This window comes from Nipponia nippon, unplaced genomic scaffold, assembly GCF_047370975.1.
Source record: "Nipponia nippon isolate SJK-2023a ecotype South Korea unplaced genomic scaffold, ASM4737097v1 scaffold_6, whole genome shotgun sequence".
NCBI lineage: Eukaryota > Metazoa > Chordata > Aves > Pelecaniformes > Threskiornithidae > Nipponia > Nipponia nippon.
This window is the reverse complement of record NW_028262380.1, coordinates 55,026,471-55,168,216: the sequence shown is the minus strand read 5'-3', so window position 1 is coordinate 55,168,216 and position 141,746 is coordinate 55,026,471. Positions and strand designations below refer to the sequence as shown.

Below are 141,746 nucleotides of genomic sequence, written 5' to 3'. Positions count from 1 at the left end.
TTTTCCTGCACAAAGCAGAAAAAACTGGACATGTTTTGCCATAGGGCTGCAAACAGTGGTCAGAACAAGCTGGAAAATCGGGTGCGTCTCCCATCGCAAGGGCTGAGGCACCGGCAGCTGCTGCTCAGCCCTCCTGGCCTCCCAGAGCAGGGAGGGGAGCCGCAGGGATGCAGGGGGCCGTACACAGCTGGGAATTAGGAAATATAATAATGGCTCCTGAGATATGAGGTAGGAAGCGTATCTCATTCATGGATGCTGCTGCCACCCCTGCTGCACGCTGGGCTCCTGTTATGTTGAAAATTGCCCTTTTTGTGATCTAGAAGGAGGCAACAGGATGCCGGTAGATGTATCGGTGGTCTCTGATGTTTATGTGTTTGTGCTGGTTTTAAGATGTTTAAAGCTCACCGGGGCTACGTTATTTCATCTGGTTAAATCAGGGCAGCTCCCAAGGTCCCCAGGCCTTCCCGGAGTGTGTCGCTGCTCAGACCTGCTGCTTGCGAGGACTGGCCCCGTTTAGCGTTAGCGCCAGTGGGGGGGGTTGCCATGGTTGTTTTGACTCAGCAAGTTAGATCAAGAAAGCTTTGAGAGGAGTTTCCAGCAGGCGTTACGCCAAATGCTGTGGTGGATGGATTTAGCTCCACTCATCTGCTGCAGCCTGCTCTTGCTATTTGGCCAGGTGACCTTAGTGCTAGAGCTGTGATGGTGAGGTGTATAGAGAGAGATATACAAAATTTCCATGCTCAGGAGCCAAGATGAATGCAGAAGAAATATCTGAAAAGAAATTTTGCACAGTCTGAGCTATGCATTTATAAGGCAGTGATGGGCTGATATCGCTGGGTAGCTGAGTACTTGCCAACTTCCAGGCAAGCCGTTTCTATAAGTGAATATGAGGATAGGAAAGGCAGGCGCTATCATTATATATGGGCAAGAAACCCAAGGATCTGCAGGATCTTTGTATTCATGTCTGAGCGACAACTTGTCACCGTTCCAGCAAAGTTTGCATGGAAACATCGCAACGGCTCTGTATTTACTTAGCCAACAGGAATCTGCTCTTCAGTTTGAATTTTTTTAGCTATTAAATGGGACTTATAGAGCACCGGACTGCATGCCTGACAGGTTGTGAACATGGGTTTTGTTCACAAAACTTGCTCCCCTCGTACAGCCGGGTGTAAAGGCGGTCGGGAAAGGGCCAGGTGGGCTGACTCTGCCAGCATTAATGATGCTGTGTCGGTCCTCGGCAGCCGTGGAGCCTGTCCTCCACCCCTCTGCACTTTCCCTAAGCTGAGCACTCATCCTTTGGGTGATGGAAATACATTTTCGTCAGCTTTTTCTAAATGCTGGAGCATCCGCAAGAGGCTTTTCATTCTACAGTTTTTCAGCCATTATATATAGAAAAAAATAAATCCTAAATCATATCTTGCGAATGGCTTCAGGAAACTACTTACTGGTCTGGTTCCCACCTCATATAAGAAGGCAGATGTGTGCGCCTGGGTTTTTCCTCCCACGTCTGAAAAAGTGAGTTATATTATAGTTGTAACTGCTGTTCTGTGAACAAGCTTTGGGCAAACAGCCTGGGAATTGCTGAACGTGCCAGAGACCCAAGGCCCCAACTCAGTTGTTCATCCTGCTTTATAAAATAATTTAATATAAAATAATTTAAGCATGGACTTAAGTGCATTGCTGATTTGGGACTTTGGGGCTGGATTCGGTTCATCTTAAGGAGATATTTATCAGAGCTTGGGCAAAGCCATTGATGTTTTTCTTAACATATTTCATAAAAATCCTGTTGGTGATAACTTGGACACCAGTGCACAGGCATTTTGGGGAACAAATGAGGATCAACGAGCATTGTGCTGGATGAATCATACAGGAGAGGGAGAAAATTAGCTGATTTTGCTGTTTTTAAGGCAGTCGGCCATGCTGATGCAAATGGAGGAGAGCCAGGCAAGAGCCAGGCACGGTGGAGACCGTGATGGCCAGCTATTCATTTCAGAGGAAAATTGGCAGTAAAAGGGATCTGGTCAGAGTTAAGCTCTGGCAGCGTTTATTCTAATTTTGTGGAGCTGACTCCTTAATTAAATGGTCGCTTTACAGGGAGTAGAAGAAGCATCAGCTGTGTGGTAGCGAAAGGTGGAGGCTGCTATCCCAACTCACCTATTTTTTCTGAAAACATTTTCCAACTCTGAGAGGCTCTTCTCCCAACATCTGCCTATCCTTCCCTGGGCAGCCATGGAGGAAAGAGGGAGGATCACCTCTTCCCTCCATGGGCGCCCGCTGCCATACCCCAGCCATAGAGGATAATTTTGCCTCTAGCTTTCAAACAGCACCCAGGCATTTGCCTTTTCCTAAGGGACAACTTAATCCCTTTCCTGGGCTTATTTTGGGCTATAACGTGGCTATATTTCAATGCCTCTTATTAACTCCACATGGAAGGCAAGCATAGTAAAGATGTGGAAAAAGAGCTACAGTTTACTTTTTTGCTTGCTGAAGGTCTTGTTTCCTTCTCCCCGTGCCCGGAGCTTTCTCAACCCAGCAGCCCCTCCATCTCACAGTACTCTTCCAAAAGGATTGATATAAACCTCAGATGTACAAGAAATATGGTTGTTCATATCTTTGCACCGCTGTGGTGCAATGTTGGGTCTACATAACTTAAAAGCAACATTTTGGAAAGTCACCTCTATGGCTGGTGGTGAAAATATAACTGAGAGGGCGAGACTGGCATTGCCTGTATGGATGGGGCTATCAGTGAAAATGGTCAACCAGAAAACCTTGAAGCTGACCTCCTTAATGGCATACAGCAAACTCAGTCGCCAGCGGCAGTGGAGGGGACAGGGATGGTTTCTGGCGCAGTTTGGATTTTGTAGGTCCCCAGTGCTCGGTTTCCATCAGCTCACGTGGGGTAGTGACGGGAACCCGAGGTTTCTCGTGCATGTCACTCCTCACCAGGGAAAAGTACCTGCGTTCAGGTGAAACTTCAAGCAATGGGTGTGTGCATCTGCCTGCACGCACGTGATGCACGTGCAGGCAGTGAATTCAGCAGTTTGCCCTGTTGCCGTAGCTGATGAGATTGCTGATGTGCGTAACTGGTGCCTCTCGCTAACGTCTGGATGACGGATGGCGATTTTGGGGAAGGAAAACCAGATTTGCAAGAAGGTCTGTGGCAGATCCAGCTGGTGCTGGAGCCAGGAGGGTACCAGTGAGGATGGTGGGCTGGCAGTGACGTGTGAGTACACAGACAGCACTCGGAGCTATTCTTGATCTCACGTTTGGCTTCTGTCTTAAAATAAATCTCTCTTCATCGCGACTGGCGCTCGGCCAAGGACGGCTCAGCCGTGATGCTCCCTGGGACGAGCTGTGTGCCTTGTATGGGCTTGTTTTGTTCAACAAACCCTAGGCAGGGAAAGAAAAATTGCCCAAGCCTGGAAGAACTGGACCTGTTATTTCCTTAGCCCCTGAGCTAAAGCATCATCTGCCCTTGGCAGTTATCCAGGCTCAGCAGAGGAGATGTCTTTAAAACAAGATCTCCTCAGCCCTAGGCTCCATGTTGCCACATAACTCTCAGCCAAAACACCTGATGTATTATGTGGCAGATACCGCGTCCAGAAAGATGAATAAAGTATCATCTCTTCACGTGCTATTGACCCCTGCACAGCTGGCTCGTTTTTTTGTGAGTTTGGAGGGACTTCTGTCCAGCCAGCACCTACGGCTGATCTGCAACGGGGCGACTGGCTTCAAGCACCCCAAATGCCATCAGGTCCCTTCCCTGCAAGCCATCGCCTTGCTGTTTAAGACTAGCACTGCCAGCCCCTCACCCCATACGTGGCACTGTCTGGCTTAATAGGATTATAACACCATCCCCTGAGGATGGACTTTTGTTTTGGGGGCTTATAAAGTGCCTTGGACTCTGGTCTAAAGCTGTTGGGGCAACTCAAGGAAAATAAAAGCTCCTTGCAGTGAGGAGCCCAGTGCTGCCGGCAGGGAAAGCTTTCCCCCCCGGGCCAGCCACAGCCGCGGCGCTGCTGCTTTAGCGTGCCGTATTTCGTGCTGCTTGTAGGCGGCGCGGTCGGTAATGACTGCTGCAGCGACTTTGTGTCAGGGGGTGACTTTATTGAGATGCTTAATCCCCAGCAGGTGCCGCGCAATATGACACGCGCTTATGTCTTGGAGGTAATAACGCCGCATTGATGTTTTACTATGCTGTTAACCCTCGGCGCGATGAGGTATTACAAACATCATTTATCTTCTGCTCTGTTACTGATAACGCGCTCTCTTGCTTGGAGCCACCTTGCCAAAGCAATGATTGATATGATGCAGGAAGCAGCTCGCTTCTTGTGGCCGTCGTGTTTTATATCGCTCTTACTTTCCACGCTTGTGGTTCTGCCTCTGTTCCAGCTCTGCGGGGTCTCGCACCATAAAATGGAGGCTCCAGCTGCAGGACGCGGCATGGCCTTGCTTTATGGTCATGCCTTGCTGCTGCACGGATCTCATAGGGTCTCTTATTTTCATAGCTGCTCCTGCCTCTTTTCTTTGTTAGGTTTAGGGCAGAAAAACGATAAGAAGGATCACAGCTTCCTGTAAGGATTTACATTTATATTCCATGAAATACTGACATAGTCCCCTGAAAAGTGGGATAAAGACACATTTGGATCAATCTATGAGGCATCTCCCATGTTGCAGGTCACCCCTTGATGTGGTGCATGTTGCATCTCCTTGGTTCTTCCCTGGCCAGTGAAATTGGTGGAGCTTTGAATACATTTCAGTGGAGGACCAGGATCACATGTGTTTGGGTAATGACTTGTATGTGCATGGACTATTTTCCTGATTATGGTTTTGGATAATTGCAGAAATTTTCACAGGAATTAGAAGCCACTACAGGGATGTGATCCTTTTTTATGTAGTAAATTCTGATTGACTGAAGTATGGAAAATTAACAGTGACAAAAACAGCCAAAAATTTAGGGTACCACCTTTATACTGATTGTGTCATTACAACACTCTGAGCTTTGTAGCTTATAAACCTAGAGATCGTCTTACAGAAAACCTTGATAGCATGTCACTCTTGGGAAGGCACCGCTATGGCTGCAACCCATCCCCTTCATCAGCATCGGTTTTTTTGCCTTGCTCCCATGTCTAATAGCTTGCTTGGGTCCCACTTTTGTGGCCTGGCAAAATTTTCCCTTGGGTTTTTGCAATGGAGTCACCCCCGGCTCTCCCGCAAAGATGGCCAGGTGAAGGGCTGCGGTCCCGTGCCGAGGCTGGGGCTGCAGTTCTGCCTGCACCGCACGGCTCCTGCCAGGGCTTCCTCTACCCCCTCCCGTTCCCTCCTGCCCATCCCACCATCTTGGCAGCCTCGAGGCTGGATCACCGCCTCTGGGCAGGGACGTGTGGATATTTGGGTGGCAGCCGATGGCAAAATAGGTGCATCACCTATATTTAAGGGGGGCTGCTGACTGTACAAACTGCTGCACTGTTCATCACCGTGTTTCTTCTAAGCTGTGGCTACCCCTAAGATTTCCCGGCCACAGCTGTCTGTCTTCCCTGGCACTCTGCCACAGCACGTGCCCAAAGTGAGCCCCAGAAATCTCCCAGAGAGGATCTGGACCCAGGCCTTCCCAAAAGCAACAGGCATTTCCTAAAAACCTCCTGAAAATCCGGCTTTGGAACTTTTTCCTGTGCTGCAGCCTATTTATTCCCAAGGCCATCACCCCGCTCCCAGCCCCGGCCACAGGACAGGTACCGGGACCGCTCGGCAGAGCAGGGAGGGGTGAATCAGGGGGTCCGCAGCTGCAAAGGCAGCTCCCAGAAAGGAGGGAGTAGGTCCCAGCTGATTAGTATTAGAGACCTGTCGCAGCTAGGTGTTTTCCAGCCAGGTTTTTATCCGATGCCCCTGCCTAATCATGAGCAAACTGGAAAACAGATGGCAATTATCCGCAGCGCTAAGGGAGGCTTGGGTGAGAAGGCACCATGCCTTTCCTTCCCGATGCCTCAAGCATGGAAAAAAAAGTAGTGAATCCTTGTTTACCGGAATGAGGTAAAGCTCACAGCTAGCGAGGGCACCCTGATCCCCGGCTTGTGGCTGAGGGAAGCAGCTGCGCAGAAATGGGTTTGAAAAGGTGGTGCCAGGTTCAAAACTGCAAGCTTGACAACGTCGTATTTTCAGGTTTTCAGTAAGTCTCAGTTAAGATATGTAGCACTGGAAGACGCTTATTCTGCCTGCGCTTAAGCCATTTCCCAAACAGGTTTTGGCTTTGAATGCTCAGGAGTATGTATTGACATACCTGATAGTGATAAAGTTCACAGAGCTGGGGAATCACAGATGCTTTACTGCCTTTGGGAATACCCCAAGGATAATTGCATTTGGCATTGTTATCCAACATTTATTTTACTATCCGGTGACAAATTCTGCCCCTCAGGAAAGATGTGGATCCACATCTTTCTTCTGGCGAGGCAGAATTGCAGCCCAATTCAATATAAAGACAGTTTAGCTCTCAGCGCCGGTGGGCTCCGCGCTGCATATGAGCCTGTACAGGAAGGCATCGACCATCCTGAGGAGTAGCTGGCAACTTTCTATTACAGGGGGGCAGAAGAAAACTTCCCCCAGAGGCACCTCGGTAACATCGGAGAAACTGACGCAACCTGAAAATATTTAGATTTTATTTTATGATGAAGATCTCCTTGCAGCCCCGTTTTTGCACCGCACTGGTTTTCTTCCCTGCACATCCAGGGCAGGGTAGGAAGCCAGACAGACCTTGGTGTCTCCCTGTAAGGCTGGGCTTGTGTTGTGGGGACGCGATGCTGTGCCGGGGCTAACACCGCGCTGCCGGCCCTCGTGAGCCGCGACATCCCCTGCACCACGGCACCACTCGGCCTTTTGCCGAGGGGTTATTCCCAGGGAGGCCACGAGGGCTGATACCCACCTGTCATTAATAGCGCCCCATCCAGCCTTTGGATAACCTTCAGCAGTTTCAGGGCTGTGCCACTTTCACCGTTAAAAAAAGGGTTTGCAAATGGAAAGGGGGGATTGCTAAGCCCTGTTCCGGCAGCGTCCACTGCGTGGCAGAGATGGTGTTTGCAAAAGGTCCTAAATCCTGCTGGGAGCAGCTGCCAGCAAGCACCCCACGCAGAACGCTGACCAAGCAGAAATGCAGTGCTCATCTTGCATCTGTCTAGTGCATTAAGAATTTCTTCATGCAAAAGATACAATATTATGGTATTTGTCCCTCTTTAACCTATGAGGGGAAGCGATGCGGGTTATCTTATGTGATAATGTCTGAGAGCTGAATTACAGAGCTGTCAGCTGCGGGACACTGAAATGACAGCCCTTTAAAGTGCTGTCAGGGTCTTGTTGGACACTTGTATCAAAACACTCATTTTAGCCTCAGGAAGACAAATCCACTGTGTCTTCCCTTTCTGGGAAGCTCCTTAATTTTAAAGTGCTGCTATTCAGTAGTGGGATACATAAAAAAAAGGCTTTCTTGAAGTTGTCTGCGCTGTAGGTAAAATCTCTTCCCCTCCCAGCGGCCAGAGTCACACCAACACCATACCTAGGGGCTTGAAGCAGGGTTCCCAAATCGCAGAGGCCTTTTGCAGGCCTGGTGCCCTCCACAAAATGCTGATCTTGGGGGATCTGCGTGCCATGCTCTGCGATTGCCCGACACTTGTGTGAGACCTGCTTGGGTCTGCATCTCCCTCCTGTCGGCCAAAGCCCACTGCTTCCCACCCCCTGCCCGCTCCGGCGCCAAACAGCCTCGGGCAGTGGTGAGATCTTCTGGGGCTTGGCAATGTGCTGGCCTGGTGCGCTCGCTGATTACTCACTGGAGTGGTAAGGAAAGAGGGGCACCGTCCCCAGTACCACCAGTGCCGAGCCAGGCTGGGAAGAGCCTTGCTAGCTCCCATCCAGACAGGGACGCCAGCGCTCGGCCTCTCCTTACGCCCGCCCCTCCTTCATCGCAGTGCCGGTGAAGGACCCGTGCTGTTTCGCAGGGTAGGAGAGCGGGATGGGGGGACAGTCAGGGCGTCCCATGCACTTAAGACATCTGATGGATGCGATAAATGCAAACGAGCTGCCTAATCTCGCCGCCGGCTCCTCTCCCATGGGAAAAGCCCAGCTGCTCGCTTGCCGGAGGAGGTTTGGCGCAGCGTGGCGGTGCCGCGGCAGAGCTTCCCCCGCGCCTGCCCGTGGCCATTAAGTCTCCATTACAGGAACACTGAATTCACTCTGCAAATGAAAGATAATGTCTCCTGAGGAAAATAAATTAAAAGGCGGAGGGCAGGGGGAGCAAAACAAAAAGAACCCCCCGCACTGCAATAGCACTTGCAATTAAGAACAAAACGGGGCAGAAAGCTCTGAAGCTTGACTTTGGGTAGGAAGAAAAGGCCCTCCCTGAGAGCCCTGGGTTTCTGTAGGCACAGCGCGGCGGCTGCTGTCTTCGCTTTACGTCAGAGCATTAATGCTGTTGTTTCGCCCCTGGTATCAACAGAGCTCGCCTGGTAGGTGGGTGGGGTATTGAGTTTTATATTGTAGAGAAATTCAGGAAGGCCTCAGTCTTCCTCCCCCCCCCCCCGCCAAAGCCTTTGAAAGTCCACTGGGGACCCCTAATGTTCAGCTGCTGCTGAAGCACACACTTCAAAGCCAGAGCTGCACAGCTTCTTTAGCCATCTATGGGTTTGATCGTTTTGATGGGCTTTTATTATGGGCAATAACGCTTCCTTCCCCCTGCCAGAAGTCATCTTTCTGGGAAGCTCTGAGAGCTCCTCAAAACGTTTGGTAAAACAACATTTCTACAGTCAGAAAACATGCCAGCCACATCAAACGGGGATGCCCCTGGAGATGCTTTGGGAGGCACAAACCTTCCTGCTGCCCACGTAGCGTGTAGGGTCCCCTCCTGCCCTGAGCCGTGGTAGCAGGCACGTCTAACAGGCCCAACAGAAAAGTTTGCAGCAGAAAAGCGGTCAGAAGTCATGGTCATTGTAAAAGGCGTGGGGAGGAATAACCCTGTGGGGTGTTTTAAGGACGTCAGTGACAGATTGAGGTGCTCAGCCCTCTGTACAAACTCCCACTACCTAGTCCCTATTTCTACACACCTCCCCGTGGCTGCCTTGCTTCCCCCCCAGAAAAAATCTTCATTGCTCATCCTCTAAGGCCCACACCAAGCTGGGCAGCCCCCATGGCCAAAACCTATGGTCCCCTCGTTGCGCTCAGCCAGGGCAGACAGGAATTGCTGCTTTCATGGGGTTTTGCCCCAGTTTCCTGGTGCCTCTGCCAGCGGGGCACACAAACCTCTTCGTTACAGCCCATTTTAGGAGGTTTTTATCCCAGACGCCCAGGGTCAGCTTTCCTCCCTCTTATCCCTGAAATGTACCATCTTTTCCAGACCAGCATCATTATCATTATAATTTCCCCCCCCACAGCCAAAGGCAACAGTGTGTCCTGTTACTGGGAGCGGGCAGCCACGCCAAACCCACCCAAAGGTGTGGGCAGAAAAATGTTAGAAACGCAGTTGGAGTAAGTCGCCCTCCTCTCTTTCATGCCTCCATCCCCAAACCCAAGTAAATCAGAAAAATCTGTACTTTCTAAGTGGCTTCTAACATAATGAAAGTCAATTAGAGTGATGAAAATGGAGCTGATAACTGCAGGTTTTCATCACTGACTCCATGCTAAATGTCTGTTCTGTGTGGTTTGCGAGGAAGTAAGGGTGCATGGAGAGGAAAGGATGTTTTTTTTTAAAGCAGTTAAATTGCCTCTAATTAGCAACACAACTGTAGTCAAAACATAATGTGAGGATAATAAATTGATATTTGCATAATGGAAATGCTACCAAAATGTACTTCAAATAAGCTGAATTAGATTATAATTAGAGCTGTGTTTTGGGAAAAAAAATCCTTCTAATTGCCTGCGTGCAGGCAGTGCCAAGGAGGAGAGGGCTGGCAGCTGGCGGGGAGGTCCAGCCGGCGCCACGCAGGACAAGCACCCTGTGACCGGGGGCCGTTCCCTGGGGGTACAGGGTGCCCGCACCCACTGGGAGCCAACGCAGCCCCGGCCAGGCAGGTTGGTGGAGAAAAAGGGAAAAAGGTAGGAGGAATGCGAATGCGCGCACCCTCTGCCATTGACTGCTAAACCATGTTTTGTGGGATCGGACTGAAAGAAAATCCAGGGGGAAATTGTACTGACAGCAATTAGGGCAGGAGACACTCGTGTCTCAGGGGAGGTGGTGCAAGGGTAGAAATGCAAGCGCTAATTCTGCAAATTGCATGAAACCAGTGAACATCTTTTCTTGGTGGAGTCTTGGCACTGCGTTGAGTCGTAATAGCCTTCTCCTGCTGCTGTTTGATAACTGGCTTTATTAAATCTGCAGTTATTTTTTTCTGTTGAAACGTGTGTAAGGTTGCTCGTGACTTATTTTCCAGCTCTTACTACTCCTTATTAAAAAAGAGGCCACCTGGAAAGCATTGGATGATAAGTCACTTGCCCATTGTACGAGACCATGTGTACCAGTAAGGAAACTACAGCTGAGATAAAGGAAAAAAAATGTCATATCCCAAAACAGCTTTTTTGAGAAAGCAAACAAAATAATAACCAGCAAATGAGTAACATGCTGATATTACACCTTGCCACCAAAGCGAAGGTAGTGTGAACCTCAAGGCTGACTTGTCGCCCGGTAGCTGCAGAGTCTCACGGCCGGTGTTAATGCCCATTTTGGTGCTGGCCAATGACACGCTTCAAGTGGGAAAATTGATCAAAAATCTGCTTGCTTGCTTTGACTGGGGGGGGGAGGAGCAGAAAAAAGTGATTTCTTAAGTCCTGTGAAATGCAATGACCCTGCCCACCAGGCCTTTGGCATATTCACTATTCAAATACCCAGGTTAGTATGCCTGGTGCTCGCCAAGGTAGCGCTGTACGCCGAACCTAGGCAGCTAACAGCATCATCCTGGACCAGGCAGCAATAGGAAAGGGGTGTGAATTTGGCCATCACCAGTTGGGGGAGGTATACAGCAGGGCACAGCTCCCCCCAACCGTGCTGGAATGCCCCTCTGATATTGGCTGCTGTGGTTATGGAGGATGGAGAAAACAAGGAGGATGACTTTTGGTGTAGAGGAGAGGCAACAGACACTGCAGGTCCGGGTTCCGGAGGGCTTTTGACACAGCCTCTCACACCATTTGCCTGGTGGATGCTGGTTTGCAGGGACAAATACAGGGTTCTCCTGTTCACAGACACAAAAAGGAGGGTACCGCAGGCCTGAAAAGGATGCCCACTGCACTTAACTGGTGGGTCTCTATATATGTGAGACATATAGCACAGGTTGAGTTTCCAAATCAGGAGCTACAGCTCACGTGTGTTTACTGTATGAGGAAAAAAAAAAGTGGGTATGAGACATGATGCAGCGCTAGCCTCATGTCAAGGGAAACATTCCCCTGCCTTCAAAGGGACCTGGCTTGGGGCCCCGGTCCACAGCCGCTGCAGAGGCTGTGGAAATAAGCTCCTTTTTGAGCTGGCAAACACTATCTTGCTTTTCTGCTTTAGGGGGAGGGAAGAGAGGAACTCGCCTGGTGCTCTGCTCTGCTGTGGGTTTTGTGGTACCAGATTTAATAAAGGGATGCGTGGGAGGGAGCACAGAAGGGAAAGAGAAAGGAGAAGAGCGGGTGGGGGGAGCAGGCGACTGCGCCGCAAACAGAGCGCGTTGGTCTGCAGCAGGTGCTGCCAGGGACAGGCTGGGGGAGGCAGAGGGACGGCCAGGCCCCAGCTGTCCTCCGCTCTGGCCTCTCCTCCTGGGAGCAAGATGCAGAGCTGACCCTGAGGAGCCCAGCCTGGGGACAGCCAGCTGGAGCAGAGGCAAAGCTCAGCCATCCCTCACTTAACGTGTGGCCGACGGCCCCCGTTGTGCTGGGTGCCGGCATGTTGTGCCTGTGGGATGCCCCCAGGTGTTGCTGGCATCGCCCTAGAGAGATACTGAGGCTCACACCCGAGGGGACGGGGAAACAGGAGTCTGGGAAAAATCCTTCGCGCCTTTGCCTAGGACTCGCGGCACAAAAGCAATTCTCAGAAACCGAAGCCTGGCCTCTGCCATGGGCTTGCTGTGTCATTTGCTCCCTCAGCGGCAGCCCCCGGGTCTTGGGCTCACCAGTGTGGCCTCAGGCACTGAGGGGGAGTGCAGGACCTCGTGTAATGCAACAAGTGAGCTGGATAATCACGAGAGGAAAAAAGGAAAGATTGCATGCCAACAAAGGCAGCCCTGGGAAACAATTTTATTGCTAGCAAAAAGCTGTGGATCTTTGTTTAGTGAGTGCACTTCCCGTGAAATGCAATTGCTCCCACTGTGGTTTTAAACAGAGACCACCCTGAAAATGAAGGCAGTTTTCATTAAATTGAATTACTTTTCCCTGAAACTGGCATGGCAATGGTAACGTTGATAAGGAACAGTAGCTATTAAGTGAGGGCATTATTTATATTTTCTATTAAGTCACTGTCATTTCTATTACAAATGACATCATGCATGCATGTCATGCTGATTTACAGCGAGAAAGCCTCAGTCATGATAATTTATTGCAATGCATAAGCAAAGCATGAAATACACGCAGCACAAAAGCACAAGCAACACCGCATCAAGCCCAGATCAATATTTGGATCCAACTTAGTATTAGCAGATCTCTTGGTGCAACACTAGTAGTGGTTTAACATTCATATGCCCATCGTCAGTGTAACCCTGAAGGCTATTTGTCTCCTCCACCCAACCTGTCCAGCGCTGTTCAGAAGTGGTGAGCCAGGAAGCAAAAGGAGAAGGAGCAGTAACACGCCACTGCCATAGACCCGACCGTGGAGATCCAGTGCAAAGCAAATGTAATGTGTGATGAATGATTCAAATGCCTAAGGACTAGACACTTGGCAAGGAGAAAACGGGGTTGCTAAGTGCAGAAGAAGGCAAGGTGGACGAGCATCAGTGTTGCAGCAGTCGTTCAGGGAAGGTTTCTGCTCTTGAGGATGTTTTCCAAAAGCTGCTGAGCTTCTCGGAGCCCATGGGCTGCTGCCACACTGAGGAGTTTCTCCACTTCCCTGAAGGACATGAAACCTTCATCAAGAAAATCTAGGAGGAGGTTTGATTCATTCCTAGCTAAATTTTATTTACCCAGGCTTTTATAAGAGGACCACAGCTACTGGATCTGAAAGTATCTGTAAAGTTAACTCTCTGCTATTCAGAAAATTATCTGATTTTCTTTCTACTTTTCCCTGTGGTCTGAGCATGTATGTTTTGGGTTTGGTGATTTTCTCGTCTTAGTTGAATTGAAGTAGAGATGGATTTTGAGCTCTTGAAATACATACTCCTTTTACCACTCAATATGTGAGTCTGCCTGATCACGCGACATGCAGCAGAGATTGAAATGAAACACGCTGGCTTCAGCTCACAGGGTTTGCCCAAAGGTTGCTTTTTTAGTTTCGGTTAGCTTAAAACTGCTCTCTCCAACCTCAATTTTAATTTTCAGACTTCGAGTAAATGTAAAAAACTCAAAACAAAACAATAAAAAAAAAAAGGACTGGGTTTCACTGTGATGGGGGAACTCATTGGTTGTTTTAGCTTCACTTGGCCCCAGGACGAGTCACCACAGCGAACGTACAAAGCACAAGGCAAGTTTTCTTTGGCTGTGGGCCTTGCTGGGAACGCTGGCGTGCAGAGTGCGCAGGCACGTCGGGGAGAGAAACGTGTCCCGGACGGTTTCAACCCAACCTCCGGGCGGTCAACAGGAAACTTCTCATTGACCTCACTGGGCGGGAAAGAGCGAAAAGGGAGCTCCCCCAAGAAAGACAGACAGCTCTTTCTAGCAGAAAACTTGCATGTCACTTCAATAGCTCTTTCTATACCAGTGTGGGTCTCGTCCCGTGCCTTGACTGGGAAATCACCGATGGAAATACATATGTAATCGGACCACAGGCATTTTAGGTACTGTATCACCTAATTTTTAAAACCTCATTGGGTTAACTGGGTTTTTCAGTTTTCTTGCCTCAGGTAGGGCTGCATTACTGACAATACCAGGAGAGGGCATTAGAAATGCTGGAGTAGCTGCATGCGTGGAGTATCTACAGCAGCGGGTTCCCTCCCTCCCCAGGAGGAGCTGGGAATGCAGCTGTAAGGGGAAGGAAGAGGAATAGCTCAGGTTACCCTTCTTCGAGTGCCACGGTCATGTTTCTGAGTGCCCCCACCGCCAGGTTGAAGGAGGAGCGGGGATGGCCCTGCCCCGCAGCCTGCCTATGGGGGAAAGAGAGAAGCAAAGAAAGTGGTAAGAGAAAGTACGGAAGAAGAAAACCTGAATTTGGATGTTTTAAAGCGAGGTAAGAGCAAAGAAGGAAACAAGGTATGTATAAATCAGTGTCCTGAAATGCGACCCCTTTAAAATTTTGAGGCCCTGATTTGGGAAACATCCTTATTCAGAAAGGTGCCAAGACTTCAGCATTTCTCCAAGTACAGATGTCCTTAAATACGCCTTCTTGGTTAACAGCCCCTGCTGTCACAGGCACAGTCATTTCAGCCCTAAAAATCCTGCAGCTTGATGCTGTTCTACGCCTTGAGCAAACACAGAGGAAACACAAAACTTGCCCTCCTTCTCCCCCCGCTTTTTAGGTAGCACAGTAAATCTCCCTGTCTCTCATCCTTCCCATTTCTCAGCAGGAGCAGGAGGGTTTTGGGGGACGCAGCCCAGGCTTTGGGGTACCACAGCAAATGTGCACGCTGGGCACGGCTGCCTTGCTTACGTGGCAGAAACCTCTTGGGAGCCTGTGCCGAGAGCAGGAAATTAATATGCTGCCATAACTTGATTTTCCATTGCCTCAGCAGCTCCTGGCCCTCTCCCCTCCTGTGCCTGTGCATTTCTCCCATTGCCCACCTGCAGCTCGAACCTCCCCAAAAGGCTGTACAGCAGCGCCAGCATCCCTCTGCACTCTCACTGTCAAGATACTTACTTGCCTCCCACTGACTCAAAAAATAGCAATAGCAGGTGGGGAAAGTGGAGTGAAACATCCGACCACAAGCAAGAAGTTGGGACCTCCTGGTCTCCCTGCTGCCACCCCATGCACCTCCATCCCACCGGCGCCAGCTCTCCCCCCAAAGCACTGCCGGCTCTTTTTCCTCCTCCCACTCCACGGTAGCCTTTTCCCAGGAGTGGGCAATTTGCCATGGCAAGAGTTGAGGTTTTTTTGCACCTCACCTGAACCACTGCATGGCCATGTCCTCATTTTTTTCCACTCCAGCTCCTGGGTGTGAGACAAGGTAACAAAGTAATAGTTAGGATATAAAATACAGTGTCTAAACCCCATCAGTGTGGTGGTGTACCACATAGTGTAGAGCCACGTTTGTGTTTCTGGCTTATACCCTTGCATGCTCTGGCAGCAAGTTAGCCGTGGCTTGGAGAAATATTACCTTGCAAATACCTCTGTCCCACGATGTGCTGGGCGTCGGGGTACCCCAGGCGAGCGTACACGTGAGCCACGCGGAAATGGAAGTCCTCGTAGCACAGTAGGATGTACAGCAGGAGGAGGCCAGCAGTGATTACAGCTGCTGACTGTAAAAGAGAGGAGTAGTCACGATGCAAGGAGAAAAAGAAGCTGAGGATCGGCTACAGGAAATATTTCATGTGAGCTCTGAAGCCTCCCGAAGCTAATCCCCGCAGAGAAACGGGAGGAAAGGCTCACACAAGCACGGAAAATCAAAGTCGCCTTTGATAGAGAGCTGGTTCTAGCACCCACTGAAGCTGGCAGAAAAAGCACCGCCAACTTCAGCAACCAGTGGACCAGCTCCCAAGTCACTATCCCCTTTAAGCTCTGCTGCAGCAAAGGAAACTACAGTCGTTTCATTTTCTAGTGGTCCTCTTGAAGAAAAGAAGAAAAATAAAAATCATAAGGTGGCATCAGGCTTTTATGAGCAATTTGTCAAGGGGGTTTGCCAGCAGGAGCCTCGTTCCCTGGGCAGCTGGGTCCTCAGCCCATCGCTGACCGCAGCATCACCGTACAGACGTGAACGCTTCCTTTGTGAATGTCCCCGCTTCATAAACCCTTTCACCCCATGTTACAGTGAGGACACATCGCCGACATCCACACCTGACAGGAGAATAACCTTTGGTCTGAAACTCTTCTTGCAAACAAGGTATAAATCAGCGAAAAGCCTGATGTACTGCACCAGCAAGAAAAAAAGATGAGAGACCAGAATTGGGCTGTTTGCTTTTTGATGCCAAATTGGATTTTCTTTGTTCAGTGTGCTAGCTATTAGCTTCCAGTGAGAGGAGCTGGCAGCTTGAGCAACCACATCTTGGCAGGGTCAGAGATCCCTGGCTGGGGAAAGAAGAGTGGGGTTAGGCAAGGCTGTAGGAGCCCCACACGGAGCTTCCTGCCCGCACAATTTACCAGGAGCCCTTTGCCTCCCTGCAGGGGAAAGCAGCGTGTCTCGCCAAGGGTGCCAGCACTGCAGAAGGTAAAACCCTTCCTTACTGCATGGGGAGATGGAAGCCAGGTACGGTCTCGGGTGGAAGATGTGGGTCTTTTTGAAAACAATACCGGAGGGAAGTGCTGATCAGGTTTCTCAGTACGACCCTGTGCTGAGAGAAACCATGCCGATGGTGTGTGATCTGGAGGAGACTGCTAATACCTTATCCTTCAGCTCTGCAGCTTTGGTGCAAGCAATGCTGGACTCTTGGGTCTGGTTTTCCTGGGGATGTGCCGAAGCACCTGCAGGCTCCCTGCATGCTACCGTCCCTCTCTTGCAGACACAGGAGCAGGGCAGATATGAACAGTCCCATTTCAATGGCCAAGTCAGAAACAGGTCCTAAGGCCCATCCGGGCGCCTGCGGCTGTCACAGAACAAGCGCACTTCTTCATCTGTGCATAATTTATTGCTACGGGTACTTGTGAATAGTGACTGCAGCACATATGTGGGTTTGTCACTATGCCATGCTCAGAATGAGCCAAGGGGACAAGAAGCAGCTGGAAAGGATGATGAGACACAAGAGCTTTAACACCCGGGAGCTCCTCTGGCCACTACAGAGGGTTTACTGCAACTGATACAGCTGGGTGCAAAAAACATCCTCCCCTCATTTTGGGGGGTATGGCATACAAGGTATGTGCAGACCATTGCAAAGCAAATAACACATTTAAGTCCTGATCTGCTTCTCGGCTGTCTGGATAGCTTGAGGGCAGAGGTGGTATGGGGCCGGAGTTTCCTCGCTGTTTTGCAGGGGCTCCTGCGCTCCCACATACCATGATCAGCTGCAGAGACTGCTGGAGGCAGTAGGCTGCCAAGAGCTTGTTATCTCCTAATTGGGACCCAGGTCCTGGTTCAGGCCCATCTCTAATTGGGATTAGCGAATGCTGAGGATTAAATGAGCCTAGTTAGCTAATTAGGCTAAGTAGATAAAATAGGTAAGCAATAATGACATGCAAATGCCCCAACATTTGATTATCTGGCTGACGAGCTCAGGGATGCAGGAAATTTTGCTGTTCTGTTTGAGACCCCCCCAATCAGCCCATACGATGCCATTGTTCAGACAGGGATGATTCCCAGATGTTTGGTCAAAAAAGTTCTCCTGTAACACACCAGGAACCTGCAGGGCCTGAAATCACCGATGGGTGCATAAATCCCTGTAAGCCAGTGGCGAGTCCAAGGGGAAATGCAAGTCATAGATCGATCCAGTTACTGCTGAACACTTTTGTCTTATTTAAGAGGAGGAAATGATACTCCTGAAAAAAATTATGATTACCATTAGAAATATGGTAAGAAATATGTCTCCTTGCTGGAGACACCGCTGATGTTAAGGGTCCGTCTCAGGCAAAGCTGAGCGCAGACCTCTGGTGAAGGGAAGGGCAGCATTTCTGAAGAGCAAAGGCTGCTGAGTGAGAGGCCAGTTTCACACAGCGACCGTCCGCTGCCTACCACTGTCATGGTGCTCTTTTGTCACTGTTGCAGAGGCTGGAATATGTCAGGGAATGGTTCAGGTGGTTGCAGGAGATAGGGTGCACAATGCTGCAAAGAGGTTGCAGGTCGGTGCAGATCCGGGGGCTGCAGGATGCTCGCAGCTGTGGTGTTTCCTTTACGCTCTATGTGGGGCTGCCCAAAGTCTCGGGAAGGCAGCGGGAAATGTGGTGTTTGGGAGGAGCTGTTCCTGTTGCAGGTCTGGTACATCCACCGCACATAACAGCAAACCAACGACCGACTATTTCTAAATGAAAGGGGAAAGGACATGGTGGGAAAGGTGCTGCAGGTAGCAGGGGAAAACTCTACAGCCAGTCTGCGACCATACACCAGCGCCACGGAGGTACATCCCAGCACAAGATCTCTGCGAAGGCACAGTGTATCAGCGGTCCCCGAAACCGAGAGCTCCTCGGAGACCCAATGAGCGTTAGTCTACCACAAATGCAGGAATGCAGGGAGCCCGTTGCATTGCCCCACACAGCGGTGGGAAGCGAACCAGTGGCCTGAAACCACCTTCGTAGTCTTGGGGGGAGGTCTCTGGTTCTCGCCCCCACCTTTTTCTTCCGTGGTGACTCATTCGGAAACTACTTTGCATGTTTCAGACCTTGCATCGTTGGGGCTGCACTAAAGCAAGAGGAAGCCCAGTGGTATCGGTGGGGCTACGCCGGTGAACCAGGCAGTGAGGGAGCCAAACCAGACTGTGCACGCATATTTAAGCGTCCTGGTTCCTACAGCAGCTTCATCCATCTCGCCTGCTCCATCACCCGTGTGCCAAAGACAGCTGATCAGGATGAAAAAGGTGATCAAGAGGAATGCTTAAAAATCCCACCTGTAATGACTGCACTGGAAGATGTCACGTTACCATGTGCTAGCAAACTCTGCATTACGTTCCCTGTGCCGGTGAGCAGAAAGCCCAGGGACTCTGCAGAGGCTTCGGTGACATTGTAATCAGCTCGGGGCAAGGCCATGGCGCTGAGAAAGGCATCGCAAGACTCACATTTGAGAGGCCATTTTGTGCAAGCGGCTCCCTGTTGCTTCGACCCACCCTGGCTCCAGTGGCTTTCAGGGGCTGGCATCGCTTCCCAGCATGCCCAGCCAGCTGCGGGGTCCAGGGCATCATATAACACCCCGATGCCAGCACTCCCACCCCGACCCCAGCCCCACACTTACCTCCCACCTGCTCCATGCCGAGCCGGGGGGTTTCCCACCCCCTGGAGAAGGATTTGCCTGGGAGGTATCAGCACTGCCCCTTCCCGCCAGTCGCCGCCGCGCTACGGGCTTCGCGTCCCCCATCTCTCCCTCCTACAGGAGGTCTGAGCGCTTCATTTTAACCTGGTCTTCTCCCCGTCTGCCACCCTGCCATCAGTCTTCCCCATCACTGTCCCTTAGTTTTGCTCCTGATTTATGGTAGCAGCAGTCCAGCTGCTTCACTAAGATAAGAGGGATAGACACACGTCCCCTCGCAGAGTCATAGAAAAGGAGAAGATGCTCCTACCGAAATCCTTTCAAACCATTGACACTTAACTCTCTCGGTGCTGAATATATCTCTCTCTTCCTTCAGACTGCTCCCAGGTGCTGCAAGGCGCCACCGGTAAATCGTTATATTTGACAAACTTGGTGAAGTTTTTTTCTTTCTGCTTTTTGCATGAGAAAGTGCTTCACAAGCAATGATAACACCACCCACCGCTGCAAATGTTCAGTATCTTGTTATGTCAATTGCATGGCCTCCACGGGCATGTGGGGTCTCATGTGTTGGATTTTGGACAAATGCAAGGACATGCAGGCCCAGCCCCAGGTGAAAAAATTAGAAAAGGTGCAATGATGTATAATCAGGAAATTATCAGAACATACAAAACCCCCACAAAATTCGACAGGATGGTACTTTATTTTTTTTTTTCGCTAGAAAAGAGCTTACCTGTTAAAGGCAGTCATTTTATAGCTGTATAATTACGCCTTTATTCATCTGCAGTAACTCCTCCTAGTGACTTTCAGGCACTAAACTCCGTTTTGCCTTCACATCTAAGAAAACATCTCTTTTTAACACAAGATCCCTAATGCACGTTACCTTTCCTGCTCTGAAGCCCTAGCAGAGGCTCTTAACCGGATGGCCGTCAGACAAGGTCCATCTCATGTGAAGTGCTGACCTGGCTTGGTTGCCTGACAGTAAAAAATAAAATGTTTTTTCTTTCCAATTTTACAGCAAGATAAGTGCTGTGCTTTGGTTTTAGAGGCAACCCCACCACCAGAGAAGAAGGATACCTCTTTGGCAGTGATGACTCAGCCTAAAAACTGTACTGAAGAGGAAACCCTTCATCCTTTTGCATTTTATTTCTTATGTTATGCTGCCACCATTTGGGCCAATTTCATTTGCTCAGTCACGGCCCTGTTATGCTTGAAGCAATCCATCTTTATGCCCCTGGTCAAACTGTGAAACCATTTTCACAATATATCAAATTTAATTGGACATTAATAGTCATACTGCAGGATCAACTGCTTCCAAGTGCAAACCTCTGCATTAAGGAAACTAAAATAACTCAGAAATTTCTAAAACAAGTCCAGAGCAGAAGGACCTTCACTGCAGCAAAGAGCAAGAGAGAGATGAAATAATGTGAGGAGTCTATACCCACTTACCCTTCTTTTTTTGCTTGTTTGTTTGGTTTTTTTTTTTTTAGCTACAATTATTATAGTTTAAAGATAAAGAAAAACCACCTCTCAGGGAGTCATTCTTCTTGGGAATGAACCACCCTATAGCTGCAGATCCCAAATTTTGGCAGAAGTGAGCTCGTGAGTTATTGTTGGTTGTAAAGGCGTGTTGGTAACAGTTACATTCATACTGACACCTCACCTAGCTCCACAAAATCGGTACTTTTCTCGGTGTAAAACAGACCCTGAGGCTTGCAGTTCTTTGTTGCAGGTGAGTAAAAATGAGAACATATTACTAATTACGCATTATGCAGTGAGGGCTGTGCTGTCTGTGTTACAAGCCAGGTGCAGTACAAGGTCTCATTTCATCTGTGAGCTTGAGTTAATTCTCTACAAAAATCAGCTTACACCACAAGGGAGTAAACCCGGTTGTCGATCTAGAAACAAATGATGGCTGGAATAGCTGCCTCCTACCAACAAAGAACTGGACCCCTTCTACCTGCAACAACTTTGGCAAGGAAAGGACAAGCGCCACCGTGACTCTTCTCTCTGCTTTTCCCAGGGGCAGATGGCATTTCTGTTTTCCCTTTCATCTTCCCAGAACAATTTGTGAAGAACCATTTGCAGCTCCTACAAAGGAGCATTTTGATCGAAAACCTGGAACCAGCCACATTCAGGAAAACACAGTTTTCCTCCCATTTCTTTTCCACATAAAGGTTTTCTCTAATCACGCGGTTTCTCTTTTCCTCCTTGCGGCACTGGCGTGGTCAGGGCTAGAAGCGCTCAGACACTCCACTCCAATGGAGAGGCGGATGTCAAGCGCTGGAAGAAGAGTGGGTGGCTGTGAGTGTAAAGAGTTAATAGGACAAAGCTGCTGTTTAGGAGAGCTGGTGACTAGACTGAAGTCCCACAGAGAAGAGGAAGGATTTTCTTTTCTTTTCAAAGGACTGCACTGAAAGCCAGATGTGAAACACTGCGTTCATCCTTTCTCTTTTGTTTTTTTAAGTTTGCCGCTTTTTGTTCCAAATGAACTTAAACCTTTTAGTAAGCAGACTGATTGAAGAAACATACAATTATTGAAAGAATTATATAATATATATTATTGAAAGCACGAACCAAAATAAGACACGCTCAATAGCACACTGCCCGTTCAAACCAAACACATTGAGTTCACCACTTCAGACGCAGACTGTTTAACAATGTAGGCTTCATCCAGGAGTGACAGTGGATTAAACAACAGGACGCGATTAGCCCAAAAAGGTTTTCCCAGGTTGCTTTATTAGGAAAAGAAATGGATATAATCAAATTGCTGCAACTGGTACAAGCGTATTTAATTACAATGTCCTCTGGGCATAGGTGTCACAGGACAAATTAGATCCACCCTGAAAGTTCCCCAACTTGAACGCAGTTGGAGTAGGTACTCACACATGGCTTTATAGAACAACACAAAATACGGTGTAAATATTACTTACTTCAGTTACCATACTGAACGGAGCTCAAATATGGGTAACAGAGAGGATCAACGCACGCAGCAACTAAAAGGGAGTGGGGGAGGATAAGCTTCTGCATAAGACGATGAGAGGGATGAGGGTAAGAACTTCTGGCTGGCACTGTCTCTGACAGACACCCGTTTCATTTTGCCTAACTAGCTAGCTATAGCTTCCGTTCACAGCTGGCTAAACAAGAACAAGATAAAAATCTATTCAGACTAGTCATTATGACACTATTAATAGCAGATACAAGAGCGTACAATGAACACCAGCATAGATATGAGGGGAGTTCAAGTCTCTCTGAAATCAGTATGCAAGTGTTATCCACAGATCTATTACGGAGATGTGTGAAGCTGTTTCCAGATACCAAATTAATAAATGTATCTGTTAAACCAAACAGTTGCATCCATTTGTCACCACACACCACACAGCAGTGCAACCAGAGAGGATGTGATCTTCCTGAACCCACATACAGCAGCCGGCAGGGAGAGCCAACCGAGCAGAACCCTGTTATCTGAGAGAGGTCCTGCAAAAGGGCAGCAGGAAAGCCCTCTGCAAGGGGGGAGGACCCCAGGGGCAAATACAAGCCATACTGTAATTGATCTCACCACAAAAATAGAGCCTAAATGACTGTAAGCAGTGGTTACAGACTTAAAAAAAAAACAAACCCACAAAAAAAATCCCAACCACCAAACTAAATCACTCACCTAACGTGGAGTTAGGTCAAAGTCAGGCATACTAAAATCTCTGACTAAAAACTGTGTGCTAAAAACTAAGCTGTCTCTGCTTAGCTGTCACCTAAAAAATGAATTCCCCAAACGCCTTCCCCTGTGTGGCTTTGAAGTTCCCCAGATATTCAAATTTGTATCCCAGGAATACCACGGCAGGGCTGAGCACCTAGGCGTACATCTCCGACATAAACTCGTTCAGGATCCAGAAACTGCAAAGTTCCCTGAGGGATGTGATACAAAGAGCTTTCCGGGAGTGCTTCATTCGTTCGTTACTCTACTAATGAAGATGATCTCCACCACTTCTACAGAAACTAAAACCTGCAAGAAACGAATTCAAGAGGGAGTCCAAATAATACCGTGTTCATAGTCTAGTAGTTAGTGAGGGGTGAGAAGTGGTCCCTGCTCTAGGGACTGCGTCCATATTTTGCAGGCGAGTGAAAATGAGTGTTATTCTCCAAGGAAATCATATTAAGTAGTAGACAGAGTAGAAAGGAAAGCCGCACTACACCCCAATTCTCCTAAGACGCGTTGAAAAACCCGCTTTGAGAACGTAGCCAGGCAATTGAATGTCCCTCAGCTACAACTCTCTCCCCAAAGGGGAGGGAATCTTTACCCAGTAGCTCACACTGCAAGGCTGACCGCCTCCCAGCAAGGACCCGTACGAAACCTGCTAAGGTGGGGCGCGGCACTCAGTCGGAGCTGGCAGGCGTACCACCGGCAGAGCCGTCCAGCTTCACGGGGTAGGTGTGAAGCGCCTGTGGTCCAGGATACCGTATCAGCAGCCCGTCTGTTTGATTGCATGTAACGTACTACAACGAAAGGAGGTCATCACAGGATACCTTACTGAATGCAGACAACGGCTTAGTACAAATACAACATCTTGTCATGAGAAGTACCAGAAAAACTTAATACTAATAAAGCAGTGGCACAAGGGCTGGGTAAATGATGCAAAGCCCTTCATTGCTGGCCTTCAGAGATAATAAGAAGATACCCCAGGACGCCTCACCACTGAGCCCACAGGGCATGAATACCATTACACAAGCCCAACTATCAGCAATTCCTTTTCTAGACTCACTGCATGACTGCATCTTTCCTTACCAGGTTCCCTATAACCTTTCCTTTTAGAAGGATTTTTCACCTTCTTAAAGGGACCTATTAATGTTAAATCAGACCAATAAAAGGCAATTACTCTGCTCCCCCTTGAAGCATATCTGCTTTCTTCCCCATGAGGTCGTTACATTATAAAAGATGGATAAGACACTTGGGGTGGGTGGTAGGCTTGGGGTACCAGTTTCATCAGGAAGATGGAGGTGGTAAGCGCTCCCTTTGTGTATGCGGGATTGAGGTTGAGTTATTTGTGCTCACAACTGGGTCTCAAATTGCTTTGGGGTTTTTCCTGGTGTACCTGAGTTAGTTTTAATTTCTCTCTTTGAATATCACGGGGGGGGGGGGGGAGGGGGCAGGAGTTCAGGTTGTGCTTGTTAGAGAGGCTCGTTAGCTACCATAGAGTGATCCGAGACTAGTTTCACATACTCTACCTAACATGTCCCTAAACTGACCTGCATGGTAAATATACACCCTTGTGTTATCTTAACCTTCGGTGTTAGGCTGCCTTGCCCGCATAATCCCAGCCGTAAGGAGACCCGAGCGGCTGAAAGCATGCAGCCGAAGCAAGCCATTGGGGAAGCTCACAAGGGAAGCGGGGAACGTCTGTGGCCAGGATTATCTCCATCTGGTAGGGGGCCTTTTTGTTCTGCTTCCTAGCACTTCTGTGAACAGAAACCAGGGAGAAAAATCAATTTTTCTCCTCCTACATCTCAAATGCTTTTCCCAGAGGGTCTTACGGCCTGCAACTTGGCTTCTCTTCCCCATAAGAAAAAGGGCAAATGGATTCTTGCTGTAGGCACTTTGGACAGAAATAATTTTTAAAATAGCAAGTTGAACAAAATATTAAATTCTGCAGGCTTCTGTAAAATCTTGAGGTTTGTTTTTAAACTTTAAAAAAGCCCAAACCCTCTTATCTTCTTGCTTGCTGAAGGAGAGCATAAACAACTAATGCTTCAAACAGACAGAGGCACCAGACAGTTACATAAAAACAAACCACCAGATTCCTGCGTGTAGGAGTGTCTGCTCTCAATTCCGTCCTGCCTCTCTGCGCGTGTGCCTGGAAGTAGGTCTCCCTTCCCTGAAGCGGGAGCAGCTAGCACAAAATGCCCGAACCGAAACTCGGGTGTTGAAGGCGTCGACCACGTGGCCTTAGGCTGGCTGGAGGCTCGAGCAAAGGGTCCTTTGTAACCAGGGGACCAAGTATTTGGGGTCAGCCGTAGGAGCAGAAGAGCCACAAAGTTTTAAATCTTTACTGTTTCAGTAAACAGCTGAAAAAACCTTGAAGAGGAGCTCTAGGGATCAGCACGTACCCTTCTATCTTAGAGCTCTGAGTATTTCGCTTGTTGTAGACCTGAAGAAAGTGGAAAAGTTACAGCGAAGAGGGAGTATCCTCACGACAACTTTTGTGCTCAGCTCTGTCTCCCGTTAAACGTCTGTCTGTAAGAGTACTCATCACGCTTGGGACCCTTTGATATCAAGGTAAAGGAAATACATACATTAACGCCTACTAAAGTGGTGGTTTTGTGATTAGATTGGTAAAGCCAAGATCTATGGTGTTCTGGACCAGCACAATGAATTGTTACTTTTCTGGAGTTGAAAGAGGTGGATTGACTGAGAACATCTCCAGCTGAGCTCTGAGGTTAAATGGCTAGCCTGCTTTTTATTCTTAAGTACAAATAACGATGCTGTACTGAAAATGGCACCTAAAAAAAAAACCCAGTGGGGCTAAGGCTTCATTTCAGAGAAATACAGGCAGGGCTTTGAAGTGCCCAAGCTGAGGACATCTGCACTGCACTAATTAAACATTACAGTCAGAATCAAATTCGCGATGAACAGATTTTAGCCATAGTTTGTGAAACATCCAGTGACAGAAATGGGTCTGAGGCAGGGCTGCCCTTGGTAATCACGCGTCTCTTGCATAAGACGGAGGTAAAAATAAAAACCAGTGCACGCGTGTGGAGTTGTTGGCCGTGCTGGCACTTCCCCGCCCCCAGCACCATGAAGAGTAGATGCGACTTCATCCTCGTTCAAGCGGCGCTGGGCGGCCTCGTGTCTTGGCTAATGCAGTGTAATAGCTCCTCATCCCAAGCCCGGGACGTGTCATCTCCTTCAGGCTGCTTCCGAGGTGCTTTGTAGGCTCAGTCAATTCACTTTACTGGAGAAGGCTTCAACCGGCAGAGCAGTGGATCTAAAGCAACCGGAGGAAAGGGCGAGGCAGAGCTAGGCTCGGTACGGGAAGGGGACCTGGGAAAAAGCAACCCTCAATAAATGGGTTGGGGCGCTCGGTGACTTCTGGCAACCAGCTCTCGCCCCGGTGCTCCCACCCAGCCCCGGCACCCCAGCCCCCGCCTGTCCTTATCGGCTGCGGCCGCCGCCGCGTTTCCCCGAAGCGACAGCCGGGCCTCTCCGTCCCCGGAGGCCCTGGGCAGGGGGGCCTGCAGGGCCCGGCCCTCACGCCTCGGGGAGCGGGGCGGCGGTTGGGGGCCGGGCGGCCGAGGGAGGGCCGGCGCCGCGGCCTGCGGGCAGGGCCGCCCGCGGCCTGAGGCGGCGAGCGGGCGGCTGCCCCTCGGGCGGCAGTTTCGGCTTCCAGCCCGCTCCAGGTACACTTGGGTTTTATTTATTGTATTTTATTTTATTTTATTTTATTTCAGTCAGCCTTCAGCTCTCAAACGGGGAGACCCGCTATCGGGGACTGGTGAAGCGACTCCCCGGCGCGGCAGCGGCCGGCACGCCCAGAAGGCCGCCCTGGCCGCGGGCTGCCGGACCCGCCTGGCGGGCAGCCCGCCCCTCGGCGGTAGGCGCCCCGCGACACCCCAGGCAGCACCGGCGCCGCGGGAGCGCGCCCCGGGCCGGGACGTGCGGGGACCGCTCCTCCGTCCCCATGAAATAACGGCAGAGGGCGGAAGGGGGGGGCTCCGGGCCGGGCAGCTCGACCCGGGGAACGCCAGGCGGAGCTCTGGAGCCGCGGCTACCACAGCCGGGGCAGCCGGAGCCCCCCGTCCTGGGGACCGCCGCCGCCGCCGCCGCCGCCGCCGCCGCCCGGGACCCCGCCCCCCCCCCCCCCCCGCCGCTCTCACAGTGGCCCCCCCCAAAACCAGGCGCCTGTCCCTTTAAAAAGGGGCGGGGCCAGTCCCGCACCCTGCACCGCGAAGCCGGCCCCGCCCTGCCCCGCCATTGGTTGTCGCTGGGGGAGAGCGGCCCGCCCCCGCCCGCAGCCATTGGCTAGGGGCGAGGCTGGGGTTCCCGGATGCAGGCACGTTCGGCGGTTATAAAGCGCCGGGGGAAGGCGGGAGCGGACGCAGTTTGAATCGCGGCGGGTCGGGGCAGGTTGGTGTTGTCACCCGGGCTCCGTGCGTGCGGGACGCTCTCTTCCTCCGTCTGCCCCTGCGCGGCGCTGCGGTCCGGTTCGCCATGGTGAGGAGCCGCGGGGGCCGCTCGGGTGGGGGCGGGCGGGGGGCGGCGGGGATGGCGGCGGTGCGGCCGTTAGGCTGAGGGGAGAGCGCGCGCGGGGGAGGGGAGCGCGGGCGGCGCGCGCCGGCGGGCGCGTTACCTGCCGGTAGGCGGCGGTGGCGGGGGGAGGGGGGTCGCACGCGCACCAGTGCGGCCGGGGAGAGGGAGTGGCGGACGCGCATGCGCGCGGGGGGCGGCCCGTGTCGCTAGGTGTAGCGGGCAGCGCGCACGCGCGCCGGGGCGTCGCGCGTGCCGCCCTGCGGAGGGGAAGGCGGGGGCGGGGAGGAGGGGCGCGCATGCGCGGCGGGGCCCGGCCGTCCAGCGGGGGGCCCGGCCGCCCAGCGGGGTCCCCGGCCGCCGTCCCTGGCGGGTACGAGCCCCGCGGGGGCGTCCACTCTGACACAGCCCGTCTCTCTGCTAGGCTGGTGGTAAAGCCGGGAAGGACTCTGGAAAGACCAAGACCAAAGCGGTGTCCCGTTCTCAGCGGGCTGGATTGCAGGTGAGCAGGGACTGGGGCACGGCTGAAGGGAAGTCAGGTTGGCCTTCTGTCTCCTGGGTGGTTGTACCTCGTGAAACCTGCACGGTCTGCCTGTTGTTGGAATCCTTGAGCGTGTTAATGTCTGGCTTGAGTGTTTTTAGACCTTTTGTATGTCTGTGCAGGAGGGAAGAGGGTTCCCTTGTGGCTGTTGCTACTGCTTGTGGTTAGAATTGTGAAGCTGCTGATGTGAGCTTGGCATGCAGTGTCCTTAGCTGGATTCTCAAGTGTTGAAATGTAGTCCGTACTTCTGCCGCTGGGATTCTGTTGCCCAGCATGTGGTTTAGAGTAGTGGCTTTCCTTCTTTCTCTCTGTCATCACAGCCTATTTGTTCTTCTGTTATTTTCCAGTTCCCTGTTGGCCGCATCCACAGGCACCTGAAGTCTAGGACTACCAGCCATGGGCGTGTAGGAGCCACAGCTGCTGTGTATAGCGCGGCAATCCTGGAGTACTTGACAGCTGAGGTAAAGCTCCTGCAAGGGGTGCAAGCAAGTTGGTCAGCTCCAAAATGGCATAATGACTAGAGCCTACTGTATTTAGGCAGTCGGGATTGGGCTGTGAACTCTTCACTTGCTTTGAGCCAGTTCTAAGTGCACGTGTCATCAGGAGACCATGAAATATGCATGGGACCTTTTGCTCTGCATTTTGTGCAGATCAAATCACTGTGACTTACAGGAAAGATGGAACAGTGAAGTACGTCATAAAATGTGCCATTACAGCATATCGTGTCTGCTGCAAAACGCTTACTCTGTTCTTGAGGAAAACTAAATGCAGAGCTCCAAAGGAGGAACCCTTTCAAAAGAGGCATTGCTTGCTGTCTTGGTGTCACTAATAGCGTATTTGGCATCGAGAATAAAATAGCTAAGGCCGTGCAGTTGGTCTCGCTTGATTTATGTAACACAGTTTAAAAATGGTCTTGTCCTCAGGTTCTTGAGCTGGCAGGAAATGCATCCAAAGACTTGAAGGTGAAACGTATCACTCCCCGTCACTTGCAGCTTGCAATTAGAGGAGATGAGGAATTGGACTCTCTCATTAAGGCAACGATTGCCGGTGGTGGTATGTACTTTGCTTGCTAACTGTTTGTGATGAGCGGGCGGCAAGAACTCTTTAACAGACGAGAGGTTGCTTAATGCTGTCGCTTTATTTGCAGTGCAAAGTTGACGGAAATTGTTGAAGAGAAATAACACGGTCTTAATTGTTGCTCTTTCTTAGGTGTAATACCGCATATCCACAAGTCTCTCATTGGAAAGAAAGGACAACAGAAAACTGTCTAAAGGATACCAGGATTCCTTGTTATCTCAGGACTCTAAGTACTTAATTGTCCAGTGTTGGTGATTCCAGTGGACTGTATCTGTGAAACACGATTTTGCCTTTTTGTAACTTTGAGAAGCTAAAGCTCCCTCGAGCTTCCTAACAAACCAAATTTCTGCATTGAAGTCTTAACCGTATTTAAGTGTTACCATGGCTTCAAAGAAGCTATTGTATTTGTAGTGGGTTTTGATTGAGCTGACTGTTTTTAGATTGGTTTGATTAAGTAAAGGAAATGTTTGGTTTTGTACAGACTTTTCATCCACTAGAGTGGAAATATTCAATAAATGTTATATCAAGACTGATGGTCTCTTGTCCACTCACTGAAAAATACTTGGTCTCGACCTCACAGCTCTGGAAGAGTCGTTGTGAGAACGTGCAGCTCTGGCAGCCCTGGCTGTCTGGAAACAGTTGCAGAATATGCGCTTGGTAAACACCAGCAAAGGCCCTGGCAGGTGGGTTTTATCCTGCAGAGTTACGTTCTTGCTAGCTGAGCCTGCTGCCCTGGACAGTTGCCTCCCGCGGGGCAGGCCGCATCTCCTGCTGCTGTGCGTCTGCAGCTCTCGTTTTTCACAGAGCGGGCCTGCCTGCCGCTGCGGTGAGGGACACCTCGCCCGTTTGGTGCTGCCGGGGCTGGGGCAGGAGCTCTGGGCCCCCCAGAACCGCTCCTCCAGCAGCGACGCGCTTCAGATGAAGCCGCTCCTCCGTTTCTGTCACCTCTTCCAGGTAATATCTCTGCGGCAGCGCTGGTGCTGGGAGGCGGTGACCTAGATTGTAGATGTGGGTCAGGCCCCCATAGCTGCGCTCGCCCTCCGGAGCGGCGGTGCTTCGCTGGAGCAGCCCCGGGTGCTCCCCTCCCAGCCGCGCGGCACCTGGCGGGATGCAACTGATGTCGCTAATTATAGCGCGGAGTTGCAAGGTGCTAACGAGTACCTGGGCGCGTGCCTAATGCACCGTCAATGACGACGCGTGGGCTCCAGCCGGGCCGCGGCGGGCCGGCCCGCAGTGCAGCGCTGGCGCACGGCCGCCCGCCCGGTGCTTTTCCATGGCGGGCGGCGGCGGAGCCCCCGGCCGGGAGGAGCCCGGCGCTGGCTGCGGGGCGGCCCCTCGCCGGAGCGGCGGGGCGGGCGGGGCGCCCCCGGGCCCCGGCGGCGGCGCATGCGCGGCGGCGCCCCGGAAGCAGGCGGCGGGCCGGGCTGGCTGCCGGGGCCGAGCGCCACGCTGGGGCTGCGGGCACCGCCGGCGCGGAGCGGCGCGGCTGGGCACGGCGCGGCGGGATGAGCCTTGCGGAGTGAGGGGAGCGCCCTCCTGCCCGCTCCGCTCCTCTCTCCGCCCCTCTGCCCCGCCCGGCTCCGCTCTGGCTTCAGGCCCCTTCTCCCTGCGCTGCGGCGGGCGGAGGCGGCGGAAGGAGAAGCCCATGGAGGGGAACCGGGACGAGGCCGAGAAGTGCATCGCGATCGCGCGGGAGGCGCTGGAGGCCGGCAACCGCGACCGCGCCCTCCGCTTCCTCGGCAAGGCCCAGAAGCTCTACCCGACCGAGACGGCCCGAGGTGAAGCCCGGCCCCCGCCCGGCGCCCCGTCGGCCCTGCTGCCGCGGCCGCCCCTCCTCCCCTCTCCCGGCCGTCCGCCGCCCTGCTCCGTCGGACGAGGGGGGGGACCGCGGGGCCTGCGGGAGGGCGGGCGGGGCGGGCCTCCATCCTCACGCCGGGGCGGCCGTGAGCCCGGGCGGCGGCGGCGGCGGCCCCCGCAGGCCGAGGCGAGGGGGACCCGGCGGCGCGTCCTCGGACGGCGCTGCCCCCAGAGCAGCCCGGGCTGGGGTCCCTGGCGGCGTGCGGGGCTCGGCCGGGAGGGCAGGCCGAGGCGGCGGTCGAAGCGCCCGGCAGGAGCGCTTGGGGCAGGTGGATTGCCGCCCTCAGCTCCGGCCTCGGGCTTGCCTCCCTCCTCGCCGGAGGGCTTCGCCCTGGGCCAGCCCGGCTCCTCCCCTGCGTTCCCCCCCTCGCCGTAGCCGTCAGGGTAAGCGCGGCCGCACGGGCTGGCCGTAGACCCCGTTAGCAGCGGGACGCCTCAGGCCCCGGGCCCGGCTTCTCCTCCGTCACTGTGCATTAGCCCTCGCTAACAGCTCGCGATAGGAGCTGCTGCTCCAGACTGGGCAGTGTCTTCACCCTCTGACTTAGGTCTGGTTTGGGCTTTCTTGGTTTCGTTTCCCGTTTGGTCGCACAGTAGCGAGGTAGGAAGCGCACACGGGTTTCACTTTCCTAGAGGAAACAGGGCAGGTGGCTCCCCCTGCGACTTAATTGGCTCTTCGGACACTTCTGGGTTAAAACTTGAAAAATAATTAGCGTCTTTCTAGCAAAAGGTGTTCGGAAATTATTTTTTAAAAGGAACAATAGTAGGGTTTCAGTGTATGCAGACCTGCTACCTGTCTTGGAGTCTCTCTGTCGCACAGTGTCAGACGTCGGCCCGAAATACCTTTGAAGGCAGCAGTGACTTGTTGCGTTCCTCTGGTTCTCGCTTACGTTGTCCGTGCCACGGAAGAAATAGGAAGGACTTCAGTGCTCTGTACTGACTTAAAGGCCTCAGCATTTACCATTTTTGGAACGCGACTTTGGGGTGAAATCCTGACTGGAAGTGTTCTGTGCTGTATTTTGTTCTGTAGTGAAGCCTTTAAGTCAGGCGAGCAGGTTCAGTGAACGTTTTCTGTCCTCTCTTATCTCCTGACTACTTTTTATATGCAAACAGTGAGCAAAGGTCTCATCACTGCTCTTCTTTGTTTATAGTTTTTTGGGTGTGGGTTTTTTTTTTTTTTTTCGTGTAAGACAGGATGGCTGTTGCTGGTAAATCACCTGGAAGAAGGTAACCATTGCTTTGGATTAAGAACATGGCACTGTTTATATTCTTGCCACATTAGATACCTCTCTGGAATAAAAACAAGAAGTTGTTTGCCATATTTACCTAAATTTCTGTGTTTTAAGGAGATGACGTGCATGAAGATAGTTTCAGCTTTCTGGAAGCTGTGTTGGTCAATAGGCAGGAAGACTGAGGGTTTCAATTCAGTCTCTCCCACCAAAGAGAGTGAATAGCTTTGTCTGCTTCACATAGCTTTATTACCGTCTTATACCTCCAAGACAAGAGTTACAGTAGCTCTTAGGGAAAAAAAAAGAAGATATCTCCATCTGATGTACGTTTTGAGTGTTTGTTGGTTTTTTTTTTTTCTTTTAAGTAGGACTGCTACTACATAACCACCATTGTAAAGTATTCAGTGCAAGAAATAGATGGCTAATTAGGCTATTGTCTGTAGGACACTCGTTTTATTCACTGTGGAAATTAGCAAAGTATGTCACAAACGAGGTACAGATCTGGTGAAAAGATGGTCTTGTGGTTGTGGCAGTGATCTGGGGAATTGTGTACTGAAACTAAATGCTTCACAGAATTTCTCTGTGATGTAAAATAAGTCACTTCGCTCCGTTTCCATTAGTGACGGCTAATTGTTTGTGCTTCATTTTTCAGGTATTCAGCTTGAAACAAGGGCCTGATTTGTGGAACTGGTGGGCACTTAAAGCTCCATCTGAAGCTAATGAGAATTGCAGATGCCCTAATACCACTGAAAAAAATCAGGCCCTAGGCCTGATTTGAACTAGGTACTTAGAAATTAGGGGACTCTGTAAACTTGTAATATTTCTGTACTTCAGTTTTCTAGCTGTGGAGGTTGGTAATTCTTTTCAGTTCATCCCATTTCCTCCCAAAACAACATCAACTCATTGGTTTGGTTTTTTTTTAAAGTTTGAGGCACTTAAATAGCCCTGTTAAAAGTTGAGTAAGCTGCAAGGACACAGAATGTCCTGGTTTTAGGACAGGAACTGGAAGGTATACAATAAATTAGAACTGGAATTTTACACTGATGAAGAACAACCAAAACTACTGCTTCATTATCTCATTGTTATCTTTTAGATAAATTAAGCAGGGGGAGGGTCCACTTGGGAAAAAAATACAGTAATTCATTAGATAATTAAAACTGTATCATAGCGCATAGCCGAGAGAAGGAAACAGTTAGGGTTTTATGAGCTCTCTTAGTTCTAACATAAATTCTTATTTTACAGTCATAATGTGCTGGGTTTATGTGGTGATAGGACAATATGGCGCAGCCCCAGTTGTCACTGTGCTCACTTGTTTTCTCTTCAGAGTGTGTATTAGAAGGTAGTTCGTACCAATGTGTCACTGAAGTCACGAATGCTTGATAGGTTGTGTCTTTGGTGTGGTCTTAGGAACAGTTGCCCACCATTTCACAAATTATGTTCCATCAGTGATAAAAGCAATGAGAATGGTAGTGCTGAAGGGAGCTTCATCATCCCGATGGTATAGCGGATTGTAAAAGGACAGAGAGCAGGTTTTAACTATTGTCTCTCAAACAATACTGTGCGTGGTTTGGTTTTGGCAACATTTGCATTTAAAGTGCATTCAGCACTAGTTCAGTCATCAGTCAAGTTTAGTTTTGCTAAACAAAGCTTCTGCCCAAAATACGCTGACTGCAGCAGTGCTATTTTAAGGCTTTACTAGTGTGAAATGTAAGGTCAGTGCTTATTTAATGATACTTAGCTAATGACTTCATAGTAGCAGTGTTCGTGTTGACATCACTCTTTGCTTGAAAGTTGTTTTACAATTCAGCTGTTCAAAATATTGTTTGATTATGATTTTTGCTAAGGATTCATCTTGCAACTGAACGGAAACTAATTGCTTGTCTGGGAAAGATTTGTAAGAGTGGATTTAAAGATAACAAAGGACAAGATCTTTTCAAACTCAGGTACCATTCTCTTTGGAGTTGAAGGCAGAAAATGATGTTACAGCCAGCTTTTTTTTTCAGTGCTGCTTAAGATTTTCTTGCACTATTTCTGAACCCGCCTGTAAAAACAAGCTTTTCAGGACTATGTGAGCTTAGTTTTTTTAGGGTGCTGCGTTAGTATAAATTCTGAATTCAACAGTTCTTCCATTAGTGAAAGTGAGGTCATGTTCGATGCATGATGGAATCAAATGCAGTGCAAGGATCTTTCATTCAGCAGGAGGTAACAGTACACACAAGAGAGCCTTCAGACACGTTCGGAGATAAGATTCATTGTCTTACCTGCTAGCAAAATAAGTGTTTGGTTCCTTGTATGTCCTATTTTAAAATACCTGCAGGCATAGTGCAGGTTTTCTTTAACACACCGTTAGTACTACAGCTCTAACAGCTGGTTTTACCACCAGCAGTTTATGGAAGAGTCAAAAGTTGTTTCTGAATATCTGAACTGTATCTTTTATTTGAAGAAAACAATGGCCCCAGACCCTTTGTACGGTTTTCTTTTTCAACGTAGAACAATAGCATGTTTGTGTATGCTGTGTCCTGCTATCTTAAGAAGTTAACACTTACGGATTTGAATTTTTGGGGTTTTTTTTGCGCAAGTGTCCTGCATTACTGTCTTCTCAGCAGTGCAGCTCCATTATGGGGATGGGAGGGATGAGAAGGTGATTAGGAAATGTTGAAGGCGTAGTGCAGCCAAACCAATTCATGAAAAGAGTTACCAGCTAAGCTTGCTGTGAAAGACACTGGGCATTAAAAATGCAAACTGTGGTCTATACCTGCATTTCTACTGTTATTGCTACTACCGATTTTGCACAAGCGTTAGCGCAGGGATGGGGAATTTCTAGAGCAGTACCAATATGAAGGCAGGATTTGCAAAACTGTCGAGTAAGCGTTATTTCTAGAGGGTAAGTCAGGGTCACATGTTCAATAGGATCCCACATGATACCATTATTAAATATCTAACATCACAGAACAGAAAAAGAATAATTTTGTTTTCTGTTATCACTTGTCTGGAGCACATTTGGACTGAAAATGCTTCATTCTGAGGGCATTGTCTGTTCAAATCTCTGTTCTTGATTAGTTCTTAGCCTGCAAACACAGTCACCTTGTTGGAGTTGTTATTACTTCATAACGGATGATATTAGCATAAACTGTTGCAAATATTTGGATATGTGCTTCAGCTATAATCCGTAATGCAACTATAGCTCTCCCGTTTTCAAGGACTTAATTTCATTTGTAGTGAAAACATCCCCTCGGTGTACAACTCTGCATCGAAATGTTAGCCTTTTCTTTATTTCTGCAGTAAAAAGCCTGATCTGATCAACTGACGAATCTTGCTGAGGCAGGCATGAGCACAGGACCAGCACTGAAGTCAGCTGACTTTCTTGCTCAGGCCGAGTGTCGCTATGCATCTGCAGTACTTCAGACTGCTGTGGCCAGTGGGTAATAAGTGAATTAATAAGTAAAAGCAAATACTGGAGAGTTTTAAGAAGCACATCTTAGGGAAGTGGTTCTTCTCCTTTTAAACAAAGCTCCACTTTCTTTTCTTTCCTGTGCTTCTCTGAGATACAAGCTATGATGTGTAGGATCCCAGTTTTCTGCTGCTCTAAGAGAGACCATGCTAGTCAGAGGATAAATTTTTTTATTAGATTTAGGAGAAAATCCTTCAGGCTTCTCACTAGCTTCTGGAAGAAAATGGTTTTTAACAGTAAAGCTATACCATGCTTTCACAGTGAGTAGGATGTTTTTCTTTGGGAATTTTTATTAGGGCATTCTTTATGCAGATAGGAACTCAGTTGTTTATGAAACAAATTTGGCCTGTGTAGTTTGCCATCTTGCTCTGAAGGGATCTCTTTTCAGGAAAGATAGACTATTTAATAATCTTTGGTCCACATAATGCTTCGTGTGCAGTCCCTTAAGTTAGAATGGTACTGTTTCTGATTTATTGGTAAGACAGATACCCCCAAAATACAGGCTTATATCCAGAAAGAAAAAGAAAACTTAAGTGTCTGATGATTTACTAAAACTGCTAAATTTGAGATCTGTTGGAACATGGAAGGAAAGAGGATTTCAAGATCTAGCAAACGCATGCCGGTTTTCAAGATCCAGGTCTCAAGAGTTGGGTGTAGTTGACTGATCCTGACCTACCTGTGGCATTTAACAGTAGTTTGTTTTTCAGCTGGTATTGCCTGGCAGAGCATCAGCTTGTGGCCACTAATGGCTCAAGTTACAAATAGCTATGTACTGTAGCAACTGAAATGTGCAGGAGATGGGCTTGGTCTCTGTATGGAATAATTTGCAGGTTCTTTAGAGCATTAGGTTAGTTCCTATTTTCTATTTACAGTTGCTTATTCAGGTATTCTGATGTTTTCACACCAAAGAATGGGTTCAGTGCCTCTAAAAACTACCTAGAAATGAAGGACCTGGGCAAATTCTCTCCAGTACTAAATTACCTTGGCAGAGGTGGAGGGGAGCCCAGCCACTAATTTTGAAACACTTTTCCATAGTTTTGCCATGAAAAGGAGTTGCTAGACTGGCTTCAGAAACGTTTGTGGTACAAAGTGGTGACCAATGAGGAAGGAGGATGTAGCAGCTAGTCTTTTACAATGTGGTGCTCCCATTTAAGATACTTGAGAGCCCCAACTTAATTGCTGATGCCTATAATGATACTATGATATACTGTTGTTTTATAGTTTTGTTGGAAGCTGTTATGAAGAATGGAAGTACTGCTGGGGGAGGCGCTTACTGCCGAAAACCAGCCAGTAGCAATGATCAAAGTAAGCCCAATAGCGCGAAGGAGAGCAATGCATCTGCTGCAGGTGAAAGTGGAAAAGGCTACACCAAAGACCAAATGGAAGGAGTATCCAGGTATGGCCTTGCTTAAATACATCACTGCTTTTCATTCTGTGTATTATGTACTTATGCTTTCAGCTCTAGCATCTAAAGAAGCAACAGAAAATTCAAGGTTAGCTGAGAGGGGTTACTTGTACTGAACTGTGACTAAAAGGAAGAGGAGAGTTTTGCTGTGTTTAAACACAGTATGAGATGCTGTCACTTTCTGCGAGAAAGATGATACTCATCTTTATATAAAGTAACCTTGATGGTTTGAAAAGAAAATACTCGTAATAGTTATTAAGTAGATCTCATGTTAAATGGAAGAAGCAATGAAAATTCTATAGTACAGCTTGCAGGACAGTTATACTCATGATAGCTAAGTTTACATTACATGCTTGCTCGTAAAGTTTATTTTCAAGCTAATCTTGCTGTACAGGCTGGTCTTAGACCAGTGTTAAAACTGTTTCGTTCTGGAAGTACAGGTATCTGAGAGGCACTGAAGCACTTAGTCTAAGTTGCATTATAAACTCTGTTTGGACTTCGTGCAGCATGGTGGTATGAAGATGGGGCGACATCAGGAAAGGAGGATGTGCGAAAAGAAACATCAATAAAAATGTCCTTTTGAGGCCAGTAACTCTTAAGTCATGTTATCGTTACACACTTTTTGGCTCTTGGAATGAGAAAAATATTGTTTGATATATGCCCTGATTTCTGCTAAAGAAATATGGATACAGCCACTCTAAAATTGCGCACCTCAATCCACCTGTGTTTTCAGATGAGCCTAGCCCAAATATTTTCAAGGGAGCTCAAAGAAAGGAAATTAAGAAGTCTTCATCTCCTAGTTTGTGTAGATTGGATGAACTGTTGTGCAAACCAGAAATTTGTGAATTTTTTTTGTGTGAAATGTTATGTTGCTGTTGATAGTATCTTGGGATCATATCCTGAAGTTCAATAATCTGTTCAGCTGTGCTAACAGTGAGGAAAAAGCAGCTTTGTTGTTGATACAGCAGCTCTGCATTCAGGCAGGTAGGCAGCAGCATCTCTGGCATGATTATCCTCTTGGCGTTGCTATTTAGTAGAGCTTTTCATTCACCATCGTCTCTGCTTAATTAATGTTATAGCCCTTCACGATACATCTAAAGTAAAACCTGAATAAGCATGTACATTTTTGGACACCTTGAAACGTTAGCTGTTAAAATGAACGCAAAACGTCTGTGTGCGCACATGCACGAGACAAAATATCCAGAGGGAAGTCCTCTGTAAAATGAGGCTTAGATCAAATTAAGAAGTGTAACACGTTCTCAGAAAGCTGCTACAGGGAAGGCTGTGTTACTGCCAGTGTTCACTCACCCATGACGTGCAATTCCGAGCTGCAGTCTGCTTTGGTATCAGGCTCCCTGCAAGATCTTTTTTTGTTTGTTTGTTTTACCAGAAAGTAATGTTGCCTACTTTTTCCTGAGTAAAGTGATGTTGTAGAGCCGACTTTTCTCCATGGCATGCTTTCATGGTATTGCATATTGCTTCCTTGAAGGGATTCACTAGATACCAGATAAAATTAATCTAGTTTGTTGTGATCAGAACCAGAGTTAGGGGTATTCATGGAAGGTGCGCACTGAGGATAATCTTGATGCAACGTTGCTCCTTAGAACCTCTTTCAACAATCTGCTTTATGAATATAAAATGTGGGTTTTTAAGAAGTACCCAGATTTTTACAAATATGCAATTGTAATAGCTTGCAGAACAAACCATGTCTGTTTGTATTTTACATACCACTTAGAAAATCAGCTGTTAAAACAATATCTTGACCTTAGGTTGAGTGATGCTACCATCTTTTAGTATAGCAGTTCATAAACCTTTGGAGAGAGACTGAATTTTGGTTTAGGTGCGCAGTAATCGACAGAGCAACCCCCCAGTTCTTGTTGGAAGTTTTGAAATGTTTGTCATGTTGTCAGTTAGTGACGTCAATACTCCACTTAGAAAATTTGTGGTTAAGAACTAAAAAACGTGTACACCTTGCCAAGGAGAACAGAATTAAATACAAACAGTGGGCTAGAACTTAATGGAAAAATATAACACATTCAGTGATGATAGCTGAGGGAAAGTTCACGTTTAAACCACAGTAAGAATGAGCTTTCTAGCTGGAAATACAACAGGCTGCATATGCTACTGCTTCAGTCAGACCCCAGACTTTTCCAATTAAATGAAATGCAGCCCTCTGGGGAGGGTATTCTTCAGAGAGTAGAGCTTGTCACCACCATATGCTTCTGCCATACCACAGCGGAATGGGTTTTGGACCTTTGAATTGGTTAAAGAAATGCTGTGTGAAAAAAGGTAGTTGTAGATAGTGTTTCATGACTGATTTTTATTTTTTTTCCTATAAGGGAAGAAATTTCTAGATAGCAAGGTAGCAAAATCTTCAGGTTTTAATAAATTCTGAATCTTACCATGAATTTGACTCTGTCAAACTAAGTTGCTTTGTATGCTTATGATTTGAAAGGTGGTCATTATCCTCAAGTATTCTTCCCTCTGGGAGTTTTTGCTTCTGTGTTAGTGATTGAATATAGACTGAGAAAAAGCATTCCTGATTTAACTACACATGCTGTTTCCAACCCTTTTTTATAAGTTCCAGTGAGCAGTCGAACAGGGCGACTGACTCTGAGCTCTCTGACTTGGATCACTGATTAGTGTTCCTGGAGTCATCCAGCTATCTTGAATTTGCTCATGACAATAGATTTAAGAAGCATAGTGAAGACACGCTTGGAGCAGTTAAAACTAATTTTAACTGCATTAATTTTTTTCAGGGTTACTCTAGTAATGTGGGTAGGCATAAGTACAAACAAACATCTCTGTGCTGTTTGTATTTTTTCCACATACACAGGGGACACTGATCACTAGCAAGCTACCATAACAGTTCTGTAGAGCATTACATGAGCTTGCAAACAAGTTGTTCAACAGGGAGAAGCATAAGATGCAATATCTTTCCACTGATTGCATAAGTGCTGGGTGATGCTCTGTTCTTTGTGGGAATGGCGCTCACTAATTCAGTGTGACAGTTTGAAGCTTGAGATATCCAAAAGCACTTTGTTGCTTTTGAATTTAAATGCTTTGAAAATACCATCCGTAGTACGTGCACATCTTTTTCTTAATGATGCTTATCTTGTCACTGAGGGCTGGATTGAGTTGCCTTAACACTTCAGGTGACCTGCATATCAGAGAGATTGACAGGAGACTAGCAGAAATATGTTAGAACCCACAGTAGACTTATGTCTTTTTAGAGCAAGTGCCCTAGAAGTCTCTAGGCGATATTGAAAGCTGTCTGAGCAATGTCAACTTAAGATAAGTGCATGAGAATCGTGTGCACGACAAAAAAGGGAGAATTTGCCTTTGGATTCTGTGGTCTTTGGTTTAAAGCAATTCCTTCACTGTTTGATGTAGGTTATTAGCATTTTTTGCTGAGATAAAGAAATGAAACATTTGTGTAAGAAAGAAAATTTAAACTTTTTTTTCTTCTAGTTCACTTAAAACAACTGAAGAAGTGCTGATCAGGATTACCGTTATCAAAGTTCTTAGTTACTTTCAAACAAATTCTGTTCATCATATCTGCCTATTCATACCAAGTGTGCAGACCCTTGGGAAAGGTTTTGTGGACTAGGATGAAATTAAAAAAAAAAAAAAAAAAGGATCATTTGCCTGCTGTGTATTAATCTTTCCCATTTATTTTTATGCTGTGAAGTGTGTATTATCTGTTGTCTGCTGCATGATTTAAAAAAAATAGTTTTGGAGTTATAGATAGGTCGTACACTTTATACAGACTCCCTTTAAATGATCTTAAAATTCATATGGTGTCTGATGTCTCTTTTTTAGTAAATAAGCAGTGGCATATATTCCATATTACCTTTTTGACATCTGAAAGATAACAGCCATGATTAGTAGTATGCTAAAGTTGGATTGCTGTCTTGTGAAAACTGTGGTGGGATACTGCTTTTCCTGCCCTGCCAGTACCTGCTCCTCGGAAGAGAGCACAAGAATGAAATTTTATATTTGGATCTCTGAGCTAGAACCAAAGTAAACCAGTAGAGGCATGAGTTCTGTAGGAACCTTGCAAGACAGGATTAAATGTCATCCAGTCGTGGTCAAGAATGATCAGCAACTTGATTTGAATTCGTGGAGTAAACCAAAAAATTGCCTCTATGCATCGCATGGATCAAACTGCAAGGAATGTAAGTTGTATGACAGGCTTTTTCCAGGCCTTCTGCTGAGACTTCTGCAAATTCAGCAAAAAGAGATGTATTGTTACTTTTTTAACATGGGGTCAAGAAGATAATTAACTGAAAGTGGAATAATAAGAGCAATCTACACATGCTAAAAAAAAAACAAAGCAAAGAAATCAGGGCATGCCTTTAATTAGGCTGCTAGAACTACTATGAATTGTTGAAATATCCAGTTGTGTGGTTGAGAAAGTCAAGGTGGAAATCACAGTTATAGAGCCTGTCATGGAAAAGTGGCACAGAAGATATGGTGGACTTTGTCAGAAAGCTCCTGCCTTTAACCTACACTTCTTATAGCTAAAATAAAAGCTTAAACAAAATCTGGAGAAAAGTATGCTGATGTAAATGCAGCCTGGAATATTTCATGTAATGCACACAGGAGAAACAAACTGACCAGGTACATCTAAGAGCAAGGTACTAAGACAAGCACCTTAATGTGTTGTTGAATCTATCAGTTGAAACAGAGATCTGAAACTTCTGGTGCATTCATTTCAGAAACTAGGGGTATGGTGGTACCAGCCTGAGTTCCTCGACAATGCCGTGACCTTCTCTTCCCAATCTAGAGCAGTTTTTGCAGACCACGCTTATGTCATCCAAACTGTGACTGGCACATTCCCATTCAGCTGCAAGATGCCATTTGCATGAGGCCCTCTGGCATCATTGGAAACTTCACCTATGTAGAAATTGGTCTGCATTTTACTGTGTTTTTCTGCTCAGCTCTGGGATCAGAAGTCAGTGTAACTTCCTCTTGCTCAGTTCTTTGTCGCCAACATTCACATTGCTGCTCAGTTCAGATTACCATTGGGAGAAATAATTGTGGCTCCCATTGCAAGCTTTTAGAGATTGCGGTTGAAGTATTTGTCTTTTGGGCCATTCCTCTGCATGTAGACAGGCTTTGGAAGGCCCTTTGAAATACCTAGTTGTACTCAAAACTTCATGATTATGGATCACTGCAGGTATTTGATACAGAAATGCAAGCATCTCTGATAGGTTTTGTTAACCTGATAAAAGCTGTTGATGTTGACCTAATCTGAATTGTAGATTTGAAAAGTGAAACAAGAAGCACAGCAGTAGGATCACATCATTTCGTAGTCACAGGAGAACCAGTGGTGGTAGCCCCAGAACTTCTGCAGGTGAGAGCAGACATTTCAGGACCTGAAGGGCTTCCTCTGCCTTCAGCCGTCAGAGCGTGCAGAGGAGCCCAGCGTCAGGCAGAATTGGCTGTTGCTGCAGTTTGAAGCTGGCTGACCAGTTCTGCTGCAGGTGGCTTGTCAGCTGCACGTTGGGGTAGTGGAGCTTTGCAAGTCATGACGAGATACCTCTGTCAACAGATTGTGGATGAATGTAGGCCATCGCTTGCCCTCATGCTGTTTGAGAAGTCTATTCTCTAAAAGAGCCTAAAGAAGTCTATTCTCTAATATTCTCTATATTATTTCAGGAACATCCAGCAATGTGCCCTCCTAAAACAGCCCGCAAATCTGTTAACCGGAAGGACAGTGCCAAGGTGCTGGCAGGGGGCTAACAATTCAGCAAGGACAGAAATTGGCTGAACAACAGAAATAATTTGATAATAATTCAGATACAGAAGTGATCCAACCAGGAATGGAAAAACACAAGAAAAGCAATTCGTAAAAAACAGAACCCCAAACAAATTAACAGTGAAAGCACCAGACTTCAAATAAGCCAGAAATAAACAACAAAAAACCCAATTCTATACAAAAGGGGCAGTCCATAAGCAAGTGATATGTAAATTGCAATTTTAAAAAGAAGCATCTGTGTGGAGTTTACATATGCAAGAAAATTAGCACTAGGGACTACAGTGCCTTAAGTGCAGCAAAACCAAAAAAATGACAATTTGAAACGCAGCTTTCAGAAGGTTAGTTGTTCATGCTAAGGATGCTGCAGGACAGGGGTTTCAGATGCAGTTAAAAGCCATAAGTAACATCAGTGATCGGTCTTTTCCAACATCTCCACTGATTTTACTCTTAATTTTTCCCAGCCTCTGCTGGCTGATGTGTGGCCCGCAATAGGAGAGAAGTGGGAAGGGGATGGTTCCTTCCGTCCAGCTATCCTCCCGTGAGAAGTCTCCCCAGGACAGTTCAATGCTCCACGTGAGGGATTCTGGCAGAGTGAGGATTGTCAGACATCAGTCTACTAGAGACAAGGAGTGAGGAATATGTCCAAAAAGGACTGCTTCTGCTGAGGGACAAGGATCAGGTTGGCCGTGGCTTCCAACAGCTCCCAGCAGCTGGAGAGAAATTTCTCATCAGGACAGTGGTAGTTTGGAAGAAGAGGACTTAAGTCTTGGAGAATCTCTGTGCAAAGCCCCTGATCCTCATGTCTTTAAGGTGGAGGAGGGATGTGGTATGTGCTCCAACAGTGTTTGAGAAGCCTGGTGACTGCACAGCACATGCGTGACCTGAGGATCTGGTGGGTTGCCCTGGTGATCCTGTACGGTTTGTCCTGCTATAAACTGACTTACCAGGTTGAGTTTGTGATGCGTTGAAGTTTTGCCTCTCAGGAGTGCACCACAAACGCTGATAATTCTGTTTAATTGGAAAGCACCTTCTAATCATGTTTGCTTGCCCAATCATCCCCAGTACAAAGCTGCTGCAGTACAAGTTTTGGTGCAAAACTCACATGGACTTTGCTGAGGGGGGAAAAACTGAGCCAATACCCTGTAATGATTGCCCTGAATTGTGCTCAGTAAGGGACCTCCTGGCAGAAGTCACTAACTCCCTCCCTGTAGGAAACTTTGCATTAGCTAGATGCTAGCTGCTTACAGTCCAGATGCTTTTTGCCTTGAAGTGGCAAAGCAATCGGATAAAACTGTTGTCTAATGGCAGGGTGTAGCAAGGGCTTCATAGCACAAGGTCATTGCTGAGAATTCCAGGCTTAGGTATGGTTTTTGGCCCCTGTGCATTTGTACAATCACTTAATGTATTTTAGCTTTAAAGCTTGATCTGCCTAATCCAAAGTCCTGCTAAACTCTGCGAAATTGCCATATGTGTATGTATATTCCACGTGATTCACCATGAAGTCACATGCGGCGGTGCTCCTCAGGCTATCCGGCACAGTACTTGTGGCTTATGTTTGTTGCTGAGGTTTGAGAGCCAACACCGACTTTGCTGAGATCTGAAGACGACAACAGGCTAAACAGTGAACAGGGTTTTTTGTATCTCAGCGTTGATCCTGTGCAGTGTAAATGATCTGGAGGATCGGTTGCAGGTCTGTAGCAGGTGGTGTTGCTGCGAGCGTACCCGTCCTGACAAGAACACGCAAGGGAGAATAAAAGTCGGGGTGGCTGTCACAAATTCACAAAGGTTTCTTTGTTTGCAACTAGCCATTTAGCCTTGGGTAGCAGGTCAGGGTATGAGGGTGATTGATACAAGATGTGCTTGAAATATTAAATCATACCTTCATAGAAAATCAGGAATGTTGGAACAGAGATGCTTGTATATTTGTAGAATTTTTTGTTTAACTAGCACTAGCAAAGACGTGCTAAGAGAAAGCAGAAATGAGTTATACCTTGGCTGAACGCTTGTTTCTTGATAAATAACCACAGCTCATTTGTGGACCAGGTTCAGGGTAGCTGTTGCATGGAGGGTGGTTGCATTCATCCCTGCACTTTCTCATCAGGAGCTAGCTCTGGTGTGATGCACTGCCTCTAAGCTGATCGTGGTGTCAGAAGCTGGTGGGTCATGTGCTGACCTGAACGTCTTCTGATGATACCCACCATTCCTGCTTTTCTCATGAGAGTTTCCAACTGGGGGACTTTCACTGGTTGTGAATGGGAAGAAACTCTGGAGTGAGTTTTTGAGGATTAGAAGAACAGTTTGGCATTTCTTGGGTTGTTCGTTTCCCCCCACCCCCATTTTTCTCCTCTCTGCATCCTAGAGTTGTGAAATAAATGCATATCAGGTCTGCAAAGAAGTAAACTTCCATGGGTTTTTTTTTTTTTCACATTTGTTACTTCCATGAGAAATGAACATATGCTGTTACGGGAAAAAGTTGTTGAGGATGCACGGTGCTTAAAAACACTTGAACAAACATTTAGCACTACAGTTTTAATGCTAATAAAATAACAACTTTGCTAAACATTGATGACTCACTACCTAATTTTATATCAACCGAGGTTCTGAAGAGCCTGGTCTACAAACAGATAATTCAGATACTGAATTATTGAAGAGAAGAATTTAGATTGGATGCCGAGATAGCAATTTCTTTAAATAAAAGCTTAATTTGATACTGTTACACTTTTAAATAAAGCTATCCGTTCTTGATACGGTTCATAAGTAATCCAGGACTTGAGGCTAAGGATGAAGGGATCTGTACACTACCAGATTTTTTTCTTATTGTACAAATTAACAAAAGTTTCCAGTATTCAGAGTGTAATTTAATGTATTTTCTTTCCATTCTTTCTTGATGATGGATTAGCTGTGTTCTTTTTAGTTAGCTTTATCAGCTTCCTAACTGGAGCTTATTAAATGTTACTTCAATATAATGAGCTATATTTGTTTCAATATAATGAGCTATATTTATTTCACAGGATGCTCGTGTTGGCAGCTGCCTGCATATATTCAATTCGGTGCTCTTGTGAGCATTACACTGAGACTTCCATAAAAGCTAATGTTGTTTGAACACAGGAAAAGGGATCCCTCAAATGAAACTTGATTTGATCAATCTGTGAACTATGAAGGGCCACACACGACGGTGTGGTTATGCTTCTGATGCTACCATTCCCTTAATTATAGGGTACCCATTCTTCTTTCATGAAAATGCCAAAGGCTTGCTTACCCCCTTTTTTTCCACTTGGCTGCCCTGTGTATAGTCTTTGTAACACTAAACCCATATTTAGGTAGAAATCTGTGCGTTTAAGAGAATGTGGACACAGTTGCAGCTGTGTGAAGAGACTCACACGAAGCTTTTAAAATATTTATGGATATAATTTCTATTTCTTGCTCAGACCAGCCCTTTTCTTTTGGTATGCACCAGATGTCACTGTGCCTCATTTCTGCAATGCAAGTTTCTGATTCGGCCTTGTTTTTCTAAGTTTCTGAATTCTTACCCAAGTAACTTGGTTTGATTTTAAGGTGTAGTTATTGGTTTGGTCAGTTCTTCCTGCCCACATAAAATTAACGTTCTCTCTGTCCCCTGTAGCTGCTCTTTCTCTCTTCAGAGTATTGTAAAGCATACCAAATCATTACATCATTTCCAGGTTTTGCTTCTCCTGTCTGGGTGAGACTGCCTACAGGAAGAATATTTCTGAGTTTTCAGAGCTTTAAAAAAATGCTATATTGAACATAGGAGATGAGCTGAATCTGTAATTGCTGGAGCTGTTATTGTTTCTTTGAATTTATATAAACACTTACAGAAAGTTTGTTAAGATCCAGGTGCATTCCCAGCAGCAGAGGTATTTTCATGTGCCTTATTTCCCTGAAAAGTGAATGCTGGAATGGTGTTATGACTTGACTTTTGTTTGGAGAAAGGGAGGTATTGTTTGTTTTGGTTTTTATCATGCATGCCAAAGTGCATTTGCTGTTGACAGTCTAAACAGGCCTTCCTACCTGCTAGCTCTGTGAAGTAAATTTGGAATCTTCATTTTATGCGTTATTAACAGCAATATTCATATAATTGGGGATGAGGAAATGCTACAGTAATTGCAAACTGAAACATTTTCTTAAAACTGTAGTGGTTCTACAGTAGAAGTAGTAAAATAAATGTATGTAGTAATTTTGAGTACAATAGTTTATTGTGCTCAATAGTGAGTTTATTATGAAAAATGGCATTCTTTGTTTCTAGAGTGGAATTTTTTTTATATTTTATATTGGAAGTGAGAGATGTAGTGTATTGCATCAGTGCAATGTATTACCTCATTTGCAGCTGTGTTCTAACATCCTACTTCTACGTCTTTTTGTTTACAACATTTTACTTCATTTTCTTTTGCAGTATAAAGAAATGTAAAAATTATTATGAAGTCCTTGGGGTGTCAAAGGATGCCGGTGAAGAAGACCTAAAGAAGGCTTATAGGAAACTTGCTTTGAAATTCCACCCAGACAAAAACCATGCACCTGGAGCAACAGAGGCTTTTAAAAGTAAAATACCAGTTTTACTCAAAATTTCTTTTATGATTAAACTTTGTCAGATTAAAAGAAATTCATCTGCATTGGTCACTCGACTTCTTACAAAATTGTCAATGTGGTGTTTTGTAGCTAATATTAAACTGACATTTTTATCCAAGAAAATATTTGACCTTTATTATCTTAACATATACCTAGAAGCATAGATAAATAATGGGGAATTTTGCAGTAGGGTTCAGTTTCAGAGGATTGACTAATTTTCAGGTACAGGGAGCAAATACTTGATCTGTTAAACCCAATTGCACTTTTTTACTGTTGTTAACTTAATGTAGTCATTTGAATCTTACTACCTTGAATCTTTACTATACTTGAGCTTGAAAAAAACCAAAGTAATACTTGATAGCAAAATGCATTTTTTACTGAATCACATGTGACGCTACGTTACCCGTGCCTTAGAATTCCTTGTATGTGTGTAGTTTTACTACTTTTTCCACACAAAAATACTTGGGTTCAAACACGGCCTTATTAATAGTTGCCTTTGACCATTTCTTACGTAAAATATACAATCTGACTTTACCTGATCTAAGGCTGCCAAGCTTAGCCCTGCACAAGGAAAATTGTTGACGAAAAGCTTTTTAAAGAAAACTACACCTTCATCTCAGACACAGATGAAGAAAAATGTGAATCTGTAAGAAATAGTCATGCATAAATAAACAATCTGATTATTGTACGTATTTTTTATTTTTTCCTGTGTGAGGTCTACATGCAGACATTTGAAAAAAATCAATCAGATAAAACTCTTAAATTCGGGGGGGGGGGGGGGGGGGGGAAGTCCTGAGCAAGACTTCTGATACAGACTTTAAGGGGTAATTATAATAATATATTAACAATTCTAGGTGAAAAGTAGATAGAACGTAGCAGGAAGGTTGACTGCTAATGATTGTTTTAATACAGCTGTGTGATGGCTTTATCTAAAAAAGATTATTCTTACAAAATTGTCTCTAGCCCTATGAATAAAATAATTCTTCCTTGTTAATAGCATTTTAAATAATATTTAAAATGTAAGAAATCAGTTTCTTATTGTTTAATCTTTTATTTGACATTAGCACTTTGTACAATTTTGATTTCTTCGGCTTAATTTCACTTTCTCGTTCTTAACTAGATGAGTAAATGAACAGAAAATTTTGTAGGGGAATCTTGTTGACTAAAAATTATTTAATGAAACCTAGCATTTTTCTTGCATTGAAATTATTGTAGTCTTTTTAATATGGCTGAGTAAATTTATGATTTAATTTGCCTTTAAAGGTGTCTGATGAGTTTCTAACATCCAGCTGAGAAAAGGGGTTTCATTATAATAGCTATTATTTCATAATAATGCTTTGTTTTAAGGAAAGGTCACATTAGAAAACAGAATTGAGTTTGATGTTAGGCACGGTACTTTCTTAGATCTTGAGCTACCTGGTACTACTCTTCTGTTGTATTAAGCAGTCTCCCTGAGGTTATATTTTAGATTTAAAAAGTTTGTGCAAATATAATCACTTTTAATCTCTTAGAATCTCTTTTACCAACTTAATCAAAAATCTTTCCTTTGAAACTTTTGAGCAGTTTTTTCATTTTTTATGTCCTTTATTTAAAGAAAATTATATTTTAATCAAGTCTGTCATGAATTAGCATCAAATAATCAAAAGCAAATAACAAATAGTCAAAAAGGATTGCTCACCGTACTTTGACAGTATGACATCATCCCTTTATGTGCAGTCACCTGATTTATGTCTCCCTAAATTCTTAAGTGTTGGGAAAATCTAAATTTTTACTACCAATTTTATCCTCCTGCTGAGTAACAGAGGGACCTTGTAGCAATATTTGGTGTCAGTACTGTGTATCATGCTCTCAGTGCAAATTACCAGGCTTCATTTCTTTGGGTTTTCTCCTCCACTTAAAGGGATTGCTAATGGTTGTTTCTAAGGGCATTTTAAAAGGCAAATAGCTGAGACTCATTAAGTTTTTTTTCAGATTGGATAATGTTGAAAACATTAATTATGCAAAGCCATTGTCTTCTTTGCCTGTGTTGAGGTTATAGTGTTGCACCTTTCACAAACTTTTGATGACTGATGGCTTATCATAAAATCACAGAATGGTTTGGGTTGGAAGGGATCTTAAAGATCATACGGTTCCAGCCCCCCTGCCGTGGGCAGGGACACCTTCCACTGGACCAGGTTGCTCAAAGCCCCATCCAGCCTGGCCTTGAACACTTCCAGGGACGGGGCATCCACAGCTTCTCTGGGCAACCTGTGCCAGGGCCTCACCACCCTCAGAGTGAAGAAATTCTTCCTTATATCCAATGTAAATCTACCCTCTTCCAGTTTGTAGCCATTACCCCTTGTCCTGCCACTACATGCCCTTGTAAAAAGTCCCTCTCCAGCTTTCTTGTAGGCCCCCTTCAGGTACTGGAAGGCTGCTACAAGGCCTCCCCGGAGCTTTCTCTCCAGGATGAACAACCCCAACTCTCTCAGCCTGTCCTCATAGGAGAGGTGCTCCATCCCTCTGACCATTTTTGTGGCCCTCCTCTGGACTCGCTCCAGCCAGGTCCATGTCTTTTTTTACGTTGGGGGCCCCAGAGCTGGATGTAGTACTCCAGGTGGGGTCTCACCAGAGCAGAGCAGAGGGGCAGAATCATCGCCTCCCTCGACCTGCTGGTCACAACAGCACTCGACACCAAAAACCATAATCCCTGTGCCTTGTGCTTGTGTTGGTTGGCTGCAAAAGCAGCCTTTTGTTGGAGAGGCCTGGAGAGGAGAGAAGGAGAGCAGGAAGGGTTTAATGAAGATATGACCGAGTGTGGATTGTTCATCGAGTGCCAACAGAAATTTTCCTTTGGTCTGCGAGAGCTGTATGTCTATGTACAGCAGATAGGGTCAAAGCTTGTAAAGTCAGGAAAGCTTGTGATCTTTTCACACTGATTCTTTCCATGCTCACCGAACTCAAATTTTCCATTACTACTGTCAAAATTGAAGTTGTTCATTTGTGACAATGTGGTGTGAACGGGGACAGGCATCCAGGCCAGGCACTCCAAACATTGAGGTTGTATTGGCAAGCTTGCGAACACACGTGTTCCTGTTGTGTGTGCATGTTGTACTTTTCATGTTACATCATGCAAAACTTTGTGTTATTAATGTAATCCATAAAATATCTTCAGCAGCGTATAAAAAATACGTTCACACTCTCGTACACAATAAAGCTGATGCATTTGAAGCCACCACTTACTAAATGAAACCAAAGAAAACCTACTGAGCCTATGATGTTTTTAAGCGAGGCTGTTAGAGCAAACTGAACTTTGCAATTACCCCACTTCAAAGCTTTCATTGTAATGCTTGATGCTTTTTTTGTAATTGCAGTGAGAGAGAATGTTTCCACAGGTGTAGGTGTTGCCCTAGAAAAAGGATCAAAGCTCTCTTGCCTTCTGCCCAGGTCAACAGGATAAAAGGCCTTTGAATAGCATTGGTGGGAAACTTTGTGGAAGCTATAATAAGAAAAGCAGAGATGTTTCTAGACCTTGTTGTACTATAGTTGATTTGTAACGTACAGTAAAGGACATAATTTGCTGCCTATTCTTGACTTTGAAATGGCAATTTTCATGCTGGAATAGCTCTTATCTTTCATTTATGGGAGTTGTCTTTTATTCCTTGCTTCAGAAATAGGAAATGCGTATGCTGTGCTGAGTAATCCAGAAAAACGAAAGCAGTATGACCTTACAGGCAGTGAAGAGCAAACGTGCAATCACCCTAGCAATGGCAGATTCAACTTCCATAGAGGTCGTGAGGCAGATATTACTCCAGAGGACCTATTCAACATGTTTTTTGGAGGGGCCTTTCCAACAGGTATTGGTATATATCAGTATAATCATGAGGATACAGTGGTACTGCCCGGAGTGGCATTAGAGTTTATGACATTATAAACCAGTAAAATTACTCCAACCTGCCTCGGACCCCAACTCTTTAATCTGCATGTGTTGCTGAATCCCCAAAATGTGAGTTCAGTTCTTTGGGGTTACTGTGGTGATTCTGCAGTACATGAAATAACAAATCAGTTGACTTGGAGCTTAAACTATTTATTTTAAACAACTTTGAAATTGTAACATATCTTGAAATTGAGTTACTTTATGTGTCGCTGTACAGTACTGTTAAATGCTTTATGTTGTTGCTTCTGTGTTGACCTCTAAATCGTTTTTTGGGGTTTTTTTTCATGATTTAAATGTGGCTATTTCTTTCCTTAGGTGGTGTACATTCATTTTCTAATGGTCGTGCTGGCTACAGTCATCCTAATCAGCACCGTCAGAGTGGACATGAGAGGGAGGAAGAGAGGGGTGATGTATGTTTAAGCACCATTGACTTTAAACTGTGGATTGTGAAATTTGCTGGTAGTCGCTTTCAGTGATGTGACTGCACAGGAGCTCTGTAGTGTAGAGGAGGATTTCTACTTGCCAGTTACATACTTTAAAACTTTGGCAGGTGGTAGTCTTACTGATTGGTAAATAGACGTGCAAATTTGAGAAGATAATAGCCTGGTTTTGTAAATCTGTTGTTCTATGTCACTGTCATACTAGTGACTGGTAGTATTAGCCTAAATATGCCACTAATTCTGATCACTAATCCTTGTCTGCATTTAAAACTTTATTTAGACTGAGGTAAGAATTGTACTTGAGGCTCAATATTCATCTATATGAATTATATATAGTCCTGTATAATTACATATCACTGTATAGATGAGACCAAATCATGGCATATAATGTTAACTGAATCCAGCTATTCATTTGGTAATTGCTTGTGGCTACATGCTAACCCCTGAACTCTTGCAGCTTGAGCACTCTATGAATATTGTGTATGCATTGGAAAGTTAAGATAACATCACGGTGTTTGCAGGTTTGTAGTTATAGTTTTCCTAGCAGCTTTTGATGGTTAAAGCAGAAAGTCATGCTTAGCATTAAATTTTGTCCAATTTACCTATTTACTTGATGCTGTTTTATGAAATACTTGAATCTGTTTTGTTCCTTAGGGAGGTTTCTCCATGTTCATTCAGCTGATGCCTATTATTGTGTTGATCCTTGTTTCCTTGTTGAGCCAGTTGATGGTATCTAACCCTCCTTATGCCTTATACCCAAGATCGTAAGTAATGCTTGATTACATTAGCTTAAAACAGAAGAGAGGATGTTGTAATCAGTGTCTCCCACTTAGAAGCATTTTAGAGAGTCTTCCGTTAGCTGGTCCTTGATTTCCCACAGTGGGGAAAGGGAGGGAAGGTATAGACAAAGCAGAACAAAACTTGAAAGTTAAGTACTAAGAACATGCTGTGAGAATGTAATGGAGAAAAGAGGTCAGCAATACCTGGAGTTTAGGAGGTCTTCTAATACAAGGCAGCGGGTCCATGCAACGTAGCATCTTGCAAAGGTGTTTGCATCTCCATCATATTTAACCGAATCCTGAAACCTGCCAGGGCTCATTATTCCTTTTAGGGGTCATCTGTGCTTCTAGCAAGTGAAGTGCTTGAAAGCAACTTGCTCATCCTTATTTAAGTTTTGAACTAGATGAGGGCTGGGGAAACTCTCTATTCTTTGCTTCATTCTCGGTGATGGTAAAATAGTTTATCTTCATTTTCTTGCAAAGAATTCTACTAGTGAAACTTACCTGTTTTGTACAGTAGGATATTTAAACCTTTTTTCCTTGAGAGAAATAAATAACTTTAATCAAGCATGCAACTAGCTAGTAGCCTTAGCCCACTCGCCATAACTGTTTTAAAGGTCCTTAGTTCCTTGCAGAGCTCTCAGCCCCACAACAGAAAGGTTTCTTTTCTCCTCTCTTATTTCCAGGGTGTGATGTTTTTCCCTTCTGCAACTAAGCTGTTGTGAGGCTTATAAACACTTCTCTGCCAAAATGTTTGCGCACAATCTTTGATTTTTAATCCACAGAATGCCAGCAGGAAAATGGATTTGTCAGGGCTGGCAGAAAACACTAGAATGGAGATGCCTGTACTGGGTTGCTACAGAATAGTGACCTGTTTTTCTTTCTGTTGAGTTTGAATGTAATTTTCTATTACCAAAGCTTATGTTTAACTAAAGAGATATGAAAGAAGTGTCTTACTAACATGGTTTTTTCTTTCAAGATCACGGGTTTAAGCAGCAGAGGTTTAATGTTCAGATAAATGTAGTAATTTTATTCTCTGGCAGATTATACAGCCATTCATTTCATTACTTGCCTTGAAATGGCAAATACAGTGATGTGCTCTTCTTCTGTAATAGCAATATTTTTTTAAAGTGTATTTGTGGTGTAAAAAAAAAAATCAAATAAATAACTAGTCTCTCTCCCCGCTCCCTCCTTTTTTGTAGAAGTACGGGGCAGACCATAAAAATGCAGACAGAAAACTTGGGTGTCGTTTATTATGTCAACAAGGACTTTAGAAATGAATACAAAGGCATGTCATTACAGAAAGTGGAAAAGAGTGTGGAAGAGGATTATGTGTCCAACATTCGTAATAACTGCTGGAAGGAGAGGCAACAGAGTAAGTTTGGTAATACATGTAATTTCATGAAAGCATTCATTACTATAAAAGAAGGTTGCCTCAGGCAAGAATGAAGTGCTTGTATTATTAAAGTATCTAAATGAGAAAGCAAGTGTAAGGTTCCCTAGTGTTTCTCACTTCTAAAAGTGTCACCAGTGTCACTTAGTATCTGTGTTTTACTCAGTGGCCTAACAACCATCTGCAAATCATCAGCGATTTTAACCTGCTACTCTATTAGCTGTGACCATTTCTCAGAAAAATAAAGACTACAGTGAATTGATAATGAGAAAGAAATTGCTCTAAGTTAAGGACAAACGCTAAGAATTCTAATCTCTTTCACATTATTTTATCATGGCAATATCTCATTTCCTTAGGTGCTTTTATGTAAATAAATAAATAAATAAACCAAAAACTTATATAGGTGTTTCCAGAGAAGGAAAAAAATAATCTGTCTTGGACCACAGTGCATACAAACACTGCTTTTCCAGGTGACCAGGGACATGCAGCATGTCCTGTAAAACATCATAAGCTGTAAATCAGTGCTTGATCTTTTGCCAATGCTGAATAATTTTTCTCCCTGGACTTGGTAGCTTGGCTATATCAGACCTTGAAAACAGATGGGTTTTTTTGGTTTAACATCTATTTTTCCAATCTAATTTAATATTCTACAAGGAGCTTTTTTCTTTCAAAAGCCTAGAATTCAGTGTTAAAGCATAAGAATACTGAATAGCATCGTCCATCTCCAAATCATCGTCAATTTTAACCTGTTATTCTATTATCTGTGACCATTTCATGAGCCTTTCATGCTCTGTGAGAACAGCGCTGCTAAAATGACATCAGTGTTGAAACCAGATGGTTTCAACTTTTCAGCTGGTAAACTTCAGTAATAGCTTACCGGATAAATAATTCGTTCATGAACTGTCAGTAAACTGACCAGAAGCAAACAGAATGCTCTTCTCTGAGTGAAATCGGGTGTTGCTGCACAACTTTACCCTCTGCAGTCCAGTGGTGCCACACCTTTCAGCTGGGATGGCCCCTTAGCTTCTCCCAGTTGTGAAAGACAGCCCCGCCATCACAGCTAGTCAAATGCCTGAATAGGACTGCATACCTTCATTACAGTTGGCGCGTACATATACAAATACAAACTGCATTGCCCATACATAGTAGGCCCAATGCTTCCTGGAGGCTTTACGCTCCTTACTCATGAGTACACATTGCTTACATGTAAGTAAATCTCCACAGTTTTACAAATCGCCCACAGGAAAGAACTGTGGGCAGAAAGCTGTGCTGATGGGCCACAGGTTTGCAAGAGAAACACCAGTACTTTGGGGGAAAACACTCAGATCATTGCCCAGAGTATGAGATTTGATCAGAATAATTTTTCCCAGATTTTTCAAATAGAGGAAAGCATCAGAGAATTTTTGGGTATAATTCATAAGCAAATATAAAAAACTCTTGTATTTTTCCAGCTAGGTTGTCCTTTGATCATCTTGAAATGTTTGAATATGTTTGCTCTTCATGAAATGAATACCTCATTTTTCATCTACAAGCAGTTGCTAGATGAATGATTGGTAAACTTATAATAAAATATTTACAAAAATGATCATGGTTGTTAACAAAAAATTAAAGATAAGATACAATCCAGCACAATAAAAAGAGGACATATTATTGGTACATTTTTTCAGCGGAGTGTAGATGTGGAAGGATAGTTTGCTTTTATTGATGTAGTCATTACACTTAGGTTTACTGGCATGTTATATTTGTGTCTCCTGTCATGTATTTACTGTCTAAATATCTTTGAAAATGTTGATACGCAATTTCCACCCGGGGAAGCAAAGAGGAGAAAGAATACCTTTCCCATTTTTCAGCATTTATTCTTGACATGCTTACTTTTTTAAGGATGAACAGAGTCTTGGACAATGCAAAGAGGCCCACAATTCCATATGTACATATTTACTGGGAAAAATGTGATGACTAGAGAAACATCTCACCCTAGTATAAAGAAGAAAAATAACTTGAAGGTGGTGACTATCATGTTGTTTGCTATTTGCAATGTATCAGGTTGTGAAAACTACCCAAATTAATTTTGAGAAAGCGTCCCCTAATAGATTTTCTCTAGAAACAGTTGATATTGTGGTTTTAAGGATTCAAAATACCTGTTGTGTGTTGGATCTCCTTGACAGTTAAAATCTTTCCAGCGTTGATTAACATTTAAGAATGCCTCGGTAATCCATTTTGAGTTGAAGGGCTGGAAAAGATTTTAGAGAATTAAAATGCTCAGCAATGTCAAGCTATTGAACACCAGTATAATACAGAGAGCTCTTTTATTAATACCTCTGAACGCTGGCAGTCTGGAGCAGCATCAGTTGAAGTAATGGGCTTAACATTCAGGATGGATTTTTGGGCACAGACAAGACACTAGAGCTGTCAATAATATGCAAGATCACTGAGTGTGGCCTATATTTGTAGTGTTTAATGAGGTCTGACAGAAGTAGTAGGGGTTGGTTGGTTGGTTTGTTTTTAATCAGGTACCGCGGTATGAAACATGAGGGTGCTGGAAGGCTGTTACCACTTCCCCTGCCCAAAAAGACAAAATGCTTGTCAAGATCCAGCAAAGGGAAGCTGTAGCAGTGCTGTTTAGGTGGTGTCTGTGGGTAGTTAGAATAGACAGACGGGAAAAAAAGGGCAAGGCTTAAACCTGAGGTGTTTTGGACAGATCTGAGAAGGAATGTATCATGTGCGACATATTCAGTTTTTAGCCTGAACAATCTTTTCTCTTTTTTTTCATTAAAGAAACAGACTTACTTTATGCAGCAAAAGTATATCGAGATGACCGTCTCCGAAAGAAAGCAGACTCCATGTCCATGGACAACTGCAAAGAACTAGAACGGCTGACCAGCCTCTATCGAGGAGGATGAACTGCAATTATACACGTACATCTTTACATATGCTGTTATCTCTCTTGTAAATTAAGAAGAGATTTAGTTTCACCATGAATGCTGGAAAAGAAGGGTGGATGTAAAACTCTACTGTGTAGCTGTTTCCAGAAACCTTATGCTGAAATATCATTTAATGGCTTCTTTACCTACTGTGAAATATAGGTAACTTTAATTGTCTAGATTTTACTTCAAAGCTTCTGTGAATTCTTTCAGCAGAGAGAATAGCTCAGAAAGGATGCTATACTTGTAGAGATGTAGTCATAGTGGTTCTCCTCTAACATATTTGCCATGTAAATATCTGTGGAAAGAACACTTTGTGTATATACGAGTTAAATGACTTTCTATTTAAAATCTCAGAAATTTAGTTCCATACAGCATTTTGTCGCACTGATGGAATAAATAGTATGATTACATCGCTCCTATTCAGATGTCAAGTGTGTGGAATTGAAACAAGAATTTTTAATATTTTATCTCTAACTCTATGTAAAATCTTCTAGGTTTACCAGCTTAGAGGAACTTGGTATTTTTAAATATAATGGCATATATTCCTAAATATCTGTTGGGGTATATCGATCTGGTGTAGAGTAGCAGTTAGCTGTTGTAGTTTTTTTAGTGTTTCTAAGCAATGCTGAGAAAACTAAGAACTGCACTAATCTCTTTTCAAAGTAAATATTTGCAAATGCTGTACAGACCATTATAAGCATTGCTTTTAGTACTCGCAACAGTTTACAGCAGCTCTACCATTTGGTATTCCAGTAGTAGTAATTCCATACGTATGGTTAACATGCATCCATAGCTTCCTTAATTTTCACTGGAAAGGTAGAGGAAAACACGCAATAGTAAAATCTTAAAGCTCAAAAAAAAAAAAAAAGGCAACCTGATGTTTTTTTTCCTGGGAGGCTTCCATTTTCTTACTATTTTTTTTATTTCAAGCTAGGTCCCAACACTGATTCCTCAATGGGCCCCACAAGTGGAACAGGGAAATATTGCTAAGGACAAGCTATGTGCCTTTCAACACTTTTGCCAACTATTTAAACGCTTCGCTAGTTTGCAGTATGCTCCTATGGTCAGAGCCATATCGCTTGTCCCTGGGGCGGAAGAGGTAGGGCACGCGTTTCTCTGGGCCAGAATGTCGGTGGACCGACTTTCTAGAAATGAGCACGTGTGCTGTTCGGCTCCTACGTACAAGATCATGTAACTCAGCGGCCTGTACGTGGAAACTATATGCAGCCACGCCTGCTGATGCAAAGAGGTTTTGAAGCAGCTAAGTACAATGTACTTAAAGTTTATGGGAAGTGGGTTGGAAACGTTTTTAGGTTCGGTAGCTGATGTTTTTACATTTTAACAGTGCTATGCAGGAGAGTGTTTCTTGTCTTGAGAATGCCAGGTGGCTCGTAATAAGGGCGGTATTTTTTATTTGAGAAAACTGCTATCTTTGAACAATGCTTTCAGTTTCTGTGGAGCCAAATTCTTCTCCTAAATTGAAAGTTTAAATACTTGACTGACTTCACTGGAATTCCTTCTGATCTAGACCAGGATTTGGCTTTAGAAATACACTAAATGCTGTTGCTTTGAGTGACCCAGAAATCATTTTGCATATATACCTTTTCTAAACTGTCCTGTTGGAAATGTCCTCTATTGAATTGGTGTAACATGAGAGAGACTAGCTGCAGGCTTTTAACTAAGCAGCTAAACCAGCATTCAAGGTGGACATCAAAGCCTGAGGCACAAAGCAGAACTAAAAGCTGCTGAAACAAACAAAAAAAAAGGGTTGCTGTACCGGTTGTCCTTTCTAAGATTATAGGAAAAGTATGCAGAAGTAATGGAAAGGCACCCAAATGTTTGAAGTTTGCAGCAGAAATTTATGGAGAAAACGTGATTCCCCGGATTTTGTAACTGTCCAGAATGTATTGTAATTATACTAATGAAAAGAAACTATCAAAGTACACACTGGTACTCCTGTGTCTTCTTAATAGAAGAAAATTGTTCCAAAGGCTTTAACAAGCACTCGGGCCTTCCCATTCACAACTGAGTCTGAGCTTGCAGGTGATCCTTTAGTTAAGAGGAAGAAGGGTCTATAACGCATTCGTCACATGTCAGAACAGTGAAGTCAGAGTGAAGAGATGGTCTTAGCGAAGCTGCTTATAATAATCGGCTGGGTTACATCAGCCCTGCAGTTACTTCTGCTGCAGCTGAGAAGCAGGTAGAGGGGCAGGTGCGGAGCTGGGTTAGGCTGGTTAGATTGCTGTCAGTACCTCAGCAAACTGGAATAATGCAGTGGCTGCGTCCCGTAGCAACGCAGGTGCCCCAGCAGTTTGAAAGTGAGACCTAGGCTGCTATATTTCATTGGATTATCTATTGCGATTGCCGTTTCCAGAGAAGGAAACAATGAATATGTTTATACTGGTGGAAAAATGCTACTTGGCATTTAACAGATTAAGTAGTTGCACACTTTGAAATATGCAGTAGCATGCAGAAGGATGCTGTTATTTCCTGTAGCATAAAGATTAACCTGCTCTAAATATGGCCTGCAAACGTTCTTTTAATATTCCAAGTGGGTGTTTCCCTCCTCGTGATTGTCACTTTTTTCTCAAGTCTGAAGGTTTTTTCTTCAGAAATGTCATTATCTTCCCTGGTTTTCTTGAAGGAATCTGCTGGCAAGTTCAGAACGAATTTTCTGATGAGCAAGATGCTAATTGGAGAGGGTGGAGTACCTGAATCTTTTCAGATGACCTCTCTTCAGAAGGTGAAGCTCTCATTAAAATAAAATATTGGAAAGAAAAGGGAAAAACAAAACTGGTTTTGAACAGCCTGACGAAAAATCCCTCAACTTTTTTAGCTACCTGGAATTAACTCCTTACTCTTCTTATTTAGTCATTACCTGTATTTAATCTAGAATTAAAGATAGCACAAGCATGGGTTCTTGATCTCTCCTTTAAAAGAGCAAGCAGGAAAGTCCTGCAAGAAGTGACAAATCTTGCCATGATGCTTTGACATAGCATAATGAAAAAGGGAGATGATCTGCATCTGCTGACATACAGCATCAGCGTGTGCTCTATTTACGGAGCACCCTGAGTCACAAGCGAGTTCAGTGTTCACATCTAAGGAACATTTCCCTACAAGTTCTCTAACTGTGTAGGTAGAACAAGATTAAATTTGAATTTTTGACTTTTTTTTTAAACAGTCTTGATTCTTTTACAAGTTTCCCAGAAAAGGTAGAACATTATAGTCACCAAAATGTAACAGATGCATTTCAATAGGCAGCAGAGACAACTTTAAATTATATACATTTTTAATACAATTTTGTAATGAATGCTGTAAAAGGATTAAAATGGGAGGGCAAGAATATGTTTTTTAAGGTTGTTTGTTCCATATATTGCAGTCATCCCCTAAACAGTTGTTATTCTTTCTTCTTGTAGAGCTGTCAAAGAGAGCAGAAGGAAAACGTAATAGTAAAAGCAAACATTTTGTTTAAAAAAAAAAAAAAATCAGTTAATATACAAATTCCTGAAGCTGTAACTTTAAAAAGTACTAGCTTCCCAGTTGTCTAAATCTGGTTAATTGAGTGCAGTCAGTTTTACCAGAGGAAGCTGGGTCTGGCAGCCCGAAGCCCTGGTGCCGTGTCCCCCCTCTACTAAAAATTTACTATAACCTTGCCAGCGCCACCGATCTCCGCGCCTTGCTTCCCCCGTGCTCCTTGGTAAGCCACCGGGTAGAGCCTGGAGAAGAAGCACCGTGTAACAAATGTAACATCTTGTGCCGTGTTTGGCGTGCGATCGAGATGCTTTTGGGAGCAAACAGTGCAAACGTAACGAATACGGGGAAGGAAGATGCCATTGTAAACCCTCCTCCCCATGCTTCTCTTCTCCAGGACAGCCGTGAGCCTTCTCAGTCCGGCGGGAACGGGGTCTGAGTCTCAGATTTCTCCGGATTTTTTAGAAATAATATTAAAATACGATGTTTAGTTACGATGTTATCCTTCATGCAGAATACGCTTTCCCAGGGCGCTGGTTTGCTCGGTGTGTAGAAAGGCGGTCGCTGGCCCTGGAGACCCAGTTCCCGTCGATATTGGCAGCACGGGAGCCGTCTCACAGGTACCTTCGCATAGCTTTCAGTTTCAGGGAAACAAGTGAAATCGACCATTGAGCATCGTGCTTACAAATTTTAAAAAGCCAGTTGCATTTTTAAACGTTTTTAGCGTCTGGTAGGGAATATTTTAATAGGTGAGCGGATCACAGTTGTCCCATTTTCAAAATGGTACCAGCAGCTCACACGTACGAATTTTACGGGGGCCTCTCTAGGTCTCTCCCTAGGGTGGCCCAGCCCTTACCAGACTGCTGTGTCTGCGTGGCTTGGGTCGAGGAGGAGGTACGGGCTCTCGATATTCAAATAAATTTGCCCTTTGGAATGAGCTTCTCTGTGGATTGCAAGCAAGGTGCTTATCTCTGGCTGTTCCGGGCTTTTTTAAAGCTTCACCAGGCCTATACATACAGAAATAGTAGCAATTTTTCAGGTGAGCAGCTTTTTTTTTTTTTTTTTTTTTAAATTTAGGCTCCGGTCCCGGCACCCAAGCGCAGCCCCGGGAGGCCGCAGCGCCCGCCCCGCCCCGCCGTGACCCGCTCCGCGCCCCTCCGCCTGGGGGGCCGCCGGCGGGACCAATCTGGCGCTGCCTGGGCGGGGCGCCGGCGGGGTGCGCTTCCGGGTTGGGGAGGGCGGGGCGCCGGCGGGGTGCGCTTCCGGGTTGGGGAGGGCGGGGCGCCATCATGTGACAGAGGCTTAAAGGGGAAGCGGCGGCCGCGGCGGGGCCCTGCGCCGGGGGTAGCGGCAGCGCAGGGCGCGCCGGCCGCGCGGACAGGTAGGACGGGGCGGGCAGCGCGCGCACCCCCCCACACACACACCCCCGTGGAACGGTGGTCTCGTCCCAGCCGCTCTCCCTCCCCGGGGCGGCCTCTACCATGGCAGCGGGGCGGGGGGGGAGGGGGGAGGCGGCCGGGCCTGAGGGAGGGAGCGCGGCGGGGGCCGCTCCCGCCGCGCCGCGGGTGACCGGGCGCCCTCTCGTCTCGCAGGCCCGCGGAGGTGGCGGCGGCGGCGGCGGCAGGCCCCAGCCATGGCCGACGTGAGTGCGGCTCCGTGGGGCGGTGGGGTGGCGGCGCGGGCGGCGGCTCGGCCGCAGGCCTGGGAGGGGCGTCGGGGTGGGGGCCGAGCGTCGGGGCGGGCACGCCCGGGGCGGCGGCGGGTGGGGGGGCTCGGAGCTCGGTGGGAAGGGAGAGGCGCTGCGGGGGAGCGGGGCGCTCCCCCCGCCCGGTTTGTGTGGAAATAAGTAACGTCGCGCCCGTCTCTGCCCCCAGGACCTGAAGAGGTTTCTCTACAAGAAGCTGCCGAGGTAACTGGGGCGGGGGCGGCGGGCCCGGCCCTGCGGCGGGGGGGCGCCGGCGGCGGGCGCTGGCGCTGCCCCCGCCCCGCCGGAGCGGAGCCCGCAGCTGCCGGGGCCGGGGCGGCGGGGGGGGGTCGCTCTCCGGTTAGCGAGGCGGCTGTCGGACCCTGCCGGGCCGCGGGGCTGCCGGCCCCCGGCTGCCAGGGAGGCGGCTCAGCCGGTGCGCTCCTGGGGCGGCTGCTGCTGCTGCTGCTCCCGTGGGCTGGAAGCACCTGAGGGGGAAGACGGCTTCACCTCCCGCTCCCGCCTTCGAGGAGAAGCGCGGCGTGCTCGTCGTGAGGGGTGGGAAACGCATTCCTCGTGGCTCGGTTGCCGAACCCTTCCGCGTCCCCGCGCCGGCAGTTGCCGGTTGCTGGCAGCGTTGAACAGCTGCGCTCCGCGGCGAGGCGCACGGGCGGCGAAACCGGCCCCTGTTGAGCGAGGACAACGCGCAGAGGCCCTTGCGTGCCTAACGGGACGTCACTGGTAGCATCGGTCCTCTTTCCAAAGCTGAAAGTTCCGTCCCGTTTTCGGTATTTTTATTTTATATTTTTACTGCTCCAAGCGACCACCGGTACTAAACAGAACGAGTCCCCTTCAGTGAAATATTAAATTAGCGAAGGCGTGATTTTTTTCCCGTATTTTCCCCTTCCTTGCACCTTTGTTCAGGAAAAAAGGTCTTTGATACTAATCGGTCTGCTTTTAAAACGGTGCCTCCTCTTCGTTTTTTGCAGCGTTGAAGGTCTTCATGCTATTGTAGTCTCAGACAGAGACGGTGTGCCTGTTATCAAAGGTAACTTCAGCTTCTCGCCGTGCCCTGCAACCGAAATCCTGATTGAACAGCAGGGGGTGGAAAAGTACAGGAGAATCTTCTCTGGTTATGCCCGATACCCGAATATCCAAAATTGAAGAGCTAAATTAGACTTCAAGTTCAGTAGTTGGTTATGTACCGCTTTAAATTTATCCTTTTGTTCATGTATATGCAATGTCCTCAATAATCGTAGGCCACAGGAATTTTCCTCAGTGAATAGGGTTGGAGTGGTGTAAAGTGCTTGTATCTTCAAGTCGCTCGCAGGCTGGTACAAAGTACTAGCAGGAGCTTATCGGTATTTTGTTGACTTGGCTGCTCTGTGCTCAGAAGCAATTGCATTCCACTTTTACATGTTATTTAATTGTTTGCTTTTTGGTACTGTAATTCTTATCATATCTCTGCAGCGATAAGACGTTTTTATGTTGTGGGTAAACTAGTTTAAGAGTACTGAAGAGTACTGATTCAACTACTGCGGATATTTTTATTTTTTTTTAATGTCCCAAAGTATTTAAACACCTAGCAGAACTTGCACATCTTCACCTGTTTTCATGCAAGTGACTCTGTGCCAGTAATCCGTTCAAAGGCTGGAATCGGTGCAAACGGAGAGGGACACAGAACCAAAGTGGCGTCAGCACAGGCTGCGCATCGTAGAGGAAAAGGCTGTTTCTTAGCCGTGCTAGGGAGGACGCTGGCATAACGAGCATCCGTCACGTACAGAATATTAAATGATGTACCGCTCGTGGAGATGGTCCTGTGCTCATTGCGGCAGCGTGTAGCATGTGTTGTGTGTTCCCCAACACCAGATTTGCTTTTGGCAGAGCGCTAAACTGGATAAGGAGTTGTGATGCAGTCAAGAGATGCCATGTAAAAATAAGAATTGTCTTGTTTTGTTCCAGTTGCCAATGATAATGCTCCAGAACATGCACTGCGACCTGGCTTTCTGTCCACCTTTGCCCTTGCCACAGATCAGGGCAGTAAACTAGGACTTTCTAAAAACAAAAGTATCATCTGCTATTACAATACGTACCAGGTGAGTAACCTCCGTGTGGCCTGTTCTCGGGACCAGGCTGTTCCTCAGCAAGGGAGAGGTGGTTTAAACTCTGCTAGATTTCCACCTGGCTGCTATTGAAGTATCTGTGTGTTATTTCTCACACCGCTTAAATGGCTAAGCTAAACTTTCGCACTATTCCTTAAGCTTCTCTTGTATTTCTCAAACCTGAGATTTACTGGTTGAAAACGGTGAATTTTTTCTAAACAGGTAGTCATCAGGAATTTGCAGCAGGCGCTGCTCATGCGGCCTTCAGAATCTGTTACAAAGGGTTTATGTTCTCTTTTATGAACAATATTTGTTTATAATTAGCAACACCTAAAGTTAAATAGGCACGTGCAGCCTACTTCATAGCTGATCTTGCTGCTGGTACGACTTTGAGGGAAGAAAGCTTTGAAATACCACTCTCATTTTTTAGAAGTTGGTTATTTGTGCCCTGAAATCTGTCATCTACTAAGTTTCTGCTCCTTCTCAAGTTCTAGTGGTCTTGAGAGCTTTTTATTATGACTGCAGTAAACTGGCCAACTGTTCAGCCTACAGTATCTAGCTTTGTTTGGAAAAATAAATGGGTGAATGAGTTCGTTCACACACATTGAGTACGTTGCTTTGATTCTCTTGATGCCAGTAGCTCATTGTTGCGCTCAAGGTTCCAGTTCCCCGTTGATGGAAGAGAGAGATTCTGCTATGCACGGCACAGTATTTGAAAACGCTGAACCTGCCTGCGCCCTTGTTAGCCGCAGAGAGTGCGCTCTGCAGCGTTTGCAGCTGAGTTAGATTTCGGGCGGCTAACACTGCGGAACATGGGAGGGAGGGAAAGACCAGGCTTTTCGTGTGCAGCTTCCTGTACTGTGGCGTGAGTTCTGTTGGTGTTTTTAATGGCGAATCTTAAGAAATAGATACTCTGCAAAGTCAGCTCTGCGGCTCTTGCTCCTGCTTGTGCTTTAAACTGAGGAGGCTGCTTGTTTCAGAAAGAAGTTATGTGGCAGAGCCCTGACGTCCAGCCTGTGCTAGCTGCTGGCTGAACACTGTGCTCTCTCCTTGCAGGTCGTGCAGTTCAATCGCTTACCTTTGGTAGTAAGCTTCATTGCTAGCAGCAACGCCAATACTGGTATGTCTTCACATGTATTTTAAATGTTGCAGTATTTTAAGGCCGGGGTGTTTAAATAACTGAAAATAAATTACCCGAGTTTATTTCAAGGTATGTGAACTTTGCTCCTGCGAAGAATTTTGCCAGCATATTGTGGAGGGGAGAAGGGAAAGGTGTGAGTAAAAATTCATAGAGTTCAGGCGACTTGCTGAAGTCGTTATTCTGTTAGGAGCATATTTCTCCTGTGATCAACCTTACCCTTGCTCTGTGAGCATTCACCGCACCGGCAATGATTGTACCGTGCAAACCAGTTGTTCGGTCTCTTGCCGTCCGTTCCAAGCTACGTTCCACGGTAACACGTGCGGCTTCGTCGTCGCCGTTCTGCGGGGTGGGGAAACCCTTCAGCGAGGCACCTGGCCTTCCTCATGCGGGCGCTGGCTGATGGGATTGCCAGCAAAAGGGATTTAATTCTTGCACGGCTGCTTGGGCCTCGGCAGCTGTGGGAAGCAGCGAGGCGACAGCGGAGGCAAGAGCTGCGCTGCAGGGGCTGTGCCCCCCTTGGCGCCGGGGGCTGCAGGCTCCCTGCCTGGGGGTGCTGCCCGCTGCTCCTGGGGAGGGCGAGCAGCGCAAGTGAAACGTTTCGGGTTTTGGAAAAGACTGGCTGTGACTTGGGAGGGGAGGGAGCTGCGGGGACCGGAGAGAGGCTTCTCGGTGAGGTCGTTTGATGGGATGTTCTGTCTCTTCTCTCTTTCCAGGGCTGATTGTAAGTTTAGAGAAGGAGCTCACGCCCCTGTTTGAAGAACTGAGGCAGGTTGTGGAAGTTTCTTAACCTGATGGTGTAGCCGGAGTGCAGCATCCCTCTGCAGCCCAGTGGACAGAAAGATTCAATAATCCTCAGTCAAATAACACGTCTCCGAAGAAATACCGCAGCTCCTTAGTATACTAAGTAAGAGTAAATTGTACATAGTACTGAATCTGAAATGATCTACTAGTGTGTTGTAGACGGGTGTTACTTTAGGCCGTGCTTCTTGTATTGTGCAGTACTGGAGAGACCACCGGAATAGCTCCCATGGAGTTTAGCTCAGCCAGCTGAGCCAGAGCGGCGCGATGCCGTCGGCTCAAACGAGCAACCCGCAGATCTCTTGCTTTACAGGGAACCGGGCACGCGGTGGGGTTTACCCTCCGGGCAGCTACCGCGGCCTGTCGGAAAGCAGATCGGTTGTGTACTGTTATCAAAGATGTGGTTGAAAGAGTGGTGTGAGAGCAAGTCTACTAGCAGTGATGTGTCAGTACAATCAGTAAACATCCCAGCTTTCTTACGTGGGTGATACTTCGGCAAGGGAACGCTACTAATCTGGATGCTAGCTGCGTCCCGCTTCCACTAAGAGGAAAGCGATTTCTATGAAAGCTGTTGCTTTAGGGGTTTTCCTGATGCCCAGATAAAAGCACCCGAGCAATGTCTCACTTCTCCATGGGTTTTTTTGTGTAATATGGTTGTGAAGATCTCATGTCTCATAGTCTTTGTGTGGGTTCATCACTGGTGACACTCTCAGCTCATTTACCCTTAGGTTTTCCTAAGTAAATAAATATAAATAAAATACAGTATTTTTAAATGACAGAGCCTGGTCCGCTCTTCTGTTGTACCATGGTAATCTACAGCACGTTGGCTTTTCTGTGGAGAGAACAGGTCTCTCTAACTGTTTGTAAATGTGCAAAATCCAGCGAGGTTACAGGCTGAAAACCAGCCAGTGCCTCTCTCAGTCAGGTGGTAAGGATACCGCGTCCCGTGCCAATGCCGAGATGCAGAAGTTAGTGCCGGCCCGGTTCCTGTCACAGGGGATCGATCCCGTGGTCTTTGCCCCCCCCTCGTTCCCTGCCACATTCCCCTCGTGACAACTGCAGTGTAGGCTTCCAGCGCCAAAACCAAGCACTGCTGGTCTAAGGGAGAGCCCCTGCCGGGTCTCTGCCTCGGGCTGGGAAGGGGGTGCCGCTGCCCCCTCGTTTGTACCTGGCCCACCTTCAGCATCAGGCAGGATGGGGGGGAAACAGTGGTGCTGGAAATGGGGACTGGGAATTCTTGGCTCAAAAGCTCTCTTGGAGAATAGAAGTTGTCAGTCAACCCTTTTCCACTTAATTTAAGCTCCTGGCTTGAGCTTTCTGTTGCTGGTCATTACAGAAGCAGCTGGAAACTGAGCCCCAAGGCGTCTCTGTGTGTATTTCTAGCAAAAAGCATTCGTGTTCCATCGAAGGCCGGCTCTTGCTGCCAGCTTCTGTTCGGCTCGTCTGTCTGTGACTCGGCTTCCTCGGCCAGCCAAGCGCCGTTTCTTTTCCTCGCTTCAGTTTGTGACACCATGTGCTGAACTTGCTTCTAACATTTTGTAACGCGGCCTGTTCATGTGAAAAAGGGAAGGCTGCTTTTGTGGTTACCCTTCAGGCTTCGTTTCCAAGCTGTTTTCACAGAACAGTGATGCTGTTGGATAACATCATCTCTCTCTTCCCCTTATGCGGCCTCTATCTCACACAAAGTCATCAGAGCTTTTTAACTAAATGCGAGATGCCAGTTTGTTAAACCGCTTCTGTAAGGGACAAAGGAGGACAAAGCTTTAACAATACAGTACAGGAACACAGATGACCTTTGGTAGTTTTACAATGACACTTTATTCAGAAAACAGTCTGTATAAAAATATTTACAAATATTTTGAGTTTCTAAGTTGAAATAAAATGCTATTCCTATGTCCAAATCTAGATTTTCTTTCTTCCAGTATGTTTTTCCCCTCCTCCTCTTCAGTCTTCTCACAGTAAAGGCATCTACTGAACACTGACCTGCTGTGTGAGCAACACCGAGCCCGGTGCCACAGCATTTGCATAGCGGGAGAGGTTTGCGCACGCTGTTTCAGCAGGAACCTGACTGTCACGCAGGGAGACGGGGCCCCCCCTCTTTCCCCGCCCCTCCGGGAGGAGTGGGACTGGGCAGGCTTTGCTTCCAAAACATACCATCTATTCTGACTACGGCACCAAAGTACTGGGCTTCCACTTCTCAACTCCGTAGCGAGCCACAGTGCTGTTAAAAGTGTATGAGTCTTCCAAAACACAGACGGAAATTTACATCAGGTTATGTAGAAGATGTAGTCTTTTAAATTCACATTTTTAGCGTACGTGGTGCTTTTTGTTTAATATAAAGCAAGCAGTGCTTAATTCTAAACAGTTCTGGACAAAACCTCCTCTCTTGAGTTCTCTGCGTGAGGGAAAAATACAAAATCCATCCCATTTTCAAGGCGGACTGTAAGGGGCCTGACTCACAACGCTACTAGCAACACTGGTGGCTGCCACGGGCCAAGCTTCCAGCAGAGCCCTGTCACCCCTCCTTCGGGTCCCGTGGCAGCTCTGTCATACGGGCGCCGGGAACCAGCTGCCTGTTTCTCATAATCCTGGTTCGTAAACAAACGTGCTCACGCGACGCTGCTCACCGTTGCCTATAGATGCTGTCTGAAACAAACGTTCGCTTATAGCCATTGCTGCAGTATACATCTAAACCATGCAAAAACATATTTGACCGGAACTAAGTGTTACTCATCCATCACCTTGAAAAGGGCCTTGATATATTCTCTGGATTGTAATATAGATACTATTTACAAAAACGTCATTACCTCTGTCATTTTTCTCTTGGTTTAGAGCCTAAACAGGTAATACAAAAGAAAGATTTAACGTTTCCAGAAAGGACTAGTTTTAAACAACAGGCTCGAGGTTACAGAATATGCTGCTAATGGTTAGTTGTGATGGAGCTTGCAATAAATTACCGGGAGTGCTCTGAATAACCACAGGAGTTTTAAACAGTGACTACTCCTGTGATTAGTTACCAGGTGTTCGAATTAAGTGCGTTACAGGCATACACCACGCGTACCAAACCGACAGTCCGATTGTGCAACCGTCTCCACACGTGACTCAACAGCCGGAGAGCACTCAGCTGTACGAATCCGTTGCGTGCAGAGCTGGGTGCAAGCGTCTGTGCGCGGGTACGCACGCACACGTGTGCCCGCTGTGAGTAATGGAGACATGTGAAACCGTCCTCCTGTAAGCGATGCCTTCCCCTCGGCCAAGAGGCAACTCCTGCCAGCGGAGCGGAAGCATCGGAGGTGCAGCTAGGCACTGAGGGTGGTGCTACGCTGCTCCAGTTGCTTCCGTATCTGTGACTAGAACAGAAGGGCAATCCGTTACTCTTTGCGTGCATGTGGATGCGGGTGAGTACCACCAACCCACGTACTGATGTTTTTAAGGAAGTAACGCTTTCAAGCCTTTACGTTGTCTTCTCATTGCTTACGTCATGACCAACACATGCAGTCTGTGCTGATGCTCCATACTGTTTACCATCTACACAATGACATCCTTAAAGGTGGAAGTAATTTCTTCTTCCTAACGAGTACGTGTGTTAAAAGTGCATCCCAAAAATGCTACAGTGGCTTTGCAGGCATATACATTATGCAAAAACCACGTATTCCAGTCTAGTTGGCCGGGAAGCCAGAACGAGTACGCCCTTCTCGCAGATACTGAGAACGGTAGCACCTGGGTGCTACAACACTGGGGGGTTACGGTGGCAGTGCCGAGGCTGCCCGAGGCATACTGCTGTGTAACGCCGCACATCATCTTACCAGTTTCCATCGCAGTATTTTAATCCACTCATCAGCTTCTATTCCAGTTTTCGCACACAGGTAGTATGTCCTTAGCGGGAACACTAAACTGTAAGCGAACAGTTAAAACTATTTCTTAAATTGCTAGAACAACTGGTAGTTCTTCCCAAAACTGAACCCCGCTGGCCCGCACCAACAGTTGTTTAGACAGAGCGGGGCAGGGAGGCGGTGCTCCCGTTCAGTCACCAGGAGGGAGGTTAGCCCAGAACGGTTTTTTACCGTCATTCACAGCTCGGGGAGATGCTGCCCCAGGCCCAGAAGGACAAAAGACCCACATTTGGGACAAGAGACCCACGTTTGGGCACAGAAGCAGTTACTGTGTGACCCGCAGCAGTGGCTGAACTGGGAACTGGACCGTACCTAAGCTCCATAGGTCTAGGTGATGATTATACACGCTTACAGAATTAGGAAAAGAAATGCCCGCTACACAAAGGCCTACACCCTTCCTCCTTGTCAAGAAAAAAAACTTTTGCCAGCAGCAATTTGGCAAAGCCATGCAGGACTGACAGAGGCTGGCTGACAGAAACAGACTCGTGAGTTAGAGGAAGAGCAGGGTGGCAGCTGGCAAGGGAGCTTTCAGAAGCACCCCGTGGTTACATTTCAAACGTCCCTGGCTATTTTGACCTTCCCAGCAAGGTGCAGAAAGTACAGCAACTTACCAGAAACAATTGACTCTTTCCTGGGAATAGTCAAATTGCACAGCTGAGCATTCAGTTAAGTCAAGTGCCCGAATCGGTTCTGTGGCCTTAAAAATAAAAGGGTTTTAAAATGGGAACACATGAAAATAGAAGACAAGGCTAGCTCGGTTCATCTTCAGTGCATCTAGACCTTTATAGACATGCTAGGTTTTTCCAGGCATAGGTACAATAGCTGTAACACCATAAACCCAAACTAGCAAACATATCAGTGCTAACGTGATATGAATTGAGCTAAACATAAAAGACCAGGACAGTCAGTTGGGTGCTAGACGCATAACAGAGATCCCTACTGCAGGAAAGCTTGAGCTAGATGCAGACTGCTGAGGGTTTGTTTGATACGTTATAATGTAGCTGACACAGCAGCAAATCTGCTGTCACTTCCAGCTAAGATTTACAGAGATGAGGGGATGGTTATAGGTCTTATCAGGCCTAGCCAGCTGTTGGAGATTTAATTAATTCCTAAGTGCTTTAAAAGGATGAAGCTGGGCAGGGAGAAATGCAGAAGCAAAGCTAAAGTAGTGCTTGCAGCAGAAGCGATGAGTCTGGCTGCATGAGCAGCGTGTGTATATCTAAGTTTCTTGGGACAGGCCCAGGAGTGCTCCAGCACAGGGATGCAGGCTGTCTGTGTGTAACTGCAACCCATCTCCCTTAAGAGTTTAATTCTCCCTAGGTGTGAGTTCTTCTTTGATTTGTTTCAGCCTCACGCTGTTGAGCACCTTGGAAGAGGCAGCTGAAGTAGAACAGCTTGCTCTCTGCCCAAACACCCTCGGCTCTTCCCAGGGTCCTTCCTCAGGTGCACGGCGGTGTCCATCGCTTTCTCACCTGTCCTTATGTTTTTCCTCTGGCTTGGTGGCTGTTAGTTATACACTACGCTAGAAGAAAGCCGCTTGTGCTGAGGTGTGCTGGCGAATGTCATCCCACGGCCAGCAGCAAGTTGCTCGCCTGTAGGTATCTGCAACCCCACGGCAACAATGGGAGTGCCAGGAGACACCGGAGCTGCTGCCCCGGAGGAGGCCATATTCCCAACAGACACCTTCTCGCCTGGTAAGTCACAAATGCTACTCAAACATTTGGAGTGCTGCCCTTTGAAATGTTATCCTGGAAGCTTAATTCACATTGGCCTGAACTGAAATGAAAGCTGATGGAAGGCCCTGTAAATACGTAACTGTTTATAACTGGTAATGTCTGATGAGAGAGGGCAGTTGTGTCTGCTGTTGTGTTAAAATCTGTTCAGATGCTTGAAATAGGGCTTGGCAGAGGTGCAGAGGTAAACAGTTTGGCGGTGTTTATGAAGGAACCCGAACCAGAGGTATTGTAAAGGTGGAGAAACTCTAGAGGTATTTCTTATTTTTACTCAGTTTAAGATAGAAATGGAACAATAACTGTAAGGACACGCTGTTTTTCCCAGATGCAGTAGATTAACATATGTCAGAGTGCTAGGAAGGAAGACATTTTTAGATGAATTATTTTCTATGTATACTGCGCAACCACTTGAAATAAAAGGATGAAATCAAGGAATGCAAAATATACTACTCGTATTTGCAGAAATATTTTAATAGCACTGCTGTCTGTTAGATTGTGTGTCAAAGCTACCGATAAAGGCTGTGTTGTGCTGGTAGCTTAAAATCCACTGAACAAAGCAACCAAAAAAATACACTGTAAACAACAAGTCTATCTAGTAGGCAAGACTGACAGAGCACAGTAAATGCTTTCCAGCTGTAAAACTTACTTTCTCTTGTTGAAGTCATCAGCAAAACTCTGATTTTATTTGAAAGGTCTGACCCCTCTGACAGTAAGGGAAGCTTTAGCTTGGAAAGCTGTGATACAGATGTGAGAAGCCAGAGATAGGAGGAGGCTGCAGCTGCCTCTGTAGAGGTTTAAACAGTAGAACTGGTGTTTGCTACTTACTGTCTGGTCTTTGAAATACTTAAGCTCATTCCTATGCAGTGTAAACCACCTTGTCTTCCAATTCTGAAAGATCAAGAACGGATGGTAATTGTCTTGTGAGAATTTAGTGTAATGCTTCTTAGGAAAGAAAAACGTTTAAAGCTGTTGACTTCCTCTGGTTTACAGTTGTGCTTTGCTGTTGCTCAAAACACAAATTGTTCCTCTCTGCAGCGGAATGCAGGTGGAGCTACTTCAGCTCTGCATTGTCTCTAGCTTCGGCGGGTGATTGCAGAGTGGAAGCAAGGAGTAAGAGTTTTCCTTACCTTGACTATTTTGCCTTGTTTTATCAAATATCCTTCTTTTGTACCAAGCTGTAAAGTAACAAGGAAAGGAATCGGGGTTAGAGACTGAGCTCTGCTTCCATTTCCCCCTCTTTGCCTACACCCGGAAGATGGAAGAGCAGCCTCTTCTTGAGGAAACTTCCCATGGCCACTTGCCCCGTCCTCACCCCTGTGCTCCTCTCACACGGCTGGATCCACCACTAGGGTAAACATGGACCTGCGCTGGCCCTAAAGGCAATCTCTTAGGCCCTGCCTCCCTCAGCAAACTTCTGGCCTGCATCTTCTCAACCAAACGCAGCAAAATACAGTTTTATTACAGTTTATTTAGTATAGTTAGATGGTTGCCTCAGTACCTGTTGTAACCAGAAGCACCTGGGGTTTAGCTGACAGTGGAACTATCCACAGAAATTGCTCTTGAAATGCAAGTCAGGGGGAAAGTGCTGTTTTACTTAGGCATTCTCTTCTCTCAAACAGCCACATGCTTGAGAGGAAAAACCTGTTACATTCAATGTGCTTATTGAAAAACTGTTTTTTGAACTGTTTCTCTGCCACCGTGAGTGATGCTGGGACCTTTTGGCTTCTCAGATACTGAAACTCTGTGTTGGGACCTGGTTGTGAGACTGCAGGCCTCTGAAAACCAAATTCTTGCCAAGTTAATTACTACTTGCTCTTGAAAAAATATCGTCTTTTTATTGGTTGTATGTGGAAGTCACGTTTCTTTGGAGGTTGAAGTGGAACTCAGCCATGAAGGGCTGGTTGTAAGACACATCAGAAGTGGTTCTTTTATCAACTTCACTAACCTGTATTAATACAACTCTTCCTCTTTTTCTCAAAAATTTTTTTATGTAATTAAAATACTATTCCCTCTGTTCTGAGCAATACTGTTCTGGAGAAACCACCTGTCTCACTTACATATGAGTTACTAGGGATTCAAAGTCTCTAGTTACTGTCCAAGTGAGCCACAGATGTCAGAGCAGGTGACGCAAATGGATATGAAGATGTTCTCTTGTTTCTCACACCAGTAAGGCATAGCTTTTAACATGATGCAGCTTTTTACTGTGCTCAAAATTACTAGGGCTGAAAGGGTGGAGGCTTTTCTGTCGTATCGCTTTGTTTTGGGTTTAAGTCTGTGTCAGGATACAGCAAACTGTCTTCCTGCTTTAAGACAAGCTGATTCTAAAAATAATAAAATCCAAGTGTGAAAATGCCAAAAAACCTTCTCAGTAATGTACCTATCAGGATAGACGTACTCTTATTAACTTGGTTGTACCACGCTTCTGTTTGGGGTTTCCTTTTCCAAATGTGTCCCTGCCTGTCTTGCGCACCTCTTTTTTCAAAAGGTCACTTTTTAACCGACCCAGAAAGTCGGAGATGCTCTTTCCTTCCTCCCAGTTAGGAAGGAGGCTGTATATTGCTAACTGGGCAAAATAATTCTAACAAACAAAGAAGACTGCAAAAATAACAAGTAGTAATGAGTTTGTCTGTCTGGACTACTATCTGTTTTCTGTCATCTAATCCTCATACTAACTGCGTGAGACAAAATGTGGTAAATCTTGTAGCTGTTACTTGGTTTTGCTATTTAGTGTATTCCTCCCCTCACCTGTGGGGAGAGAGAGACTTCCTACTGGCTGTAAAAGATGTTTGGCAAAACAAGGGCTTACTGTTCAACCTGACACACGCATTGTTGCATACAGCCTGATGAGCATTGTCAGAAAGATGTGAGAAGTGTTGTGTTTGGTTTGTGTGGTGTGTTTTGTTTGTTGGTTTTGTTTGTTTCTTTTTTTAAAATTCCTGATAATGTTACTGCTAAGATGGCATTCTAAAAGGAAGGTAACAGGAGAATGAAAACCTCTTACATATTCTTTGTTTGGATGGTCAGAATCACCTAGGTCAGCTGCAGACAATGTTTTCCCAGTGACAGCATTGAAGGTCTCGGTAACAACAATTGTAAAAGGCTTTCTTTGTCATGGGACTGTACTTAGCAAGTCTGTGTTTGTTTTGCCTTGGTCGGCAAGGACTTCCTGTATTTACGAACCCATAAAGGGATGAATTACTGGTGTTATTCCATAGCTCACTCTAGCGATCCTACTAAACTTGAGCCAGGAGAAGCACCCCTCCCACCAGAACACAACTTACTGAGGGAGCATTTGGAACAAGATCGCTTTCTGTCCGTCCCGTCTGCATCGCTGTGTGAACTCGGACAGACTCATAAATGGAAGGTTCTTCCACTTCCCGTGGGTAGGGATGCTTCAATACAATTAAGGTTCCTGGAGAGAAAAAGAGCAGGAGTAAGTCATTTGGCAAGACAGTCTTGGAAAGTAACTGGCAGCAGCTGCCTGTTTGTGGAATGGTTAACTTTACCTCTTCCTAAAATCAAAAAGGCGTAAGAGCTAATAATCTCCCCAAGATCTCTTTGACACTCCCTGTAAGGGGTTCTCCTTGCAAGGGGGCAAGACTCAGGCCACACCCATGTGAGAAAACAATCAGATGCTATAAATGACTCTCCCATACTGACATAATTAGACAGGTATTTCTAACATGCATCATCTGAATAGTTTAGACATTGTGAAGGGTATTTTCTACAAAAATCCACCCATGCAAACTACAGAGGGGCACTTGCTGCTGGATTCACTTGCCTTCACTTCCTTGGCTCTGTTGTGTTGCTCAGGGTCCTCAACACCTTGGGCACCTGGACCTTGCCTAAATCCATTCCCTCATCCCTGTACAGTGCGAGTCAATTTGTTCTTACATCTCTGAAAACAAAACTGAAAACCCTCTTCCCTTCTTCTAAGCAGTAGCTAATTAAACCCCTTCCGCAATGCATGGTAAGTGGAGAAAAGTCAAGACAGCAACAGAACGGGACTGTCAGACAACCCTCAAAGGCAGGTGCCTCCTGTGCTGCTTGAACCTTCTTTCCAGTCAGGGAGTAACTAGGTAATACAGAACAAACCGAAACACAGATTTCGTAGCTACAGCTGAAATGCCGACCTACATGTGACCTACTCTTTCACTGCATTCACAAAGATGTGACTACAGACATTATCACACCTGTTTACATGCAACTGTGAAAACTGTAAATATATGGTACCTTTTAAAAACCTTTAAACTCACTAGTGCTTGCAGGGAATCACTTGACATACTAAATTCCCTTCCTGCACAGGAGGCTGGCTGCGCGGGTAGGCAGGATGCTAGACTAGATAGGAGGTCGTAACAGTCATCCTGGTTTTGCCAAGAACCCACTGCTTGCTGCATAAATCACTTAATCTGTCAGAGCTTCGGGTACAGGCTTCCTAACAGTAAGCCCACATTACCATCCCCTTTCACTGTTTCACCATAGCTCTTTCCAGTTAGTAACATTTTGATTATAGCCATTCTTTGTTTTCCAAATAAGGTCATGTTTATTGCATGTTCTCTGCAAAAAGCTGCATTCTCAATAGTGAGTCTATTACACTATTCACAACAGTGAAGAACCTCCTTAAAACAGTAACTGCTACACCATCTAATCTCATCCTTTAAAAATAATGTCACAGCATACCAAATGCTGCTCCATTTGCATTTTATGCTGATATTGTCAGCTCTTGAAGAGGAAGGGTGCTAGAATTGGTAAGAACTTGTACTTGAAACCTACAGGTGATTGAGTAATTTAAAAGTGAAATAAAGTTTAAAGTATATTTTGTAATGGGAAGGGCTACAAAGGGAAGTGGAAAAATTGTATTTGAAGTAACCAACTGAAATCTGTTCACAGGCACAGGGGGTGTATGCAAATGTGATATGTTCAACTTGCAGTAGGTGAAAAGTCAAAATCAGTTTAATTCTCTCTGGCCTTGCAGAAAAATAATGCTTTATCATTTAAAGTGAAATTGAGAACACGTCCATCACCATCTACAGAAACTACTCTTAAGCTGTTGCACAGAATCAGAGTGCCATCATCTGTACACCATGGATAATGAGCCCTGTTGCAGAACTGCGAGGACTAGTTTAACATTTTATACAATATTTGTTTTCTAGGAAGTTCTCCATGTTTTTTCTCCACAAAAGATACAGGTACAGAATCATCTGGTAACTGTACAAAAGAACTAGTAAAAGCTGCGCTGTAGCAAGACTCTTTTCGCATGTTTGTGCATGATATCTATTTCTAAGGAAGAATGAACATTAGTCCCGTTGTTGGAAATGTTAGCTTCAAGTGACTTTGGCTTTTTTGTCTGGGTAATGATGTAAAGTTTCTATATGTTTTCAAAATAACTTAGGTAAAAACTGATAAACACACAAGCAAACAGGTAAGAATAACGTGTTGACCTTGTCACTTTGAATAAATATAAAAATATAGAAATATGATAGTATATTCCTTAGCCTTGTTACTGAATAGATTCAGCTTGCCTGTTCAATAAACCATCTCACAGAACACAGTAGCCCTAATTTCCTTTTAATTATCTGCAGTTCAGAAGGAAGTGTACACATTACACTTCAGGAAAATAGATGTGAGTCCAGGTAGCAATTTGGAGTGGCAAATGAAGCTGTAGTAAGACAAGGCAAGGTTTGTAAGGCTTGAAGCACAAACCTGCAGCTGTCCCAGTACGAAAGAACCACTGCGCTCCATGGACCAGTTCGCAGGGGTGCAGGCCTGTGTGTTCAAGTACTGATCAGAGAGAGTCTGATGTGCCTCTTCAGGCACAAAACTAGCTCCAGTGAGACAAAGTTAAATGAAAGATAGTGGAAACCATTACATATTCTCTCTCATGGGTCTCTGTCTTACAAAATCCTGTCCAAAAGCAAGGAGGAGATGAAAAATGCTATCTTGCTTTACTCTTTCATTCCTGATCTCACAGTGATTCTACAGAAAATTGTTTGTAAGTATAACAAGGAATAAGAAAAACTGGTCCAACTGCTTTCTACTAATGCCTGAGCTAAAGGTCGCTTCCTGCTTTTCACTGAAAGGAAGTGTGGCCTAAGAAATCAGACTCTGTTGCCGGCCCTTCTGCCAACCTGCTGTGTGACCCTGTGTTGGGCCAGTCATTCTGCCGTGCTGACACTTGGCTTAGAGTGGGCTCTGATGAGCCCCTACCCCCTTTTTTGGTATAACTTGGTTACCACCCAGGAGACCTTTGACACCTGTACCTGAAGGAATGTTGCCTAAGTGCTAACTCTCTTTTCCTCTCTACTGCTATCCGTGGTAAGGTAAGGTGGAAGGTTTCATGACGTGATGTTCAAATGGCTTTTCTTATTCTGTAGCACGTCCAACTTAGAGGTTTCACAGAGCCAGCAGAATCCGATTAGGGAGCTTTAAGGTGACAAGTGAGCCCATCATTCAGCAGTGTTGATCCTGTCCACAGAGGTCACATAACACCAATGCCTTGATTATTAATGTCTGTAACACATGCAGTGAAGGAATGGGGAAATACAAGTTTTATATGTCATCTGAAATCTTTACAGCGTTAGGCCTGTGGGTGCCTGTCTGATTTCACAGGAAAAATAGCTTACTGGCATGAAAGATACATGTAGGAACTCTGTGTTCAAACCGCTCTTAAAAGCAATTTAAAAAGAGAATGCTTTGAAAGATACCAAGTGCCATATTGAGTGTATCGCTGCATTTTTCTTGGGGGGAAAAAAGCTTGCAAAGCAACCCTTGAATTTAATGCTTGGGTTAAAAGAGCACTGGTGCATATTTAGTGTTGTGACATATTACAGTTATTGCATGTGCCAACTATCATTTAACCGGTCTCTTGCACATATAATTAGTACTACTCTTGAGTTATTTGCATACACTTTCTACACAGGATACTGAAGTTTTTTGGCGCTAACTTGTACTGACACATCTTCAACTCTTATATTTGAAGCTAAACCTAAAACTGGCATTATCATGATAATATGCATCTGTTTCTCCAAGTATTCTGGTCTGGCGGTGTTCAGCTCACTTGTAAGAATCAAGTTTAATCTTATGACTCTTAAATCAGGCAGCACGTTGGCTGCTAAAGAAGCCTGTGCGTTTCTCTCTCTTTTTCTTAAAAACAAGATAAATCACTGTGATGGCAGATGGCATCAGCAGGGTAATCCACTGTGGACAGAAAGGGAGAGGTAATACTGGCCACGTTCCCTACAGGAAAGGGGAACATATTGCTGTAGACTTCTTCCTTGGATGAAGAATAGTGGAGCTAAACAATTTCAAGTCCCTTTTCTGTTTATTCTTATTGGGGGATTTCAGCTTCACAGATGAACATTTATTTCCTCACTAAACACCCTGCCTGGGTTTTGCTCTTTTTGAGAAGGTTCTGTTCCTCCCAGTACACGCATATTTTGAAATGCTTCCTTCTCTCTCTGAGAAATCAAAAGGAGCTCATGTCCCTGGGTAGCAAAAACCCAATAAGCTTACATGTAGTTTATCTTCAGAGTACTTGAAAGAGTTTTTGAAGAGGAACATCTTAGATACCTGAGGTTAATACAAATGTGAATTTCTGAAGAGGAACACTTCAGCAGTAGATCTATTTGATAACACATCGGAAGCTCCTTTTACTTAGATCTGTGTGAAGCATGACTACAAATGTGTTCATACAGATGGCTCTCCTTACCTGTTTCGCTTCCAATTAAAGGCTGATTTGCAAAATGCATGACTAATTCCTTCAAGCTAGAAAATTCATTAAATCCAAATTTGAATGAAGTTCCTGTATGTTCGACATGGAAGTGTTTCACAGAATCTTTTCCCCTAAAATAAAAAAAGGAAAATTTGTCAAGGCATAAATGCCAAAGGCATTTGGCACGTACAACCCTTAAATAGTACCTTCCACTACAGGAAATCTGGCCCAGATCACAGGCTGACAATCACTGTCCTAGCAGCAATACTACTACCATTACTGTCTCTCACTAATACTCAACACATCTGAGACTCAGATTATTAAGAAAAATCTAATTGCTGCTTTACAGGTATGAGATGATGAAAGCCTAGAAAGGCCAAGTAAGTTAAATTAACTCTTGTGGCAACCAGCAAAAAGACTCAAAAATGAGGTTTCCAGCCTTCTGTTTAAGCAGGATGATAGCCTTCACTTACCAGGCTTTAGTCTTGATGGTGTACTATATTACTCAGTATATGTCTTACTTTTCAGGTAACATCCCAATCTCATTGAAAATGTCTTCTGTTTCTCTTTCAAAAATAGGCTGCTTCCTTTCTGCAGCCAAACAAGGATTTAATAACCTAACTTTAGATACCTAAGGCTTTAGAATTTGTCTGCTTTGTCTCTGTACTCAGATGAATGGTTCCTCTATGGTGGGCATTGTCAAACATGAACCAGGGTCCTTTGTCTGTCGGGGAAGTAGCAGCATTTGTTTATGAAAGCTGATGGTATTTAGAGAAGTGTGCAAGGCCTCATTTCCTGGACAGGTAATTATTTTGACTTCAGAAGACAGTGATGCACTTATTGCAAGTATCTCTCCTGTGAAAAAATTACTTCTGTTAATGTTACTAGCATCCAAAACAGTCCAGAGAAAACCTTGTCTCAGGAAAAATGTATGTAGCAAATATACTGAAAATATGGTGAAGGAAGGGATTTACAGCATCTTTTCCATTGTTTATTGCCACTTTCACAGGAGATTATAATTTTATACAGGTATTTAAACAAATATTTATCTTTGAACAGTACTTGTGACATTGGAGAACAGGCCTCTATTGACCTCCCGCATGTTTTGCGCTACAGTCAGCTGAGACACAATGCCTGCAAGCCAAGTGCCAACGTCCTACAACAGCAAATAGCTGCTGTGACTCCGCTGCAATTACAGGGTTTTCATCTTTTCATTGCATTTCACAAGAAATACAATGTTGCAATGAGAGCAACTTCTACTCTATTTCCTAGTTCCTTTTTAAAGTTGGCTAATTTAGCTGGGGGAGGGGATTTCAGGCAATATGGGATCTCCCTTCTTACAGCTGTCAATAAAAACCTCAAGGGATGTCTAAATATTGTTTCCTTTTAAAACAAACTATAATAATGACTGAAGTTCCTTGTGAGGCAGAGGCAGAAAGTAAAGTAAAAGCTATAGAAGACATTTCAGGAGAGAAAGAAAATGACAGCTAGAATTGCTAAAGTTACCCTTTCTACAAAAATGTATCAGAACAAAACTGAATTACTTATTCTAAAACTAGGTTTTAATATTAGTCAAAAAATGGAAAGGAAAACTTAGAGTTAAAACAAACAGTAGAAAATTATAAAAATAAAATCAGTATTTCAAGGGAGCTGTACCACCAAAAAACGAATATAACAGAATAAAAGATCAAACTCCAGACTGGGATATTCAGTTCATATGGTAATGCAGTATGTAACTCTTGTTCCTACATGGAGAGCTGAACAAGAGATTGGAATCGGCCTGAAGTAGACTTTTTTTAGGTCTTCTAAGGCTAGAATTTGTTAAAGCAGCAAATTTATTATCATTAACTAACACTTTAGCTTTTTTTCCTATTAAAAGAACGATGATTTAGATTTTATTTTATTACAGTAAGTTGTTTCCTCAGTGCCCTTTAAAACTAGCTTCGATACACATATTTTTTTTTTAATTGTCTGAGGTAGATTACCTCAAATAATGTTGTTACATTTTAAAGTCAAAAAATATTAACCAGCAAGACAATGATTCATTTAAAATTACTTTTTTTTTTTTCTTTAAGGAAAGCTATTACTTATAAATGCTACTATTCTTTTTCCCAAGACTTGCACTCAATTCAGTCATTGCTACTCTGAATACTCATTTTGTAACACCACCTTCAGATCTGTAGGGTACCCCCCCAAGCTCCTTGCATAAATGGCTGCCTATAGTGGTAATAATTTCAGCAGTGTATGTATAGGCCCACTTGTTCCTGGGTCTTCTGTCAGAGATGAGAGAAGCAATTCATAGTTGCCTTTTATACCTCTGGGGAACAGGGTATGTGCAAATTGCACTTTCCTCAGTTTCCAAGCGACTACACTTAAAAATTATAACAGCTCCTGGTACTGAATATGCAGAAAGTCACAATTTCAAGGGCATATGCTGTGTTCCTATCTGTTAGGGTTGTGAATAACTAGCATCATTATATTGATCAAAGTGACTTTAGCTTAAAAAGTTACTGCGATTCAGCTGAGCTGTGGTCACTAATTGTTCAGGGGTTCAGTCTGAGGCAGAAATAAGCTTGAATGTACTAGCTTAACATTTCACTGTAGAGGCTTAATATATCATACAGTTGCCAAAGGCTAAGAACGCATTTAGGGTTGGTCACCTCCACTCGGCCGACACGCAGGGACTACCTTGTGTGTCTAATGCATACATCTGTCGTGTTGCCTCTCTAAAATATTGTGGCTTCTCTCCTTCTCGGGTGATTCTTTAAATGTGATTCAGTAGTGAAGTACCCAGGCCAGGCTACCTGTGCTCTGTATCAGCTGTGTTCTGAACTGATGTAAATTGCTGTAATTGACTTCAAGGGCCTGACGTCTGTCACTTGCGAAATATTGTTCAAATCAGTCATGCGTTACCGGCTAAGGCTTAGTCTTAGCCCAGAATGGAGGAGTAAAACCATCCAGTCAAACACTGGATCATCCCTCAGAGATGATGGCTCCTATACAGCGATCCAGAAACCGGTGAAGTTAGCGCCTATTAACAGGTATATTTACTACCATCCTCATCATAAAACTTTTCTACTCCCATCAGCTGTTTCTTAAACTCTTGTAACTGCCATACAGAGTTTTATCATGCAGACTGAAAATCTACAGCCAATCCACAGAATGATGTTTTTTGCCAGTAAGGTTGATTCATAGTTTGGAAAAATGAGAGCAATTTTCAAATCCAATCCAAATTTTTTGTTTCTTCTAACAAAATGTCATTCAGCAGGATTACACCATTAGGAATATATATTAAAATAGTTCAAGACCTAGGAAAAAATCTGCAGGTCATCTCAATGCATGAGACATGCAAGCAAACATTGGAGTAAGTGAAGATTTTAAAACTGCTAGCTGTGCGACATTAGATAAATTCACTTCTGTCCATACTCTACCTTACAGAGAGGGAGTACAAATCTTCCCTTTCATTACTCTTCCTCAAGAGATAGCTTCCATCCTGCCCGTTGGAAAGCAGCAGCGCTTCTGCTGCGTGTCGGGTAAGATTATCATGATACCACCTGGGAAGATACAAGAGGTTAAAGCATCATTTCTCAGCTCTTAACTGACAGCTTCTGCTGCATTATGGAGCTGAGTTAGAGAAAGAGGAAGGACTGCAACTAACACTGCTACAATTTTGAGTTACCATCCTTCTCACAGGCACACACCGGTTACACGGAACTGTGCCCCTTTCAACAGCCTCCTTTTGACATGCTCAGAAAACTATTTGGTTTTTGTTAACTACGAAGTTGTGTACAAACAGCTGACAGTTTGCTGAACCTAAAAAACCCTGCAAATTCTACTTGCATGAGCAACAAATTACCCAGGTCTATGCTGACAAGGTGAAAGCAATTGGGGGGGGGGGGGGCAGTATGCAGGATCCTTTGTCTATTTTCAGAATCTGTACTTCCTGACCTATCTACATGCTTTGGTACACTTCCTCTTTTGGGGCAAACCGGCAGCCCTTAAACTCCTCCCAAACTCTATTTCCCGCATCTCAGTTCATCTGCACTGCTAAGATCTGCAATTAAACACATTTGCCTAAGCTTAACATTTTCATTTGAAGCATAATGTTTTTGGAAGAAGGAACAGAGGAAGGGACCAAAATTAACTGACAATTTGAAGTGAAAATTGAGGAAATCTTGCTATTGTTGCCGCTTGGCCATACGTGGTCTGAACAATGCACGAAAACATCTAAACGCCTGCTTCATTTAACTTCAGTTAAAACTAACTTCATTAAGTTTTTTACATGAGAAATTCCACAGGAAAAAATCCTGCAAAGAAGATCATGAAATGTTTACAGCTTCGTTTCCATCCAGAATGATTCACAATAGAAACACCTCGTTTCTTTCAATAGAAACACATCTCCTTAGAAATGATCCTGAGACCAAACACAAAAAAGAGCCACAGCTATAAAAGGCTGGAGCGCCAATCCTGTAAGACATGCTGTGTGCAGGTATTAAGGACAGTTATATACACCCACCAGAACCCCTGGTGCAGAAAGAGGAGGGGATATTGTACCCAGGGCACAGCTCTGCAGGGAGCAAGCTTCTCCCCCTTGTCTGTATGTGGAGTGGTGCCCAGTCTCCTTCCCTGTCCTTTAAACTGTGTGTGACTGTAGTATTGGGGCAAAAGTCTATTACTGTTTCAGCCAGAGAAATACAGTTTCACTGAAAGCAGAAGCGTGATCACACCACTTTCCAGCATTTGTATCATGGCAGTCTTCAAACTGAAATGAGGTGTAATTGTATACTCTTTCTCCTTATCTGTTCATCACAAGTTGCCACTAAACTTGGCATCTCGCACAAAGGTTTAACTCTGAGTTTAGACGGCTGCCTGTTTGAAAGGCCAGCTGGCTGATAAATTGCTTTATGTGAGACTCCAGACTGTTAACCCTGTGGAAGACAAGATCCATGTGAAACTCAATATCGGCAGGGTATTGCTGCTTTGGCTCTAGAACGTGCTCTGTGGACCATCTACACAGTAGAATAAAATAATGAATATTTAAAGATCAAAGTGTCATCCTCTGAAACACCTGTTAGCCAAAATCTGCTTTGGGATTAACTGCCCAAGTAAGTAACAGTCAAAGGTCAGATCTGTCCTGATGCGATGAGGATCGTATCAGCATGCACGCTTGGCCAGACCTACGGCTGAGAAGACAACACTGTGTTTTGGGTGAAATTTCATAACGCTATTTCTCCCGCTTCTGTGCAAAAGAAACATACGTTGGGAAAATCCATAAGTGGTCATTTTCATAAAGGAGGCATATTCAGTTTGAGGTTGTTCATAAGTGTGCTGTTACCTTATTTCCAAAAAGCCTTTTACTAAGGTTTTAAAAGGGTTTTTTTTAAGTTTAAAAAATAGTGTTTAAATCTACTCTCTCTTTATACATAAAAGGCCAGTGACTAATGAAATTTTACCACTGTGCGCCAAAAAAAAAAATCCCACAAACAAAAACCCAACAAAACTCCACCCACTTAATTGGGAAAATAATGCTGTTTTAAAGTGCAGTTTTAAATCTTAACTGATGAGGTTGCACCAGTCTTCTTGCCTAAATATGCTGTCTCGGACAAAAATCCCTCAAATGTTACCATGTTCCTCTTGCTCAGCTTAAGAAGTAGAAGTGGATGTGAGACAGTAATACAGATCTTAGCACCAAAGTGACTGCATTATACATAGCTATTTTTTTTCCTCCTCCTGACTGTCACAGATGGTTCAATCAGTAACAACTGTCAGGTTACTTGGATATTCCACTCTGAAAATGGTCACTCCGAATTCATTCCAATTGCATGAACACAGGTAAAATTTAAAAATGCCGTGGAAAATTTAGCATTTGCACACAGACCACCAGGGAGGTAAATAAATGCACACCTACGCAAACAGTCTGCTCTCCCAATCAAGCCTGCCTGATGACACAAATATAAGTAAACAGGACTAAAAAGAAACCCAAACAGCCTTGTGGTTAGATGCTACTAGATACATTTCAGTTGAATTTAAGTATTTGTCAGAGGGGGAATCCTTCTATTTATCTTGTTTAGAAAATATCTTTTAGGCAGTTCTTTGAAATTTGCAGGTAAATCAAGGTGGGAGACATGGCTCATTCAGCAAGATGCTGTAAAGGGCAGTCACCTTTAGCTTAAGTTTTGGATGTCTTCCAAGTGATACCTGGGGGAGGAAACTGTTGATAGGAAACATAATACTGCATCTACCTTCTTGCCTTCTTAAAACAAGAAATTAAGGAAATCAAAAGGCTTTACAAACACCCATCTGTTTGAAGCCCCTAGCAAGTCCTTCAAAAAACTGAGTTGTCTTAACTCATTCATTTTGAACCATGGTGCCTATCTTGCATATTGGACTGTTTCTGAAGGTCCTTCCAAAAGTCATCTTTATTTGACCCAACTTGTAGAGCCTTGTATTCACTACAAAAAAACCAACAGAAATATGCCCTGTACTTTGATGCTTGTCAGACTGAAAATCACCAGTAGTGCAGAAATTGCCTGGGGTTCCTGATTCAGATTTCTCTGAAGAAGCACAAGAAGAAAGGTAGAGGAACGTCCTTCCCTGCTTCAGAGTCACGTCTGCTGGGTGCCCTCGGCCTGGCACACCCTTCCATCTCAAATGCATGCATACTTCTGGGAGGTTTTTATTTTCTAATTATTTCATTCCTCCTATAAAAAAAGTCCTGCGTGCTCCTCTTTTTTCGGTTCCTTATTGCCAATTTGACTTGCGATCTCAGTTTCAGAGTTCATAATTGCCGTCATTTATCCATTCTTCTTACTTTAACTTTGTCCTAAATTACATTAAATATCTTTATCCCATACATGTAAGCATGTTTGTGTTGTCAGTGCACGTTGTTGAAGGACCATGCTATTCTTCCTGCTCTTTGGAGTGGAAGAGTCTGCTGGGCCCACGAAAGCATGTCTTAAGGCGGGCACACGGCCCTAGGGAGACTACCTTTGTTTCTCTTTGGAAAATAAAGCATTTTCAGAAATTAGCCTATTCTTTAGATCAGATTGCATCGGTGACAGCATAGGAAGGGCTTTGCTGACATTGCTGTTAAGAGAAGGAGGAGAAAGAAATGAGAGAGACAGTGCCCCAGAGAACCAAAACTCATCAGAGCACACAGCCTTGCCCTAAGGATCTGCCCACCCGGTCACCAGTGGGGTTCCCCCATGGGGTAAGCTGGTGGCTGTCAGAGTACAAGCCATGCTTTACGCCAGCCGTACCACAGCAGCTATGCTAATCATCACAACTCCAGAACAGGACACACCTGCATTAAAATCTCTTCTTTCATTAAGATCTCTGTGTAGTTAATGCAGTGACTAGACCATCCCTACACAGTGGTGATGATCAGGCGTATGTTACAGTAACGTTTGGGTTGGGGCAAACTCCCTCTTCAGGTAAGAATATCATCCTCAAAATGTTCATTTGTTCTTTTCTTTAACAACCCAAGATGCTTCAAAGAAAAATGTTAGTGAAACTTCATTTCTATGTCCCCTGCAGATCAGGCAGGCCTTAGGTATGGCATCTGTCATTTTGATAATGGTGTTGACAAAGAAACCATAGAGATATTTTGCAAAACATTTCTACCTGTGTAAACAGGGGCTGGTGAATAAACCTGTAGCTGGCAACAGGTAGATTAGTTTTTTAACAATACCGGAATACACAAGGAACACACACACTCATCCATGGTTAAGCCAAGGATGAATGTTGAGTGACCTGGATAATTCTCTTCTTGGCCATTTCTATGTGCAAACTGTGTAACACCCAGTAGAAACACTCGCTTTTCTTCCTCAGAAACATGAAAGATAGCTAGCACCAGATGAGAGCACAGCCAGAATTTCTGACCGCCATTTGTTCTTAGTGTCTGAAGTGGTAACTCTGAGGTATGCCCAACTATCAGATAAATGCAGTGGGCAGAGGTCACGCTTATTTTTTGTGTCCTTATCAGATTATGTTCTCGGATAGTTATAGCCTGGGTAGAGTTAGAAACTGTGTGCATATTTGGCTTGCTTTTGTAAAGAGTCAGGCAATTCAAAGTTCCTTCTCTGAACTTTGCGTGAAGAAGATTCTCAGTATTCAGCTGGGTGATCTCTCTGCTCCCTTCCCAGAAGCTCCCTCCTCTACCACAGAAGGTGCAATACTGCTTGTGCTCCTCGGTGGGTGGCCGTCCCCATGGAAAGCACCTCAGCTGCCTGAGCTGCGGGAGCCAAGCAGAAACTCAGCAAATCTAATTCATCTCTTGTCCACCTCTGAAAGGGAACAGCAATCCACATTAGGGGGAGATGGTCCAGATGTGCTCTCAGTAGGACTTCAGTATTATTCAGAGCAGTTATTTACCCTGGGTTGGTGTTTTGTTGGGTTTTTTTGTTTGTTTGTTTTTGTGGTAGTAGATGTTGGCAGGTTTTGCACTTCTTTTGGTATTAAAAAAATATCTTCAACCACAATGAGTTGAATTTTCTTACGCTTTGAAACTATATACTGGCCTCAAAGACATATTCCCATTATTGGGTTAAAGGAGTAATACACTGTACCGCTTGATGGAGTGAGCGGGAAAGCACTGACTTATCTCCTTTGGCTGGATGAAATGCTCTTCATGTGCCTGTACTCCAAAAATGACTCCACAAAATAGCCTCGCTAGTTCTCTGCATGCTGGATTTCAGCAACTTCCAGATCGTATTTGTCAAGTTTGGTTTTTTTTTTATTTTAACTTTTTTTCTAATATCAAACTGTAGAAGGATTACTTCTCATCTGAAAGTCACAAAGGGCTCTCTACCTCACGTCAGTAAAAGTGACGTTTTGGCAATGTTTTTAATGGTGCATGAGTTGACAGAGCTCTAGAGGACCTACAAAAGAGTGAGAATGCTAAGACAGAAGTTATAGGTGGCATACAACCAAAACTGGTATATATTAGACATGCTTTCAATGTGTCACACTTAATCGCACACCTCTGTAAAGTACTTTGTTGGAATACAAGGGTGCCATTTCATAGGAAAAATAATTTTAAAACAGAAATATGAGGAAGTAATGTCAGTGTATCCAGCCTTAAAGTTCATGTCTTCTAACTGTAGGCTTTCACTAGTTCAGCTTCTGCTTTTCAGTTCCATTTTCCCTCCCCCTTCTCTCAACTGCCTTTGTTCTGATTTGCACCCATTTCTTTTGCCCACTTTCTAGCCATTGTAATTTTGCCCTTGTTTATGTTAGAAATATAGATAAATTAAAAATTATCTGCTAGAAAAATTAAAAAATATAGATAATATAGAAAAAAGATTCTTACGACGGTTTGCCGTGTCCCAGTCATACAAGTTCCTCAATTCCCCAACTGATCATTTGATCTAGTCCTGTGGCCTAATTTCTCTTCTGTTACTAAAACTAAGCATGAAGTGTATTGTTCAGTCTTACAAATACTGCCTGTCATGGTTTTGTCAAACCTGGTGCTGGAGGAACATAAAAGCTGTGCTGCAAGGGATGACAACACTCAGACTGCAAAAGGGAAAAGGTGACAAAAACTTGTTTCCTCTTGCCCTGCGCCTTTCACCTGCAAAAGACAAACAGTGTCACCCAAGCTATGCTGTGTTACCAGACCAGCCTGTAACTACTTGGATGATGAGATATTCCACATTCTCGTCTCCTGTGCAAATAATGTGAACTGCAATGTGGAATTCCCCAAACTCACATTATACATGATCAGCTACACAAGTTTCACACTGCAGTGCACAGGCTGTCCTTTTGGCAGTAACACCAATAAATGGCATTGGAAAAAGGGTTGACTCCAGGAATAGCCAGAGAGACCTTCAAAAAAGAATCATGATGTCAGTTTCCTTTTCCTTTAAGCCAAGATGCTTATGTCTCTTTTGACAAACTTCAGTGCTCCTTTTTAAATATTTTGGTAGATTTAGAGAAGTTAATGAATGAGGTAACACATTTTTAACAGTGTTCTGATTTTGATCTTCCTTTTCATTAGGCACTAGTTCCACCTATAAACACCTTGACAACGAAGCTGACAGTAATCTGAATTTTCACTTTGAACTCTTGATTGCTTGATCACCCAAACTCTCCAAATAAATAAAAGCCACCATCTTCCCTCAGACTGAATGAAATATTTAAAAAAAAAAAAAAGCCAAACCCATCACTCTTGCTTTCTTTTGTTGTGATGTAAAAGGTCAGAAAGTCCATCTTTCCAAATACTGAGGCTCTGGGAAAAAAAAAATCCAACCTGATAAACAGCTGTAGATATATTTAGATCTTTCAGTGGTTGTCCCTGATGATAACTGAGATTGTTAGATATTATTTCTTGATCTTCTTTTTGAGACAGATGGGATATCTCTAGAGTAGGGGTAAAATAAAGATGGGTTTGGTATATATTGATTTTTTTTTTCTCCCTCCCCCCTGCCTTGCTCTCACCAGCTTCAATATTCTTAGTGTAATTACAGGAGCATTAAGCTAGAACAGTCCAGCAAATACCAGGTCCTCCAAACGTAGCAGAGAGTCAGGTTTTACACTGTACACCCATCTACTTTGCTGTCAACTTTCCATTTTGATGAACACCTGACCTGGTAAACTATGAGGATGTGCTGGTACCCAACCCTTCTCTTAAAAGTAAAGAAAAAGTCTTTCCCATTTCACAATTCTTCCAACCTTCTCCAGCTGCTTTGATTTTTGCACAGAAAAGCAGAAGCTCTAAAATCACCTGCTTCAAATTCCTCCCCAAAAGTATGTGAATGTCAAAGCTGCTCCCCATTTGAATGACCCTTGTCTCTGTCAGTCTTTACTATGGCAATGACATATATTCCTCACCAGAATTGCATCTCGGTTGTGCTACGTACTATGTCGGGTGTAAGGGGATCTCAGCACTGTGATAGCACCAGGGACTAAGTTTAAGATAAAAAAAACCCCTTGTGATAACTGAGAATTTAATGTTATGGTCTGGAGAGTGACAAACCTACTTCTCACAGCTGAAAAAGTATTTACATTAAGAGATCTTTTAGACTATGCTACCAGAATGTTTGGTGTGTAAGGACTTCTTTTTCCTCTTTGGAAAAAAGAAAAAAAAAAAAAAGTGGCTTTAGTACTAGCCCAAAAAAAGGGCTTTGTTTAATCATTTGAAGGGAATCGTTGCTTGGCATTGCTTTTCACCTTTAGTACATTTAACTCAACACTCCACCCTGAAGGAGATGCTTAGTATTTTGTGGTAGGGTGAAAAGTTTAGGTTTTCTATTGAAGTGGAAATAAAATAAAGAAGCTACAGCCGTAAAAATGCATATTTGTAGCCTTCTCATTTGTAGTCTTTCCTTGTCAATGGTACCACATCAGGGACTACATCAGGCTGCCATCCTACAAGATCATCTATGAGGACAAACTCCTTGACAAACAGCAAGGCTGTTTATAAGCACAGGCTACTGGCATAAATCAACTCAGGCCATATAGTCTAAATGAATAAAAGTCTGGTAATTGGGAATCATGCTTCCCACAGCAGCTGCAACTCTTTTTTTTTTTTTTTTCTTTTTCTGTAGATACTTTTTTAGAATGAGCATAATCTTACAGATGTAAAGGAAAAGTATATAATGGCCACTCTGGGTACCACTGCAAAATGACTTTACTTCATTTTGTATTTGTTAGATGCTTCGCTAACAGGCATTTCATTAACAGGTTCTAAATATGGGAAAATAGCAGTGTGGAAAGAATAATTCCAAGTCTCTTTGTTGCACTCCAATTTCTTCACTAAGTGAATTAATCACAAAAATAATGAGTTGGTCCTTATTCATAAGTACTCAGGAAACAAAAAACTTCACTTTTTTCATCTATGCTTTTTGAATGCAGAGGTGACACCAGAGCCTTTTTTCTCCACTGGCATTTCTTCTGCTTTAGCTCCCCTTGGCTTTGCTGCCACCAATCCTTCCCTCCCTGGCCGTGTTTCTTTTCACCCACGGCAATGCTCCCAGTGAAAAAGTAACCCAAGGCTTCCTCCTGTAAAAAGCAAAGCTAACTGGCAGACAAAATGGGTGAGTCACATCGGATAGGGAGCAAGGTCTGTTGCAACCTTTGGCTTTCCTTTTTGCTCCTCGGGTTTAGCTTTTGAGCGAGGGCGACGTCCTCATAACGGCTGCGAACCGTCCGCTGCTCTCACTCCCGAAGCCCGAGGCGCCCTGGGGAAGCCTGCTGCCTCCCAGGGCCCAGCAAGGAGCGGCCGGCATGTCGGCTGCGACGGCAGCCCTCTGGGCCGGGGCCCCGGCCAAGCTGTGAGGAGATGGCCGAAGGGATGACGCAGCTCCGCAGGACAGGCTCTGGGCTTGGTGCTCCCTTGAGATGCAGGTAAGCGATGCGGCTCAACCCGGGCTCTTCCCCGACGGAGGAGTTTCCAACGTCGCGGAGCTTCTCTGAGTGAAGCTGTAGCTCCCGCCTCTAACTCACCACAATATTTGAAATGCCTGCCTGGGTCTAGTTTTCCTAACTATTATTTATTTCTGCCGCTCACCTGCGGCACACCAGCATCCTCTGTACACGGGAGCCTGCCGGCCTCTCAAACCCGCCACAGGGACAAGGCGCTGGGCTTCTCTGAGGGGCTGCACAGTATGCACGGAGCACTTCGGTGGGCTCGTTGAAACCCGGTTTATCTTATTCCTCACTTCATGACCAAATTCAGGAGCAAGAAACAGCGGCTCCCACCCTGTCAGCTCCCGTCGGGCGGCCCGGCACCACCCGAGGGCCGCCATTTCGCGCGGGGACCCCCGCGCCCCTCAGCCGCCCCCGGGGTTGGGCGGGGGCCGCCATTTCGCGCGGGGACCCCCGCGGCGCCGCCCCGACCGCCGCTTACCCGAGCGCCTCCAGCTCCTCGTCCAGCGGCGCGGCGGGACGCGGCTGCCGGTGCTGGGTCATCGTCCCGCCGCGGCTCTCCGCCTCCACCCCGTCGGGGGACGAGGGCTGCCCGCGGCCGCCTCCGCGGGCCGCTGAGGAAGTGCGCGGACGGGGCGGCACCTCCCGGGGCGGCTGCCGTCCCGCCTCGCTGCCGCAGAGCGCCCTGTGGCGGGGAGGCCCGCCCGCGCCCCGACGGCGAGGAAGCGACCCTTCCCCGGGGCTTTCCAGGGCCCCGCCGGCCCCGTCAGCGGGGCCTGGCCCCTCAGCAGGGGTGGCCGGAGCCCCCCGGGTAGCCAGCGGTGCCTGGTGTGCACCACGTCTCTTCCGTACTGGAAATACTTTATTTCATTGCCAGAATAATTCACATTTCCAGTTACTTTAATCTGTACACCCCAGAAGTTCATATTTCATGTACGGTCATTTTTCTCTTGCAATGGGCGCCCCTCACCTCTTCTGTGTCCACCGAAGTACTCAGTGAGGACATCTGTGGAGGTTTCTGGATGAAGGTGAAAGCCGTGTTCATTCTGTGAGCATCAGGTGTTAAATACTGTACCCACCCAGCCCCGAGAGTCCGTGGGGTTTGTAGCGTGCCTCTCCGAGCACAGCTCTCCGGGGTGCGGTACCGCCGCTGGGGTCGGCTTGCCTGGGAGCCTGGCACCCTGACTCGCTGATTTCTGTGGTGATCGTCATCCCTCTCTGTGCAGACTTCAGAGAGATCATACTGTCTCTCAGAAACGGTAACAGGAACATAATGTAAAAGATTGCTGAAAAGATACTGCCGGACAGGGAATGAGGTTGTGGCAGAGGACTGAGCTCTGTGGATGAGGTATTTCTCAGCGTTAGCTGGTGCCTGTTCTTCCAAATGCTTAAATGATTTGCTGCATACTAGAGGTTATTTGTATTCCCCAGTACTTCATGGGCAGTAATTATTATAGCTCTGGCAAATTCTTTACTAAACTTTTTTGACAGAAAGACAGGGTTCCAATGTAAAAAAAGAAATAAATGGCAGAATACTGTTTTCCAGTCACACACACTGAAGTTTTCACCACGTATCCAGTACTGAAAACAAGTTGTTTCCAGAAAAACTAATATTTAAACAGGCCAGAACAGCTACTTATTTTCTCACAAGCAGTCATATGAACAGCATGCTCAGTGTGGAGCTAAGAGTCATTTGGAACAGGCTCATTAAAAGCCTGCTGCTCCTGCTGGTCTTGGGAAATCCGTTTCAGAAGAGCTTTTCTAGCCTCCCGAATGGGGAAAGCTTCACAGTTTCCGTATGTCAGATCAGACGGTCCTGCTGTTTGAGCTTCTAATTGTGCTTTCCCTGGCTGCAAAGTGCTCTGCTCCTGTACTTGACTGTTCATCTCGACAGCCAAACATTCAGTTGTAGATACAGATTTTGCAAATAAGCTGAGGTTTTTTTTCTTATTAGGAAATCAAGAAATTTTAAGGACATTTTTAGGAATTTTTTAGGAAATTTTTAGGAAATTTAGGAAATTTTTTCCTTATTAGGAAAAAATATATTTTTTTTAATTAAGGAAGAAGACATTTTTTTCTTCTTTCTGAGTTTGCCCCTTCCTCTATCGCTTATTGAAAGCTTGTGATCTGATACAGTCGTTGGTAACCTGATCCTGAAATCCACAACCTTTGGTTAAATAGGTGCTTTTGACATCTCCACGGTTTGCTTGTATTTGCTGGATAGATTTATTTATTATTGTTCTCCTGTTCCGAAAGCTGCGTTGTTTGTTTTCAGCAGTGCTGAACCCATTCCAGGTTATCTTGTTTGTCTGTGTTATTGAAAGAGGCAGAAAAGCAATTATCAAAATTTCTGGGTTACAAAGGAAAAAGCAGAAGAAAGAAAGATTAAGTAAATTCCAAACAATGAAGAACCACAACAAAATTTTAGTGAGCTCTAATTATATCACAAATTGTCTTAGAAGTTCAGCATCGCAGGCTCAAAGGTGGGTTCCAGCCCTTCTGTACGCCATCGTGGTTTGTGCACCAGTGTGTTGCTGTGGGAGAGGGTTCCCATCTGGGAGCAGATGCTTCCTCTTACTCTGCACCTGAGAATGCAACGTTTCCTCTTCGTTCGCAGAAAAAAAGAAAAGAAAAAACAGAAATTGTACTCTCATGCAGCACAGATCAGCCTTCCCTTTAATGAAGTCCGCTTGAATTTGGGTTCTTAACGTACATTAGCCACAGGACAGGCTACAGATTGCCAGCTTGCATTTCCCAAAAGCCAACATACGTTAGTGTCAGGGTTTTGGTCCCTTTCCCAAGCGCGAGCATCCCTGTCGCAGGACTTGGTTTCGTGTCTGGTTTGAGCGCTGAGCAGAGCAGACCTGTAGATAGCAGCAGCGCTCTAGCGCTTGCTGCTCAGCCCGGGGCACTGCTGAGCACAAAGCACCCCCAAGAGAAACAGCAGAATAAGGTGCCTTTTTGAAGATCAGTGGACAGTCTGGTTTTCTTCTCATCTCCTCGCATCTGTCAGTCATCGTAAACCAAAGTGGGATTTAATTAAAAAAAAAAAAAAAAAAAAAAGTCTTGAAATATTGCTTGAATAACTGCCCCCATCTCATGGGAAACAAACAAACAAACAAACACCAAACCCTATTGTTTTAACTTCAGGTCATGAATAAACAGAAGGAAAACTATGGCCATCGAAATTGGGGAGGGAAAGGCCAATAATGATCCATACATATGTAATTATCCCTTGTCTTCTGTGTCACGCTAGGTTATTACAGAATCCCGTAATTACCAGCAGACTTTAAACTCCACTAAATGCTTTCCGTTGCAGCCGCCAGGTCTCTCAGACTAGCAGGTGCTTTCTTTTAGGACAGTGCATTTGGAGGTGATATGCCTGTGTTTGGGTAGAAATTGTGGGATCACTAGGCGAGGTTATATCGCGTGTGTCCTGCAAGTGGTCAGCTCCCAGGATCACAACGGTTCTTCCAGGTTTTTCCAGTTTTTACAGAGCAATTGCTTCAAACTATTTGAAAGTTTTAATTTTTTCTGATAGATGTAATTTTGTACTTGAGTTTCAAGATATATTAATGTCATAAAGGAGAATTTGGCTTAGATAGCTGTGCGACTAATAAAGCTGGTAAAGAGACATGATTGCTGCAAAAGTGTAATTAAATAACTCCAGTTACTTGACAGAACTTGGCAGGAAATAATTGAAAGTTTAATTTCTTTCCTTTTACCATTTCACCTCACCTTCTAATAATCTGAATATATTATAGGTAGCTATGAACAACCCAAACAAACGCTAAAGGGAGTGGTTTCATCCAAATGAAACTGAAAGGAACAGAAATATCACAAAGCCATTGTTAACACCATTGGGATGAGGGCCAGGTTGAGGCCCTCATTGTGGGTTCGGAGCTGCGGGATGGGGTTTGGAGCTGCAGGACGGGGTTCATCGCTGCACTGAGCAGCAGCGGGTGTGAGGTGACTGCAGGCGCGCTGTGATAGAGAGCGCTCAGCAGCTCCTACAGCTTCACTCTGCGGTCAGCAGGAAAGGTCAGTCTCCCCTAGAGCGGAGTGGTCACCCGCAGGTTTCCTATACAACACACGAGTTGACAGTTATTTTATTCCTTTTAAGGGAATTGCATCTGACAATTTTGCAGAGTCCAAGACATCTAATCCCTATTACACTCGTGTATGATCCCAGGGGATACCGTGAAACCCACTAAAACAACTACAGAAATCCTTCCACTGTGTTCACACACAGTATACACACTAATATCATCTTCTGCAATTAACCTGATTCTTCCCTTCTGAATGTGTCGCAGATTGTCTTGGAGTGTTTATTGAAAACTTTTTTTTTTGTTGGAAAACACTTGACATACTGAGTATCAGCATAGCAATAAGTTTTCTTGGCAGATTTTGAGGCACCTGAGGCATGTTTATTTAATGTGTTCCCAATTTCCATGGTCAACACATGTTCAAAACATGCCAGCTAACCCTACGTTGTCTGCAATCTATTCAGACAGCAAACACGGAGCAGAGGTGAGAAAAGGGATGTGAAATTGCCTGGGTTCTTAGGGAAAAGGGGCTTGAAGACAAGTTGGGCAAAAGGAAGGGGTGTTCCTCCCCCGTTTTCTCCTACAGGTCGGGCTGGGCAGAGCCTCTGTACCTGAAGATGGCTGTAGTTATGTTGCTGTGAAGGCTCATTCCCCAGACTTGGATTAGGACCACGTCTCTGCCTAGGTATGGCAAGAGGTGCAACAACCGTGTCCTCCCAAGCCCTTGTAGAGTTTCCTGCCCAGTAGGATGGGCATAGCCATGTAACATGCGAATATGATTATGTATGGGATCCCAGAGGTACTTATTTAATAATTCAGCTTTTTAAGTCTCTTAACTCTGCCCTTAGTAAAAAACCTCACATTCCCCATACTCTTAAAGATGTGACTTTTGGGACCGCATATAGTTAGCATTTCTAACCACCTAACACTTTCTCCTCTGTTTGTTCACCTCTAGGAAATTCAGCTACCCCTTTACAGGCAACTAAAGGAGGACTTTTTTCTGATTTGTGAACTTAAATAGGGACATGGAAATCAGTACAGGAAATTTCCCTTGATGCTTGTTAATTTTTTCTAGTCCTTGCTTGCTGTGTACATAACCAAGAGCTGGAGTGTGTATATTTTGAGATGATAGTGGGAGACTAAATGCTTCTAGTTAGAACAGCCGTGTTACTGCCTGTGGTTCAGTTTTCACAGATTTAATAATGTGAATAATGACATGAAGATTACACATTCCCAGTTTCAGTTCTACACGGAAAACTTCCTAGGAACTTTCTCAATCCACTGTTTAACACACGCATGTGCTTGAAGCCTTCAATGTGTTTTTCAGGTCTTCTCAGACACAGCCAAAGTCTCTTTAAAACTTCCCACCTTAGAGCAATGTTATTCTCTCTAAATACACAGTGTGTGTTGCAAATGCTTTTTTCTATCCAGCCAAACCCCAAGATAATCTCAAGAAATAGACACCAATATCTAGGAATTATCTTTAAATGAGAAAATGTGAGTTTCAGTGGCTGTTAGCGGCAGCACGCATGGGGAGGTGGAGGAGAGTGGGTCTTGTTGCCAGAGGCCAGGGTGAGGGGTGTGGATGGAGCCAGGCAACTCTTCTTGTGGGCCATGTGGTGCCTTGAGCCAAGTGACCTGCCAGCGATCAGGTCTCTGTGTAAGAGGCATCATGCCCGGCTGGCAAGTCTGCGCGCTGTGACTGCCCGGTAAATAAAGATGTAGAGAGGAGGAGGCTGCCCGGACTCCCTCGAATCTGGGTCTGTGCTGTAGCGATCTGGGGTAGGGAGCAATGTCAGAGTTGGAGACCTGAACGTCCTCACACCTGGAGTCCCACCAGGGATTCCTGCTCCTCTCCTGCTTGCTTGTGAAGCCAACCCATAGCTCCATCCTGCAGCAGAGCCCAGGGTCCCAGCTCTACATCTGTAATGAGTTACAGCTCCCACCTGACCACAGACTTGGGTTCAGATCACACTTGGGATTACAGTACCTATCTGATGTGCTTAAACTAGAAACTGTTAGTGCACCCAGAGCATAACTGAACACAGGTGCCAGTGTCCAAGGATATGCAACAAAATTGATGGAGATAGAGCATATGCTTTTAGGCTTAGGTAAAAGTATCTTAAAATACAGAATGAAACAGTTTAAACTAGAAAGGAGGTTAGGAAAAAAAGCTGAGAATAGTTTTACTTGCTGTTTTGTGAAGCTCAGTTTCTTGTGTGATCTTATTATGCTCATTTACCTTTTTTTTTTTTTTCCCCCATTTTGAAATTTGCCACTTCGGCTTTTTGCAGCTTCAAAGTCTAGGTTCAAATAACATATGAAATGTATGTGTGCACTATCAAACTTGATAACCCTGTCACTTTATGCAACTATTTATGGACACAGGGACAAACTTTATGAGTAACACTGGGAGCTGAGTAGAAAGGAGCTAGGGAGAAAAATTATTATACCCAAATGAAATTGTTATGTCCGTAGCTCCAAAAACATTTGAACGTTGCATCATTTTGCATTTTATGGCACTGCTGCTGCATAAGCAGGATACTGAGAATCTGGGTCAAAAAGGGGACGTAAATTACTTTCTGAGGACAATGATTGCAATTGTAGTGCCTTTTCCTTGCTGGGGAAACATGGGTTAATATGCTGCTCACATCTGTGTAATAGAAACCCAGAAGGCATCTTGCAGGAATTATGGATGCCAGGCATTTTCCAGAGCCTTGTCAAAAGCTCTGTTCGTTGCCAGTTGCTAATTTAAAGATACATATGTCCCGTGGCAGGACAATTTTTTCTAAAACAGATAAGAACCTAACCTTAGAAAGGGTGCAGGTGCTTTATAATTAATATTTCATGGACCCTAATAGGTTTAATTGGTGTTCAATGCACTGCGAATGCCTGGTATTGATGGCTTCTTCTCTTACCAGCACATGGCATGAATGACCATTTGCAAGCCAGCAGCGGTTTCATCTTCCATTCCGTGTTGAGTCATTTCAGTGACTCTAAAAACCAATACTTTGTCACATTAACACCCAAGACCAGCCACCTATTGGGGTCTGGGTTATAGATAGAGATCCTCTCCAGAAGCCTAGTCTTACCTTAGACATCCATCTGTGAGTGCCGCCAGGCGTGATCCTTGCATGCCCGTTACTGGGCGGTTGCAGCGGATCTCTCCTGCGAAGAGGAGGGAGGAGAGGCTGCGCGTGTTACTGTGCATGGTGCGCTCTCCCAGCTCAAAGAGGTGAGAGCACGTGCTCTGTTGGCTTTGCTGGGCGGAAAGTCACGGTTGGGTCATCTTTGGAAGACTGTGTGAAAGGAGGACAAGAGAGAAGAGGCAGGCAACCATGCTATGTTCTCCTCCAGATCCTTCGAAACGCATCAGCCTTGTTCTGCCAGGACTGTCACTTTTCTGCATTTAAACTGCAGATATGGCCCCTTTTTTTGCAAGGCGAGTGCATTCGGCCAAGTAGCACAGTAGGTGGTATTAAAAAAACCTCCATGACTGCGACGCTTCCCCACAGCTATTTATTGTACCATGGACTACAACAGCTGCACTGGGCTTCCACGTGACATACATGTCTGGTCTGTGCCAACATATCAGCCCATCAAGTCCTCTTATTTATATTGCGACTTTCATAGCAGCAATCTCACTCCGCTTCACATGTTATAATTAGACCTTGAAAACCAGTTCAGATAAACATAACTCAAATGTTAAAAATCTCTAAACTGACTGACATAAACAAGTAAGGTAGCGAGGGGCTGGGGAGTTTGGTTTTGATGTGTCCTTGCCAGCATGACTTTGGCGTAGTGGTCCAGCTCTATTTTGAATGAAATACAGCTTTCCTGTAGTGGTTTCACTTTGCAGCAAAAAAATGTTTTCCCCCTTGGCTAAACTGAAGACAATTAGCTGTGCAAGAAAGGAGTATCGTGTGGCGTATTTGCGGAGTAGTGGTCGTTGTCTTTGATTGCGTTACCTTACAGCAGAGCAGGCATCACTTGTGTTTATCTGTTGCCACGTTGGTACAGCTCAGACCTTGTCAACGCTGTGGATGTGCTCCAAGTATAGCCACTGATCTAATTTCATTGCAGATAGGCAAAACTAATTAAAAGACAGTTGTATGACTGAAATATAAGCTGTAATTGAACAAAGAGAGAATTTGTCTATGACCTGAGAATAAACCAGTGAGGATTTTTCTGGTTGAAGAGGAAGAATTAAGGAAATTGAGATTTGAGATGCAGACCTGATACTGTAAAGAAAATGGAGGAGACTCTTGGAAACATGGGGGTTGTATTGTTATTGTGGCCTGGTTTGATTTCAGGGAGTTAAGAATCTCCTCTTTGAACTCAGAAATTCAAGTTGCACATGTATTCAGTCCATGAGCCTGCTTTCTTTCCCAGTCCTGACAGACTCCAAGATGTAATACCTGGAATCGGAATTTGGGGCCTCTTGTTGGCCACCTTTATTTCTTGGCATTTCTCCAATTTTTACATTTAGTGCCTGATACAGGTTGGAGGGGGAGTGGTGCTCCCAGAAAATCCTAAGTTTGAGGCAAGAAGTTCATGAGGTGCTAGCTCTCAACATTGTTATTTTTATGAACATGAAAATTTAATGAACTTCTTTCTTGCTTTGAAAGCGTTTGACAGTCCAGGAGTCTGTTTGCCAGAGGTGGAATAAAACCAAAAACCCATGGGCTGTAATCTGTTGCGAAGTGTAATCATGCATAAAGGCAAAAAAACTCCACTTATGTCCAGGAAATTTTAGTTATTTAAACTACATTTCTTGTCTGTAATAACCCAGATCTTTGCAGCCTTAAAAAAACACAGATTGTCACTTCAGCCAGTGTTGGCTGAAGTAAATATGCTATACCCACAGAAAGCATTTTACTAACTGGTGTAAAAATGATATATTGCACATGTATAAGTTACTACAAAAAGCATAAGAGCTTCATATACTGAGCAGAAGACTTCCCTGCCATATTTCTGTAGGGACCATAGGATCCTGCCCATGGGAATCATCCTCGCAGTCCTGAGAGCCACATACAAGTCAAGCTGTAATATAAGCAACACATAAGCAGAAGAGAAGAGGCTCGCTCCAGAGCTGCAGGGGCCTGTAGCACTTTGCCACATAAATGGTACTGTTTTACTTGATAGACCCTGAAAGGTGCCATCCGAGGGTTTTACAAGGTGTGCCAGCGCCAGGCAGATCTGTGAGCTTTCATGCTTGTGGCATTGTTAAAACCTGTGTGCAAAATTGTACCAAATATTGGAGATCCATAGTCAGAAGTCCGGATGAGCTGCGTGGTTTGGTAAGGCGAAGCCACCTGTGCCGCAGCTGGGAGCAGAACCCAGATGCTTTTACAAGTGAATCCCTTTCTGCGTTCACTAATGAAAGTTTGCAAAGCACCGGCTTCTGGAAAGGAAATGGTATGGCAATGAAAAGTATTAATGAGATTGAAGCTATTATTAAACTGCTAAAATCAAGCTCAGTTGTTTAGGAAATGCTGATGAAATTCATAGTTGTTTTAGTGCGGGTTTTATAGGAGTCCTGAGGCTGACAGAAATAAATCGAAGCTCTGTAAATGACAAGTCCGTAGAATAAAAACACTCTGAATAAAAAATACAGAATTGGTGTAGAGATCTCAGAATAGAGCAAAATGTTTATCTGCTTCGGGTAGTGAGAATTATTTTGACTTCTGCATTGGTTGCAAGTCATGCCAGAGTGTTTCTGGCAAAGCTGCAGACAAAGAATTTATTGCAATTCAATCTGGATGTAACAAAAAGTATAGCCCCGAGAAGCTGGACAGCATTTAATCTGTGGCATGTTTTGCAAGTGATAAAAATCCATTTTAATAACAGATGCGTGTTCACAATCACATTCGTCAAAGGAGAGCTGCACATCCAGCATACCTTGGAGATGTCTCACTGGCGTACAAATAGGGATCACACTCAGCATCTCCAGAAAAAAACCTGTGGAGTCAGATGCAGGGGTGGGAGGGCAGTTTAGTTGATGCCAAGAAGGAAAATGTCACTTTGATTCTTTGTCTGCTATCACGGTTACAAGAAATAACCTAGGCAGCAGCAGCCCCTTTTAGCACTTTGAAAAACAAGCTTTTGCTTGTTTACGATTCAAGGTGAAAACTGGTTTTGGGGTTATGAGCGATAGGTTCTGCTCACATTTTTGTGCTGCTTTGCACTGTAGGGAGCAGGCTCGACTGGCTGCTCTGTGCTACCAGCACTTAGTTAAGTACTAAAAGTTTCCTTTAGGATCTAAAGTACAGGAAGCGTAAACTATCATCCTTGCAAATGAAACAGCCTGACACCAGAAAACACCTTATTTTTCCGTCCTGCTCTTAAATTCCAGTTTTCTTTAACATTAGAAATGTATAGAAATGTAATACATGGAAGCAGAGCTGTCTCAGGGATGTCCAAGCACAAACACAGAGTAAGAGCAGCAGGGGAGGAAAGAGGAAATCTTACCCAGGAGGAGCTGGCACGTTCCTGTTACGGTGGCTGCTGTCAGATCCTTCAGACTGATACAGAGCAGATCCTTATCTACAGGAGTGTACACAAGGAAGACTGCAAGGAAAATAAAGGCTGCATCAGATCTTTCATGATCAAAACCCATGGCTTCAGGGAGCCTTTCTATTGCCGGGCTGATAAATAGATTTTTCTTATTAAAGTTTTTTTCCTTATGAAGAAGTAGCATCCACAGCAAAGTTGCTGTGAAAATTGCCTTTGAACCCTGGTGTAAAAACGGGGAGAAGATGACTAGGCCTGAGATATTTTGGAAAGATATCCTGTACTGGCAGAATATTATTGAGTACGCATTGCAATCAGACCAAAGCAAAGCAAGCTGGTGCTGTGGCAGCTTACTCAGAGAAGCGGGCTAAGAAGGTATCTGTCAGAGCGCTCTTCTCGAAAGCTCTCCCACAGTTTGTACACTAAGAAGCAAGGGCCTCACGTAAAGCTGGGCTTCATTTTACCTACCTCGGTGATCTTCTACTAAAGAGCTTGGAGTGCCAAATGAACAGGGAGAGAGGATCCTTAGCCAGGCTGTTAAGTAAATCAAGCCAGGAGGCACAGCTTGAAAAATGCCGTTCATAAGAAGTAGTGTCCGTACGCCCTTCTGAACGAGTGGCCGTGCAAAGAGATGAGGAGTCATTATGGTGCTTTCCAGCAATACCCGAGTTGAATGTTTCTTTTGTAAGAGCAAAAATAGCCCAAATTAGTCAAATGGTAATAATTCCGTAAACCATAGGATAAGTTTTGCACTGTAAGTGCAGTCCCATGCACTCCTCGATTTCCGCTGCTGCTTGTGAAAAGGGGCTCCCAAATCTGATCTTACCCTCGAGAACAGTTCACTCTAGCCTTTCAAGCCGTGCGAGGGGCTCTGAAGGCGTGGTGAAAAGTAGTTGCAGAGTATTTAATCTGCATGCTGGGGTGCCTCTGGAAAGTCCAGCTCCCTGCAGGGTGGTGGAGTCAGAAAAGAAACTGTTCTTGTGGGAATCGTAGCAAGCAGGTAGGCTGCTGTGTCCGTCACGTTTCTTCAGAAAAAATACGGTATCCTGAGTGGAAAACATAGAACAAAGTGCCCTTCCTTCTCTAGCAAGGAGGGGTACTCGAGCATTGCTAAACCAGATGGGAAGAAGCTTCCCTAAGCCAGCTATGTGCCTGCAAAATCCTGTGGCAAAATCCCCTCTTTCTATGAGGGATTATTCCCTGCTTATATTTTATTTCAAAGGTTTCATTTGGGAACAGAGAATTGCAATTTATTTATAGAGAAGAAAGAAGTCAACGTGCAAAGCTCGTATTTCAAATTCTCACTGATTTCACTGCTGAAAGGCCCTATTCAGAGTCAGCTGAAACTACGTGCCTTTAATGTGTGTTGGGAAGAAACTAAGCATATGACTGAGATGCACATGCAGGAGTTTTTCTTAAACAACCATTTCCATTTGCCTCACATTTAAACAGGAATATGTTCTGAGCTGCCATCTTAAAAACCCTGTGGCTGGATTTTTGGGTGAGAACATGAACCTCTCCTCTACTTCTGGCGCAGCCACGGGCCTGCTGGGGCAAGGCAGTTTCCCTTTGCATGGATTTCTCCGCCTGTAAGACAGGGATGACAACTCCAAGCTCATCTGCTGAGTGCTGCAGGCTGGCGGGCAGGAGACAAATCATCACTTTCGGAGAAATAGTTATGTATTTATAATACTTTATGTAATAACGCAAAGTGCTGTGGTCAGATACTCAACTGCAGAACCTTGTGGGCTCAAGCAAAGTGTGAGAAACAGGCTGTTAAAGGGGGTGGGGTGGGGGGCAGAAAAATCAGTTCTTTTAACCTTCCCAACCTCCACTCTGTGGCAACCCGCTGCTGAGGACAGCTGAAGGAGATGCACTGAATCAGCATGTCTCACAGCTGTTTTGGCCACTCGCCCTCCTCGCCCACTCTTTGGGCTTCCCTGGCTATCGCTCGGTCTGTATTTATACCGCGCTCCCCAGATACTGCAGTGGTCGCTGTGGTATAAATACTGCTAGACAGCTATATATCACTCTTGTTGCTGAGAGGTCTGAGTATGGTACAAATATGATTTAGCGATGGGTCTCCGTGGTGGAAGGGAGGGTTTTGGGCTGCTTTCTGACACCATGACTTCTTCCATTGCTGAACTCCCACCCTGGGGCTTTGTGCCTGCATATAGGTTGAAGGAAGTTGGGATAAACTTGGGGCAAACCTCTTTCCTTAACAACAGCATCATTTTGAACCGTGCCATGATAGGCACGAACTGTAAGGCTTGCTGCTCCTATAGTATCTTTGCATTGCAGGAGAGCACAGGGCTTCACAGGCCTGATAACGTAGCTGTTTAGTTTTCGGGCCAAAACTGGCTCCCCTCCATGTGGTGCAGAATGCAGGCTTGAGGCAGTCCTGCTCCATCTGCCTCCGCTGCTGTAAGCGCACGCCTGGGGTTGAGCAGGGAAACCAGCTGCAGTCAGTGCAGGAGGGAGGTCATGGGCTGCTGGAGGGGTGATGGTGGCGGTCATCGTCAGGGCGGGGGGCTTAAGCAGCGGGTACCCTGCTTTTAGCCACACGGGTACTGGTTTTCACACTTGGCAGGTTCCAGGTATGGAGAGATTAGTAGCATAAGAAAGTTTAAACATGTAAGGTGCACAGTGCACATGTGCTCAGCTTCTCATATTTTGTTTCATTTTCCAGAAGAAAAATCCAGCATCTTTTTCCATTATGATATAAGTGTGGGACTTGGAATAGCTTTTTTGAAATGCCTGGACTACTTTAGGAGTCTCTACATAGGAAAACATGTGTAAAACTTAGAGTTAGAGGAGAAGAAATAATACAGGGTTCTGCTTTAAATCTCCAGGAGTGTCCCCGCGGGAGGTGAATATAAAACACTGTGGTTTTATTGCGGAGAAAAGTTTCAACATCAGAGCAGTCAAAGACGAGAAATCAGGAGGCTGATTCTTTGATCAACTAAAAGTCTGACACTCTCCCCTCCAACATCACTAAATTTGTTTGATTGTTTCTGTTAATTTAGTTGAGTAACTACATAGTGCAAGAAAGGAACAGAGGCTCTTTTTAATGAAGCTAATTATTTGTTGAAAAAGCTAAAATTTCTTCTGGTCCTTCAATTATGAAGCCAAATCCAAAATTTCAGGAGTCAGTCATCCATTTGTTTTTGCACTGGGACGTCTGCACAGACAAGTTGCAGAATGGTATTTTAATTTCTGCTCTCTGAGCTCCTTTTGGGGGGAAGGTTAACGAGAAGAGCAAATACTGTATGCACAAATGAAGGCACTTACTGCTTTGTGAGTAATCCTGAATATAATTTTAGTATAGTTATATGGAATAAAACAAGTCTAAAGGGAGCGGACAGAGAGTAGAGGTAGTAGTGACAGTTTGCAATTTCTGTGGAGGGTATGAAAAAGTCCTGAAACTCTTCCAGGCGATACCTAAATGCTCATCTACTAAGCGATTGCTCTGAACCCCCTCCTTTCCACTTGGCATAGCTTTGCGGCTGTCCAGATGAGCCATGAAGGTGGCCTGTCACCTAAATTTAAAGACCAGATTTAAATTTCTACAGCTGGGATTAGCACATGGTATCTGAAGCCAGAGGACTGGAAAAATGGAATTGTCCTTCCTGGCAGGGCTTTGTCCAACAGCTATAGAGTTGCCCAGTTTTTCTCATCACCTAGTCTGGATTTTTTTTGTTTTATTTTTTAACGAAGGGAGAAACACAGATGGGGTTTCAGCGAGCAGTTGTGCTCTTTGTGCAGTTGTCATATCGCAGCATCCTCGCCTCATCCCGGCCTCTCGTGAGCAGGAAGAGAAAACAAACGATGCATACTGCAGATCAAACGTACCTAACGTGGCTGATCCTGTTCTTGACTTTGCATCCAGACCTCCAAGCTGCCTTGCTTTGGGCTGTGGGAGGTGAGCAGAAAGAATAAGAGGTTCGAAGGGTCTCATCCGTGTATTGGGGATTAGCCAGGGACTTCTGGTTTGCCTTTTTAATGAAGGCTGAGCAGCCCTGTTTGCACCAGGCTGCGCCCCTACCTTCTCCCTGAAGGCAGGATAAAGCATGCCTTTTGAGTCAAGCCACTCTAAGTCATTCATCGAAAACAGTGCAAGCACCAGCTTTGCTGAGGAGGGGGGAATGCATTGCTCTCTTGTTCTCGTGCATAAATTTTCTTAGAAGAAACTACCTGACAGGCATTTCCAGAGGGTGTCCAGGAAAGAGCAGCGAGCAAGTGCCAGCGCGGTATTCTCCGCATTGCTTCCCGCCGGTCAGTGGGGCTCGCAGGAGCCTCTCTCTTTCCCTTGCTCCCCGGTAAAGGTTGCACGGGTTGGCATCTACAGAGAGAGCCCAGGAGTTTTTCCTCCCGCAGCCCTGCGGAGTCAAGCTGGCTGAAGGGGCACGTGTTTGGAGAGAAAGAGCAGAAGGAACTGGAATCAAAAAGACTTTTCAGCTCAGTTGCAGTTTTACAGTAGAATGCACCTTTTGATTTTAAAAAAAGGTGGTGACGTTTTTACCTCTTCTAGCTTCTAATTTTAGCTTTAAAAAGCAGTCTTTTCCCCTAGCTGAAAAACACGGAGACATTTTTTTCACATTGAAAGATTTTCTTGCAAATATCTTCCCACTGGTTCTGTTGCTTGCCCTGCGGGCTCACACTTCGTCAAGACCCTGCAAACATCTGCAGCCTCGCTGGCTTGCAGGTGGTGCCACTACCTTAAAAACCAACCCCGTTTTGAACTGTTAGCAGAGTCCAGGCCTTTTGAAACCAAGAGTAAGGTGTTCTCCTCGTTTTATGTGGATGCACAGCATAAAACAACAAAACCAAAGCCTTTGAGCATTTCTGTAGCACTAAGAAAATAATAGTAGCACAAGAGATAGTGAAGGAGGTAAGGGCAGAAAATACTCTTCCAAAGACACTTCTTTTTGTTACTTTTTTAACTTCTTAACCAACTCTTTCACTGTATTTTAAATTCTTTTACCACTTCAGTAAGCAGTAGTGAAGGGGAAAAAATTGTTACCGAAAGAAAAATGCAGGCAGTGGCATATTTTTTTTTTTTTTTAAACTAAGCATCAGAAAAGTATTTTATTCCTTGTTACTTTAGAGTGGATAAAATATATCTAATTCTGAAGCTGTTGGGTAGGAAAATTATATGCAATTGATTTGTGCTTTGATACACCACTGGGGAAAAAAGCCTTTGAGGTACCACATGGGGAAGGAGCCTTTAAGTCACTGAAGCTTTCTGAGGCGAGGGATGGAAATGATGCTCTGGCGATGTGTTTCTGTAATGCCAGCAGAGCAAAGATGGATGAGAGCAGCCCCAGGTACTGAAGCAACGCACCAGCTCGCTCGGGTGCTGGAAGCAGGTTGTGAGCTGGGGGGGCACGTGGGGGCAAAGGAAGGCTCATGTCTTTTCTTCCAACATAGGATATGCACAGTCAGACTTGCAAGCGAATGCGCAGGAGCCGGACAAACTAGCGAAAGAGTCATTACAGGGTAGATGGGAACTAAAAGTACTGAAGGAATGATGGAAGAAGGAAAAAACCTGGAGTGGAGAAGTGAGAGGCAGATGGCAAAAAAGAAAGCCCAGAGCCTAGTTGTAGTCCTAGCAAGTACTTTGTCCAGACTATATTTAAATAGCTTTCAGTATCTGCAGGTCATGGTATAAACAGCTGCTCCTCCTCAAGGCTAATGTCATTGAGGAGAAAAACAAAATGGGAATTTGTAAACATGTGTCAATCTAGGGATTCCTAATGCGACCCATATGTTAAGAATATCAGATGGATTTGCTTCTGGTTTTGAGTAGGGATTAGTGTTACCATTTCCAGAATGGTGGTAGGGAATATGTATTTTCATTAGTGAAAAGAAATATCTTAATCTTAGGCTTAAATAAAATGATATAGCTCTTTAATCTTAACACTAAGTGTCCCTGGAGCAGTATACAATCTGCAGTAGAGAAACTGGGCCTCCACTGCAAATTTGTAGCACACAAAATGATGTTGTACAACAAAAAAGTCCCCGTGTGGGTGTGTACATGTACGTGTATCCAAGAGGAGGAAAACACCAGTAGGCAGGGACTGTGGGAAGCTGTTTGAGGTAGGTGCAGGCACACTGGCGTGCCTGCAAGGCGCTGCCTGGGTGCTGGGCAGGTAGTAAGCCGGTAGGTATTTGGAACGTGAGAATTTCCTGGTTTTAGAGTTTACGTGTCCAAAATGGACAGTACCTTGGAAAACACAGGGACTACGCAAAGCTTTATTGCTTGCACGGCTGGGAAGCAGGACAGGGATGGCATTAGCTTAACATGAGGCGAAAACGGTGCCCATCATTCTCCGTGTCATGCTGCAGAAGGGCCGATCTGGGAGGAATGGTCACTTTTAACAGATGGAAGCCACCCTCTCGCTTTTCTCAATAGCTAAAGCGCGAATGGCTTATGTCTGTTGTTTTATGGGCCGGAGTGAAAGGGTGAAGGATTTCAGAAATGTGAGGGGGCCAGAGGTACTCAGGCTCTGTCGGAAGCGTGGTCTGGATGGAGGCCACTGACAGCCGTGGTGTGGGGGAGGCAGAGGGCGAACACTAGATGTGCACAATGGCAGGGGGCAAAGCAAGCTGGCGAGGCCCTGTGCGGCACTTGTTACCCCGAGCGTCCAGCCGTGCTGGAGAATTTCATTGTGGGTGGGTGTCACGATGCACAGCAGCACCTCAGTGGAGGTCCGTGTCCTACAAGGAGAAAGCAAGGCTCGGCATTTGGAGGAACTGTCTCTGTCTGCGGGTCATTTCAACCCAATAGCTGCCAGGTCTGTGCGTCCATCCTCCCAGATGCCACCGCTGCTGAGCTCCCCAAGGATGGGGCTCGTGTGATATTTAGAGAGCAACGTATCACCTTTCCTCAGAGCTCGGTCTGGCAAGGCACAGGAGGTGATCTAGCAGAGGAATTTCAGCCTCCAAGGCCTGTCTGCCCTGTGGGGGTATTTCTGTTTGGATGAACTGGCATACAGAAGGGTAGTATTAAGTGTTGGCATATAAGCGTACATGTTAAAACATCGTAGGAAAATTAAAGTCGGAAGGGGCCTCTGGAGATCGCCTAGTCCAACCTCCATCCATAAGGCTGTTGCCCACCATCTGTGCAGCTATCGAGGGCTCTTGTATGAGTTTTTCAAAACAGTTTTTGTCAGTGCAGTAATTGCATCATAATTATCTCATTATGTAGCCATAAAAAGCAAGGATGATGATAAAAATTGGGAGGAACGAGAAGACAAAATGACGTCAGAGCTTTTAACTCTTAATCCCCAGCAACATTTGAGTTAAACCAGAACTTTGAATCCCTAATGTTACCCACTGATATGTGCGGGTTTGCATCTCATCTTTTGGTTAAGTATTCAAAATACGTTATATATTCAAAATTAGTTATGTAGTCAGGAAGCTTACTGCCTTAATGAGTTAAATAGTGCTTGTTCACACTGGATTTGAAGACCTTATTTTCCAAATAGTGAAGAGGATGTGGAAAAATGCTATTTTTTTGTGAGAACAGTGAAAGTGTGATTGCAGAACCTTGCACCATGAATAATATGACTATTTTTGGAAAGAACTGAGGGTCAAACAGCCTTTTAAGACAGGAAATGTGAGAAAACTGATAACCAGTACTGTCCATAGCATATGACACAAGAAGAACAAGAAAATATTAAGGAAGTCTCGCAGAAACTTCTTTCTTTCGACATCACCCTTCTCTGTTTGTATACATGTATATTCACACATCCTTTTCTAAGACTGATGTGTTTGCTGTGTGGTACAAGCTTTGTTGCTGATATAGGAAATGTTTGGGAGTTTTTTATGATTTGTACTGCATTGTCTGTCATGAATCCTATTAATCTGACTGGGACGCTGATACCTGAAGGAGCACGTTGCCTTTGTGTGTAGAGCAGCAGGGCTGTGAGGGATCCAGGGGTGAATAACGTCACACAGTTTCATGCAGATGTTAATGCAGCGAGGAGCCAGAGCCTGGCAGCTGGAGCAGAAGAGGGCTCAGCGTGGCACAGCACTGAAAGCAGATTGCAAAAAAACCCAAAAGCCTCAGAGAAAATAACCTGAGCAACAACCAGATGTAATTCAGATGAGCCCAGTGCAGACCTTTGTGCCCTTCCAATGACCAGTCCACTGCAGAGCTTAACAAGAGCTGCCTGCTGCATGACTACGCAGAACTGCCACAGCAAGATCGAGCATCCATCCACCTAAATCCCTAATACGGTCCCTGCATTACATGCTTTGATAGCCCTGAGGCCAGCACATCAATTCCCTTCCCTTCTGCACAGCGCTATTCACCCAACAGGAGAAATGTTAAAAAAAAAAAAAAAAATCACACTCCAGCAGAGAGCACAAAGTACTCCCTGGGGAGACGAAAGTGTGGGATAGAAATGTGCTGAGAATGCTGCAGCCCTGCTCCCCCAGATTGTCTCTTCCCTGCCCAACACCTCTATCCTGGTGAGTATTTTGCTCCCAGAGAAAGCAGCTAGTTTGAGATGTAAATTAAAGTTTGGATACTTGGATAATAGCGCATCATAGCTCGCCATGTGTCAAGGAAAAACATAGCCTTGGATTTGGGTAGCTAGCCATTTAAAAAAGCACTGTAGTAAGCTCTGTGATGGTATCAGCAGGTAGCTCTGATTTATGTGTGACATATAACCGGTTGTGGTTTCTTCCCAGAGGGATATCTGCCTCTAAAAATAAACGTGGCACAGTTTGTGTTTTTGGCAAGATGGCACAAATACTTTTCAAATTACTCTGTTCACTAGAAAACAATTGCACTTCGTCCTCTGACAAGTGCCGGCACCTGCTGCCCTCTGAAGTTTATTTGCAGCATGAATCATCAGCGGGGCCTTGAAGTGCCATCGGTCCATGTTAGGCTCTGGAGACCCGGAATGCATGAAGACCCGGCCTTTTATGGACTCCACCTGGAAGCCCATCTTCTGCTGTAGCATCTGAATCTTTGTTTTGTTCCTCCCCCTACGTCCCTCCCATGGGAAGGGAATATAACCTGCGCATCCAAACGATGGAGTGCGTGCTGCTGTGGTTGTGGTTTCTGTTCACTCAAGGGCAGCGGGCGCTTCATACAGCTCTACCCGTCTAGGTGCTGAGGACCTGGTTTCCAGCTTGTCATCTCGCTGTGCAGAAGCCAAGCACCAAGCAATCTTTGCCACTCTGTCGTCTGTAAAGGAAATGAATGAAACGTGATCACATCCGTGATCTAAAAGAGCAGTGAAAGGATATTTCTGTACCAAGACACATAAGCTTTTCTCATGAAAAACATGCTGAAAACTGGCCTGTCCTGTTACTTTCAGAGGACTCGTATGTGTTACATTATTCCCCAAACTGCCAATGGCTTTGCAGCCATAATCTAGTCTTTAATTCTTTCTGCATGCATTTGACCATATGCAAAAATTATTTACAACATAGAGCTATAAGGATCATAAATGTCTCTACCTCAGAGCTGCAGAAACTCAATACTTCTAAATGCCCTTTGATGTGAACAACGCTGTACAGTAGGCGCTAGATGTTATTATAGTAGCATTTACTCAGCTAGGCTGGCCTGTTGAACAACAAGGGGCATGTTAAGAAATATATTGGTACTATGAGTTCCTTAGGAAAGGGAGTGGAAGGCAAGTCGTGATGTGGCATGGTTTCCCAGGCTGTAGGGAGAAAAGCTGCATAAACTCCACGTGTTTGTGTGCCTCTCTGTGGCTGTTTGCATTGGCAGTAAATTCAGGGTTCCCTATGAGTGAAGAGCACACATGCAAGGGAGCAGGGTGTTGAGATACTACAGTTAACACTGGATATGCTAGCTCTGGAGTCAGAAGCAATACAGCCACCGCACCGAAGCACTGTGCTGGAGGTAACTGCCTGGGCTGAGATGCATGTGGTTACTGTCTGATACGGTCCTTGCCTCTGGGGTCTGTGCTGCTGTAGAGCAAGGTCGTGAGGTGTAGGTATCTGTAAGGATCGGGGGGGTCTCATCCTGCACTGCCTTGCACAGAGTGCACGTGTTCTGGGTGTCCTTGCGTACCTCTCGTTATGCACGCTGTTCCCGTGTCCAAAGCCAGAGCCTCTCAAATAGCTCCCTGAGAGCTGTACATGCACCCTGCGCTCCTGTACTGAGACAAGACAGCTGCAACTCGTCTCCCTTCCCCTTTGCCACCTACGGCAGCAAGGCACGGCTGGCAAGGGTTTAGGTCTCCTTAAAATTCCCAAATGTCTTCTGCCTTGAATGAGCGTGACCCATCCAGACCGCGATTAGACATCTACCGCCCCCGATCCTCTTGTGCACAGCATTTCAATATGATTGACTTAAACCCTGAGGGCTTCAAACCTGCTCGTCCTGACATGGATTAGTGCTGCTAAAATATGGGCACAACAGATGTCTCTTCTGTCCCACAGGTGCCAATCTGCCCCTTAGGTGCCCCTAAGGGCATCTCCCTTGTTGCCATTTAGCAAGGGACTTTGCAAGGTCCCTGCAGACACTGGCCCCATCTCAGAGAACTGCTAAAACTCTGCGGTTAAGCATTGGCTCGTTTAAAATGTGGTTACAGCATGCAGTATTGCAAGAACTTGCCTGTAAAAGGCAAACACCTAAACTGAACGTAATCCGTAAGTTTCAGCTGGGAGACAAGAAGGTGTTGCAGAAATCCGCAACAAGCTGACTTTCTCTGGGAGTTCCCATGGGGCCATTAGACCAGTTTGAAAAAGTTCAAATAAAGAAAGTTGCCATCCTTACCCAGCAAAAGCAAAAGGAGCCCAGTTTTGCCTCATTGTAGGCAAAAGTAGCCAAGCTTTTGGGCAGAGGTGACTTCTAATGCCCTAGTGGGAAACCTTGCCTTCTGTGTCTTTGTACCATACGGAAAGTTTTAAAGCAACCGAGCAAAGGACTCTATAATGTAGGACCAGCACAGCAGAAGGATAGTGACCGGTTAGATGGAGGCTACTGAAGCCTCACTGGGACCTTCTAGCTAGAAACCTTTCATCTGCCCCTCCTCTGTGCCACTGCACAAGCAGACCGCACGGAGGACCCAAGCACAGCCTGGCCACGTTCAGGTGAGAGAACAAGACCAGCCACGCTCACAGTCTTCATCAAAATCCAGAACCAGGGGTAATTGTGCTAATTGCCCCAGTGCCAGGGGTGCGCAGGCAACTCCTCTACTCCTGTGCCTGCCGGTGTTTGTATTAGAACAGGTCCTGCTACTGTTTATAGATGCAGATGGGGTTTTCTGGATGAAATTCTTGACCATGGAAATGTGCAGGAAGCTTCAGAATCTGAGAAAATTGTATTTTGCCTGAACGCAACATACCCTATTGCGGTCTGCTGCTCAGATCAGCAGAAAAGGCTTATTTTCTTCGAGTGGTTTAAACAAAACTGTGCTTCTTTTTTCTTACAGGCTTAATTAAAAATTACAAAGGGAGGAACTGGGTCAGATAGATTAAAGCCAAATTTAAAATTAAATGTCCTCAGAGCTGCCTATTTGATGCCTGTAGCCTAGCAGGACGTGTGCCAGGTTTACTCTGATCACTTTCTCTCCTTGCCGCCTCTGTTTCAGCCCCTCAGAGCTTTTGCTGGAGCTCTTCTGTGAGGTTTGGACTCTGATTTTACAGCACCTAGCCCAGCTGGGACCCTGTCCTGAACGGAGTCTTTGGCAGGGACCACAGTACGGGCAAGGACAACTACAGCAGGGCACCTGTTCTGCTTAAAACAGCTAAGACGCTTAATTTTGGAGGTCTGCTAACTTGCCAATTGCTCATCTGATGTGGAGAGATACTACACGAGTGTGATGCGCTGCCATTCAGGTTAATAACCTGTAATAGGTGTGGACAGAAAAGAACAGAAAATCCTATGTGGTGTTCCGCAAAATGCCAAGTCTGCATTTCGGGCATCACAAAACTCGGAGGTAGTTGGAGCCAGGATTTTAGTTGGGTGCCTTTAGTTTGGCAGTAACACTCTTCTCAAATTCCACTCCTGACCTGGGTCCTAGGAGGTGTTCCAAATTAAATTTTGAAATTCTGAAATCGGGTATCTTGTTCTAGGCTGCCTTCAAGTGCAGGAAGTGAATTTTATCAGGATGCTGGTAAAGTTAGCTGCTTCTAGCTCAGGGCTCTGTGAATGTCTAATGAAGGTCAGAAGATTCTCCCTGATGGTTATCCATGCTGCTTGTCCGATGTAATGAGAGATTAGCGAGAGCACAGGCTCTGTTCTGCTCCACATGCTAAACTGAGAGTGGTGAAGGTATTGTACCCGATATTTCCTCCCATCTGGCAGCTCCGAGAGCGCGCTCTCTATGGAGAGCTCGCTTTCCATATAGAAAGGTCACATGAATTTTACACTTATTAGACTTTATTAGCCAATTTTTGACATCCTTCCTGATGGCTCTACCGCATGGCTAGCTTGAGCTCTTCATCCTTCATTAGCAGTGATAATGATGTTCATTTTCACTCTTTGCTCCCAGTCGCTACAAAAAAGCCTTCACCCTGTAGATGCCTGATGACTGCTCAGCCTGCACTACTTATGCTTTTGTGCAAACATGGTGCGTATATTATCCTGCAGATTAAAGCACTCTGAAATAACTTACTGCTTAGACAGTTCACCCTGAAAATTAGGCAAGTGTCTTCAGCACCTGTAGGCACTAAACAGGACTGGGTAAAATAAATCCAACTTCAAAGATAAAACCAATAATTATGCTTTTATACTGACTTAGCTGAAACTTGTCTTGCAAGCGTTTTTCAGTCAGACTGTCACCAAAATGTGCCTTATTTTTAAAGGAATACTTTATATTTGTAGTTTGTACTTACTGTGCATTTTAGCAAAACCCCACAGCTGCATTGGAACATCACAGTGACAGCAGTAGAATCAGTGTTGTGTTTTAGTTTGTGGGTTATTTTTCAGTGTCAGCTTTTATTAAAAATATTACCTGTGATTTAATAGTAGAATCTGAGAGTGACCACTGGAGACTCCAGACCACTGGAGACTCCAAACCACTACATCTATCTACACTGTTTTAAAAAATCTGATTAATTTTGAATTTTAAGTGTTTGGGATTGGCAATATGATTAATTTTTAATCTAGTGCCAAGAATTTAACATGTACCTTGTCTGAAGTGTTGCTATGAATTATTGAAAGCATGACCCTTGGCTTGCTTTTACCACACTTCCATGTTTTAGATTGATACTGATCAAAGACAGAAGCTGCCCGCAGCAGTTGGACTAGAACAGCAATTAGCTCTAGGACTGGTGGATCCTCTAGAAAACCTCAACAATTCAGGGCTTTTATTTTTGAGTTTCTGCATTATAGTTTTTTTCTCATGCTTCGCCTTCTCTAGTGGAAACTTTTGCAAGTAACCATTGAAGTACATGGCTGTTCTGAAAACATCTGTTGATCTTTATACATTGCCTCTATAAATAGCCAGTGCAGCTATTGCATTCTCATCTTAACACTTATGTCAGCATTAATGTGACAAAAAAATAAAGTGTCTGTGGAAGATACCAGTTTCTTAAGGCAAAAAATTTCGGATGACTGACTTCACCTTCCTATCTTCTACTGAGACGCATTTTAGTCCTGTCCAGTTGACAAGGGATGATGGGGATTATTGCTATGGTACACTGCACTTAAAATTAGGCTGAGGAGAGCTGTTAAAATGCTTGATCAACACAAATCTAGCCTGGCACGTTGCCATACTCTTTTGTTTAGAAACTTGAAATCCTCTTCTTCTTTTGGGGGGTCAGATAATGTCCAGCTGGGAGGAAATCTCCATCTTATGCCTGGTGGAAATGCTGGAGCAGCGCTGCAAGTTGTTCAGCAGGTGGAGTGAGCCTTTGATTCTGCTTTCATGCTAGTGTAAATCTGGAGATATGCTGTAAAGTCAGCAGGTCAGCCACTCCGCTGGTCAAAATGGGAGAAGGTTCGCCTTGTACTGATGTCAGGGGCACCCGATCAATGGGAAGTCCCCAGATATGAGCCCAGTACCTAGTTTTATTTCTCTAGTTTTGCAAATAAAAAAACAGACAAACTTTTTGTTAAAAGGACGTTGCCTTCTCTCTCTGCGTTTTACTTCCATGTACTCAACCAACTGTATGTTACTTCAAATGTTAATTTTTATTAACAAGTCTGCTCTTTTGTTCTGCCTTGCTGACCAGCCATTACAGCCATAAAGTACTAACAACCACTTTGCATTAAAGAAGATCAGATAATCCGTATTCTGGTAGGTCAGCTGATTGGCCAGGAAATGATAGCCTTATTCTCTCAGGGGCTGTTGATATTCATATGCAGGGAAACACTCTGCACAGCAGCAAGGTTATACAATTGCAGAAAACTTTGTAAAGCATTATCAGGAATATGAATAGCTCTGCTGACTTTTCTTATTGCTAATGGTGGGGGGATTTCCCCCTAAAACAAAGCCACAGTATTAGACTTAAGTCATATACTGTATCATCCTCTGATAAGCACAAAAGAAAAAGCTATTTCTTGAATTTTCGGTGTTTTCCTTTTTGAGATGCTCTTTTAACACAGGTGCATTTTTAATATGTTCTTACTTAGTATTTGTTCACTACTACTAGTACTTAAATTTATAAACGTGGTATCTGAAAATATAACCTGTGCAGAACGTAGTAGAGGACAAACATGTCCTAATCTCTTGCAGCAGTGTACTGTGACAATATTGAATTTTCAGCTACCCAACCATTTCCTGAGTAACAAAGCTTGGGAACCAAACTAATTTGTTAAAAAGGGGAATGCAATGAGCTTCCTCCACACTCGTACCCAGAGACCCCCCTGCAAAAGCCCAGTGTGACTTGTCTTCAGAGGACATTAATGCATGCGGGGGCGAGAAAGCTTTTGTACGTGTATCTATGTCTTGTCTCTTCGGCTTTTGTGCCAACTTCAAAGCCATCTGCTCTGGGGTGGAAAAGCCTGCCTAACAGACGAAGGCAGCTGCCATGGAAGTTTTTGCATGCTGATCTCTCAGCTACTTCTCCTGTAACCTTGGATGACCATCTTTTCTAGGTAAAGAGAGAGAACATGAACCTCTGGGTTAGGATCTGATAAATGGTGCCTTTCCCCTAAACATACGTTATTAGTTATATTGCTCCTGGTAAGCAACAGACTAAATCGTGTAACTTGAGAGCCTGGCCGCGTACACTAGAGATTGGCATTGGTCTGCTCAGCTCAATCTATGGGCTATACTCTCTCTGTTGCTGCACAGCTCCTCTCAGGTTGCCATCATATCCCTGTAACTGCTTTTTGCTATATCTGATCACTAAAAACAACTGTGCAGCCCAAACAGGATATATGTTAACTAGGGCTTTATCCTCAAGTGGTCCTTGGCTTTAGCCTGGATCACTTTAAGTGCCTACCCTCTTCAACATATTCACAGGAGGAGGTATGGAGGTTTCAGCTGAGAGCAGTGATTTGTCCAAAAAGATCAGCGTGTGCTTCCTTTTATTAGCCAGCGATAGAAAATCATTACTCGGTGTTCTCTGCCTGCTTATTCAATTCGTAGGACTTATTGTATAGAAAGTCAACTGGCTTGGACTGCTGGTGTGCCAGAATAAGACCTTTGTGGACTCATCTTTTTCCAGCATGGAGATGAACATGCACTAGTTGAATACATTTGAACCAGGGCTCAGGAGTTCATTCAAGCTAAATGTATATATATCATTGCAGTGCTGTTCTAGGTGTCAGGCACTAAGCTGATATATGACCACTTTTTTTCTATACAAACTCACTTCAATGGCTTGCCACCATTCACAAAACCAGCCCAAAGCACAAACTGGTTTTCATTTGCTTTCCCTTTAACTACATAGGCTCAGTGAGACCACTGGTCCCAGTTCAGATGGAGCTACCCATCTGGCAGATCTTTTTACTGAAACCCATTAGTGGGTTTCTAGTACATCATGTACCTCTCTCAGTCCCTAAAAATGACTCAAGACAAGTCCCTCTGGAAACCCCATTTGCTTTTCCTTGCAAATGGGAAGCAAGGCAGTTATGTTATGGCCAGATGTGGAAGTTCGTGCTACGTGCTTTTATGCACCAAAGTGACTCGTCTGAAGTAAGAAGCTGATTACCGTAGGCTAATGACAGAGCGACTGGGACTTCAGGTGGGTTGAATTCCCCCTTTGCTGGCTAAACAAGGAGCCTGTGCTCCCAGTCTGAGCAGCTCGAGCAAGTTCCTGGTACGAAGTGGGATGAATTACAGATGGATGAACCTCAGCATTTGGCCACAGAGGCATTAAAGTGAAGGAGTCTCCCTGGAGTCTTTTTGGCCTTAAAAATAAGGCTGGGAGATTTCTAAGGGCATGTTGCCTGTTTGTTTTGTATGAGATGATTTTGGATTTAGGGGATTGGAGAGGTTGCTGTTGGTTTTGGTTTTGTTTTCTGTTCTTTATGGTTTGGGGAAGAGTCTTATTCTAGAAGCATTTTCTCCCATCTGTGCCTAGTCCTGGCAGGGTCAGGAAACAGGAATGAAAATATGTAGAGTAATTGTAAAGGGATAAAACTAAGATAAAGTTTCAATTTTCCAATCTTCTAAAGCATAGAGCAGCAGGTGAGAAACAGCTTTTGCGAAAAAATCTACGCTCTCTCTTTTTTTTTTTTATTTTTAATCTCTTCCACATCACAAATGCTAAAACAAGCAAATAAAATCTCACTGACGAGGAGCACGTTCTCAGGTTTGGCCCTTGAGGGTCTTCACTGTTGCAGAGGGGACTGTGACGTGGTGATGAGACAAAAAATGCTCACACAAGGATACCTAAAGGCCAGATATCCCAGCCCAACTTAACCTCTCTGCTTTTGCAGATGAACAAATGGCCAGCATCCCGGCTAGCCAATTTAAAGGTAGCTCAAGTATCTCTGTGCTACGTGCTACCCCGCAGCCACAAGCTAATATAGTTGTTACTTGTGTCACTGCGTAGCAATCTTTTGTGTCATCTAGGCTTGTACTAATAGTATAGGAAAGAAAACAATTACTAGAGTGTGGCCAAATATAATTCCCAGCTTGTCACTTATTTACGGAACACTTCCGATCTATTTGTTAATTTGGCTTAAATTCAGCAAATAGTTTAAGTTGGAAAAAGAGAAGGAAAGAGAGTTGTTAGTGTTTAAATTTTATGAAACAGAGGGGGAGGTTGTTTTGATTTCTCATTCTCGATTCACGGGGAGGCTTGGAAACCATTCACAGACAGAAGTCTTTCCCTCTGATTTCTATCAACCTGGAGACTTACCCAAAGCAGAAGACGATCCATGCTCAGTTGCGTGATTCCCCGGCCATGGGGTGCTGGTGCGGGCGGGGGGATAGGAAGCCGCCTGACAACTGCAAGAGCCTCTGAGCAGGAGAGGCTTGTTTGGACAAAAAGCGTTGCCCTGTGGGGTTGGTTTGGCCCAGGGCTCTGGGGCTGAGGGAGGGGAAACACCCTGCGGCATCCAGCGGGGCTGTACGGGGAGCCTGTCACCCCAGCGGGTTTGCACGCCAGCCCTCTTCGCTGAGGAGCTACACGCAAATGTGCTCCGGTCAGAACGTGGACAAATACATCAGCATTTTGGCAGAGTGGTCTCCACAGCAGCCGGTATTTGCCCCAAAATTACCCTGCCTCATTACCGGGATGAACAATTTATTAATTGAGAACCTCCATGAAGGCAACACTGGAGGATGAAGCTGGCACGTGCTGCGGAGGGGAGGATTCACAGGAGGGTGTCAGGGGAGATGTGGTCAGTGTCTGCCTGGCCCGGAGATCTGAGTCGCGGGGATTTCAGAGAGCTCATCGCTTCCCGGGAAGCGCTCAACACCTCGCGGGATCAGGCCTGCGTGCTCGGGGCAGAGAGCCCTACTAAACCCCACGTTCCCGGGTGTCGAGACACCACCTGTGGTTTTCAAAATACTGCAGTAAAGGGAAATAGTAGACCTAGTCAGAGAACTTTGGACTGCTCAGAGAAAAGAGAACAGACAATTTTTATGTTTAAAATATTCCTATTTTTCCTAAATCACTGTTGATTAAAGGAACTGTGGGAAACGTGGAACTATATAAGCAAAAGCCTAGCATTAGGTATAGATAGATATTGTATATTTTACGTAACTATAGACAGATGATATGCTATAGCATATCTGTGTTTTACATAGCTATAGACAGATATTGTATGTTTTGAGGCCAAAGCTTGAAATTGCAGTTTAATGAAAATTGCATTATGCTTCAGCATGACAAGAACTGCCCAGCTGATGAAGGATGTATCCAGGGGCTTGCGGTCTTCTAGAGGGTAAATTAACTCACTGCACGGGGATTAGGATAAAGTAAGAAAAACCCAGACCGGGTGTTGACACTGCTTTTTGAAGAAACGGTATTAAGATGAGAGAGATTTTTACGTTGCAAATGAAAAAGTACTTTTGCTCTGGTTAGATACACAAGTGCCTATTCTTAGGGTGTACAGCTAAGGTTGTGCAGGATATGCTTGTATGTGTCTCTGTTAAAAGTGTACCTCTGACTATAAGCTCTTCTGGACAGATTGTCCTCCTGTACTACAACAGAGAAACGCAGTTTCTCTAAGTTAAAACTGTGTTAAAGTTTGTGTAACAACTCTTACTGTTTCTGAGGCTAGCTATTAAGAATTGACTTTTATATATTTTTTGCAAAGTAGAGACATTTAAATTTGTGTAACTTTCAGTTATATATACTGCAGAAAAATATGTAAAACTTTTGGACGATAAGATTACAGAACAATGCCTCACTTACATAAATAACCTTTTCTTACCTCAGTTGTTCAGCTGAATGTTGGGCACTACTTACACAAGTAAGGATTTCTCATCTCAGTGAGATTTGTCAGGATCAAGGACAAAATTCAAAATTAAAAAAAAAATAGTCGTCCAATTCAAATAAATCCCTTGCTCTAGTATTACTCGGCTTCAGCCAAGCTATCATTTTCCAGCCTCATAAAACTGTCATGTCATTAGCATTTTGGGATGGTCTCCTTATAAACCTGACCTTTACAATGGATTTTACACCTGGGTTTAAAAATCTCATTCTTACTTTCCCCGCAGTTGCCTCGTGTACTGACTAAAGAGGTTTGTCGGATGGGAGCTGGTTGGATTTATAACTCCTCATTATGTAGCCAGCTTCTCACCTGCAATTCTTTAATTTGTAAGCTAAGCGAGCCAGTGGAGAAGCGTATGCAAAAGTATGTATGTGACCTTAATTCCGGGCAGGCAGATCGCATGCGGTTCATAATGGTGTTTATTGAGCTCCCCTATATATAGAAACTCCAGCCCTAGAGAGGCTTCACTCCGAGGGCTGCTTGATCCTCCTTTTCATCGCCAGGCGGTGGGAGGCACTTTAGCTGGCTTTTACTGTAAGCCCGGTGAGAAATACTCCCAACACGTTTGCTGCACGAACTTCAGCTCGGTGACCAAACATAGGCCCCGTGGCAGGGAGGTGTGGATAACGAACAGGGATCAATTTTCATGTGGCCCTCCGAACATTATTTATTGAACACTGCGAGCAAATTAATCCCAATCTGACACTGGCTGCTCTCCAAAGCCTGGCAATTTCACGTTACAGTCTCACGATACCAGATTCGCAATTTACTGCTTGGGCGTGCATTTGACTGTAGGAGCTCTTCTGCGTCAACAAATTGTTGCCAGAATTCAAAACCCCTCTGCTAAGCAGTTGATTGCATAAAGGGATGGTATTATCCAATATAAAATCCAAACCGGCTTTGTTTGCATTTCTAATTCTAAAGTAAGTGAAGAATAACGGTACTGCTTTATGTTTTCATGTGAAGGGCCCTGGCCAGTTAAAAATAGATTTTTTTTTAATATATTAAAATAATAAAAATATATCTAATAAAATCTATTAATAAAATAATAAACTAATAAACTATGAGAAATTAATTAAAATTATTACATAATAAAATATTTATTAAAATATAATACAAAACATAATAAAAATATAATAAAATATAATCCAGTTACATTCAGATTGTTTCAAGAGATCATTCCTTGTTTTCGCTTGTCCAAACACCCTGAACTATGAAGAAGACAGGTTTTGAGCCTGAACCTTTCAGCTCAAGTCTACCTCTATAAATAATCCGTTTCGTGTAATTTTAATGAATGGTCATAAATCAGCTCTCTTGTCCCCCCACCAGCTTGGCTGATAACACCTCAAGGAAAGGTCACGGTTTCGGGTTTTGTGGCAATCGTCTCCACAGTTCCAATAATCAGATACATCTGTAGTTCTCGGGTTACCCAATAATACTGTACAAAGAATAGGGTCACTGTGGAAAGTTCCTTTCCGAAGGCAGGCCCATGATGGGAGACTTGAGCGGACCCAGCGACCTGGGAGAGGTGGTCCTGTGGAAAAGGCACCTCGAGGGATGTGGGGGAAGGAGCAGCAAAGTTGAGATCAGTTGGTGTAACTTCAGTTCCTGGAGACATACTGGCATAAACATGCAACCTGTAGGCCCTTAAAAGATAATGAACAGATAAATAACAGCCAATGTGAGGGTTTGTTCTTGATGAGTCCCTCTAACTTCCTTCTAAAATAGGGCAATGGGCTTTGCAGAGAGCGCAGAAATGGCGTTTGGCTTTGGTATGGCATGATAGTCTTCTTTTAGCCAGCTGGGGAAGCACCGTGCAGGTGAAATTATGAGGTGAGAAATGACTGCTTGGATCATGCTCGAAGGTCCGTTTCATTTGTATCAGCAGTGAACTCACGGGGATCGACACAGTTGCCTTTGTTCAGTATTTTCATTAGTAACTGGAGGATGAATGGAAAGCGCGCTCGCAGTAGGGCCCGAGCTGAAGGACATGGTCGTGCCAACGTGAAAACAGTGGATGTTACTCAGGGGTGTATGAGCAGGACACAAAGTCATCCCTCCCCTCTTCTCACCAGGGGAGAGGCTCCACCTTGCATCTTGCCGCCACTTATTTGCACTGCACATACAGATGTGCTAAAGAAAGTCTGAAGAGCAGTGATGGGAGATCTAGCAGGTGTGTCCCACGGGTAAAGGTTAAGTGAACTAGGGCTGTTAGGCCTAGTGAAAAGATGGAGAATGAAGGAAACGCGCTGGTCACCCTTAGATACGCAAGAAGCTGCAGCATAGAGAGTGGGAATCATCTATCCCTTCTTCCATCCATGGCAGAAATAATAGCTTTACAGCAAGGAGGAGTCAGATAGACCTAGGACCATCTTTCTGATGATATATGGATAATCAAGTACCAAGAGAGATGGCCTGGTGAAGCTGTGAAGTCTCTGCAAGCAGAAATTTGTCAGGACAGGCTGGACAGACACCTGTCCGGATGTTCGTGAAGGCAATAAATTGTTCATAAATAGTCTTATTCAACATGTTCCCACAGTTTGCATGTGCTATGGCTGTCTACGTGTAATAGCCACCAGAATATTCTCTTGTATCAATGACATTGTAGACACTGTTTAACCTGACATATGCAAAATTTAGTAAGTATTTAATTTATTTCATCTGAGTAGCAGACTCCCCATATAAATACATGAACTCATATTTAGACTGTATTTGCAGCACGACTGAAAAGTACCAAAGAAATCTAAGCTCGTTCTGGGATTACGTTCCTGCCTGTTTGTTTTGGCATGAGGTTTTGGGGTCTGGAAGAGAAGGATGGGTAGCAAGGGGGAGGATCTGTTTTAAAAATATATGCATCTTCTGCAGACCTTGTAAGGCATGCAGCGGGAGCTGCTTATAGCGAGGGCCAGAGAGAGCCGCAGGGTGTTTTTTTTTTTTTTTTGTCGTTTAACAAGCACTTCAGCCACTGATTCCCGCAGGGGCTCAGTTACATGGGAGCACACTGCGGAGCATAAGGCAATGGCCAGAGCACGATCCCGTCTCATCCTGGAAGGAAAAGTGGCCTCCCCTTCGCAGGGCCATGCCAAGGCCTTTGAATCCTGCAAGCTCAAGCGCTCAGGTTAGGGTCTGGAAATCCACCCAGCTCTGGAGTTTCTTTCCTTTGAAAGGTCTGACTTTCACTAAAAGGAAGAAGTCTGCCAGGAAGGAGCCCACATATGGTTTACATTTGCAGGCTGAGTGTTCAATCTCTCCAACAGGCTCAGGATGGAAAAGGAAAGATCCCCTCAGCTGGCGTAGTCTTCTCTGTGTGAGAAGGGATTGACCCATCCAGGTGTTGGGTTTTACTTAGGACTCAGTACTTTGTCAGCCAGGCCCTTGCTAAATCCCAGAAGAGACACCATCTCAGTGCAAGCTACAAAAATCTCATTTTATTTCCACTTGGGTTTGTTAGAAAGTTTCCATACCAAAGTGCATGTGTGGGTATTGTATTTCCTTTCAGTATATCCGGTAGCATTTGGAGATTTATAATGTGTGCTCGGCTTCACTGTTTATTGCTAAACCACGAATCCCCGTCTCCTTTCCCAAAGTAGCTTTTGCTCCCATCTTCTCAGGTACTAGTCCTGGGGGCAAATCAGGGTGCTGTTTTCAATTTTCCTTTCTCCTTAACACACACATCTAAACTCTAGCCAAGTATTTCTTTGCTTTGATTTCAAAGACGATGTCTACCACAAGGCTCACTTTGACAACGTGCAATGTTATCAAAAAACTACTGAGAGAAAAATCGAATCCAGCAGTATTCAAATACTATTCAAAAGGGACTAATCAGCCAAAATTAAAGCTTCTTCCTATGACTGTATCATTCTTCATCTCTCTCTGAACCTATAACAAAATGAAGTCTTTTGCTGCGTGCACAGAATGCAGCAGAATCCTTCTACTGTTTCCTTATTTTCGGTGAAAGCCATCATTTCGTTCCACGCAAGAAGCATAACCTCTCCCGCAGGTCATCTTAGTTACTGGAATGGCGTCTGTCTTCTCTGCGCAAATAATATTTTGATTTTCCTTCTGTATCGGCCTGATTTTATTAACTTCTTTGTGATTTTTATTCCTACTTCAGTTTTTAAAAACTGTGACTCAACACTGTAAGAACTAAAGTGCGTAATGCGGTATTAACGTTTCTTAATGTTAATTAGAAAATTAATATTTTCCCTTTCCCTAGTCAGAGAAAGCTCAATTAAATCCTTCCCCTCCTGCTATTCCTCCACCAGTTGTTCACTTTTCTGTCCATGTTAAAGGGAAAAACCCCTATGCCTTCTTCTGCATGGTCTCCTGTGCAGAGAACAGTTGCAGTCTCCCTAACCTCATCCTTAAGTCTTTATTCTGCTTTCAAGTGCTTCTTCTCAAATCCCTTTTAAATCCCACTTCCCTGCTACTTCCATGAGTGATGTATTGTAAGGTGCATGGATAATTCAGCCTATCTGAATTTTTCCCATCACCTTTACCTGTCTGATCTAACCTTATATTAGCAAAGGGCAGAACGTGGCTAAACAGTGTGTGGTGTTATTTTTAACAGCAAGAGCTTAAAAGTAGAGTACCTATTATGTTACGAAATGCATTAAACATACAGATTTTGTGTGGTTGTCAGGACAGCTTCACTAACACTTCATGACAGATTTGGATGCAGAAATCTTAGACGTTGGTAGCTTTACTGAGTGAGAGAGATTTAAAGGTGGAAAACACAAAAGAGTAATTGGTGTTAATGAACGCCTCAACCGAGTATTGCTAGGATAATAAGGATGACATGCATTAGTTACTGATATCCAACATTTTTAACTAAAATCACATTGGTCTGATTATTAATCAATGGAGATGTCTTGCCAGCATAGACTGAGAAATTACTACTTGCAAGAAGGCGTGATGGAGCCACAGCTTCCCTATGTACTTTTGACTGGGAGCAAACAGGTCTATCACTTTACATTTGCTCGCTGTAGGGTTTTTCTGGCAACAGTAATAGATATAGAAAAACTTGGAAAAAAAAATCCATCCACACCTTCGCAAAGCTGTTGAAGAACTTTTGATCCTTTGTAAGGCAGCCCTGTGGGGGAGCAGTCCTGGGGAGTCAGTCCCTGGGTTCAAGCCGTGCGCCCAAGCTTTGGATACGATGCACAGGGGTTATTAGGCACCTCCGAAACAGGCTCTACAAAAGCCAACACTAAGGTAGCTAAGAGGAAAGGCTGAGGAGAAGGAATTAAGCCTAAACCCCTTGGAATTTTACACTTTGCTCAGGGCCAGACTCGCAGCAAAGCATCTCCAAGGGGCTGACACCACGTCAGTGCAGAAATTTCTGATACAAAAAAAAAAGAGGAAGAAATCCTTCTCCTTTTCCCCCCTCCTCTAACATGCATACAGTGATTAGAGCACCTAAGCTGGATGTTACAGATTCACTTTTTTCAAAGGGCATTAGGATTCGGGTGGCTCTGTACGCCATAGCAACCTCTTAGTGCCATGGGAAATAGACTGATTTGACTGCCTAAGGCACGCAGGCCTCCAGGGCTAGCCATAACTGAAAGTGGGAAAGAACAGGTGTGGATTTTATGTATGTATTTTTGTCATCAGGGGCATAAATTCCCTGTGGTGGAGACATAGATATGTTATAAACATACATGTATGAGCGCTCCATTATGGTCTCAGCCTCAGTTGTGAGAGTCATTGCCTGGTTTTGCAAGAATGAGTAGATTCAGTTCAAGATATCACCAAAGGAAAACAGCAGAAAAAACATCTCTGGACCATAGCTGGAAACTAGACCGTGGAAACAGATAAATAAAGAGTCAAGTTTTGATGCTCGTTTTGGTGGGGATCTTGCCTGGGAATCTTGGCAGGAGTGTATGAACAACTGTTACAACTTAAAAAAAACACCACCACTTTTAATTGTGCAGGTTTCGGGAGCAAAGATCCGATTTATTGTATATTCTTGATGTGGGAAACCCAAATACTGGAGAGGAGAGTAAGGTGTGAGAGACTGACACCTGAGACCCTGGTTTAGGGGATCAGAGGGTGAGGGCAGTGAGGATGTGGGGTGGAGACCTTGTTTGAGAGGCGGCGCCTGGTAGAAGAGCGGCAGAGCAGGAGGCAGAGATACTGCTGCTGCTGCCCGCACGCTACCTAAGTGCAACGAATGATCGGGGTTTAAAACCTAATATCCCTCCGCACCCCAAGCGCTTGGAAAGGACTGTATTTGAGGATCTAGTCTTGTCCCACTGCCAGTTGAAACCAAGATCTCCCTTTAATAAGGTGCTAAAAATATCGTCTTTCTCTAGTAATGTCATGTTTTTGTTATGGATGCTTGGGACAGAGGGGCAAGTCTAAAATGGGGGGGAATGATGACACAAAGCCTGGTGAAGTTGTGTTTAGGAAATGCTGATACCATTTAACATAGCTCCGTGGAGGACTGCACAGTCGTCGTGTGTACACAGGGAGCTGAAGCTATGTGAACCTGGGCTAAGGAAAGATTAAGGCTGGGTAGGCCTAGTACTCCTGAGAGCTGGTGCCCAGCCTCTTGTTAAAAGCACGCTGGAGGTCCGACAGCCTCAGCAGGGGTGGGAACCCGTTATCCCTGCTGCATGGGGAGAGCCTCACCACGCGTGACCAGACTTGCTCCAAACCCTCCAAGTTTTGGAGGATGCGTCTTTCTGTTCAAATATCACCTGGTGCTTTAGCAACAGTTTTCACACTGTCACTCTGCAGCCAAAGAAACTACTGCAAACCGATGTAGGGTACTAAGAGCTGGAGCCATCTCACTTGTTCTCCCCCAGGAAGAAAAGAAACTCTTAGCTGAACTGGGATACGAAACCTGCCGTTGCTGCAGGGACCCTCACAAGCCGCTGCTCGTGCTCAGTAAGGGAGGGAGGCCACTTTTCCCAGAGGCAGTGGGAACACTGTAACCTCGTGGGGCAGATGGCAGCAGAGCTATGGGGTATGGTGAGGAGCGGGGGCCACCTCGGAGCTGGGAGCACTGGGAAACCCTTGTTTTAACATGGACGGTGCTGGAGAGAAGTCTGGGATGGCCTCCGCTTCACCTCTCGGCCCCTGCATCCCTGTGGCATCCTTGGGAGTGCCACACGCCGTGCCCCCCATGCCCATGCGTGCAGCTGTAGGGGCATGGATCCTGGTATTTGCTTTGGGGCTTTCCATAACCCTCACGTCCGATGTTACCAGCCCAACGCCAGCTTGCTCACCCAAGCACGCAGGGGCTTATTTAAGTGTTCAGCTGTAAATTTAGGCTGTTATCTGGATTGTATACATGAGGGCTGCTCCTCAACATTGCTCACTTTCCTCCATTTCTCCTCCTCCGCCCGCCTTTTCCTTCCACGGTTCTGGAGTGATTTTTGGCGTGTCATCTTGGGGACCGCTCAGTAAAGCCCTCAGCCACCAAAGGTCAGGCGTGCCATAGAAATGCCTGGTAATAGGTCCTAGGTGCTGGTTATGTCTAGAACGGTGTTTCGTGGAAAAAGGCAGCTCGGGTCTCCGGGCCGCTGCGAAGGCGCAGGGCCAGGCCGGCATCCACGGGCCGCCCCTCTGCAACGCACCTCCAGCGAGTGGGGAGATGGGGTTCAGGGGGGAAGTTTAAGGAAGAAAAAAAGCTGTTTAGCCGCTGCTGCGTGTGGGACGAGGGTGCGTTTGGTGTAGGCGAGCCTGCCTGCTCAGCCGGTGCCCTGGGAGCCGCCCGGGCGGCAGCAGCATCCCTGCAGGCAGGGCCGGCTCTCCCCTCCCGCGGGGCGGCCGGGCGCTTTTATCCCGGCAAACGCAGACGTTTAAAATAGGATTTTGTTCAACCGGCGTAAGTGACGCCGGCTCTATGTATAGTCGGCGCCGGGGACCGGCCAAGTGACGCCCATCTCGCAAAAACCCGGAGCGACCCGAGCCCGTCCCGGGATCCCCCCCGCCGGGCGACAGGCCCCCCACCCCCCACCCCGGGCGACCAAGCGGGCCCCCGCTGCCCGGCGGCTGCCTGCGGCGCGGTGCGGGGGAGGCCGGGCCCGGTGCGGGGGGAGCCGGGCCCGGTGCGGGGGGAGCCGGGCCCGGCCCGACCCCTCCGCCCCCCGGCGGTGATGCCCGGCCGGGCCAGGAGCCGGGCGGAGGAGGGGAGGGGAGGGAGGGGAGGGCAGGGGGTGGGCGGCCCGCGCGCTGCCCCCCCGTCCCCGCCGCGCTGCCCGTCCCTGCCGGCACGTGCCTGCCCGCCCCCTCGGGCCACTGCCGCGCCCCGACGGCCCCGGCATGGACGCGCCCGGGCAGCCGCCCGCCGGCCCCACGGCCGGCCCCGAGGGCGCGGCGGCGGGACGGGGCCCCAGCCCGGAGGCGGCCACCGAGGAGGAGGAGGCGGCGGCGGCGGCGTACGTGGAGATCCGCGGCTCGCCGCGGGGGCCGGAGGAGAGCCGCCAGCCCCCCGAGCTGGCCCCGGCCGGCGGCGCGGAGCGAGCGGCCGGTTCCGCCCCGGCAAGCGGAGCCGGCGGGACCGGGGATGCTGGCGGCTCGGCGAGCGGCGGGCCGCCGGGCGGGGCGGCGGGGCCAGCATCCTCGGACCGCGGGCGGGATCGCCCGCCTTCCCCGGGCGCGGCGGGATGCGGCGCTGACTCCGGGGGGGCGGCGGGGAGCGGCGGGCGGCCGGAGGCGGGGGGCTGCCCGGAGTCCTCCTCCTCCTCCTGCCCTTCGCCGGTGACCAAGGCGGGCGGCTTTCCCGCAATGGGCGACCCGGTGTCGGCGGAGGGCAAAACCTCCTCGTCCTCCTTCGGCTACGAAAGCGAGGAGGACGAGGGCGCGGGGCGCAAGGCGGCCCCCCCCGGCGCCCCCCCGGGCATCCCCCCCGGCGGCGGCCGCGACGAGGCGCACTATATCAGCACGCAGGAGATCCAGCTGAGCGAGGTGGACCACGACATGGACTTCGACGCGGGGCTGGCCGCCCGCTGGGACTTCGAGGACAACAACGTGATCTACTCCTTCGTGGACTACGCCTCCTTCGGCAGCGACGAGACCCCGGGGGACACGCCGACGGAGGAGGAGGAGAATAGCTGCTACCTCAGCACGACCACCAGCGACCCCAACAACCAGACGGACAGCATCGACAACACCAGCAGCACCGAGATCGTCAGCCTTACCTCCGAACACGACACCCCCGGCGGGGAGAAGCGCGCCAGCTCGGGGGAGAGCCGGTCCAAGCAGCCCGGCCGCCCCGCCGGGAGCCCGGCCGCCCAGCTTCTCCTATCAATCAAAGCCGCTTCCCGGGCTATAAATGAGTCTAGCAACGTGCGCGGAAAGCAAAACACTATTTACGCTGCCAAGCATGAAGGCGACATGAGCCTCCGCGTCCCCGCGGCTCCTGAACGCAACGCGAGTTTAAAAGCGGACGTGGTCCGCGACCACGCGAAAAAATTCATCGCCGTCCCGGCGCGGCTGCAGACGCGGTGCGGGGCCGGGCGGGCCGGGGAGCACTCCAGCGGCGCCTCCAGCGCCGTCAGCGAGCTGGACGATGCCGACAAAGAAGTGCGAAACCTGACGGCCAGGGCGTTCCGCAGCCTGGCGTACCCCTACTTCGACACCCTGCGCCCCGGCTCCCGCGCCTCCTCCGCCTCCCTGCCCGACAATGCCCTGGGCATCAACCGCTGGTCCACCTACCTGGACCTCAAGTGCGGCAGCCTGGGGCCGAGAGCCGAGCCCAGCCTGCTGCGCTCCGGCCGGTCGCAGACCAAAGCCCTCGAGTTCGTGGTCAGCAAGCTCGACGGGGAGATCGCCCACGTCGAGGCGCCGCGGCGGCTGCGGGCGGGCCCCCGGGTGGTGACCCTGCTGGACCTCGGCGATGGCCCCGAGGCCGGGCCGCCCCCCGAGGCGGGCGGCGGGGAGCCGCCGGCGGCGGCGGAGGGCGGCGGGGGCGCGTCCAGCAAGAAGTCCAAGTTCGCCTCCAGCCTCCTGAAAAACGTCATCTCCAAGAAGATGCAGCTGGAGCACGAGTTCAAGATGGAGCGGGGCGAGATCACCGACACCTCCTACACCGGGCTGAGCGCCGGCCGGGAGCCCGAGCCCGCCGGCGGCGGCCGGGAGCGGCAGCGGGAGGGCGGCGTGCAGCGGCAGAGCTCCCGGCACTCGGAGGGCGGCTCGGACTGCGCCGCGGCCGCGGCGGAGGAGGCGGGCGAGGGCGGCGGCGGCGGCCGGTCGCCGGCCTCCAAGGCGTCGACGCCCCGCGAGGGGAGCCGCAGCCTGGACCGAGCGCTGCCCGAGGAGCTGTGCGAGGTGAAGCGCAGCGCCTCGGAGGCCATCAAGGCCACCTTCCTCCGCAGCCAGAACAGCGCCTTCAGGTCCTGGAAGGAGCGGGAGGCGGAGAGGAAGGAGGAGAGGGCGCCCGTCGGCAAGCTGAAGCTCTCCCCCAGGCACGACTGGCGGGCCGACCTGGGCGAGATCTCCGCCGGCAGGTCCACCAAGATGTCCCGCCTGTTCGTCCCCGCCATCCAGCACACGCCCCGGGAGAAGGAGCCCGGCAAGCGGGCGACCAAGTGCTCCGCCGCCGCCGCCTCCTCCTCGCCCCTCGCCGCCAAGCCCAAAGCCCCCGAGATCAAGATCAGCCTGGGCAGCCTGCAGCAGCCCCGGGACGCCGCCTTCAGCATCGCCCAGCTGCTGACGCCGCAGATCGCGGGCCGGCCGCCGGAGGAGGGCAGGGGCCAGCAGCCCAAGCCGCCCAAGGCCGGCGACGGCCCCGACAAGGTGCCGCAGTTCCTGGTGCGCGACGTGAGGGAGGGCAAGCACCGAGCCCAGGGGCCCCTCCACCAGGTGCGGGACGTGCGGAAGCTCATCAAAAGCTCCTACAGCTGCGACTCCGGGGACAACAGCAGCGACAAGGGCAGCGTCGCCTCCGACCAGGGCGGCCCGGAGCAGAAACCCCGGCAGCAGCTTGTCATCGCCGGCGTCCCCAGGTCCCTCTCCCCCGTGGTCATCACCTGCCAGACGGTCGGCCAGGCCAGCGCCAAGCCCACCGAGGCGGGGGCCAAGGCGGCGGGCAGGGCGCCGGCCTGCCCCCCGGAGGGCACCGTCCTGGTGCACCGCACCTCGGGGAGGCTGCCGGTGGCCACCATCGCCCCCAACAAGAGCGACCCCCGCCAGCCGGCCGTGCTGAAGATCGTCTCCAAGTCCGCCGCGCCCTGGCGGCACCAGCCCCCGCCGCCGCCCGCCGCCGAGAGGGGCCGGGGGCCGGAGGAGGACCCGCGGGAGGAGGGCAAGGCGGCGCCGGTACAAAACGCGCTGGAGAAGCTGACGGCGGCGGTGCGGAGCATGGAGGAGCTGTACAGCTTCAACAAGCGCGAGTGGAAGCGCAAGAGCGACCCGCTGCCCATCACCGACAGCCACGTCCTCTCCCTCATCGCCAGCCAGGAGCGGGGCGCCGGGCCCCGGCCGCCCCCTGCCGCCGCCGCTCCCCCCCCGCCGCCGCCGCCGCCGCCGCCGGATAAGGCGGAGGAGCCGTCGGGCAAGGGGCCGGGCGGCGAGCGGTTGCCCCGCCGCCCCTCCAACAACGCCGCCGACAAGGTCTCGGCCAAGGCGGCCGCCTTCGAGAGCCTGGCCCGGCAGCGGCAGCGCGGCCCGCCGCCCCCCCGCGCCGAGCCCCCCGCCGCCCCCCGCGCCCTCCTCACCCTCCGGGGAGCCGGAGGGGCCGGAGCCGCAGCCCCCGCGCCGGGCAAGCCCCCCTCCGAGGGCGGCCTGCGGGGCCAGGCGGCGCCGCGCTCCCCGCGGCTGCCCGCGGGCGGCGGCGAGGCGGAGCGCGGCCCGGACTGCGGGAACTACCTGGCCCTGCCGCTGAAGGCGGCCGCCGAGCCGGGCTCCCCGCCCTCCCCGGTGTCGGGGGCGGGCGGCGGCGTCCGCCCCAGCCCGGTGTCGGCGGCGGCGGCGGCGGCGCTCTGCAGCCTGCAGCCCTTCGGCACCGCCAAGCGCCCCGGCAGCCCCGGACCCCCGCCCGCGCCCCCGCCCGCCGAGGAGCCCCCCGCCGCCGCCGCGCCGCCCCCCGAGCCGCCGCCCGCCGCCCTCTACCGCCCGCCGCTGCCCTTCGCCGCCCTGCCCGGCGCCGCGCCGCCGCCGCTGCTCTGCTTCTCGCCCTCCGTGCCCGCCGCGGCGACGGCGGCCGAGCCCTTCCCGCAGACGCAGCGCAAGGTGCTGCTGGACGTGAGCACCGGGCAGTACTACCTGGTGGACACGCCGGTGCAGCAGCCCCTCAAGCGGCGCCTCTTCGACCCCGAGACCGGGCAGTACGTGGAGGTGCCGGTGCCCCAGCAGCCGGCCGTCGCCCCCGTCCCGCTGCCCCTCTCGCCCCTGGCCCTCAACGCCGGGGCCTATGGCGCCACGTACATGCTCTACCCCGGCCTCCTGCCCGCTGCCGCCATGCTGCCTGCCGGCGCCCTGCCGCGCCCGCTGTCCCACCCGGGTAGCGATGCCAGCGCCCCGGCCGAGCCCGGCAGCCCAGCGGCGGCAGAGGCAGCTTTCGCCGAGAGCCCCTACTACGTGGCTACCGGCAAGGGCCTGCCGCCGCTGCGGCGTGGGGCAGCCGAGGCGAAGCCGGTCATCAGCATCACAGCGCCAGCCACCGGCCCGCGGATCGTCGCGCCACCTTCCTTTGACGGTACCACCATGCGCTTCGTGGTGGAGCACCGGTGAAGAGCCTGGGTGAGTGGGTGCTGCAGGCCGTTAGGCATGGCGGTCCCCAGTGACGGTTAAGGGCTGACCGGGTTACCCGCCAAATGAGAGCTGTGCCACAGCTTCTCCTCAAGGCAGGTAATGGGCCTGGGGTCTGCAGGTGAGCCCTCGCCAGGGCTTAAAATACAGGCATAAGATGGAAACGCAAAGGTTACGTATGCCCATCAGTGCAGTTCGGTATCCCTTGCAGCAGGTCAATACCCGCTTTGTTTTGGCCCAGAGGCAGTTTCTGTAGAAGCACACCATAGCTGCTCATCACGCTGCCCCTATTCGCGCAGCCCTGTGCCTGGGGGGCCCCGTCTCAGTGGGGTCCCCTTGTTCCCGGTGAGGGGAGTGCTGCTGGGCACCTCCTCTGGACCCACCTTGCAAGCCATGAAACGACCCCTCTGCCTCGGCAGTGCATCCCGGATTCCTCACCTCTCACCTCTTCCTCCCAAGGGGAGGAGAGCGCCCGTCTCTCTGCCCTGCACCCCTGCTTCTCCCCATCCTCGGGAAGAGCAGGAGAGGGGTCTGATGGAGGCAAACCCTTATTTCGGGTCCTTCTTGTTAGCGCGACGAGGGAGCGGGATATGTGGGGTTGACCCTGCTGTGTTCCCCCGGTGCCATGGGGCTGCCGGCAGGGGCAGGCGCGCCCGCAGCTGCCTGCGCTGCAGGAGGGCTCTGGCAGAGCCCGCGGGCACCACTACAAATCACGATTTCACACGGCTACTCCGAGCTTGGCCCACCACAGTCCCACCAGTGTCTGGTTACCTAGGGCTGTAACCCAGGGCCGGCCTCCAAATTCAGGGATGCGCGTGTGGGACCGTTGAGTGTCTGGTCTGGAGCAAGGAGGAGGGCACGGGGCTGGGCGTACAGCATGCGTCGAAACCAGGGTGCAGGATGTCTTGCGCAAAATAACCAAGGAACGACGCCGTTTCCTTTTAAAATACCTGAAACATTAAGAAAGTGCCTTCAGGATGGGTGTCGCTCCTCCTTTTGCCTCTTGCATTAAAACACATGGCTCATCTTTATCAAGCGCAGCATTGGGCAGAGCTACCAAAGTTTTTTCATGGCTTACCGAAGACTCACAGAGTTTGTTCTTGGTGTATATCAAGAGGCGAAGAGAAACGGTGGCGGCAGTTGGAGGTTTGGGTTTTTCATCAGTTTGCACTGAGTTTTGTTTGGCCACATGCTAGAGGGTAAATTTTTTCTTCCAGTGTTTGCGTTATCTTTTTTTGCTTCTGTAGTTCTTTTAATTTGCATCATCTACTACAATGTAGAAGATTATTTGTTAAATGAAAGCTTACTGAAATGCTTTATAAGCTTACTTCTTATCTGCTTGTAAATATTTTGTCTCTGAAATACCATTCTTTTATCCTGGATATAAATTAAGTTGTTTTCATTGCCTCTCTTGGGGTCAGTGATGCAGCAACTTTTGTACTCATTACAGAAGGTCATTCAGCAGTTTGAAGACCTCATTTCATCGTTTACCATTGACGATACCAAGATGCATGTTATCTAATACAGACAGGGGTGCCTCGTCCCTGCCCTCTCAGACCTGCTGCGGTGTCCTGCCGGCGTATAATGGATGCAGCGTGGGTTGTTTTTTCTTTACCTGTTCTGAAAGTCAGTAAAACAAATCATTTTAACTGTATGCTGCGGGATGCGTTTAGCTCGTCGTCAGACTTTGGTTATTCGTATAGCTCTCAGTGGAATATAAGGTATATGCTAGAGGGGAATTGCATCTATAGTCCTCTTCTTCTTTCCTGTTATTCTGTTCTGTCCTTGTACCTACTCAGCATTTTCATTCACCTACATAGCTTTAACATCCCCATGGATAACTTTTTCTCTTCTTCTCTCTTTTATTATCTGCTTTTTTTTTGTTTTCCCTCTTTTCCTATATCTCCTTTGTCTTTCTCTTCCTAATTAAATTCATTCATTTGCTTGGGGTAGTGTTTTCCCTCTAACAAGAACAGGAGTGTAATTTCATATGAATCAGAGGGTGGACTGTCGATCATTTTTTCATTCCAATTGCTTTCTTATCAGATCAGGGTTTTTTCATTGCAGCAATGCTGTGTAGATCCTAAAATGGATTTTAAACCAGTCAGATTTCATCATGTGAGCATGGGGTTTGAATAGAATACTGTCCTTTCAGGTCCCTTTCTTCACTAAGCAAAATCAGCTGAATGAATGCTCTTTCTTTCCACTCCTGTATTTCTGCACTGCACGTAGTATCTTCCTCCCTTCTTTACTCTCTTTTTTTCACATCTTCATTCACAAACTGTGTCACCATGTCAGCCTGTTGGAGATCAGCGTGGTGGAGCTGACTTGAAGCTTGGCCGGTGGTGTGATGCCTGTGTTGCTGCTGGCACCAGATCCTCCGCACATCTGCTGCTTTTCCAGCACTTCTTTCTGTGGCTGGTCCTCTTTTCTGCGTAATCAGTGCGATAAAGCGGATCCTATCGATTTGGATTCTGGCAAAATCCAAGATGCCATTTCTGAACAATTCTTAAATTTTTCATATACAGCAAATATTAGAGACTACGTACGTGTTTCTGAGAGGTACCACGAGGTCATTTTTCTCCCTCCTCTTCTTCGTTCACAGTAGATGGTGAGCTTTTAGCAACGTAATTCTTGCCTGCTGCACTTCTTCCGTCAAACAGAAAAAAAATGATGCTAATTTTCAGTTCTAGTAAACTTGCCGTATCTGCCTGCGTCCGAACGTAGACAGCACTGACCTGTAGTGAGCGCACTGCCTGAAGGGAGCTCATTCCCAGCCTGAATGGCTGAAAATGTGTTTTTAACTTTTGTATCTATTCCCACATTATGCTCTGGCGAGTTTCTGCCTTGCCTTAGGTAAATAAATGAGTAAATAACATGTAGCCAAGTAGAAAGTAACTGTAGTAAATTGTACTGCTAATACCAGAAGATGAATGTCAGCTCTGCTCAAACATGTGCCTGAACTGAAGCCGCCTTATAGTTACAGGAATACATGGGACATTTATTTTTGTGGTGAAAGTAGGCTAAGTCAAATGTGAGCAGTTCTGTCACCAAAGTATGCAAATATACTTATCAGCTGTGTTTCTTCCTACCTGCCATCAGACAATCTATGTCTGCCTTGAAAAAGTATTTTTGTGTGGATAGCATATGCAAATTATTTTTTAAAGGCTCATAAACTGATATTTTAAAACTCTCTTTTAGTTATGCCCTATTCAGCAAAATGTATGTTCTACCAAACAAGTAAAAAAGTCAGCTTACAGTGAAATACACAGTACCTAGGATTTACTTATGGTGATGCCTTCGCTGAGAATTTAGTAAAGCACCAGTCCAATTTTAGTGGGAAATACAGGAATATTCCAAGAACTAAAAGGGCTTCAGCATTTGATCTAGTAAATCAGGCTACGAATGGAAATCAGCATGAGCTTGTGTTCAGATCTGCAGCTACTGAGGAAACATTTAAATAGTGCTTAACTTTGATACCAATGACAGGTAAGCGTGAGCTTAATGACTCTTCTTGCCCGGGATGCTTTCCCGGGCCAGTATGTAAGTCTTACCTCCACAAATCTTAGAGCACACGATTACAGGTTGTTTCCCTTTTGCTTACGTATGCCATGCTGGACGCTGTGTTTGTAACTAAAGTGCTCAGGTCTTTAACTTAGAGGACGGATCGCTTAAATCCCGGATGGATCGCTTTGCCCTCTTTCTACCTGTGTGTATGGGGTTCCCCAGGACCAGTCTGCGGGGAACCGTGGGGTTGTAAGGCAGCACACGTTTCACACCTCGAGCAGCAAGGGTCGGTTCTGCTCAAAAAATAAGGCTGCCCGACCACTGACTTGGTTTAAAAAGTCGGGGGCTATTGTCCGATTCTTGGCGGTAGCTTAAGAAATTAGTAGCAAGAATAGTGTGACAATGAAGGAGATACTATGCACTTCCCTGGAGTAGTAAAGATTGCTCTCTAAGAATTGGTTGTGGCAGGTCTCTAAGAATCTACTTTTTATTAATGATGCTTTTATGTTTGGTTTTTTTTACAGGGATAAGGAAGAAGAATCACGTTCCTTTAATCTGAAATATACTTGGTAACTCTAAACATACATCCTAAAAACTGCTTCTACAGTTTTCTCATTTTTTTGCTTCATCATACAAAACAAGTGTGTAAGTTTCTTGTTTTCTCCTAAATACCCCCCAGTTTTGGAGTATGCATACATCTAATTATGCGAGTAACACTAAATTGCTGCATTATTTTCTGCAAAGTTGTTTTTATATTGAAGCCAATGTGGAGGCTTTAGGCGTTGCCTCTGTCCTGGTGGCTAGCGGTAGTAGTGCCACTACAGCTGTTTGTAAAACGCAGGGTATAAATGCAGCAGTGTTCCAGTGTGGATCGATGCACAGCTTCGTCCAGGTCCCTGGAAGGTGGTGTGATGATCCAGTGCAGCCCTGCAACTCTGTAAAAAAATTAAAGCCCTCAGCTCTCTCCCATTGCAGTAAATGAGGGTCTTCCCCATAGGTTTTGGTGACGATTTGTGATCAGATGTCTATTTTGTACTCTTCTGCACTCGGAATTGCAAATGGAGAGATCTGTAGTATTTAGATTCTCTTTAGTGGGGTTTTTTTTTTTGGCATGGTTCAAAATGGATTGTGTAAATTTCAGAAAACACATTTGATTGCTTTCGTTTTTCATTTGCTCCTCTGTACTGAGTTAAACATCACAAGTTGCCTTAAACATCACAAGTTGCCTTAATTATGACAGTGTTTAAATACTGGAACACCAGAAATTGAATGTAATATTTTTAGACCCCAGTTCTAAAGGAGAGGACAGCATTTATTTTTCTTTAAGACTGCAGTCTTTTCTTCCTTAAATTGCAACATTACTGAAAACACAGTCCTAGCGATTCCCGTGTGAAACGAGTTTTTTAACATTACAGCCCCAATAATGTGTAGTCATTTCCTTAGTTTGACAAGTTTATCCGAGGGCTGCATCCACGCTATCTGTATTTGCTAAAAAAAAAAAAAAAATATTTCTCCTTTGAACAAGAAAATGTAAAATAAGATCACTCAAAATGCAGTGATACGTATGTCCATATGTCAAACTTTGCTTAAACTGATGATTTTGTTGCCAGCAACCAGTTTGTCTCAGTAAAAGAGAATTGTTATCATGACAGTAAAACTAAACTACAGTAGTGTGTTCCCTGCCCAAAATTTTAGTTCAGTGAAGACCTTTGGGAAGCCGATAAATGTAAGATCAAGCCTAAATTATTTAGCACAAAGCTTTCTCGAGGTAACAGGTTGGAAATCTAAAATCTAAACGCAAAACCCAGAAGTCTGTACTTAAGCACTTACCCACAGGCAGGATTTTCCTGCACCTGTTCTCAAGGTTTCCTGCTGCTAAGGAAGTTTCAGGGTTGCCCATTCTTAAAGAAAGCCCCAGGTTTTCATTTCCATGAGTAACTCTCAAGATAGGGAAAAGTCAGCTACAACTGTCTTTAACCATACATGTGAGATTGTATTTCAATGCAATTTATTTGTTTACAGGCACAAATTGAAATTGCCCTCAGGATGAAATGCACTGCAAGTATACACATAGTGAGTGATTTAACATATATCTCCTCATTTATCTTCATCGTTGTGGAAATCCGATGAAAATATACTATTCTAACCCTTTTTAAAGAGCTTGGCATGCCCAGCCAAGGCATATAGCCTGTAAGCTTAATCCCTGTGCTCTTCGGTTGTACAGTCTACAGTTACAAGCTTTAACTTCCTACTGGGATTCGGGCTGAATGCCTCTTAAAGAAAATGAATGCTTCTTCACCGTTTTCAGGACTGATAAGTCTGTAGACATTACGACTAGAGTATCGGTGTTAAATGAAACAGTACTTCGGACTGCAGGACAGTGCAGGTACCAGAGTAGATCGTCCACTGTGACATACACGTGTATGGTACGTACATTATAATACTAGCATCCGTGTTTAAAAATGTTTTGTCCTATCTTTTCCTATATCGGTGCTCAGAGCGAAGTTTCACGTTGCAGTTTACAAGATACAGGTTTGCACACACAAACTCAGGGTTTACAGTTTCACCCGGTGTACTTGAAAGGAAAAAAATGAAAAGAAAACAAAGTGCCCATGATTTCAACATGTATTGGAGAAAAATTTTGCAGTTTTTTTTATTTTAACTGCCTGTGGAGACGAAAGCAATGAAATGAGGCAAAACCAACAGCTATTTATTTTCTCAGGGGAGATTTCTTCAGTGGAACGTGTCAATTCCAATGTCAAACAGTGTTTGCTTAATTTTGTCTATTACTAAAGAGACTCCATGTTTGCATCAAGGGGTCACTTTTGCAAGGAGCTGAGCTTCACAGACCCAGTCCAGCAAAGCCTTCATATGCATCTCTAAATATCTAAGCAGATTCCTGGGCACTTCAGTGGAAGTGCAGTCTCTTTTTTTTTTTTTTTTTGCCCATCAACACAGTGCTTTGCTGAACTTGGCCCAGAGCGCTGAGTGCCTTGCAGACCCGAGTCTCAGGTTCTTCACTTTATACGCATAAAACCGGAGCTCTGGGCTTGAGTATAGCCGGACCCAGCAGATAGTGCCATGAAAGGCTGCCAGAAAAAAATCCGGTAATATGGTGCTCCTCCATGTATACCCAGTGGTGGATTTCTCCAGCTGATGGGGTGATGTGTAACCACATATCTTGGATTAGAGTCAAGCCCTCTGTGTCAGGGTTCACAAGCTGCTAGTATTATATGTTTCACGGTGCAGTCATAGTACGTTACAGCCGAAATTCACCCCGTCTGCAAAGCAGGGCAAAATCCTGTGCGCCACTCGAGTTCCCCCCCAGCCCTGCCCTCGGTGTTCGGGCTCTGCAACAGCCGGCCAGCCACTTCCGCGCGTTTTAGGTCAGGGCCCCATTAAAAATTTGAGCGGGACTGGAGTGATGCACGAATGTCGTCCTGGTCTTTTGCAGCAGGGTCAGTTTCACTCAGTTAAATTTAATCCTTGATGAATCACTTGATGAATGATTTAAAATGTATTTATGGGTTGTGTGGTTGTTTTGTTGGTTTTTTTTTCTTGTCTGCATTCGAAGCTGCCTTTACTCTGTAGTGTTGATGGCCAAAGTGTCATTCCTTCTGCTTATAAATTACCATTAACTTGTGGCTACCAGAGAACACATACACTACTTTAAAAATGCTTGTGTTTTTTTCCCCTTTTTCTGTTTTTTTTTTTTTCCTTCTTTTTTTCCCTCTTTTCTTCCCCCCCCCCCTTTTTTTTTAAGGGGGTGGGTTATCAGTGTAAAGATATTTAAAAGTGCAAATGTGAAGTAAGGATAATGATTGCTAAGAGGATGTGGGTGATATGTCTGATGAGAGAGCGGTGGGCTATAAGGCAAAGGGGAAAATGCCGTGAACACATTGTGTTGATGATTGTTGCCTGTGGGGGAGAAAAATAAATAAAAGAAGATATATAACTGGAGAAAAATGGACTCTTTGAGCTGCTCTCAACATAGATGACACTGTGGCAAGTGCGTACCCGAAGCCTGAAGTGATCCCGCTGCAGGATGCCATGAGCCTGGGATTGAAGGACAGCGGAGTCGCCCTGAGAATTGCACTAGCAGCGTGTTGCACATCAGGAACGCTTCGGTACGTCACGTCCATGTGAGAACGGACTGTCTGAAACGGCTGAGTACCAAAGTTTGTAACTGAATGAGTTAGCATTTGTATTATGTTGGGGTTTTTTTGGATGTTACGATAAATAAAATGTATTTTTCAGTAAAAGACACACTGCAAGTAAGCCTGCAGTTCCCTGCTTGGTCATATTTTTGTGAAGCTACCTTTGCTGTTGTGCAGAACAAGTCATAACAGAGGCATTACTTGGTTCAACGTGTAAACAGTAACAGAAGAAAAGATTTCACCGAGAGCAGATCCAAAACCCTGCACTCAGAGTCTCCCCAGGTTTGTCCCAGCGTTGTAAGTCTCTTTCTGACCTGATCTCACTGTTTATTCTGCCCTCTTAGGACAAAGGGAAGTTGGGGGCATTGCTTCGTTT

At 46.1% G+C, this 141,746-nt stretch overlaps 5 protein-coding genes and 1 long non-coding RNA gene across 7 annotated transcripts; 5 read left to right on the top strand and 1 right to left on the bottom strand.

Moving 5' to 3' along the window:
- Positions 1–27,546: 27,546 nt before the first annotated feature.
- Positions 27,547–29,510, top strand: H2AZ1 (H2A.Z variant histone 1). The gene is given in 5 exon segments (XM_087735554.1): positions 27,547–27,682; positions 27,744–27,865; positions 28,252–28,365; positions 28,828–28,957; positions 29,114–29,510. Coding segments are annotated over 5 exon segments (564 nt in total). The 3' UTR covers positions 29,176–29,510.
- Positions 29,511–30,387: 877 nt separating this feature from the next.
- Positions 30,388–58,665, top strand: DNAJB14 (DnaJ heat shock protein family (Hsp40) member B14). Of its 2 annotated transcripts, XM_087735553.1 has the most exons (9): positions 30,622–30,759; positions 32,717–32,847; positions 36,737–36,911; positions 47,096–47,241; positions 50,919–51,104; positions 51,500–51,594; positions 52,279–52,388; positions 53,606–53,778; positions 56,572–58,665. In XM_087735553.1, the coding sequence occupies exons 3-9, from the start codon at positions 36,754–36,756 to the stop codon at positions 56,694–56,696; spliced, it is 993 nt and encodes a 330-aa protein (XP_087591679.1). In that variant the 5' UTR covers positions 30,622–30,759; positions 32,717–32,847; positions 36,737–36,753; the 3' UTR covers positions 56,697–58,665. The 2 variants fall into 2 exon arrangements, with proteins under 2 accessions (XP_087591678.1, XP_087591679.1); XM_087735552.1 differs by lacking the exon at positions 32,717–32,847 and having other exon boundaries at positions 30,388–30,759.
- Positions 58,666–61,475: 2,810 nt separating this feature from the next.
- LAMTOR3 (late endosomal/lysosomal adaptor, MAPK and MTOR activator 3) lies at positions 61,476–66,694 on the top strand. The gene is made up of 7 exons (XM_087736766.1): positions 61,476–61,572; positions 61,784–61,833; positions 62,066–62,100; positions 62,865–62,923; positions 63,838–63,971; positions 65,034–65,097; positions 65,832–66,694. Exons 2-7 carry the CDS (start codon positions 61,825–61,827, stop codon positions 65,903–65,905), a joined length of 375 nt encoding a protein of 124 aa, XP_087592892.1. The 5' UTR covers positions 61,476–61,572; positions 61,784–61,824; the 3' UTR covers positions 65,906–66,694.
- A 145-nt stretch (positions 66,695–66,839) lies between these two features.
- On the bottom strand, positions 66,840–92,349 carry DAPP1 (dual adaptor of phosphotyrosine and 3-phosphoinositides 1). The gene is made up of 9 exons (XM_087736765.1): positions 92,101–92,349; positions 82,685–82,807; positions 79,251–79,384; positions 74,824–74,954; positions 72,670–72,717; positions 72,368–72,430; positions 70,421–70,506; positions 69,723–69,810; positions 66,840–69,266 (listed from the first exon to the last, which is right to left on the bottom strand). The coding sequence occupies exons 1-9, from the start codon at positions 92,160–92,162 to the stop codon at positions 69,216–69,218; spliced, it is 786 nt and encodes a 261-aa protein (XP_087592891.1). The 5' UTR covers positions 92,163–92,349; the 3' UTR covers positions 66,840–69,215.
- LOC148051480 (uncharacterized) lies at positions 91,198–141,432 on the top strand. The gene is made up of 4 exons (XR_015699742.1): positions 91,198–91,598; positions 137,738–137,858; positions 139,236–139,286; positions 139,522–141,432. It is a non-coding gene; the product is annotated as an uncharacterized LOC148051480 (long non-coding RNA).
- On the top strand, positions 129,279–133,688 carry CUNH4orf54 (chromosome unknown C4orf54 homolog). Its single transcript, XM_087735690.1, has one exon. The coding sequence runs from the start codon at positions 129,279–129,281 to the stop codon at positions 133,686–133,688; it is 4,410 nt and encodes a 1,469-aa protein (XP_087591816.1).
- Positions 141,433–141,746: the final 314 nt, after the last annotated feature.

Coding starts and splice junctions, on each gene's coding strand:
- DNAJB14 (XM_087735552.1), top strand. CDS start 30,627: ATGGAGGGGAACCGGGACGAGGCCGAGAAGTGCATCGCGATCGCGCGG. Junction 36,912..47,095: donor CAAATGGAAGGAGTATCCAG/GTATGGCCTTGC, acceptor TTTCTTTTGCAG/TATAAAGAAATGTAAAAATT. Junction 51,595..52,278: donor GGGAGGAAGAGAGGGGTGAT/GTATGTTTAAGC, acceptor TTTGTTCCTTAG/GGAGGTTTCTCCATGTTCAT.
- LAMTOR3 (XM_087736766.1), top strand. Junction 62,101..62,864: donor CTCTACAAGAAGCTGCCGAG/GTAACTGGGGCG, acceptor CGTTTTTTGCAG/CGTTGAAGGTCTTCATGCTA. Junction 63,972..65,033: donor GCTATTACAATACGTACCAG/GTGAGTAACCTC, acceptor CTCTCCTTGCAG/GTCGTGCAGTTCAATCGCTT.
- DAPP1 (XM_087736765.1), bottom strand. CDS start 92,162: ATGACCCAGCACCGGCAGCCGCGTCCCGCCGCGCCGCTGGACGAGGAG. Junction 82,808..92,100: donor GAGGAGCTGGAGGCGCTCGG/GTAAGCGGCGGT, acceptor GTATCTTCCCAG/GTGGTATCATGATAATCTTA. Junction 72,431..72,669: donor AACAAGGCAAAATAGTCAAG/GTAAGGAAAACT, acceptor TTGATCTTTCAG/AATTGGAAGACAAGGTGGTT.
- CUNH4orf54 (XM_087735690.1), top strand. CDS start 129,279: ATGGACGCGCCCGGGCAGCCGCCCGCCGGCCCCACGGCCGGCCCCGAG.